This window comes from Coloeus monedula (genome assembly GCF_965178545.1).
Source record: "Coloeus monedula genome assembly, chromosome: 5".
Taxonomy (NCBI): Eukaryota; Metazoa; Chordata; class Aves; order Passeriformes; family Corvidae; genus Coloeus; species Coloeus monedula.
The window spans coordinates 34,472,831-34,577,009 of record NC_138785.1 but is presented as its reverse complement, the minus strand read 5'-3'; the positions used below and the strand labels follow the sequence as shown (position 1 = coordinate 34,577,009).

At 40.4% G+C, this 104,179-nt stretch overlaps 1 protein-coding gene across 3 annotated transcripts; it reads right to left on the bottom strand.

Moving 5' to 3' along the window:
- Positions 1–2,793: 2,793 nt before the first annotated feature.
- TSPAN5 (tetraspanin 5) lies at positions 2,794–87,682 on the bottom strand. Of its 3 annotated transcripts, none has more exons than XM_082281229.1 (8): positions 87,228–87,682; positions 26,977–27,027; positions 15,773–15,919; positions 13,776–13,946; positions 11,763–11,888; positions 8,658–8,705; positions 8,409–8,525; positions 2,794–7,856 (listed from the first exon to the last, which is right to left on the bottom strand). In XM_082281229.1, exons 1-8 carry the CDS (start codon positions 87,306–87,308, stop codon positions 7,791–7,793), a joined length of 807 nt encoding a protein of 268 aa, XP_082137355.1. In that variant the 5' UTR covers positions 87,309–87,682; the 3' UTR covers positions 2,794–7,790. The 3 variants fall into 3 exon arrangements, with proteins under 3 accessions (XP_082137355.1, XP_082137356.1, XP_082137357.1); XM_082281230.1 differs by lacking the exon at positions 2,794–7,856 and adding an exon at positions 9,076–9,181 and having other exon boundaries at positions 8,499–8,525; XM_082281231.1 differs by lacking the exon at positions 2,794–7,856 and adding an exon at positions 9,076–9,160 and having other exon boundaries at positions 8,499–8,525.
- Between the last annotated feature and the right edge of the window lie 16,497 nt (positions 87,683–104,179).

Genomic DNA, 104,179 nt, shown 5'->3' with positions numbered 1-104,179 from the left:
TAGCTTAATCAAGCCCACCACGCATGAAGGTCGTAAGATCTATAACATTTTAAAGAGAATTCAGCATTCCCAGTGCTGAAGTGCCAGCCTCAGAAGTTTCAAGTTCCTTTTCTTACCAGCAGAGGCAGCAAACCCAAAGTCCAAACACCTATGAGATCCCATGCCAGGTAATTGCAAACCACAGCTTTTGACCTTCACAAATTCACTTCCCAGCTCTATGAAACCAGTGCCTATCCCTCAGATATTGTGATGAGAAGATGCCAGTCATGAGGGGAAAGGGATTATTTACACAAGCTGGGTATGAAAAGAAATCTGCCTTCAATAGTCAGCTTAAGCTCTCAGATTGTACCAAAACACAGCAGATGCTACAGGAGTTTTCACACCGCAGAGATTCCACATCCATTTAAGGCAGTGCCAGAAACATGCAGAAAAAGCCTCCAATAACAAACCGCGCCAACAGCAAAAAACAAAACAAAACAACAAAACACACATTCAAAAAGGTATTTGCTAGTACTAGTGCAATAAAGCTGCTGACAGAGTGCAGAGCTGTCAATACAGACCAGGACCTTGTGACATCAGGCTCCAAATAACACAGAACCTCTGCACTGCTGCTGAACATAACCAGCATGTTTACAATCACAGCTCACACGCCCAAGTTTTCTCAGGCACAGAAATTCTTTCTATTGACTTAAACAGAACCCAAAATAGCATTTGAAAGGCCAGTTATCAACAACCTGCCTGGTTCTAGAAAGAGACTATTCCTTTTGACATTGGTATAAACTGCAAGTGCTCACACAAACTGGTTGTGACATTGACAGGATTTCCATTTGGTTGTCTAACTGGAGCTGTGGTTAAGCATTAGCTCTATGCTCATTACCAAATGTTTATCAGGAATACCACTGTCACAGCAATACAATACAAGCCAGTGGTGATACCCTACTTTCAGATGGTTTCCCTGGGTGGAATATCAGATTACTTACATTCCTAGATAAAATCTGTGCTGAGCCTAGGAAGAAAGGCCCACATAAGGGCAAAGATGGGTGTACGTCACAGTAGAAGGTGGTAATTGAAGAGACTGTATCTAGCCACACAAATGCTGTGCTGTCCTGAGGCGTGCTGCAGCCTGCAGGTCACTTCTATGTGGCTGGTAAATCATTTATCCTCTGAGCACCTTTAAAAACAAATGGGATCTAACATTACTATCACATGCATTTCACTCTTCACTGAAGTGAAGTGAAACTGCTGACAGTAATTCCAATTAGATGCTTACTAGCTAGATTACATCTAAGCAAAGCTTGACATCTGCTGCTCAGACTGTTTCTATGACGGCAATGCCGGACACGGGGCCTTGTCTTTGTCTTAGTGCCACCCCAAGCCAAGCCAGAACGATCCCTACGGCCACACCACAGGACCGGCAGCACCTCCCTTGAGGGTCTCGCGCATCGGTACAAACTTTGCAAGGCTCAGCATCTCACTGTCAGGAAGGTGAACACATCTACGTGTTTTTACATTTTACGGTGTCCTTATTACAAGGAGAAGCTTCACTCTGGGTAAAGCACAAACCCCAACAATACTGGCCTTGCATCCAGAGCACCCATTGGTCAAGTGAGACCATGAGACCCAGAAAAGGTCATTTGTTTCAAAAGTCCTACAAACAGTAACTCAGCTTCAGGAATCAGTGTTCAAGTCTGTTAGGAGTTTGACACATGGCAGGAAGCCACTCCTGGTCTCCCTCTCCATCATGAAAATGCTTATTCAAGTCTGTCACATCTATTGGGCAATGTCCTTGGCTCTTCTTCTTTTTTGTTAACTTCTGGCCATTCCTGTGCTTGTGTGTCATCTGTCCCCAATTTAGATGCTTATTTTGCCAAATCGTTTCCATACATACAGATAAATGTCATATGCCTGAAATATCCAAAGGGCATTAGACTTCAATCTGGATACGGACATGCTTTTAAACTGATCATGGTGCCATTTTGTGTACAAAACCTAGAGGTTTTGAAATATTAAAAAAAAAAAGTAGTCTGCTTCTTCCTCTATCCAAAGTAGCAGAAGACATCATTACCCATTTTTACCTGCACAATAATGTAAGCCAGTTCTCACTACTTCTGTTTAAGGACATGTTGCACTTATTTAGACTTTTGAAAAGGGAGGTGTGAGTTTCATTTGTCTAAGTCATACAAAGCAGCAACTTCTGAACACATCAGGGTCACCAGAATAATTCTGGGGAGAGCACAACCACTGCAGCCTGAGGAACATCAGCAACCTGTTGGAAAGAAGCAGAGTGTGTTCATTAGGCAGACTTCAACAACAGCTGACAGCAAATAAGGGATCTCTTCACGTGGGGACATGCTCTTCATATACCAGCTTATTATTCACTTAAGGGCAGCCACTGGTGGCATGAGCATTGTGACTTAATTAGAACACAGTATTCTACAACACATATGAGAGATAGGGATTTATTTCCCCTGTTAGTTTGGAGGAAAGGAGGTAGGGATCTTTTCCTGGAGAAACTTTTCATGACTGTGTCTTTCTATTGTTAATATTAAGTGCTACATCAAGAGTACATACACATTCACAACATCATATTTCACACAATTTTATTTATAAAATTGTAATTATCTAACAAATTGCATATAAAATGATTTACTTCAAGTAAATACAGAATACTGCACAACTATTAAAACTATTGTATTGTCCATCATAAGTGTATTAAAACATTCCTAAAAAATGCCTCTATTAAAAAACAAAAACCCAAGAACACAAGTAGCATGACCAAGACCATTTTCAATAGCTTAAAATGAATTACCAGGAAGTTGCATTAACTTCCTAAGTAGACTCCAGTTACATCCATTGAGATCAGCATGTGATACAATACCACAGTCTAATGCTAAAGATGACAAGTAATACATTATGCACCTGATCTATGCTTTTCTCCTACACTGAAGGGAACCAGTCTGAACTCAGAAAACTAAAGCTCAAGTCAAACTCTACTGGGCATGCAGTTCTGTTATAGCAATACTTTCAATCGGTATGTGTAGTTGGCTTTTACAATCAATTTTACAACTGATAAAAAAGGAACACAAGAGAATACATTCGTATAAAAAGGAATGATACACAAAGGGTAAATATTGACACCTTGCTGTACACCTTCAGATGAACCAGAGAGAAAGATTCAGCTGGAACTAATCTGGAATATACATATCAGAAACAGCTCTGAGTCACAAACCCAAATTCCTGATCTCCCCAGAGCTCAAGATCCATCTCTACTATGTACACAGCGTGAACATGAACACACATACAGATGGAGTTTTTTATTAACACACTTATATTGCCAAAACACAAAAGACAACTAGCAGTGCTGCCTCGTGCACGCTAGTAGTACAACACTTCTTCTTATACTGCATGTTAAGGGAGACAGATGTTTTTATTTCTTTTTTTCAAGTGGCAAAATTTGGTAGCTAATAGATCAGAGAAGTATTATTTCTTTTGTTTTAGACAGTTTCATCACCTGTTACAAGTATCTGAGAAAGATTCAGAGAAAAAACAAAAAGGGAGGAACTGGAATTGGAACATTCAGCAGTGCTTGACACCTTTTGAGGTCTAATCTCCTTCCTAGGTATTTGCAGAACTGCTACTTCAATGCACCCAAAAGACATACACAGCAAGAAGGGAAACAGAATCAAAAATTCAGACAATAGTTTCTCTCATAACCAACCATATTAATCAAGACCAATTTTAACAAGGGCATCTCTAAAGTAGAAACACAGATTGATGTCCAGGACAGTTCTTATAGCACCATGTTTAGTCCTGCCACAAGTGATGGCAACCTCCCCAAACTGGTAGGAGGTGCTGCCACCAACTCTCCACTTTACAGTCTAATGTTGTTCTAATGCCAAGCAGCAAAGGGAAAAGACAAGGGAGGCCCTGCCACTAGCCAGAGCCCAAAGGGCTGGTCAGGGCTTCACCTTGCACAGGTGCAGCCACCCACCCACTGGGCAGACATGCAAGCACAGGCTGAGGTGCTCCTGCTGCTCCATTAGGGCGAGGGACAGCCCAGACAACCACTCGGGATTCACCAGCAAACTCTCCCGGTGGACACCTTTCCTATCCATAATGAACACTTTCAGGATGAAAAGCAGTCATGTGCAAGAATCATTTAATCTGCATGCTACTATTTACATTTCAAACACTATTTACACACGAGAACTACAATGAGCATCTCTCTCAAAGGGGAGAGAAGAAGGCTTTCGGGACAGAGTACACTTGAGCAAGCACCCCCACAGCTTGAAACTCTAAGGGGCACAATCAAAATTATGGATGTTAAGCAATGAGATCCTACTGCTACCAAAACAGACAGAGATGAATCAAACATTTGTCCATTAGGCTATTAATCAAAAAAAAAAAAAAAAACAAAAAAAAAACCACAAAACCCCAAACAACAGAAAGGCCTGTGAATACAGAGGGTATTTAGAAAGCAGAGGAGCAAGGACTGTGATGCCCTCTGGCAGGGCTCAATGGGATATATGGAAATAGCTTTAAAGCCAGGGCTGCTGCTGAGCTACCAGACTCCTCATTAGCAATGCCACTACTCCACAAGAATCACCCAGCAAACAGAGCTGTTTCACACTCTGTAAGCCTGACAACAAATTTCTGAACAACTACTGCACATTAAAGATAATTAGACTGATCTCTGAACCCACATCTAACCCCACCACCACACCAGGCAGGCTAGAAATTGCCATGGAGTCCTAGCACCTACCATATCTTATTGCTTTAGACACTGAGCCCTTGCAGCCAGCAGTTGTGCTTTATTCGCAGCTCACCTGAACTTTACAAAGTTTCCTGAAAGAAAGTTTGCTTGTATGTGGCAGGCTCTGACACTAATACATCGATTTCCAAGGCCTCCCTCCCACAAGCTGTCCAAACTGGACACCTAAGCTGCTGATGGGACATTTCTAGGACACCTTACCTGATCTGTAGACAAAAAACATGTGGGATTTAAATGTGTAACATAGACAGCTAATCCTAAACATTCAGTGCACATCCATCAAACAACTGCAAAAATGAGTAAATAAGTATCTCTTGGAAATGAGGGAGGGAAAAGGATCCACATCTGCAGCAATAAAGACAAGCTCTAGAAAAATAAGTTATTTAGTGGTTTTTGTAAGAACAGTCAGTCATTCTGGGATTCAGCAGAAGTGTTGCACATTTGTGAGTAGACGTGCAAGTTGCGAGAACAAGATTTGCTCAGCTTGGAGCATTTACCCTCCTATCAGTGTGACACTGCCAACAGCACAGCCAGCAGACTGGAACTCAGAGAACAGCGTGACAAGACAGAAGGCCAATACAGTACAACTGCAGAGATTCAAGTAGAAGAATGAAGCTATCTTCAGAAGCTCAGAGCAGCAACAGCAGAATTCAAGATCAGTGGCAACAAGGAATGTTTCTGTAATTAGGCTTTTTGTTTTCCCTCCAAACCAAAGCCCAGGATCACAATCAAGGCTCTTTGGTGGAGGGGTTATTTCCTCAACCCCGCTTCCCTGATTCCTCCCTGCACCATTTTGTCTCAGTGCAGCAACACTGGTGCTGATGATCTGTCTGTCCTGCAACTATCAGGCAAAATAGTATGTCCCTCTGGGGGAAAACAACCAGTAACTCCTCAAGTTGAGGAGTGGCTAAGAAAAACATAACACTGTGCTGAGGTGGAACCAACTTTATTAAGGACAGTGAATTATAATTGCTTTGAAAGGCTTTAAGAAAATACTCTGAGTCATGGCTGGCCTTTAACAGCAGATACCAAGGGATATGGAGGCTGCCTGATTCAGAGCCAGTCAGTGGGAGTTAACCAGAAGAGGATGAGGTAATGCTCAAAGATGGGAGGACAATGGGTCTGCCTGAGGCATCTGTGAAGCACCAGCATGCCCATCGCCAGCCTTCAGAGGGGAGAAAAACTGTGGCCAACTAAAGCACAGAAAGCCAAATGTGCAAGGGTACATATATTCATTTGTTTAACAGTCACAGGACTAGAAAGGGCCTTAACAGGTCACCAGATCAGCCTTCTATTTATCCCCCACAACAAGGAAGCTTTGAAAGCAACGTATTCCTCTCTTCTACTCCACATACCTCCTATTTTAGGAAACTCAACTGAGAAAGATGTTACATTCTTACTAAGAGGTGCTACACTCCCTTTGCAGCTGTCTGACCAGAGCAGCACCACAGCTTTCAGGACTGGTATAGGAGATACTGAGAAGGGTAATAAAACAAGCTCAATTTATACAAAGTGCAATAAACTACCCAAGCCATGGTCAGGTCTTTAAGTTCACTATTATTAGTGAAGAAAAACAAATCAAAAGCGCTAAGCTGGATGGAGCCTGATCTAAGTCTTCTGCCACTATTTGTGCTTTTTTCCATATTCTGCTTTCTTGTGTCCAATTCAAAAGGGTCTGTCTTAGCTGATCCTAACAAATGCTTCTATTTTAAGACTGTTATTCTGTTGCTTCAAGAAAGCTCTTTGTTGCCTTTAGAGCGGGAAAGGGAGACACATCCCCATAGCATAGATTTGTTCACTGGAGGTAAGCATTTACTCTGGCAAAAACTGTTCTCTCCAACTTCCAAGAGAATGGGATATATGATCTTTCCATAATCACATGCATTTATCAATAAATAAGTTTGGATTAGACTGTATTAAAACATATGCACATATTTAAAGCACTGGAGTGTCACAGATTCTTATTCCACAGCTCATGCAAGTAAAAAGAATTAAAGAAAAGTAAAAGAAAAAAGAAAGACCAAAGCCCCAACTAGGAACAGACCAAAGAAACAAGCTTCGCATGAGTATGTCAAAGCATTAATATTAGTGAGATCCCTAAATACATTAGGTTACACTAAATTTCAGAGAAACAAAAGGTTTTGCCATATCAGATACATAAGTTTCAATTTTTTTTAAGTTAATATATAATTCATTCTTTGAATATTATTCTTCACTTGGACCCAACATCCACACTGCTTTCATACATTTATACAGTTATATCCCATCCTTGCCTTAAGAGACTGATATCCAAAGGTATGGCAGCAACCCTTGTTTGTCAAATATAAAACTCCTTTCCCTTCATACAACAGTGGAGAAGGAAAAAAGATCTTGACAAAATTAAGCAATTCTCCCTGTTGCTGATTCCAACCTCAAAGTACTACAGGGAGATGGTTGGGAGCTTGCATAAAAAAAAAATTTCCCTTGTTTTAAAAACAATTTTTTTTACTGTACAATAGATGCATAGAAAGTTGCTTCCTGCTTCATGGGTTTAGGCCTGTAGCTATGTTTAGCTGTGAAAACAAGAAGATTGTTCCTTTACAGAGTGGTGAGGAGATAGACCATCTCAGGAATATTTGGCAGCTATCAAAGAGCTCATGACATGAAGAATAAACAGCATATCCACAGACTACAACAATGCAACTCTGTCTCACTGAATACACCAATTTAAAAAAGTGTCCACTTGTTACTCAAAATCAAGAATACAGTAGAGATTCACGGCTCAACAGCTTTCAAAGTGGTGGTTTAAAAGAAAAAAAAAAATTGTCAGTGAGCAGCAGATTTTCAATAGCCCACTCTTCTCTCCCCCACCCCAAAGAAACATGAGTTCACTGCAATATCAGGAACTTAGACTTGAGACTACTTGGGAGAGAAGGCTTCCCTGTCACCCATGTCCATACAGCTTGGTGTCGGAGTGACACACTGGAGGTTTCAGAGGGTTTCGGTTGTCCAGTGTCTTGTTGTGGTTACTTCAGCAGTTTTACCAGCTGGCTCTGACAGCCTCAATGTCACTAACCAAATTCTGGGCTAAGCATATCCCAAATATCTGGAAGAGACAACAGTTTATTCATTTGGAGCATAAGACAACTCTTTTCACATAGGCAAACTCCTTAGGTTATACAGAATTTAGATATGAAAGAAACAACAGAGGTAGAAATTAAATTAACAGTAAGTGTTGGAAGAAGTAAGAATATTGCAGAACTCTTGTAACACCAGTATTTTTATAGTCACAGTGGGTTGCAGTTAATTAACAGTTCTAGTCTTGTTTCAAAGCGACCCTAAAGGCTCTCTGCTGCTCATTTAAGCACCACTGGAAACAGTAGGTCTGTACAGGCTTAAAAATCTCTACCTAAGCTTTATCTAACAGATGTTAGTTTTGACCTGCTGAAAGCTGAGAAGAAAAAAATGCATCCCTGTAGATAAAAATTAAATATTCCTTAACACAAAGAAAGCCTCAAACATTTAGTTTCCACTGCTAAAATCCACAAACAGGCAACTGACACTGCATTTCCAGTTCTCATATACAGTTTCCCCCGTCATATATTCACTTTATCTTTTATTCCTCTGTGCAACTCATTACATGGAACATGATGTTTACCTGCAGTAATGCTATCCCAATGAATATACCAGCAACTATGGTAAGGTTGTCCTGCAGCCATTTCTCAAACTGAGGGACACAGCCTTTAGTGTAGATAACAATCTGCTGATCAACTTCCTGCCAAGGAGAAGAGGGAAGAAACCAGAGATAATTACATTCAACTACACCATCAGTAGAATAATCTCCTCTCGAAACAGGGATTCAGATCCTTAACATACCACATTTAAGGTAAAAAAAAAAAAAGCTTACTGGTTTTTGCCTTGCATCATAGCCACACTGAGTATTAATAACATCTTCCTAGAAAAGAGAGAGAGAAGAGAGGCAATCAGTAAAATGTCTCCCAAACACATTGTCCCAGCTCCCTGGAGTTGGTCCTGTATGTAAGACAATCACCCAGACTTTGGTTAGCATATTGCTTTAATAAAAAAAACCTTCCTCCTTCACTCTGCACTCTTAATTATTCACAGCAAACAAAAGCACAAGGTCAAAAAACTTTTTATCTCCGAAGTCAGCAAGCTGGGAAAACCAGCCCTCCACTTGGGTGAACTCCATGTTCCAGATACAAGCATTTAGTAGTCAAAGTAAAGGGACTAGAGACCATCTATGTTAAAACCTTCTGCTGAAAACGTTTTGTCTGTACTAAAAAATATGCCAAGAGTACTGTTACCATTTTCAGGGTTCAGTCTGTGCAGAATGAAGAGGTGACAAGGGGCAGTTCTGTTGCAGAAGCTGCAAGTTCTTTCTGAGAATGTCTGTAGAAATATGTACAGTATCTAGTTCATTTCCAAAAACATGAAAGAAAAAAGAACAGATGGAGTAATATGTTCTTACTGCCTGTTCTTTCTTATAGGAGCTTGATACCAATGGGAAAGGTGGGTTTTTGCCTACTCCCTTTCCTTTAGTACACCCAAAGCACAGGTAATAAAATAGGCTCTGGCAGACTTTCCCTAGTGAACAAGTGCTTCGCATTGGCAGCTTAAGCTGTGTGCTTATTTTGTATACAGTTATTTCATGGTAATAAAATGAAGCATGAAACTTTTGGCATCGGCCACAATGGTAGCAAAATATTAAGTTACTGATTTATCATATAACGACAGTGAGCAGAAGAAGGACTACTCAAGTAAGTGAGAAAATCAGCCAATCTTAGCTAGGTGTACCAAACACCACAATTTAATCAAATTGTGGGAAGTGAGAAAGGCAGGCAGTCAAGAAATGGATTTTAAAAAGCAGCCATATGGAAAAAAGTATCTCCTATCAGCATGGAAAGCTCCTCTGCTTCCTCATTTTGCAGGAAGTACAACAGGTCACATTCTGTCAGCTGCCCAAACTGGATTCCCTTAATGGACCTTCAAAATTTGAGCTACTTCTATTTCTTAATGAGATGAATGCTTCTGTTCCAGGATCTAAGTGCCACAGACTTCAAGGATGTAAAAGCGCCTAGGATTCTGACAGAGAGATTTTAAGTTTTCTTCCTTGTTCTAAAAGCCTACTTGCTTCAACATTAATGTCTTCTGCATTTAGCCTTGGAATTTGTTACCCAAAAGAAGGTACGAAAACTGCAATGGAAATAAAAAAAATTTTCTAGACTTGCCTGTACAGGAATTTGGAACACTTCAACCTCCTTAACTTCATCAAAGTCAACTATAGTAGTTTTAAGAGACTTATTTTAGCCCACTTTAAACTTACCACTTCCTGATTCAAGCTAAACTAAAAACAATAAGGCATCCATGTAACTGTTTGCATCAGTCCAACACTGAAACCTAATTCTAAAAGAGACAGATCAGCTTTCCCACAGAATAAACCTGTGTGTTATCACTGCAGCTGAACCAACCACAGCTTGGTTAAAATTATTTTAATTGTATGCATGACTTCTAATATTTTCAGTCTTTAAAGGCCATTAAGGTTGTTGTTTCCTTACAGTGAATAAGAATGAGATTTATCTTTAAATTTCTGGTTGCAGCATCACACCCTAACAAAATGCACAGCCATTTACACAACAGAGAGAGAAAGAGAGAACTTTAGGATGGATTATGTATTTATAGGATTACCTTGTACTGCTGTCACTGCTTTGGTTTTATAACAACTATATTTTTAAAACTGGGTTGTGATGACCTCTGTGTGGGTGGGTAGGCAGAAAGGCAAACAGTAGAGGGAATCCTAAGCATAATATAATGTTTGAGCCTAACCTACATTTTGTTTTAATATCTCATTAAAACATTTTCAGCTATGTTTGTCAGAAAAATTCAAACTACTGTGAAGACACATTCACTGCAAAGGAACCAGAACCAGCTTGTGCAAGTGGCAGTGCCGTATAAGGAGAGGGGGTGAGCAGCAGCAACTGGATGCCAGCAGCAGTGGCTGCATTGCATTATTAGCAAGGCAGGAAGCACCTGAGGTGCCTTCTGGCAGCTGACCTAACTTCAGTCTGTGCTAGACTAATATATTCAAGGAATTGTAAGTCATTCCAGGTGGAGAAAAAGCCACAGCTGAATTGATAGATAATAAAAGCACTCAAAGCCAGCTTCTTTCAAGCTATATAAAGTCAAATGTATACAGTGCTAGGCACATAACAGTTTCCATGTACACACCCATCCCTGTTCCAAGCTTTTCACTATTAGTGAACTGATTCCCTACACTTTACTTTGCTCTTCTTAATCTTGTCCACATCAGCAATGCATGGCTCCAACATTTTCCACTTAGTGATCCAGAACTATAAATATTTAAAAAGATGTGAAAATTTACTAAAAAGCTGCTCCCGCTACAATTTCTGACCTTTCAAGTCTGATTTCAAGTGACTCTAGGACAGGCAGTAATTTCAAAGGTAAAAAAAGAGTATGTAAAGATATCCATACCCAACTCAAGATTTTAATGCAAACATGTCAGTTCCTCAGGGTACAGACTGTCATTCATTACCGTACCTGGCACAAACTGGGTCAAACTGGCTGGAGCCTCAGGACACTGCATTAAATAATGAATTATACCTCCTTTAAAGCGCCTGATCTTAAGCATTCCTGTTCTAATGAATTTCAATTGAAAGCTTACATCCTTCAACTCATTAAGAGCTTCTCCTTTTTATACTTGCTAAAATTAATACGTATGTTCAGCCAAGCCCATGGTTCTCTCTTTTTAATAAAAGCCACAAAATAAAGACTTAAGTTAGCTTATGATTTTTGATGACTGAAATAAAGCTAGTGGTAAAGCTGAGCTGCAAAAACAAAAAGAATACAGGTTGGTGAGAAGTCAATTATTATGCACAATCTCCAGAAAAAAAGAAAACAAAAAAGAAGAAAAATCTTGAAGAGTTATTTACAATTGGAACAGCAGACCCATCCTACCCTCTCGACTGTCACTTACAGCAGGGTCTTTAGTACAGCAAGAGAATGGCACACCACAGCGCTCTCGACTCGCATTGGAATCTGTACAATTGAAGTAAATATTAAGGTTCCAGTCATCGGCTCCAAAAGCCCCACAGCACTGCCACTAAAACAAAAAAGGAAGAGCTTCTTAAATTTCAGAACAAAAATCTTAGCATTAGTAACATGCATCATTGCTGCCAGTTTCCCTCTAGCTTTCAAAGCAAAATCTGAGACTCCCACCGCTTTCATTGAAGCTGGCTTTTTTTTGTCTGGTTGGGGTTGTCATTTTTTAAAATACCATTCCAGACCTGTAAGTTGCTCCAAAGTTATCATGTGATTCAAGTTATGTTCACACCCTGCTATGCTGCTCTCTGGAGAGAAACCCGTGGGTGAGCTGATAAGCCTACACAATACCACAGAGTTGCACAGGCCCACAAGCTCAGGCCTGAGGGACAGTTAGAACCAAGAGTACAATATTCTGTCCAGTCTAATGGGCTCTGGATTTTCAAAAAAAACAAGCTCCAAGGGCTACACTGGTACAGCTACTCCTTTTGCCAGTTTGGGGGAACTTTGCCTGGGTGTACATCGGACAGTGTGAACACATTGTTCCCTGAGCATCACACACTGCACAATTAACACCTCTACTACTGAATTCTTCAAAGAGTAAATCTGCCAAAAGGCAGGCTTAGTCTCTGGCAAAACCTGTTGAACACACAAGGAATTGGTGTGCTTTGCTGAACATACACAGAATGGACTGGAGATCAGTGAAGCACTGATGGTTTACAGCATTTAGCTACACCAATGAACTCATCTGTGTCAACTTTAAAAAAAAGGTAAAATTTAAAACCCCACAAACAAACCAGATTTTTTAAAGTGGTGGAATAGCAATTCTCTTTTTCTAGATGTAGCACAGTTCTCTTTGCAATACCTGAACATGTAGTCTACATGCACTATCTCTACTGGTTGAAGAAGTAACTCGCTCTCACAACTTGAACTGGCCCTGGCTTATCTGCTGAGTGCTAATCCAGTTAGGAGAGGAAGCTTTAGGTAATGACTGCAAAATTGGACTGTAGCCTTTGGCTGCATACAAGTGGACCACTGCTTTCAGACTGTGGTGACCTCTGACCTTCTCGCAAAAGATTCAAAACAGTGCAAGGATCCAAATCCTGTTACTTACCATTCTTCCCCCCAGGCATGGAGAAGCAAATCAAGCATTGAAACTATTTTAATTGCAGAACATTCAAAAATCAGGAAACATGAATTCAACCAACACTTAACTATGTTAGCCACAGAGTGCCAAATTCAAAGAGGACTTCATCAAAACAGGCCAGAACTGAGTACTGAAGAGGGAAGGTATTGGCACACCTTGTGTGCTGAAGTCAATGCAAGACTTCTTTACACACACTGATAAATTACAGAGCTTAACCTGCACAAACAGGTGCACCACTGGTTTCACCCTTCCCTCCCAAGCACAGATGTGGCATCACTTAGAGATGTCCTACAAGAACTCTACAAGTGTCCCACTTCATTAGGCTAATTCCATTAAGTAAAATTCAGAAGAAATAACATTGTAGTTTCATTTGGACCAACTAAATACCTCTGCCACTCTGCAGTGCGGTGTAGCACAGCAAATGTTGCTAAAACCGCAACAACATTCATCTTAGGACCAAATCAAGCTTAGAAAAGGAATAATTTCTTAAACAGATGTGATAGCTTCTACAACAAAACACTTTAACTTTGTGCATTTGACACACTATCTCTAAGTCTTCAAGAAAAGCCACCCCAACTGGCCATCTTGTTTTACTCATTCATGCATCAATAAAGCCACTTTTCACAGGTGCTGTATGTTTGCAGAAGTTCTGTAAGGACAAATATACATATATTCAAAAGTATTATATGCTAGAATATTTCTGTTGCTCTTGAAGAAACAAAACAGATTGAAAGTAAAAAGTAAGAGCAGGTATTTCTTAAAAGTAAGCTTTACCAAAAAAATAAACATAGTCCAACTTACATATTCCTGTGTGAAGTCTATGAGGTTTTGTAAATCAATGTCATCTCGGTATGCTCTGATGTTGTTGTTTATAAAGAAATACAGCTGGTCCTTTATCCAGTCTTTGAAAACAAATGCTAGAACACCAGCAGTGAGTTCCAAGAAGAAAATAATTCCAAGAAATACAGAGAACTACGAAGAAAATAAAAAAGGCTAAAATTATTTTACTTTCTGATCAAAAACTTTTTCAAAGCTCACAATTATATCCAGTGATAATGCTTTATCTGTTTCAGTGCAAGTTCAAGCCATTTTGGCACACAGGAAATTTTAAATGAAAACCACACCATTTTTATTGGAGCTGTAGTACAGAAATCTTAATTCTATTCTAACAAATAATAAAAATGCTAACAAATGTCCAAACCTTGGACATTTCACCAAGATTTTCAAAGCGATCAGAGAGAATTCACTGTAAATTTCAAGAGACGGCCAGTCACCACCACATGTAGGGCCCTTGAAAACCCATCTTAAATTTCTACATAGGCACTACATTTCAGAGGGCATAAACAACCAGCAGTGCCAGTAAAATGCTTTCTACGTGACTTTTGCTTTAGATCCTCTCACTGGCAAAGCTTCGTCTAAGCAGACAAAGCAGAAATTGGTAACAGCAGAAATTAATTAATGACTAAGTCGGAGCAGAATGTCTATGAAATGACTCACATCCACATTAAAACTAAATGAGGTTGCTATGATTAATGCAAATGCAATGGATGCCAAAGGCATTACTAACGATCTGCCACTTTCTCTAAGCATTTCCACTGAGTCTACACTGTTTTAAACCACACAGGGGTCCTGGTATACTGGAAGTCCATCCCCTTTGCAACTGTGCCTTTTGAGTTTTATTTTAATATGCTCTCTGTGTGTGTTCAGATGCATTTTTAATTTCTGCTGCAGCTGCTGTATGGGAAGCTATTTCTGGTAGAGCAGATGGGTTCATTTTAGGCAAGCTAAGAGAAGCAAGGAAGAAGAAAAAAAAAAGTGTTACAAGCTGCTTTATAAATGCCACAAGAACTGTGGCTCTCAATTGCCTCCTCCCCTTATACAACATGTCTGTGGGAGCCAAATGTGTCACTTGGAGGCAGTTATTTCACTGGAAGCTTTTCCATGTATATATTAATAGTTAATGGTTATGAAGACACAACTACCACCCAGGCTGTGCCCACCTCTGGAAATGGGAGTGGTGGATGAAAGAATCTTTTTTATTACAAATCTTAAATTTACCTAAAAGGGAACATGATACTGTTACCCTCATCTTCACAGGAGGAGGTCTTTCAAAATATAGAACCCGGCTACTTAGCTAAAGAAGTTCAGCATACTGAGGTACCTTTGTATGTCAGCAGCTCCTTCCCTAACCAACAATCCAGCCCAGAGTTCAAGAAAACTCCCATTTTCTTTATGCATCCCGGACACATTCTCCTCCTCTTCTTCTTCTCAGGCCCCAGCATTGAAAGAAAGCAATGAAACCTTTTCCAATTAGCTGAATGGCACAGACTGAGGATATCAGCCAGCAATCCCTCATAATAGTTCTACGTCCTCTGTACCATGAGGGGCCCTTGCACAGCCGAAGCCACATGGGTCACATTCACTGCTGTATCTACATCCCTCATATTTCATAAGCAGCTTGTTATGGACTCCAAGTTCAACACACAGATTCTCACAAGAAATTTCTCTCTTGTGGCAGGGAAGCAAAATGTTAGGCTACATCCATATCAAAAGCAGTACTTCCATGATATGATTCTTACCACCAATAGTTCGTTCTGATCTTCAACAAAACACAATCAGTAAGCACCAGAGACTGAAGAGCTGTAAAGTGTTAAAAGCTAAGTGCTTTCATGGTACTCTGACACTGGATAACACCTTCCTCTCCAAAATACATTTTAAAAGCTTAACACAGTAAAACAGAAAAGAGAACATGGCATGCTGTGTAAATGAGAAATGTCACAGTTGCAAAGGCTACTTACAAATTTGAGAAGAAAAGTGTTTTCTCGTAAAGCTCCAATGCATCCTGCAAATCCCAAAATGAACATTACTCCTCCTACCACTAGGAAGAGCCAAACAGGATCAAAGCCTCCCAGGTCAGTGATGGAGGAGATATTGGACAGCACTCCCTGAGAAAGAGACAATGCCAAGGGATAAAAAGTATGTTCAGCTTTCCATTGCACAAATTCTGCCTGCATTTTTCTTCTTAAAAAAGAAGACTACAGCAAAATAAATGTTCCGCAGCACAGCAAGAAAACACAATTAAGAAAATCTTTGTATCCCAAAAGAGATAAAAAGTGCCATTACGTGCAATATTTCTGAATCAACACGTGAATAAGTAACAAAATGTTCTTGAAGAATCCTCTGTGAGAAACCCACAGGGCATTTTCTGCTTGTGTAGCTATAAGAAGTAGTCTGTCAGAAACTCAGAATAGATATTTGAACAAAACTCAATCTTATTACCCATGCTGAGACACATTTTACAAATCATATACCTCATTTATGTAAACACACAGTTACATGTTATGATAGAAAAAAACAGTTAAAAGCAATAAAACCACATTGAATTTAGCATTTAGGCTCATTATTTACAGCAATTGTCAGATATTAGACGTGAGCTCCTAGGTTGCAGCATCTTGAAAAAAAATTTTTTTTCAACAAATTTTGATAAACTACATATCTGGCCAATTCAACTTCAGGCATCTACAGTGCCAAACCCTCATTCTAGAAATAAAGTATGGCTACTGAATAACTAGTTAGCAGGAAAAATTTGAAAATAATGAAGTCTCTTAGTAGGACGAAAGACAATTTAAGAACTTGTCTTGGGACACGGTTTACACTGACTTAGGGTAGACCTATCATACGTTAAATCACATATACTGTGTTTTAGATATGACAGCACAGTCTGCTTGTAATGCCACTTTTACCTTAGAAGCAAAGCTTGGGTTGGGACACCAGTAATCCTGAGGAACTATTTCAATTTTTTGAACACATTTTAGGCAGAGTTTGGCTGATGTTGAACAGATGGGTTGTATCAAGCAGCAAGTACAAAGTTTCCTCTATTCCAGTGAGTTTGCACAGGAACAATTACAGTTTCCTAAGGCTTTCTGGCAGAAAAAAAATGCTGAAGTGTCACTATTTCTTCATTCCCCTCCCCAGTGCTGTAGGTCAATGCAAAGCACACTGCTGTGTTTCCTCAAAGAAGCCTGAACCCAGGCTGAGTATTTTGGACTACTGCTTCCTCTAACGCCCGAATGATGCTGTGGCTTGAGAAGCAGCAATAGAGATCTCTACATCTACAGCTCCTCCTCTGCAAAACTCTAAGGTTCATCCTTTTTCTTATTCCTGTTCATATCCCCTTTGTTTCTTTGAAATAGTCCCAAAACAGCAACAATTCAGAGGGAACTTATCATAACCTCATTTCCAGAAGCTTATAGTAACACTGTTAATGATGATCGTTCACAACTGTGGCTTTAGACCCGTGATTATTATATATATATACACACACACACATACTCATTTTGAACCACTCAAAACATATCAATTGTCACGTAACCAATATCTCTAACACATTACTTCATGTATTCTGCAACCACTTTCATAGTTTCCCAAGCAAAACTTGAGCAAGTAGTAAAGACAGTACTCAAAGCTTTTTAATCCTGCAGACAAGGACAGAGTAGACAAAATATACATGTGAATTTCACCAATGCATACATCAAGAAGCCTTAGAAAAGGCTGAAACCCAAAGAAAAATCTTACTACAACCTAATCCTAAAGTATGAACAATAATCCAACAGGATGAATGACATTCTCAAAGCATATTCTTCTCCCTCCTACTACAGCCTGAGGGGGATGAAAAAAAAAATTCTGTTTTAATTAAAAAAAAAAAAATATCACATTCATCACTTTCCTCCTACATCACATACAGTACTAGCCTTACTGTCATTCATTAAAAAAGAAAAAAGAGATGTAAGGAACTATATAACACAACTCAAGCCAGCAATGCTACCAAAGCAAAGCAGAGGGCCCGTCCCTTTTTCTGGTACCATCTATGTGAGAGATGCTACACACCAAGATGAAATGAACACTTACCTGTCATGAACACTTACATCAACTTGTGCAAAAGTTTTTCCACTACTTTTGTTTCATTACATTTGTGATAGAAAAGAAATCCAAGCCAACTTTCTGGCTAAGAATAATAAGCAATATAAACAGGATAATCCAACGACACACAAATCTTTGAAAAAAATCAAGGCCTTGGACCTACACAAGTAAAGAAGCATGAGCTCTGCCTCAAGGGGAAAAACAACTACTAAAATGATTTCTTCACAAAGTTTTGAAGTCCTTTCCTCTGTGCTTATATAGTTACCATAAGATGAGAATAAATTCTGTCCTAAAGCAACGACTACTACTCTTTTCTTTAAACATTAGCTGATTTTGGAATTAATGGACTGTGGTGTAGTAGAGTGAAAAAAACAGTCACTGGGAAAAAGATGTTTCCTTTGTATTACTTGTATTTACATTAAAAAAAAAATCCAAAAAAGCTGAAGAGTTAAGTCTCTCTTCATAAGACACTTTGCTTTTCTTTAAAAACAAAGCAACAGAAATAATTCAACAAAAAACTCAAAGCAAACTACTATGCTAAATCAACTTCTTTCCATATGAAAGTAGGAAAATTCAAATTAAAATAAATCCAAGTAAAATTTCATGGACAATAGTGTTAGAGAAGGCAGTCATAATATAAAAGTGGTAGTAAGAAACACACCACTTTGCATTTTGTCACACTCACTTTAAATTCAATGGCAATAAAATTGAGACAGTTTCATACTGTTTTCCCACTCCTGTCCTTTCTCCCTTTACTTGATTTTCTAGAACTGCCAGGCTCTTAGCACCCTGTAATGCCACATTTTGGCTGGTCACTCCTCAGGGTAGCTATGGTCCAACACATACTGAATAGAACAACACAGGCTTTATCTGCCATTGTTTGCTGTCCTTGGAAAGCACCTTTATGTGCATCTGTTGCTAGTCTGCATATGGCAATCATAAGCCTAGCTTGGATAAATCCCAAATAACACATCCTGACAATGCAAAGCACATGGTACTCAATTCTCATCTGTACTCCGTATGCTCTCTGCATACAAACCCCAAGTTATCAGTATTCTGGAGAGACATCTCAGGATACACAATCTTCAGAGAGGCTTCATCAATAAAACAATAGCTAGCAGTGGGAATGAGAAACACAGATAATTCTCTGTGATTACAGGTGGAGATACACAGAGGTAGTGTGATAGAAGATTCCTGCTTACTGCTTAGAACACAATTTTCCAGTCTTGTACTCTGGACACTTACAAATAAGCTCCCTGAAGATACAGCAGTGCAATAGCCTTAAGAAAAGCATATTTTGCTTCAAGCAGCAGGGCAATGACTGGGGAATAATATCTCACTTTATATTGTTAAGATCTAAATGTACAGTCCTCTAGGCACATACTCTTCTGATCCACTACAAGTTTCTACAAAGCCTACTACACCTACTACCACAGTATCAAGTATTTTTTGGCTGCAACAGCTACTCCTGGGAAAAGTTTGACAGAAATGTACAAATAACTGGTAGTGACCAATTCTGTCTTCAACTCATCTTTAGCCAAAACCAATACGAAACACTTCCAGAGGTGCTTGAGCAAAGGATCAGCAATCTCATATTCTAACACAGCATCCTCCATGACACACTCAGAATCCTCTGGCTGAGCAGTCAGTCATGCAATATATTGTGACTGTCGACTTCTCTCTTGCATCAGTGCAAGACCTAAACAAACCACCTGTAAATACTTTAAAGTCAGGCTTTCTACAAATGCAAGGTATTTTTCTTCAACAACACTACTACAGCTGCCCACTACAACCATGACTGTCAAATAGTTGAAAGTACTCTGATATTTCAATATACAAAAGGAGGAACAACTTTTTCCTCTAAACACATTCTTGTTTTGAAGTACGGTTATTTTTGAGGTACATGCACATCACTTTCTTGGTAGTTTAGGCATGTGTGTAACCTGTACTTGGCAGGAAATGCTTTGTTTGTACAAAGCTACATACTTGAGTAATTTACTTCTCACTATGGTGTCAACCCAGTGCTCTTCTGTAGTCCCACGAGGAGAGCCAGCAGGACATGTTCCTTGGCTTATCTCCAGCTCATCTGTTTGCTCTGTTCCTCCACCCTTCATAGCCTGTTGTACATTAAGGTCCATGAGTTGCTATTTAATATTTTAATCCAACACAAGTCAAAATTTATTTGGTGTAGTAAAACAACAAAAGTGTCATCCATAAGTGAATTAAAATAAGTAAGAGTGAAGTTGTGAAAAAAGTTCCTTCGTTTGTGAAATGTACTTCAACCAGTAGGATACAATGACATATGGAACAGGAAAGACTGACCCTGTATTTCTACTCCACCCCAAATTCAGGAGAAATCAAATGAAACAGTAGGACCTGCTCTTTTCCTCAACACAAGGGTGCCTTCTACCCCAACAAGAAATGTGAGACAACCAAGCCAGGCCCAACAAAAACTCCTGCAGAACTGGAGTCCTCTCCTCATGGTATGTGAGCACAGATAGAAAAACAGCCTGACAGATGCCTGACAAGTCCCCTCTGTTGCCATGTCATGTTTTCCCCATGGCCAGAGCCCACCATGCTACAAGTAGGATCTCATGTATAGCTCAGGGGAGAACAAGGCAAAGGGAAAATGCTGATCTTGAACACAGGAGCTCATGAACGCCCCTACTGATACTATAGCTGCACAATAGTTTGCCTTTATCCCATCAATAAAGAATAAGGAAGCAATGGTCACATAAAAAAGCAGTAAGAGTCCACACCTAAACCCTTCTCCGTCCTTTACTCTTTAAGATCATCAGAACAACTTGCAGTACTTTCCAGAGACAGACCCCTGACTCCAGCTCCTGCCTTTGGTGCACATCTACATTAATATTTCAGGTCAGATCCAGCAGTCTTTTTGAAGTGATCACACACAAGCTGTGCTTCAGTTCACACCAGGGAACAGTCTCAGAGCACACAGACAGGATTACTTACAAATGAAGATGTGCCCCTGGAACATAACTCATGCTCCAACCGCTAGCAGGCATTCAGTCCCCAAGATCACACTAGAACTAGGTTAAAAAGAACTCAAACCTTGCAACACCTGCAGAGTGTGCAAGCTGGATCTTCAGCACCACTTCCTCTCCTGCTAGTCCCCACTGCCTGCATTTAGCAGACACAGCCCTCATAGGCTGAGACCAAAGCCAGACACACATCTTGGCTGGAGCAATGACCCAGTGTTGTCACACCTACACAGTCTGATGCATTCCTGGGTTCCTAATGGGGCCAAAGAGAAGGGAGTCACAAGTGCACTAACAAACCAGTGACATTCCCAGATCATCTGTTGCTGAACAGCTGCTGCTTTAACACACACAGTAGCAAACTGCAGGACAGGAGAGAACGGCTCCAACTGAAAACACTCCAGGCAGCAGTAATTTTGAAAAGCTGACCCAGTAATGAAAATTCAAGGCATAATGAATCAGAGACAACTTTGGAGAATCATCAGCCTAAGAATCAAAGAGGAAATACAATGAGTTTATATGGAATTTGGCCCACAGGATGCACGTAAAAGAAGAGCACTCAACAGTACAGGAGGACGGGAGAAATCAGCTATTTTTTTATTTTCCGTTTCCTCCAAGATGGGGAAAAAAACCTACTCTGCTGCGATATCCCATTACTGGGAGGAAAAGAAACAAAAACAAACCACCACAAAAACAAGCAAGAAAAAAAAAAAACCCTACACCATACACGCAAAAAACCCAGAATATCAGAACAAGATACATCAATACAGAATGTTCTGAAACACTTATTTTTGCAAACAGAGGTTCAGTGTTTTCCCATGCTTGTCTGTAGGACTTAGTATCACTGGCAAACAGGAACATTTGGGGGGTGATGGTAAATAAAAGTATTTTCAAATGCATGATTTTAAAACAGAAAAATATCTCTCTGCTTTGTTAGTCATAAATTCCATGAAGTTTCTCCATGCTGTGCATCTGAATGAACAGAACAATACTTATTGAAATACGCCACATTAATTCTACTCCAGAATTTTGCCTCTGCAAGCAAGAAACTAGGTGGGGGATGTTGACAAATCTTATTCCTTTGATTTTTGCTGGTTTTGCATTTCCAACAGCAAACAGTAATAATAGCAGAACTATATTTTTCAAGAGTCTAACAGAGGAGAATAACTAGCCTAGCTTTCTTGTCCTGACAAAGCAGAGTTCAATAGGTGAATAACTGGTATAAATACATACAAGATTTTTAGACTTTTCAGGATTAATGATTATAAAGTACTGGAACACTAGTAAATTATTTAAGACCCTGCCTGTTTAGATTATGTATCTTTATATATTGAAATTTAAACTAAGTGTAATAGTGTATCCCTTCCTCTCTTCTCCAGTCCTATAAAACCCCCACACAGCCCTATCTTAGAGACGAGATAGAGGCTTTGGGTATCCTTCAGCCTGTAAGGAACATAGGATATGTACACAGTTTCCTTGTTGGCAATAATTTTTAGAAGAACTGTGTGATAGACATGTATGCACAACAATTATGGAGTGACTAGTGCATCACTCCTTCCTGATGTCTGCCACTAACTGGGACAATTAGAGAAGTGATAATTTTTTCTCAAAAACAACTTTAGTTTTCACTTCAGGGCAAGGAGAGACTGATTTGATCTGACAAATTGTGATTGCTTCCATGTAGGGAGTTTAGCTTGTCCGAGAACACCAAAGCAGACCTAAATCACCTTATACAAGTAAAAGTTTTATCTTAAAACCTGTGATCCAGATTCAGAGCTCCTGCTCACTAAGAATGGGTGCACTGCTGGCACCCAGAGGTACCATACTGGTACTCCAAACTGCAGACAACTTGACTTCTGAGCTGAAGCATCTTATTGTTATGCTGATTTAACAAGGAGAGCTGAGAAGCCAAACTCATGCACATTGTCGGCTTCTTTCACTTCTCTCTCTTCAGTCAACTTTATACACAAACTAAATCAACAAAATTTGCAAGATTTCTACCCTACTTTAGTGTCTCTTACTTTTGCTACCTCCTACTTAAGGGTTTACCCCAAAACCACAGTGCTTTCCTTCTAAAAGGTCCCTCTCCATGGACAATCTTATAAGGTCTCAGAAGACATAGCAGCAGTTCATCACTTAGGCACGCTACTCTTGAATATAACTCTCCTGGAGATAGCCAGGAAGCTTATTTTCCCAAGCTGGTATCACACCATGAACAGCCTTAAGACTGCAATATCTAATATATACAATCAAGGAGGGAAATAGGCATTTTGTACAAGTTTATTTTTAAAGAGTCAACAGAAGGCATGACTTGAACTGGTTAAGAAAAACAATGAAATATAAAGGTTTTCCCCTGCTGCTGAGCAAAAGTGCTATAAGTTGCTGAGGCTCCATACAGGCTCTTTATATGTTAACAATGGTGAAGTCACTGTTGCAGGGAGGAGGGTGGAAATCAGCTGCCATGGATGAACTATTTAACGGTACAAGCCCAAGCCTGGCGTGCCTGAAAACACTGCAAGAGTGTGAGCTATACAGTACGTGCATGTATAGACAGCTTTATTCATCCCAGAGTTTATTGCCCCCACCCCACCCCCAGCTCTCTTTCAGGTTCATGGCTCAGAATGCTAATTGCCCAGCTTTTGTGCAGGGCTGGCTGACTGGCTGTCAAGCCAATTCTATTGCCTACTTGACAAATGAGCTCTTTTGCCTCCCTGCAAAGGCCATAAGGAAGGCCACAAGACTGGATATTGTGCTTTTCTTCTTCACAAGTTTAAAGGGGAGAATTCAAGCCAACTTAGCAAAAAAAAAAAAAAAGAGAAACTATGCATCAAGTCCACAAATCTGTCCCAAACTGGTTTAAACCCACAGCCAGTGGGACTCCCTGTGAAGTGTGGATTATTTCTTTACATCCTGCAGTTTTAATGTGGCCTGGAACACAGTCTTTTTACCTTGAAAAAGGTTCTGTGAAGCAACAAAAGTATATACAAGTTGATGGCCAGGCTGTAAAACCACACAGCTGAATATAAAGCCACACAATTCAAAACAGAAGTTAATCAAAATCTTCCCCACCACCAAATGAAGTTTACAGTAGGAGTCCTGACGACCTACTCCTGCAAAAAAAACCCTTACAAATTTACACATTATACAACAGCAGTCTCAAGTTCAAGTTTGATAATGTCAAGTCCATTGGGGCAGCAGCAAGTCTTCACAGAATGGCTGAGGTCATCTCGACACCTAGCTCTGGCTGCCTAGAACCATGTCCTGATTGCTTTGGAAAAATCTCCTAAGACAGAGACCTCATTCAAATCATCTCTGGGCAAACTGTGCAGGTGCTCGGTCATCCTCACATTATGAAAAAAAGGTGTCCCCTGATGATCAGGGGAAACACCACCTGTGTTTCATTTTATGGCCATTGTCTTTGTCACTGGGCACCACTGAAAACAGCCTGGCTCCATTCTCTTTGCATTCTTCCTGCAGGTATTTCCATACATTACGATTCCCCTGAGCCTACTCTTCTCTGGACTGAACAGTCCTTGCTTTCTCAGCCTTTCCTTGTAGGACAGATGCTCCAGTCCCTTAATCATCTATGCAGCCCTTTGCTGGATTCTCCAGTACATCAGTGTCCCTCTTAGACTGGGAAACCCAGAACTGGCCTAGGTGTGGCCTCACCAGTGCTGAACAGAGGGGCAGAATTCCCTCCCTCAACTTGCTGGCAGCACTCCTAGTACAGCCCAGGACACATCAGCCTTCTTTGTCACAAGGACACAGTGCTGGCTCATGGTTTGACTTTGTGTACACCAGGACCCCCAGGTCCTTCTCTGACAAGATGCTTTGTTGTCTTACAGTGTACCATCACAACAGTCCATAATGCCTAAGGGATATCCATCCCAGCCTTAGGCAAGTAGCAGCCTAGCTACAGAAGTGCTTTTCAGTTGTCTTACAGATCTCTCAAGCCCTGGACTTCACCTACCTGGCTTTCATCTTCAACTCCTCAACAGCAGTAAGAACAACTCTGTATGGGATCTAACTGATCTACCCCCCACTAAATAACACTGGGCCTATGAGTAGCTGGAACTTGATCCTGCAGCTTTTGGCCATTGCCTGTCCTCTAAAGAGCTGAGTGAAATAAAGGACTCAAATTGGTTTGACACTAGTCAATTTTTCCATAGTTCTTCTACAAAACTCAAATCTGTCTGTGCTCAAGAGCTCTGCTGTTCAGCTATACCTATACAGCATTTTGATTGTTACAACCATGAACTGAAACATTCCAGACTAAGCACTGCAGAATACAACAGTTAAAGAAGCTGGGAAACACACTCATTTTTCAAGGAAAAACCCACGTTTTAAACCAATAAACAGTATTTTATTTTACTTGTTAATTTAAAAAACAAAATTCTAAAAAACCTACTTCATATGGAGCCTGAGTTAATGCATATTAAACTATGATGGTTTTATTTGCTTGTCTTAAAACAACATGGCATTTTCTCCCACTTCCAGAATCTGATTAAAAATGGTTTAAGATGACTTGATAACAGATGCCCACATGTCACATAAAAACCCAAGCTTTGGCTTCTGGCTATTAGCAATTACGAATTGAATGCATTTTCCCTAGGAAAGGGTATATGCTTTCCCATACAGAAATTATGTAAACCCTAACGAACCAGGATTCCACCAGAACACCTTCTAGCTGTTAAGACTGGCATACTTTAGACTTTAAACACTACAGTTGTTTTCCCTTTACCTGCTCATTCACTCTAAACAGGAATCATTTGTGTTACCAACCATAATGATACAAAAATGTTCAAATCTCTTCTGTAAAGCCACTCCCAAACAACCCAGTTCTCTGGGGCTTAGACATAGGTACAAGCTCTGAGAGTATGTTCAGAGTAGTAAATAAAACGTTTTTACATCTTTGCTGAATAAAAAAAGTCACAGTACCTCTTTCTAAGCCTATTTGAGCTATCCAACATCAATATCATATGGTATGTAAATATACATATACATCTATATAGGTGTATACAGTGTGCGTTAATTAATATCCCATTATTGTTTTAATGATCTACATTCAAGGCACACACACAGAGCAAATAGAATATAAGTTAACAACTCAAAATTTGTCCTGAATGTTTTGGAGACAGAATTCCAGATCTTGCAAATATGTTATTTGTTCTGCTGCAAGCACCAGTTATTATGCCTTAAGTGAAGATCAATTTATAACTTGCTCAGTGTTTTCCGTTAAAAGAAGTAAAACCTGAACAACACAGCACCATTGTTAACAGCCAGGTTTTATTATTTTCAATCTTTTAAACAAAGAAGAAAAAGAAATTCTGGCTTTAATTTTAGCTGTTGTCTTTTAGCAAGCCAAAGTCTTCATCCAGTAACCCAAGACATACGGACTTGTTTTGTATATTATGCCTTGATATTTTATCTTCTTCCCAACTTCTGCAGCAAGCAAACTAAAAATCAGACTCTGGTTCAGAAATGTTTTCTCTTTCCCTGCCCGCTCACCCCGCACACACCTACTTCCCATTTCAAAGCTGATTTTAGAGTCTTGCAACAGAGGGTGTTTTAGTGGCCAGTTTCATTTGCACAAGAAAAAACAAGTTAATCTGCCTCCAGTTTGCATTGGTTTACAGACTTCATCTTGGCTTTCAGTTTTTTGGTTTTGTTTTTTTAAAAGGAACAGCAATTAACATGCTATGTTAAGGCAAAGCCCAGTAAGGTGCTTTTCAGGAAGCTGCCTAAGACATTTAGGCTCCCCCTCCATTCCTGGGGACACACAGCACATACTGCCTCAGCAGTGTTCTGGTATCTGAGCTGCAGTTTGCACGTGCAGGGATTGGAATGGTTATTTGATGGGCAAGTGTCGGCCACCATTCCTTGCCAAGGTATTCTTGGGAAAGATGACAACAATGTTCCTCTGGGTGACCCAAGCTAAGGTTTTATTTGATAGAGACAATTGATTTTGTTTCACTAGAAACTGTGTGCGAACACAAAATATGCAGCATATTACTGTTTCAATATTCCATCAGAAAAAGAGAGATAAAGAGGAAAAACAAAGTTTGGTGCTATATTCAACTTACCTTTTCATTCCATGCCCACAATCCAATTCCAAGAAATGCTATGCCAAGGAACTAAAGGAAAATGAAAAAAAAGAGCTGGAATTAGAAATTTATGGTGGTTTTTGTCTGGGTTTGGTTTTTGTTTTTTTTTTAAGATACATATTGACTCATCATCTCTGTTGGATAATAATTTTACCATGACTGAGGGGCACTCCGTGAGAGTTTTACAATATGTATCTACTTTATTTTACAATTCAACTACTTTAAGTTGAAGAATTTAAAACTTGCACAACTCAGGGATGTTCCACATGGGAACAGTAAGTGCAATATGTGTCACTTTATCAGTACCGGGCAAGTAAGGTTCTTTCTGAGTTTGTAGGACTCAAAGCAAACTCCACAGTCAAGCAACACTTTTGTTTGCTATTTTACTATTGCATCACCACTGCCTGTACAAAGCAATTGTCCTTGCAGAGCTCTCCCAGTGAGAAGGTGATTTTAAGAGTCCTAAATACACATTTATTATCAGTTTTAGCAATGTTGTTCACATAAAATAACCTATGATGTTCGAGGAGAAAAAAATAATAAAAATAATACTGGTCTGACAGACTAAGAATTTTTAAAAGCCCTGGAGCCAACATTTTATAACTTTTCTGATACTGACTGTTTCATAAAGGAAGTTACATTCCCCTTCTCCCCCAAAGGATTCAACAGCACCAAACTCAAGAGGTAGTCTTTCCCCCATGATAGAAAAAGGAACACCATCTTTGATTTTATTATATCCCTGAGTTCCCCATTCCACTGAATAATTTAAAGGGCATCATTTCCGTCCAAATCTACAGCGATTCCACACAAAAGCTACACCAATGATCAGTGAAACAAGCAAAACAGGCAGAATGAGCACTCCATCTCCCACCAACATTATTGCATATTTGGCATGATACAGTATCAATCATGTAAAATGTTTAAAATACAGTTAGTAGATGTCTGAGCACATCTCTAAATGTTCATCTGTCCAACTTGCATATTTGATTTTACAAGTGCCAACTAAAAAGAAAACTATTTTCACTGTAGTTTCAGGGCACGTAATAGAATGTTGCTCAAACATAAAACTCTGGTTTTCTTTGTCGTTTCTCCACACTGCCGTGTACAGACTTATTTTGGCACATAAATACCCTTTCTCTTTAAGATCTGAGTAAACAGTTAAGTATCCTAATGGTTTCTCTTTTGCAAACAGGACAAAAGTGTTTTTCTGTTGAAAAGTGGGAGGAGGCAGGAATATAAACTTTAAAACCTTTCCCAGAAGTGATTTCCACAGTTTCAAAGAAAGATTCCTTCTTCCTTACATGCACTTTTTTTGAAGGGGCAATTTTAGCTTTGTATTACAAGGATATCTGTAAAGCATAACACATTATCAAGCAGAATATGCTCATTACAATGCCTTGAAGTTCCCAAACACCCCTTGCATTTCTGTAACTTTCTCCTCCAAGTGTGCTGTGCCAGCTACCCAAAGGACCATGCTGGGAATTAAACTTTTCCTTTGCGACTTCAGAAGTCATGACTGTAAATTTAAACAATACTACAAGTCAGCATTCTTCAAAGGAAACTGTTGCAGGCTTGGCTGCATTTTAACAAAAAATAGATGGAAATTTTTCCTAGATGGAAAGCAGGGCTGCTGGTCAAGAAAGTCTTATTTCAACAGCCTTAATTATTCATAAAGTACAAGACATGGATTTGAGAAAGTCAGTACAGCCTCTTGTGATATACCACAAAAAAAGCCAAAAAAAGGTCATCTTACCTGTATCAAGACTGCTTTTTTTAATGGTTATAAAGCTTGCCAAAAAATTGTGTGTAATCTTCCTGACTGCAGTGATTATTTGAAACTTGAGATAAAGCTGTTCAAGTTTCCAATTCTCTCTCAGACAAATGCAGCTCTTTTTTGCAGTAATAGGCTCCTTTCCTTCTTTCTTACACAGCCAAAGGCACCATTGTTTGAAGGAACAGGAGTGAGGGGGGGCAAAAGCCATATATTATAAAAATCCGTAAGTTGCATTTGGAAGTGGCATAGTGTTATTCACAAAGGGGCACAAAACACTATGTTTTGTGAACAGGTTAATAAGGTTTTGAACAGCACAAGCACAGAAAACTAGAATGGAAGTGTATTTGATCAGTGCATAAACTACAGGTCTCAAGCCAGGCCAAGCTCATCCCTGTTTACAGACTGGGTGATCAGACTGTACTGTGCTAAACTGAAGCACCTAAAAAACAAGGATGCCTAGGTTCTGTCAAGAAAAGACAGAAAACTCAGTTCTCATGAGTTTTCAAGACAATAAAAGAATTACATGCTGCTCAGTTCTCTCCATATCCTAAACCACAAATGCTTTTTTGAGCAGATGAAGAAGAGCAGATGAGGAACAACGAGCAAGATCCATTAGGAGAAAAAGATTCAGAATGGAATCATGAACTCTATCACTGTGGAAATCAAAAGCTTAATGGCATTCAGAAAAAAAAGAATTAGATAATTAACAGACAGCCCATAGCTATTGAAATGTGATTCTGATGCAGCTTCTGGCTCACAAAGTTTTTACACTGTTGTTCATTGGGAGATTACAAATCAGGAAAAGATTGCTGGCTGCATGCATGCTTTCTTGTTTAAATGCCTCTTGCCTCGGAGAAACTTTACTTGCTCTACTTGAAACAAAATTCAGAGGAACACAGACCACTGACCTAAGCCCCTAGTCATGCCCTAGGAAAGGCCCATCTTTGCACAAACACAGCCTGCTATGAGGATAAAGCACACAGGAATGGTCTCAGTAATCCCCACTGGCAGAAAACATACATTCATGAGAAGACTTACACCTCTCACCAGGATTAACTTTGGATTTTCTTGACAATTATGAAAAAAACTCCTGCACAGCCTAAAAGTATTTGGAAGCAATTCCGATAAGCAATAAAAAGGTGGAAGTTTACCTCATTATCAACCAAACACTTTACAGAGAAAAAGTCTCAGTTCTCCACAGACATCCAAGTAAGACCATATGGCCTAATTATAAATGGTCACTGTTGCAGAGCATGCAAAATCTTGATTTCCTTTTTTTCCTTTCCTTTTTAATACAATAATTTGCAGGAGAATATTAAAACATTTCTCTAGAGCATTAGCCTTACAAAAAAAACTTGCATAGTAGTGCTTTCTTAGCAGTAAGTTTTCTATTCACAAACAAAACCCAAATGTTTGCATAATCTTCTTCTACAAAGATTAAATGCATTTAAAAGTAGAAGGTGTGACAGTACTTGTACTGTTACCCTGCTTGTAAAATTCACATGCAGTTCTCCGAAGTGAATTGATCAGTGTTTCAAGCTGCACATATTTTATTCTCAATCTTGCCTGAAGGGAGGAAAATGTTTCTTTGTTGGTAGGGATGCAGCATCACACAGCACAGCATTGCATTCAAAGGCTACTCGGGCAAACACTAACAAAAAGGCTAGAAAACCTTTGGGAGGTGCTTAATCATAGAGTGACCAGTGATTACTTCACATACTAAATTTTTTATCTTACCTGAAATTTTTAAAAAACTTGGCACCAGTTTTCAACCAAAGGGGATGACAGCAGCAGGCCAAGCAGTAAAAGGCAGGTTAATGTGCCATATGCATAAACCAGTATATGTTCAAGTGTGGTTACACTAAAGACACAAATGCACCAGCTGAAGCCTGCCAAAACTGCCAGAGTTCAGAACCAGAGTTTTCTTGCTAGAGCTTCTTTGGTCTGTTTGGGAGGGGAGGAGGGGTGACCCCTGTATTTTGGCAGTGTGAAAAACTCCCACCTGCCCTTCCTTTGAGGTGCCACAAGGACTTTTTGCATAGCGTTAGCAAGGAGACTATCAGGACTCCTACGGGCACTTTGGTGTTTCTTCCACACCAGTACACAGTAGGTTATACACTGAACAGGACTTCCTGCTGTGTGACTGAAGCAGCAGAGCACAGAACACAAGGTACAGTATTTTACCGACAGCACAGCGGTGATCAGGACATCATCAAGTATAGCATTTCACATCTTGAAATACAGTCAGGAAAACACACGACTCCTGAGCTTTGTACATATATAAAGCAGCGCTAACAAGTTCCTAACTGAACTCCAAAACCCCAAATGGACAATTTTTCCCAAAGAACTTCCTCTGCAACAGTTTGTGCTCAGACTCACTCAAAGTTATTTTAGCTGTGATACTCATTGCTTTCTTTAAAGTATTTTATGCCAAATCAGTCCTTTTGCTATTTAAGCCAGGGCAAAAAAGGAGTTTAATGTCTGTGTCAGTTTCTGTGTCAAAAAAGGATTTAGTTGTTGGTTTTGTCGCTTGTTTTTAAGTAGCTCTGACAGAGAAAGAACACCAAACCAGAAATCAAAATGAAGTTTCACACGGTTTTCTTCTCTCCTTCATGCCTACACTGATGTGTACTCTGCTTAAAATATGTCACTAAGCATTCTTTCAAGCAGAACAGATAGGACATCCTCTCAACTCTATTGCTTTCACCTGGACCAGTATCACATGCAAGGAAAGTGCCAGAACTCTGCTCTTATTTCTTTTTCCATATGCCCCAGTTTCCATGACTTTTCCATTCTCAACACAAATTGTTAAAGCATTTCATTTTCAAGTGGCTAAGAAAAGTGTGCTGATGAAAGGAGAGGCAAACTGCTCAAAGCATACCTATACATTTACACATCTATGCTAATGCTTACAAAGAATGCTTTCTCCTAAAGCCCATTTCTTGTCTGCCTTGAGATTAGCAGCAACAAAACTCCATGTACTACAGTCAGTGAATGAAGATGCTGATGAAGATGCTGTGTAGGTGACTAATTACCATTTTAGTTCATGGCAACATTCAGACATAGAATGCAAGATGTAAAAACCTATTTCCATTTTATGTGCAACCTCTAAAAAACATTAAACTATATTTCACAGATAACTGTCTTGGTTAAATCTTTTCCCTTCCGATAAAAAACCCTCACATGTGGAATAAAAAAAAAAAAAAAAAAAAAAAAAAAAAAAAAAAAAAAAAAAAAAAAAGATATCCCAGTTTCCACACATTTTTCTCAGCTAAATCAGAGAGTTGACTGATTTTTATAGAATTATCCAAAGTAGAAAAACAGACCTGAGAACACAATGAGAAAAGCTTCCTGCTCCATCTTGCAGGATCTTTTGCATGATGTTTTATAATGAAAAATTAAGCACACATGACCCAAATTTTCAGAGCAAGACACTATGGCAATTAATGTATATTTTGTTTTCACCAGTATGGGGTTTTCCGTATTGTCTGACAAGTAAGCAAGATATACTCCTTCCAAATACAGAGTCAATTGCCATCAATTTCTTATTGTCTCTTCCAGTTCTTTAATTGCAAAAGCAAGACATCTGCTTTCTGTTACTGTTGCTCTATGTATTTATTTAACTGCTTTCTGGTGGTGCAATTGTATGCACTGCCTATCAGCTTGGAGCAAAAGTCCCTCAAGACTGAAGTCCCTCTCCTCTTGTCCATAGAAATTGATATTCTGGAAAACAGAAGAAGGAGAATGAATAATGCCCTATTTCCCCTGCTCCAACTTTTGAACAACTCCCCCACAAGCCTAGACAAAATAAATTTAACTCTTTTCAAATGCACACTGAGACTCTTCAAACTCAGGTCCTGATGTCTAAAGAAAGTAGTTTATTTGGAGAGATTTATTTTAAAGCACAAAAAACTTAAACATATCAGTTACTTTGTAAAATTCTTCAATAAAAGCTTTTGGATGTTCAACATTTTTATGTCCATGAAATCTAGCTCATTTCCTAAAACCAGTACCTTTTTTCCCCATACAAAAATCAAAGACCATTAAGGTAAATACACTACCACACAAACATTTTAAAAGCCTACAGAGTTGAAGTAACAAGACATCTCCATTCACTGTTACTTTGGTACACTCATCTCACATAGATCCCATCCTTTCTCTTCCTTTTACCCTCTACTGGAATTTGTTTTACCACACTCCTTCTGTACTCTCCTTGAGCCCAAAAGACTTTGAAGAAAGACTGAGAAATTCTGCTGTACACACCTCTCCAAGGATCTCTTCCCTGCCTTCATTTCTGAACTACAGTAAGTGCTACATGTCCTTCTGCTTTTCCTATCCAGCCTTGTTCTCATCAGTACCATCCCATCTCTACCTCAATCTCTCCACTGCAGCGCCCATGACTGAAGTCAGTTTCTATTTGCAAAACCCTCCAAAATTTATGTAAGTGGTGCTGTAGCAGCATATATAAACAGGATGGGTTTAAAATATAAACATTTGCAGTAGAAAAGTGTAAAATAAAACTAAGACAATAGGGAAAAAAACCCTAAATCTGAATCTGTCCTCCTCTATCAGTACACTCATCATTTCTCTTAGGCAGTTTGACAATGCAAAGACGTAAAAGTCTTCTCATTCTGGCATGAAAATCAAGAAAAGGTATAAGGTTTAAGGGCAAAGAAAGCATGTTTTGCTTTGAGCCAGGCTGAATGAAAAAGGTCTGGAAGCAGAACTGCAAACGGGTCATTTTCCAGGTCTGTTTTGCTGCCCAGGGTTAGCAGATTCCGGCCCCCGAGGGCAGCTAGACCTCTTCTGACTGTCTTCTTCCTGCTGCTGTGTCAATCTTATTCATCCCAAACCCCTCTACCTGAGCTTCAGACTATCTAAGTGCATATCCACCGTGAGTCTTCATGTTGTTTTTCTGATGCTGCAATTCCACTAAAATTTTGACTAAAACACCACACCCACAAAAAAGCAAAGAATACATACAGTCTCATTAGGAAACTGATACACAACTGCTCACTTATTTCAGCTGCAAGCAGCAAAGTTGTAACATCTAATTCAGGCATTTGATACAGCAAACAGAAACAATCTGAGCCAGTCTTTTCCCCTAGTAACAAAGTGGCAATTACATTGCCTACACAATTCATTGAACACCTGAGAACATGAAGAGTGCAGAGCCCGGAAACACAAACAGGTTGGCTTGTCAATGCAGCAGGAATGCTCACCATTTCCTTTTGGGAAAAGAGTCTCAGCTCCTACCTGTGCTTGGACCCTACAGAGAGGGAGCCCCAAAATCTTCTTTCCTAGCTACACAAGCTGCCACACCCCAGGCTGTTTCATAGGATATTTGTTCTCAGAGATTTCATAGGAGATTCAAATCTCAGAGATTCGTTCTCTTCGCTTTGCAGAGGATCAAATACATGTGGAGGATAAGGGAGGAATGAGAAGACTGAAGCAGTCTGGACAGAGCGGCAAGTGAAAACCACCAGCTTTACAGACAAACTTGAGCCAAACAATTTAACCTTGCTCTCCTTCTCCTTAAAAAAAGAAAAAAACCAACCAGCACAGGAAAGAGTGAGCATCAAGCAAATGGTGAATGCACCCTCAACATGCAAGTGCACACAGAACTCTCCTAGCAAATTCCTCAATAGCTTTATTGCTGCCTCTTTCCTCCATCAAATCCTCATTCCTGGTTCTCTTTCTAGGGTCCCCCACAGTAAGATGTTCAAAACCATTTCCAAAGAAATTGGTACCACACATATGAAGAAATCATAGCTTGAAAAGGTAGGAAGTGAGTCAATGCAATTTAATAACATGCCAGAAGGCAAGTTCAGGTGTCCAAAATCCTGAGCCTGATATGATGTGATTGTGTAGCTTATCACACTTCTCCCCTATCAAATCTGCCTCAGAGCTATAAATTCTATAATGACAAATGTACATATCTATGGCATATGTTAATACATGAAATAAATCAACTTCTAACAGCTGCAACACTGACTGTGGGGGGATGCAGGAGAGAAGCAGACACCAGAAGAGCTGTGGTAGGTTTATCAAGAGTTGCCAGCCTAGCAACACTTCACTTTATGAAGGTGCAGCCAAGATGTACAGAGGCCAGCAGTACTTTGTCAACACAAACAAAAGCAGAACCTCAAAAGTCGCACCTGCACATAACTTGGTTTTTCAGAGAGATGTAGGGGGAAGAAAATAAAGCCAAATGCTAAATAGGCAGGTATCAAAATTATTTTCTAATACCCATGCACAATTACTATCAGCGATCCAGACGCACAAAGCCAAATTGCAAGACATGTTGCATAAATACTGACCAAAATCCTTCATCACTCTGCACTTTGTAGTCATTGTAAGAGAGGGAAATGTCTCTGAACAGAGCAGTATTTTTAGTCAATGTCAACATTTCCTGTGTGTTACACGAACTGCCCAGAACTAAAAAATTCAGATTATGTATTAGGAATGGTTCTACAGATCTCTGAGTGCAACTTCCAGAGGCACCAGAGGTCTGTTGACCAGAGCTTTGAAAAATTCTTTTTCAGGAATAAGGTAATTCAGCTCTGCATTTTGTCTTGCAGTGTGTTGCTTCTTACTAATTCTAGAGGTTACTGCGCATAGATTAAAGAAGACTATTCACCAAATTAAGCTATATTTTTACTTATGTCAACATTAACCCATACTTTATTATCTATATTTATACTACAAGATATCTTTCTAATTTCCAATAAAAGTAAAATATGCAGGAATTGACATCAATTTGTCCTTTCTGCAATAGCAAACTTCACAGGGGCAAAGTTAACAAAACTGTGATTTGAATTGCTTTTCAAACACAAGCGACATGGAACAAACCAGAGGCAACAAAGGGTCACAGTGCTGTTTACCTGAGGGTTTTGTTCCTAGGCAAAAGTTCCAGAGTTTGGCAGTAGGGGGGGAAAAAAAAAAAAAAAAAAGCAGCTATAAAACAGCTGCTTGTCTAAATGAAACAGACTGCTGACCCTTTGCCTGGCTTGCAGACAGCACTGAAAGTACCTCTATTATTTGTCATTCTCAAAAGAGGTGTCAGGGGCTTGACTAAACAAGTAGACAAAATCCTCTTCACTTCTGTTAAGATGCCCCTTCAGATCACAATTGTTTAACGTGACACAGCAGCCTGGGGCGGTTTTGCTGCCGATACCTTTGCTGGACTTGTGCTGAAGATACAAATACAACACTACCACTGCAATTTAATTTGAGGGTTAAACTTGCTTTAAGAATAAATGCATTGAAGAAACAGAGCTACACTGGAAGATTTCCAGTTCACTATGACAGAGCCTACTCTTCTCATGTAATTTCAGCTTAGCCAACACTATGAGCAGTATCATCTACATCACATAAAATAGTCATTTGCAATCAAAACCCAATTTTATTGCCACTTTGATCTACATTATTTCCATAAACTGTAGTTCGTGATTACTCTGCCAGCTTACTTATTGATTGAACAAACCTTCTCTGCTTTGCACAAACACTAATAGCTGATTCCTCCACCGACACCTAGCAGTAAAACAAGGACTAGAAAATGTCTTTGAGGGATCTGGAAATGTAATCGTAGTACATGCAGATGGCTCGCTAAGAGAAAAGCTATAAAAAGCAAGTGACTAAGACCCTTGTGCTGCATAGCTGTGCTCTTGCAGTCAGTCAGTCTTCTCCTACCACTCTTTCAAAACAACACCCCAACAATAAATACCACCAAAAAAAAATCCCCAACAATTGTGCACAGAGGACTGGATTTGATTTGACTTCACAGACTCACCCATCACTTCAACTTCGTCCAGGAACTGCTACTCCTCATTACATAGGAAATATTTCTTTCTTTCTGCTCAGCCCCAGAAGGGTTTCAAGGCACCAGGTATATGAGCAGCACAAAGCAGTCATTTAATCATGAAAATATGAATACTGGATAAGTTTCCGTGCCCAGCTGGACACTGTTATAAAAGCAAATAAAAGAAAGCATTTATTTTTTACTATTGAGTGCCAGCAGTAAAACACATTTAAAAACTTTAGCTGTTTCCCATGAAACAGTCACCCTGCACAGAGTCTCAAAAGGGACATCTGCAATCCACAGATTCTCAACTCCTGCCTTCCAGGCAAAACCCACTACACTTGGCTTGATCAACTGGAAGGTAACACAGTTTTCTAGAACTCTACCTTTAAGAATCCCACAAAATCTTCTTGTAATAGTGATGCTTTGGGCACATTACACAATAGCAATGTGTTAGGGCAAGCAGACCTCTGTCAGACTGAGGGGCTCAGAAAGCGTCCTGACCACCCCGAGAGAAGATTTCTCAGCACCAGTATTACAGTCAAGGATAGAAAGAGATCAAGAAATGCATGTTCTAATAAACCTGAGAGAGAAACAAGGGCAAAAGCACCAGCCAGGACATTTCCTCAACTTTGCTTAAAAGGCTTCATGTTCTAAAAAAGTACAATTCCACACTAACAGATAATCCTATATATTAGAGATAATTCTAACTACGCATTTATAGAGCAAATAAGGCATAGCTCAGCTGCTAACTAGACAATTAATTCCTGCTAAAAACACCAATGTCAAGAGGGTACCCTGGTAGAGCAAGGGTAAAAACTTGAGCATAAAAGAGAACATGCACAGCATCGAACTGCTAAGTCAATTTTGACACCTCTCTGCCTACACTGCAATTTCAATCCATGCTAGAAGAGAAAATAAACATTTTGCAATACAAAAGTGCAAGCACAACACTGCATAGAAAAACAGCTTATTTGATTTTTTTCTCTTATCTAAAAAGCAATGGTTAAGTTTTACCCAAAGTTAATAGTGTCAGGGTTTCACTTCTCAGCCACTAACTGTGACAAACACACAAGCAACAGGAAAGGATTCAACTTGAAAGGCATGTTTTCCCAGAGAAGTGTTTGGAAAGGAAACCGCTCTTAAGATAGCTTCTCCTGCTTTTCAGCCCTGCTTTTGTTTAAGAGCAAGTACATTTGGAAGCCAATTCTAAATTCGAGAAGTAAATGTAAACAGAACAAAATAAAATTTAACTGAGCAAGGAAAAGAAATATCAAACACATTTTTCCGGTTTTTCAATAATTCCATTTACTGAACCTCTTTGAAGCAACTGAAACTATTTGTATATTGACAAACATGCCCAGGGAAGTCCAGAATGCTCTGCTTGCCTTCTCTTCCATTTCGAAACACTTCAGTCTAGGAAATTTCCCCATTAACCTGTGCTGTTGTTCATCCACTACAAGGACATTACTACTGCACAAACACTGCAATTAAACCTGCACTGGGCTACCCAAAGACAGAGTAAGAGAAGAGGTCTCCAACAACATACAACCATACCAGCTGTTACCACAGCTGTGGAGCTATCAGCAAGAATTCTTCCCTGGTACTCATGTCCTTTCCTTCACATAGTGAAGAAAGGTGACCACAAACAAACTGGAACAGTAGGAGGGCTGAACATATGGGACATACAGATGGAATGAAATTTAACAATCCAAACACAGTGTCATATACTTAAAGACTAAGAAAGTATCTGCTATAAGCTGAAGATTTATTCACTGGAAGCACAACAGAAGACAGCCTTGAAATTGTGTGCATCAATCTGTGAGCTAGCAAGTTGATGGAATACAGAAAGAGAAAATACTTGACATTTAATACAACATTCTCAGAAAGAATGTAACTGTTTTCTGTAAGTTTCCCTCACTTCCATTATCCCTGCAAAGATCTAAAATGGCCAGCGCCACCAGTACATTACCTGTAGCCTGCTCTAAATGATTGTGGGCTCTTCTTTCAAGTGTGACATTGTATGACTGGCAGTGCCCAACCACAGGACTTAACAGCATATGGATTACAACTCCCATAGGAGCCTACTGCACCCCATCAACACTCACCAATGAAACTGGGTTCTCAGGATTTTTGTACATGGACCCTAACACTTCATAAGTGGCTGGGCATGTTGGCATAAAACTGCACCTTCATTAACTACAATTCAACCTAACCAATGCTAGGGAGACAAGGCAGCCCAGAGAGTGTAGACTTAAATGCAAACACACAAACAGAAGCATGCAAGATTACGCCCCCTAACTCTTCAGTGTGATAGGTTTTTTTAATTAGGGAACACATCCTTCAACAGCTCCTCCTTTAGCGACTGCTAAACTTCTGATTTCCCTGGTAAATCATCAGGCTTGTGTCACACAAACAGCAGGTAAGGGGGTTTTCTAGGATCAGGCCTACAATTGCTTTGCTCCAAAGTCACTCATTCAACCATCCATGGTCAGCCCTTCCCACTCACCCTGAAAGCACACCACCTTGTTTCCAGCGTGGAGTGGGGCTCCATTTAGATGCGTCTGCATAACATCACCACTTAATTCCATGACATTGGTACAGCCCTGACCCCTATTCACACAGAAGGCATGAAAGGAGCCCAGTGTAGTGGAACTGTGTTCCCGGCACAGCCACGCTCTTCTGGCTGCCCTCACATGACCTCTGCTTGGTTTCTGTCACTGCCAAATGGGCAGAGCACAAACAAGTGCAGGGTGGCGTGTCACATCCTCTCTCTCTCGTGTCACATCCTCCCTCTCTCGATGCACCAAATCAAGCAATTAGACTCTACAGGAGGCACCCTCGGGGCATAAAAAGAGAGAGCAAGGGGAACAGAGCATGTGAAGACAGAGACACCACCGATTGCTTTTTTGTCTCTCCTTCACTTAATCCAGTAACTAGCACTACCAGCTCTTGCCTTGGGCGGAGCAGGAGGAGAAACCACGTACGAGTTGAAATGGTATGTCCCAAATCAAGGAATAGAGTTGCTGCCCTGCCATTACAATCAATATATACGATTTTTATGTAACAATGCAGGACAACAAATCCATCCATACTTTTCTACATTGTCAGTGTGGTCTACCACCGACATGCTTAGTGCTCCTACTCCTGCCTCTCCTACACAATTCCTACAACATACGGATGTCTGAGGCTGTGCTACAGGAACTTACAAGCCCAAATTTGTAACATGTACAAGCCCCTGCACTCTCAACCAACAATCACATTTCTGCACAAAGAGCTTCTGATCAGCCATGAGGCTGTGTGGAGGCTGAAGCTGAGAAAGAATCAGCAGAAGGAGAAAGCCCACACTGCAGCATTCCAGTGACTAAGAGAGATTAGATTTGGCTGCTGGCTGAGCTGACTGTCTGTCCCCATAGAACACTGCATCTATTATCTATCTAAAGGCATGAAATACAACTAATTTTTTTTTTTTTTAATGTTTGGAAAAAATTACACATTTTTAGTTCTCCAGGCAAAAGATGCACAAAAATCAGGACATACAAACATCCAAATTGGGGCACGATTCCCTCTAGTTTCCCTTTTGACTTTAACAGTAGCCAAGAACTACTAGAAACTTTTGAAAATTCTCTCCGTAATAATTGCTAATATCCACAGTGCCCGACTTAAGAGAAGAAATTTATTACTGTACTTGTCATTAAAACTGAGAAGTGGACCAAAAAAAGCATAATGGGAAACCAGTAAACTCTCCTTAATTCTATTGCCATTAATTTACATCACAGAATCAGAAGGCTAAAAATACTACCACTGTCTTTGAAGCCACCTGCTCCATCTCCTCTTAAAATACATTTTTATTTTAGAAAGAAAAAATTTAATGAGTGTCCACCAGCTTTACCAGATCTTCTGCTCCTTAAAACTGCATGTAATCAGTTTTATAAATGAAATGGTTTTACCTCTTCATCTGAGAATAGCTACCTGTATTTTTGTATCCTCTCACAGTTTATTTTTTTAAATGGTTATCCCCTTGCAAAATTTAAGGCATCTTATAGATCACAGATTCCCCGGAGGAAAAAAAAAAACCAAAGATGTACCATGAATACAGATTCCCTTCTTTTCATCAATTGAAGGATTCCCTCAATTCTTGGCTCCCAGTTAATATGAAATAATTTCATCCCATTCAAGTCCTAAGATATTCATACATGCTTATTAAATACATCATTTTCTTTCTCAACAAATCTCACTGATCAATGTACCACAAACATATCCTTCCTATTTCTGCCACATGAATCAGCAATAACTGGGAGCAAAACCCAAGACCCTAAGTTTCCTGATACTGAGTCCTATGCACTGGAACAAACAACAGTATCTTTTTTGGCTACTTCCTTATATTTCCATGTAGCCTTCCCATAAACCAGGACTGAGAAGACTCAAAGTTTGCACCAAAGTAAGGAGACAACTACTCCGTGGGTCAATCTCCACTGACAGAAGCAGTGCAATTAAGAGCTTAGCTTAAGCTCTCACATATACTTTCTACTTAATTCACTCTTCCAAATCCTGACACTGAGGGCTTTCTGAGTAATCCAGCTACCCCAGTACTCCAGGTACACACAGGGAAGGCAGTAATAGAGCTGATAAAATCACCCAAAATACACATACAGGTATACTGGCCACAAGCATTTTGAACTTTGGACAAAAGTTCTCCTCTGCGATGCACAGTCTTCTAAGGTAATGAGAGATATTAGTAAATGCAAAATCAGAACTTTGATATTTTTATAGGAATAAATTTTTTCATATTGACCAGAATATTTTTATGGCTTTAAAAGACAAAATATGATCAGACACTAGCAAAAATACTCCCTGGATCTCAGATTCTTCTACCCTTCCCATTTTTCCTTTCTTTTCTTTAGAGTGTGAAGCACTGAATCCTTTCTAATAATTGTTCTGCAGTTAATCTTACAAATTGAGATTTTTATTCCTGTGCTTAATGATACTGAAAATTGCCCGTGTGAAGAAGTCCCCTTGGTATTACAGCAAAACTCCTGCTATTCTTAGCACATACAATGCACAGTACGGTGAGCTGCATGGTAAGCATCCAGGTAAATCTTCATTAGCAAATTCCTCATTTCATAATGAGAATTAACACCTGCCATAACCTGCAAAACAAAACTGAAAGTTTAATAAAGAAATCTGTTTGTAAAAGCTGAGGAGGTGAGCTGTGCTCAATGATCTGCCCTGAGTCCTGCATGACATCTGCCAGCCCCAAAGCAGTATCTTGGCTGTGCTTCATTTTCCGAGATGGTACACTTTAGTAGTCTGAGTAAGTAATCAATGCAGCACAGTCCACCTCATGACTTAGAAGTATTTCTTTTAAAAAATGCATCCTTACATGAAAATTTTCACTTTAGATTTTTTAACCTGAATGTGCACCTTAGCAACTTCTTTGATTCACTGTAAAAAGATAACAATCCAGTAACATTGACATGTCATCAAAGGTGTTATAGTCTAACCAGTAGTCCCTCATCTATCCTTGTTACACCTTCAGGAAAAGGCACTGAGGAACACCTTCTAACCAAACTATCATTTTTATCAGTCCAATTGCGGACAGACACCTATTTTTAATACTTCTTAATATTGATTTTGCACAGGAAAAAAAACGCCCTGTGGAAGTAAAATTTCTTTCACCCCAAGAGTTGTCATCACCTGTATTCTTCTACTGCAAAAGAGCTGCCAAAAAATGTTTATACAGAAACAACCTCATGTCCCCATCACCTCTCCATTTACACAAGAGCAAGAGCTTCGCCAGAAGCACGTGTATGAACTCAAAGTCAGCAGTTTTTACACAAGACATCTGATCTACTTTTCAGTGAGGCCTCTTTGAACAAGTTGTGTGTCCTCCAGCACAGATAAACACATTTCCATTGACCTTTCCTATCAATTGTTCAATTCCATTTCACAAAAGCAAAGCTGCCACTTGCACAATAAGAAGGATCAAGAAGTGTTTATTCAATTAGCAAGGGGAATTCTCCACTGAATTATTACTGAGTGAATATTGTATATTCTTACATCAAATTACAAAAGACAGGACACACTTCACTGAAATTGTATAGTACGTTTTTTTAATCCCCCAGATTTTCCACAAAGAGTGATTGGGAGCAATAGATTGAGATTGACGCCATTACAGCACAGATAAGGAAAAAAGAAACTAACCATGAGTCAGGGCAATCAGCACTTTTACTGTATTTTAGAAGTCATAGAAAAACACTTAAAAAGCGTAGTACTTCTCCTGAGAAGTCTAACACCTAATATTTAATATATATTCCATTATATATCATTGTTTTTATTCTATCACTGAAACTGGTAACTCTGACAAGCCTTTTTACAAATTTTCAGTTAAGATTCTGATAAAACTTATATGAAAGACAAAACCACTAAGACAGAGTACAGCATCTAATTGACGTTTGGCTGAATGAAGAATTAAAAGCAAGGCTTTTTTGTATTCCCATGTTTAATTTAACATTTAGAATGCTTTATGTAGTATCCAAAAGTTTTATCTATTTGTTTTAATTTGTAATCCTTTTCATTACTAAAATCTGATCTGTCTACCAAATTCGGCTAACTGGGGATTAGGCCAATTAACTGTAAACACATCTCCCTTCAAAATAAGAGTAACACAGGCAGTAGAATTGCAGCAAGTCTAAACAATATGAGAAAAATGAACTTTCATCTCTCATTGATTTCTTATGTAAATCTTCAGTAAGAGAATTTATTTAACACAAAGGAGCATGGTCAGTTCTGTTAGGTTTATTCACTTTCTATGGTCAGTTACAAACACCCAGGACTAAGGCTGCAGCTTCTTTTGGAGAACTGTTGTTTTCAAACGTTAGTTTTAATTTTCATTGTGGTATGAAACACAGAAGATGTCAACTGTATAAGGACAAGAGATTGCAGTGGAAATTCCAGGGAAGCTAAAGTAACTGTGGCCATCTATACTGGCACTCTGCACCAAAGCTATGGCACTTCACATAGAACCTAGGAGCTCTTTCCAGCTCTGGTGTGCTTATCATAACCTACCTTGGTGCCAGAGCACTACTGAGCTTGGGGCACGAGGGATGACACAGCTGTTTTTAAAGAAGGGCTCTGAAATTTCTTCAGTTTAGATGCTCTCACACCTTTAATTGGGAGAGGGCTGACAAGCAAAATGCATTTTGTCTTGATGTACAGAGAAAGACACTGTTTCTTTTCAAGACCATCCAACACATTACAAAGTGAGAGCTAACCAGTTTTACACATGCAAACACACATGGAGTTAAACTGCAACTTCTGTACAGCACTTATACTGTAAATAAAAAGAGCATGAGTGTTTACTACCATAAAACAAACAAATGCTGAAATCTACTCACATGCTGTTTAAATCCTTATTACATCAAAGGAACTTGAAATAACTTTGGAAGACAAAATCACCAAAAAGAGAATTACAACAGAACATATGGAAACTGTTGCATGCTTAGCAAAATTGAACATTAGCAGCAGTGCAACATTACAGTTGCTGATAAAAAGCCTCGGGCCTGAAGTAAAAGGCACTACTCTCTTTACCTTTCACTAACCTTACAATAAAAGCAACTTCAAAAACATATCTAGACCTTTCTTCATTTTTAGCAGTAGTAACCTGAATGGGGACCTTTTATTAGCAATTCCTAAGGTCATAAACTTTTATTTATATACCAGACTGTTTGCCATGTAGTGTCAATAATCTGCTGATTAAAGGTCTCTCAAGTCCCACAGATACAATAGACCATGACAGCTTAATGACCTGCTTATTATAATCTGGTGTAAGATACTTCTACAAATTAACGTTTTCTCATTCCAAACTAGTCTTGGAATTAATTAAGAAGTTTAGAAACAAGAGCGAGAGACCTGAAGCTATGCATTAGACAATGAACTGAAAGAACACATGACAGCACCACCACCAGAGAGTTAATGAGCAGCTTGACCTCCAGTACACATGCTACAAGTTGATTATCAGGAGTGCCAGGGAAGTGGCCGCCCACAGTGAGCGGGGGCTGACCCAGCAATGAGACAGCAGCTACAGCACCTGAGTTCTCACCATGGTTTTGCCACTGACCTGCAGCAAGACCCCAGACAGGTCACGTCCCTTCCGTGCCTCAGTTCTCCCTATCATCTTTTGTCTTGAGCAAATCGACTGAATTCTTCACGACAAGGCCTGTCTCAAAGCTGAGGGTTGAGTACAATGCTATCCCTGTTGTAAAAGCAGAAAACCTAGTAGTTTCTCAGACTCAGGAAGGGTAAAGTGTTGATGAAACATTGGTTTCTTATTGTTCAATTAAACAAGTCTGAATTTGGGGGTTCATGACAGATTATTGCTGGTTCAGTTCCACTTCAATGTGCTGAACATACAAGAAAGAACACAGCCTGTGAAAAAGCATTTAGCAAAGGCTTCATTTTAGCAATACTGCTAACACTCACTGGTTTTGGCCATATACTATTACAGTGGGTTACAAACCTGCTATTTGACAGATTTTAAGAAGTCTAAAGAAAGGGAATGGAGGGAAAAGAGAGATAAATGTAGGTGCAAATGAATGGGTCTATTGACATTTGATAAAAACATCTAGTAAAATCCCAGAGGAGACACAAGAGAAATGCAGAGACCCATCTTTTCTAGTGGCCTGTCCTAAACACCAGTAGAAAAGAAATCTAAGTGCAGCTTTATCAACCATTCACACCTGACAAACTTTCATCAACACCAGGACATTAAAGGCTGTTTTGGTACCTTTTAGTCACAGCAGGAAGCTATACTTTAAAAGATGCAATTACCTTGTGTGACAAAGCCAAACACCTTCTTTTTTTCCAATAAAAGCCTGAGAGTCAAAGAAGGAAGAAAAGAAAAATAAAGCAAAGAACATAAAAAGCAGGATAGATGGGGTTCATGTGACTTGTGCTGTCTAGTTAATTTTCTCCTTGCCTGTCCTAATTAAAGTGCATTTGGGATCAACATAATTAAAGTCTAATAATGCCACAGAGGATCCTAAGAGAGCAAGGGCACTAAGCTTGTTTGCTACAAGCTGCATGTCCTTGCCCTTGCCAGAATAATCTGAAGTGCTGACCAGATTGAAACCTGCCCCTTGTGATATTTTTTGCCACTCTTGGACATCACAAATACAATTCAGGAAACACCAAGCTGTAGTGGCCGAGATCACAGATGGAACCCAGGCAAGTCAATGAAAAGATAAAAACAACACCATGAAAACAAAAGAAAAGGAAACCCCAAAACTGTGATAACATTTCTGTCTGTGGGCAGTACTAGCTACCTGCTATTTTGTCTGTTCCTAAATTCCTCATCTGTTTTGCATGTCCACCCAGTTCCCAGAAGAGGAGAAACTCCCCCATGAAATGAGGCTTGGAACAAAATCCTTGTTTTGGGACAGCAGATTTCTTCCATCTCATTTGCACTGCAGATTGCATTAGATTATTTTAAAAACAAACAGAAACGCTAAGAAACAAGAACAGAAACTTGTTCCAACATGCCTTTAGGCAACAACCAGCTTTAATCAGCTCCTCCAGAGAAACAAAACAACCCAAAATCCACATGATAACTGTCCCATGCGCTGAAACATAAGTTAACTGTTCAGTGAGAAAACGTTCATTCTTTAATATACCCTGACAGTGTTATTAGCAATGAAGACTGCAAAACAGATTTATCTAGAGTTTTCCATATGAATTATCAACTTTAAGTGACTACTACTACTAATTTCATGTAATTTTGACTGAATACTTGCTGTGCAGTCCCAAAGGTGTTTAAAGGATAATTTCAAGTAAGACTGTTCTTGGATTCTTTATGTTGAAGGCTGGGTTGCTTTTGGTTGGGTTTTTTTTTTGTTGTTGGGATAGGGTTTTTTGGTTGATTTAATAAGAAAAAAGTAAGTTACACTTACAAATAGGATTTCTAGGAGATTCATGTTTTCATCCAAAATGTTGACTCTGCTCATTCAAATACTTTTATTTCTTCCCACAGACTGTCAACAATGACAAGACAAAGTAAACTTAACATCAGAATTGGCAGAGTAGTCAAAGCGAGTGAGTAGCTGTGCAGCGCTCAGTTGGCGGCTGAGGTTAAACCACAACAGCGTTATCAGAGACATGAAATAACATGGTATTTTTAAAAGCTTGAAAGCTTCACAAGGTATCATCTCCTTAAATCACAGAACCAGTTCCAGTGTTTTACCATGCTCTTGCAATAAACTTCTTCCTCATATCTAATTCAAATCAACCCTCTTCAGTTCGAAAATGTTAACCCTTGCTCTATCACAACAGGACTTCCTAAAACGTTTGTCCCCAGCTTTCCCATAGGCCCCCTTCAGGTACTGGAAGGTGCTGTGAAGTCTCCCCAGAGCCGCCCCTTCTCCAGGCTGAGCAGCCCCAGCTCTCAGCCAGTCTGCACAGGAGTTCCATTCCTCTGATCCACTCGCTCCAACAGCTCTATGTCCTTCCTGTGCTGAGGACCCCAGAGCTGGGTGCAGTACTCCAGGTGGGGTCTCATGAGAGCATCCTCTAAAACACTTTTAGGAATCAGTGGGAAAAGGATTTTAAGCTGCTGCTGCTGCTTTACAGTTTACAGAATGAAAACACAGGCTCCTGATGACTAGCTTTGTCACATTCGCCATGTATCAAGGCAAACCTCTGCCAAGTCCAGCTCCACTTAAAAAAGCAACTGAGTAACCTTAACTCAGATATTTACCAATTTCCAATACTAAAAATGGCTCTGAAGCAAATCAAATAATGAATGGAAGGTTTTTTTCCTCCATTCAGACAAGGACAAACAACTACCAAAAATATTGTCTCTGTATTCTTTACAGAATAAAACCGGACAGATGGTGTCCCTGCCCATGGCAGTGGGGGTGGAACTAGCTGATCTTTAAGTCCCCTTCCAACACAAACCATTCTGTGATTCTATGTTGGGAAGACTATTATTATTTCATGCCACAAGACTGTACTTCCCCTTGTGCACTTTAAGTGCTCTTAATGACACCCACTACCTTTAGATCAAAAAGGTTTCCCAGGGGACACTGACACTGCAGCTGTGCATTGTGCTGTTGAAATTATTTTGATTAATGTCAACATACAAAGTAAAAACCTTATTTTAACAGCAATATCCACCCACAAGTTCTCTGGTGCCTGTTCTGGGCCCCATTACCTCCAACAAGACTAACTAGTCGTGAGCATTTTGAAGGAATTTGAATTAAGAGGCTCTTATTATCATGTCTGGGTAAGTAGTCTTAGTGAATCTACTAGGACACAACAGTGAGAATGGGGAGAATAAGCTAAGTAAGCAAATAATTACCAGTATCTCCCTGCCAAAATGCAAGGACATGACAAGTAATTTCCAGGTGCCTGTCCTGTATCATTCAATTTTTTTTTAACAGCAGAATGAAAGAAAACAGCACATTTAATAGGCCTTCCTATAGCAGTCAGAATGGGACCTCATGTTTATTTTAACAGAGCCTGGAGATCTAGACAGAATGAAATCATCCATTCAGCAGAGGCAACATACAAGGAGCTCCTCAAAAGCTGATGCAGCCAAGTGCAGAAGTGCAATGCAGAGAACAGCGTGTGGCAGCTCCTCACAGAAAAGGATCTAACACAGGATTATTCAAATGGCTGATGCTTGCTAAGACTCTCAGTGCAAGTAAATTCTGCCCAGACTTCAAAGTCCCAGCTACATATACATATATAGCCTGTCAATTTCTCAGGACAATCCCCCACTTCCCATCCTTTTCCTCATTCCAACGGCAACACTAAAGCACTGCTGTAATTTCAGCCACAATAACTATGTGCATCTCTGGCAAATCCAGTCACACACTACTTTCTTATTGACTGGCCGTAATTTAAAAATTAAAGATCAAAAATAGTAAGTGCTTTAAAGACCTAATGTAAATTCTAAGTTGAGTCAACAATAAAAAGCCACTACACAAAAACCCTACTCCACACAGGAGCTTAAAACTGAAGCCATATATCCTGCAAAATACAGACAGTAATCCTTATGTTCTATTTAGTCCCTATAGAGCTTAGCTGGGAGTTACATCTAGTTTTAGGCACCTAACTTTTACAAAGACATGGATTGCTTAGAGTATCTAAGAAAGCAGAGAAGTAACTGTTGGCCTAAAAAAAAAAAACCCAACAGGCTTAGAATCTTTATTTACAACACAAAGGACAGCAAACTGGTAAGAGACTCTAACCACTGCATAAGGAAAAAGGAACAACCTGTACTCTGTGTTCACAACAGAAACAGCAATAGGTTGATATTTAATCAAAGATGAGTCAGGTGAGATATCAACTAAAGCTCCAATAGGACGACAGTAGAACACATCAGCTTCTCTGGTAAGTCCCCACTCTATTGCTTTCCTGAGACAAAAACATTGAGTACTTGGAGCCTTCCCTGTATTAAGCTGTCTCCCTATTCAACAACACACCTGTGTTTTCAAAGAACTTTCTTTTGCTACTGGTATACTTGTAGAGGCCCTACTTAGCAATTTTTAATGCCTCAAGCTAGTTGGAGCTGCAACGAGGCTTTGGCCTGCTGGGTGGCATCCCTGGTGCCCAAAGGATGTTTGCACACACCCTCTGCCTGTCTTTGCTTGTATTTCTTCTATGCTCTTGTTTTACATTAGAGTTCATTAAAACTCCTTGCTTAGCTCAACATCCCTTCTTCTGACATTCTTGGTACTCTGCACACTGGGATGATTTGTTCTCACCCTCTCAATAAGCTTTCCTTAAAGACCTCAATCAAATCAAATTATTAGCAGTTTTCTGTTGTTAAGTATCAATAAGAGAAGCTGATTTGTCTTCAAAATCTTTTTTTCATCTTTCTGAGATTCAAGTAACAGGTTACAAGGTGGTGTTAAAATTTCCAGAAAGGCAAATACCACAAAACCAAGAAAAACTTGTAGAAATAAGGTGTAACTAAAGCTAGTACAGACTAACTTACAAGCTATCTTTGTAATTATTTTGCCATGTCTCACCCCATCTCCCATGCCTTCAACAAATACACATTCTTTGCTTTTGAGCTGAAAGCTTTTTCTTCTAGTACAAGTTGAATGTATTGATAGGTTTAGTGAGTGAAATAAAAAATTGCAAACTGAAGAGACTAATGTAGACCTCCAGATTTGGCAGTATACACTAAGGATAATAATTCTTTACACCTCAATAATCTCAGTGTTATTGTTTAAAGTCATATACTATAGGTCACTATAAAAGACTTCAGGCATGCTGCAAACGATCACTTGGAGAAATCTGACAATCCTACTTTTCTTTATCCCCAGGATGGAAAGGGAGCTAATTTGCTCCTCCAAATTCGCATCTTCCTGAGGATGTAAGTGCCTCTGTCCTCCAACTGTGACAGACAATACATCCACTTTAGAATCATGGGCACAAAAGGCCTAAAATAGTTAAACGGATTTTCATGGGTGTAAATCACATACCAACAAACTGCTGCTTATAAGCTTTTTCTCATGAACCTTGTACCTTCCACACAGTACCATGGTCTAGAATAGATAAAATATTAGTGCAGTTTGCCTTGCAAAATCTTTTTTAAGATCAGACTCCTACTGCTAAAAAGAGGCAAAGAAGCTGCACCAATTGGAGAAAACTGAGAGAATATTCTATGGCAAAATGCTGGCAACTGTCACATTCATCACCATAATATCAACATCAAACTCTAACTCTCTTTAGCCATTCCCCCCAAAAGGATGAAGAGAATATAGTTGTTTTTAAGGACCACATGAGAAAGACCAATATTAGCAATAAACTTCATTTGCATTTCACTGTTTTATCCCCTAACCCCTTTCTTTTGGAAGCAGTCCCCATTTCCATCAGCATGCTGGTTTTGGCTGGGATAGAGTTAATTGTCTTCACAGTAGGTAATACGGACTATATTTTGGATTTGTGCTGGAAACAGTGCTGGTAACACAGAGATACTTTCATTCCTGCTGAGCAGCACTTGCACAGTCAAAGCATTTTCTACTCTTCATCCCACCCCACCAGCAAGGAGGCTGGGGGTGCACATGGAGTTAGGAGAGGAAACAACTGGGACAGCTGACCCCGACTGACCCAAGGGATATCCCACACCAAATGACATCATGTTCAGTATATAAAGAGGGAGGGAAGAAGGAAGAAGGAGAGGACATTCAGTGATGACATTTTCCTTTCCAAGTACCTGTTACACATGATGGAGGCCCTGCTTTCCAGGGAAAGGCTGAACACCTGCCTGCTCATGGGAAGTGCCGAATTAATTCCCTGTTTTGCTTGTGTATACAGCTTTTGCTTTACCTGTTAGCCTGTCTTTACCTCAACTCTCAAGTTTTCTCACTTTTACTCTTTCAATTCTCTCCCCCATCCCAACACAGGGGCACTGACTGAGCAGCTCTTGGGGCTTTGTTGCCAGCTGGGGTTTAAAGCATGACAATTAGGAAAGTTACATTACAAAAGAAACCACATTTAAATTACCAGAAAATAATGAAAGTTAACTTGCAAACATGGCAGATGTCTGCTACAGATGCATTTATAACAGAATGACCACAATTTTACCCTTATTTAAATGAAAAAGGCAATTTATAAAGAAAAATTACATTACATAGCCTGGTTGAAGGACAAAGCAAATCCGGTTGATGAAAAATGCAAGAATAAGAAGTGCTAAGCAATTTCTGTAATATAAAGCAATTTTAAAACCTGTATGTATACGGATGTGTATATAAATACACACATATACACATGGACTATTCTAGCAAGGCTCGGGTTATTTCCAACATTCATCAATGAGAATTTGCAACCGTCTCTGAATAAAGGGAATAAGAATTGTACCTTTCTAGGTAGAATTTAATGCTCAAGAACCTTTTAAGAGGAAGAGGAATGACAGCTTCCCAGACTATTCCAGAAAACCAAACAAACTTCTGCTTCTGTTTTCTAACAAAATCAGTTTGCACTTTATCAGACTCCTACTCCTCATGCAAGAAACCAATACATAACCACCTGCTCAGCAGGAATACCAGTGAGATTTCCTACCTATTGAGAAAGAGACTCTCATTCTACTCCTTCAGGTCACCACCACGCAAGTCCTTTGATTAACAAGGAGCAATTCTCAATATTAGAAAATTAAAATCCTCAAAGTAGAGAGGCATCAACTCCTGAAGGTTTATGGACCTCGTAATAATTATGTTTTCCCACAAAACTCTAACTACTTGTTACTGTTAGCTCTAGTTATCTTGTTATTCATTACTTGAGATTCTCCTTTTTCTTGGCTCATTAGTTTTCATGGGCAAATAAAAATATAAAAATGAGTAGTCCAAAATGCTCACTATATTAAAATATTATAAGCAATGTATATGTATTTATATATAAACAGTAATCAAGAAAGTTATAGAATGACCAAGAAATTAAAAACAAAACAAAACACACCTCATTCTTAAACGGGTTTCAAATAAAATGCACACCCAAAAAAAAGGACAGATATTTTGATGCAAGATTTGTGTACTCATTTGTCCAAGCACCAACCTGATCTCCAGATAAAATAACGACAAGATTGATGACACTGGAGTTATTTTAACAGGCTGTAATGACGTAGGACATGGAAAAAGATAAGCTCACCATGATAAATGCAGGCACCTATACAACTTGCTAGAAATATTGCTTTTGATCATCTTGGAAAACCATGAAAAAATGTTCAGTCAGTTTATTGTCAGTCCTGACAATAAATTAGGGAGGGAAAAAAACAGTTTAAAAAGTGGCACACAAAATAATTTAGGCCAAAGACACAAATCTCACTGCCTTTCCAGAGAATACATGCAGTTTCAATACTTGTGTGCATATTAGACATCCACTATAAGTCATATTGCTTTTAGTAGATGCAAATAAAAACAACACAACAAACCACACTGAGCACTGTGAGCAAGCAAAGTCAAGGGAGTTGATAAATAGAGAATCTGGGATCCATCACAGGAAACTGCAATTTTATGGCCAGGAGCAAGAAGGAACTCCATGCCAACTAGCATTTTGAGGGGAATCAACTGGTCATTAAAAGCTGTATTAAAAGCAGGTTATGCTGTCTGAGCCAGGTGAGCAGCCTATCTCATGAGCAGCTGACATTGCTGATTCACAGGGATTCTATAGCTAATGCTCAAGTCATGCACTGGAAGAGAAAGACTCTTCGGAAATGAGCTAAAAATTCAGATAAGTGATGTGAAAGAACATTTTAAAAGTTTTAAAGCAAAAACCGTATTAGACCTGAAAAATAAAACATTTAACTGTCCTGAAGGGTCCTAACAACATCCAGACCAAGAAATCATTGGATTTCTTGGATGGATAATCATGAAAGTTATCACCACAGAGTAATCAAGAGTCTAGCTGTTTGGAAACTTGTTTAAGATGCTGAAGACACTTCCCTGTTTAATTTCTCAATTTGTCTGAGCCATGGGCTGAATCTGATCTGAACATCTTCTGAAGACAGAGAAATTAAATCAACCACATTTACCAGCCAAACAAACAATTCCATATTAAAACAAGAAACTTAGGAGAATGCTTCCTCCTAGAAATAAATAAAAGTAAAAAATTAGACACTTTCTTGGTTATATTTTAACAAATTCGTATTTCTTTATTAATAGATTCTTGGGAAATTGGTTGACCTTAGGGAGATTTTCCTTAATTTATTATTACTGGAAATAGTTTAATTTGGCAACATACGAAGGTTAGCAAAGAGCCTCTTCCCCCACACCCCAAAACTCCTGAATATTTCCCCCATCTGTGCTTTCACAGGTGAATGCCCAGTTTCCAGCATCCTTGCCTGGACAGATACAGCCCCCGCAAGCAGAAGCCTTTGATCAATTTCCAGCTCACTGCTGGAGAATATTTGTTTAGGGCTGATGCTACTGTAAAACAGCATGAAAGTAAGTAGTGCTGTGCATAGGGGCACACAAGGCACACTCATTTTCAGAGCAATGACCTGCCTAACACAAGCAACCTCTACTTCTTTGCAGTCCTGCATTGCTCTTGCTGCAAGGAACTTCTTGTAACTTACTCAAGTCAAATTGTCAAGCGCCAGACTTGTATCTACCACTGAGAATAAAGTGTGGTGTCCCAAAGGAAATCACTATTAGTACTTCTCCAGGTGAGAAACTGTAGTGGCATTTACTGAAGTACTTCTGCTGCTGTATTTCCTATAATTACTTCTTCAAACCCTCATCTATTTTGATTGCTAAAGGTCCATGGCTATCAAGGAAGCTAGCAAGGCTTCCTTTGGGGAAAGCAGGCATACAGCTTCACATAAAGAGGCCTTTAAATCAGAAGCACACTTTGCAGACAACTGGCCAGTGCTCAATACATGCTTCTAATTTTGGTTGGCATTACTTAAAATGTTGTGTTAGCAGAATTGTGTCCCTCCCAAATTTAACATCTCCCTAACCTTGGCCAGCCTGCTTAACATGACCTGTATCTGAATCCCTGCCCTGCACACTACCTTTGCAGAAAAAGTAGAAATCAGCACAAACATGATACAGGCAACAAGCTAGAAAAAAAGCTTTTCTCTATCCCTTCCCCCAAGATGATGCCAGTCGAGGAGCGACCTGTGGCTTGCAAGAAGTTGGCAAATTGCCCTTTGGATACAGAAAGCAGATGGGTTATAAGCAACTGGATACTGAAAGGCTTAGACTTAGAGAGGTAAGAAAGGACATTGTTTGTTAAATCCATTCCTTAAAATCCTCATCAAAAGGCAACTGTCCCTTGCTAGCAGGCAGTTCATCTTGATGTCAGATCAATCAGGGCCACAGGGTGCTTCAAAGACTGGTACACTGATGCCTCAGAACTAGGTGCCCAGCTCATACCCATTTCTAAAAACTCTTTTCCAGCAATCTGCACAACTTCCCAGTCCACTCAAGAGTCATGCAAGAAACATCCAAGATAACAGGCGAAGAAATGGCTATAAAATCTTGGACGAAAGCCAGCAGTTCCCAGAAAACAGATCTTAATTCTATACTCCATTCCTCCAAGGCTGACTACAGGGCAATATGCAGTAACCAATTTCTTATGGGAACTTTAATCTCTTTGGACAGAGACTGGGAGGAGTGAAACACAGGGAGTCCATGAAGGCAAAGAAAATAGCCTAAAAGAGGCCGATGTAAGGGAGAGGTGACATTTTCAGATTTATTTCACTTGATTGGACAGAAGCACACATCACTTGGGCTTTTTGTCAAAAACAAGGGAAGACTAGAAATGACAAGTGAAAAAAATAACCCAGACTAAAGAACAAATTCATTCAAGAGTTTAAGAGGGGCTAAACTAGATCCCTGTACTATTTATGTAAGAGAAAAATACTGAAATGACTGGTTATTTATGAGTAATTATGACAGCTATTATAAAAAGATTTGTTAAGGGAATTTTGGCTGTTATATAATTATTCTATGGGACTCCATCTGTCTTTAAGTCTTCATAAAATTAAACATATGTTGTTTTCACCAACTGCTGTAGTAGACTCGCATTCTCATCCTGCTTACGTGCTGCAACATAAGAAGTCTATTCATATCACTGGGAATATGTCAGAGCCAAATATCAAGTAGTGCTCTGCTAGCAGTTCCTTTCAAAAGCTAGGCCACCTCCTCCCATGCTAAACTAATAACTCAAGGGTAACTCAAGGGTTGCACTAACCCATCATACATAGCTTAGCCTCTTGCTTAGCTGCAGCTTTCCTTTGGCAACTGAGTTAGGATCTGAATACTAAGGGATGCTTCAGTTATTCTTAGCTTTTTTATTTTTCCCTCCTCTTTCAAGTTCAGGAAGAGGGCAGCTCAGAACTTTAACTGCTCAGAGTTCCTGTCTATAAAACAGGGTCCTCTGCAGCAGGTTCCTACTCCATCCCTTTGAATAAGGTGTTTGGATGGGATCAAAGGTATACATTCATTTTCCTTCCAATAAATATTGCAGATGTGGACCAAAGGGCTTCAGAATTATTACAAAGGAAGGAGGAGGGGATAACACATTTAGCACCTTACTTCCTCTGTGTTCTTTACAAGAGGTCAGCAAAAGTTTGAAGAGTGGTGGTACAAGAATTGTCACACAGCAATGCCATCTTTCAGTCCACCGGTAGGCCATGGTACAGGACCAAGACTTCACAAAACTCATTACATTCCTCCTCCCTCTCAAAAAATAGTTCCAACTAGTCACAAATTATGCTGACTAATCACATATAAGCCTTGCTATTTTGAGATATCAGTATAACAAACAATAACAAAAAACCCAAACAAACAAAACCCGACAAACCCAAAACAAGACAAAACAAAACCAGTGTCTGAATGGAGGAACTGCATGGAAGAAGACCCAGCTGAACTCTCCAGAAGCAAGATTACATACAATATAAAACATGAAACAGAATCCTTTACCCATACCTGTATATAATTTTCAACTCAGGAGGGCCCAGAAACAACTATGCATCAAAACATCAAGCTAACAGTGCTACTGAAAACAAGTGAAAGTTCAAACCAAAATGCATTTTACCAAATAAAGCCAGCCCTTTGCATCAAGTCTATGTTTCCATTTCATTTTTTCTCTGAAGTACAGATGAGTTAATACAATTTGCCATAGCCACTAGGACAGTTACAACACAATTAGCTGAAGTGGGCTGCCTCTCTTTCCAAGAGTTCACAGAAGGAGCAATAACCTCAGAAACTGGACAACCAAAGTAATCTGATTTCATTTTTTTAAAAATTGTAGAATGACTGGCATGTACAAAAAAACTGCCAAATATAATTCTAATTAAAAATTGAACAAACTGTTGATTTGCCATTATACTTGAACCATTAACATATTAGAACTGATAAGTCTCCCAAATTTAAGCCTCATACAGAAAATTTGCTATCGGACTGTAAACAAAAGATGCGCAATGCAATGCACCAAAATTATCTAAATGAGAAGAAACAAAGACTGAAGCCTTTAGGTAAGATTTACAAAAGGTATTTTGTACAGATCCACACATGCTAGCCACTTCTGGGGAGAATTACTGTCTCAAGTCACCAGCTTCAGGTCTTGTGAGCTACACAGCTCTTTCTGTAGCCACATAGGTGGTGCTAATAAGCCTGAGGATTCCATCCCCATGTAGGCCATTCACTTAAGAGTAGGGCTCCATGATTCTTGTGGGTCCCTTCCAACTCACTAATTCTGTGATGAGTGTTTTTAAAAGCAACACTCCACTCACAGTTGAGAAGGAAGGGCAGTGTGTGTGGCAACAGCACTCAGGCTGTTTTTGTTCTGCAGGAACAAAAGGAAATAAGCAGGGCATATCCCAAGGCCAGAGCAGGAGCTGCCTGGACCCTGAGCCTGTCACAGGTGGGGTGAGCAAGGCCCCCTCAAGCTACCTGTGGTGCCTTCCATCCAGGCCTGATCAACTGAAAACACTACAGCTGCTGTGACTGGCACCATGTGGCACAGGCCCACACAGTGCTCACCCCACACTTTCTGCTCAGTCCAGCCATTTCAAATACAGAGCAAACAGACCCACAGAGCAGCTCTTTTACTTATCCCTGACTCCAAGCTGTGCCAATGTGTTCCCTCATGGCAATCCCCTGACATGAGCCCAATTTAATAAGCCTGGCCACAGCACTGGACACTTGGCCCCAAGAGACCATTTACTTCCTGGCATTGGGCAGCATTGACCGGACCTACCGACCAGCTTCCTATCAGGGAATCTACTCTGTTAAAAGATGCTTCTGGCAAATCTCCATCAATTCCTTCTGTCCTTCCGGATCCAAACTACTATCTAAACTATCTGTACTAAGCAGGTATTTCAAATACTTTACAGTTCTGTAACCTAAGGGCTGAAATCATTTCATTTGCCATGATCTGCCTGCCTAGTTTCAAGGCAAAAAACCTCCACACACAAGAACCCAGAGACAAGATCATCTGCAAACTGGCACACTTTTTTCAAAAACCTTTGCTAAGTTTCCCCATGTTAATCCCTTTCTGGAAATGCATAATTTCTAAAGTATTTTAAATTAGCCTCCCCTTGGGAAAGCCTATTTCCCTGCCTGCTGCCTCTCCCCAGCCAGTGTTGACACAATATAGCAAAGCAGCTGTAAGTCTGAGGACTGCCAGCTTGGGGCAGCTCCACTCAAGACAATAAGGAAATGGATGCTGCATGACTTCTGTATTAAAAGCTCCATCTCAGGGCTGATACAGACACTCCAACTTGATCAATAAGCACAGGACTGGAGCACAGCAATATTTCTAGTATATGAACAAAATCAGCTCAAGTAATTGAATACCAGGGAACAATACTTAGATTCAGCAACAATCCACTGTCAGAAAAAGATTATTTATCACTAGCTACTATAGATGTATTTTGATGAGCTTCTGTTTGTTGATCTTTAAATTGCTTTGTTTCCCTACAGATTATTCAAAGAAGGTAGAGAATAATTTCTTTGCAACACAAGCCAAGCAAAAATTACAGTGTTGAATCTCAGCTCTTGTGAAAGCTTTTAAAAGCGTTCACCTAAATTTACTATTATACTGTCATGTAAAATAGGCTTTCAATAGCATCAGTGCCAATACATCTCACACAATAAAGCAACTTCTAGCAAACTCAGAAGTACAGCTTCTGGGAGAAAATATTAAGATAAAGTCTCACTCCAGCTGATGAGAAAAACCCATTCACTGTAAAAGCCTTTACATATGCAGGTAGCTCTGCTGCTCTTGAATATGAAAAACAAGTTTCATCACATCACTCTTCCCAGCAGTGGTGCTTCTTTCCTTGAGCTCTGCTGAAAGCATGAGCAGCTAGGAGTGGTTAATGATGGCAAGAGGAGTACACCTAACCATATCAGAAGAGAAACTCAAATTCATGGATCAACTAATAGCAAAAGAACCTCCGCAACACAAAGGTTTCCATCTGCTGCTTCAGGAGCATGGGGCTGCATTTCATTTCAAGTCCTCGCAGCAAAAGCATATCCCTAGGAAAAGGGCAGGAATGCAGTGTTCTAAGCTAATTAAGGAAGCACTGGAAGAGAATGACTCATGAGTGAACACAGATGAACACCAACCATTCCAGGTTCAAAGTGCAGGTGGGACACAAAGATCATCTGTCGTCACCAGTAGGTTGGGGCGCCACCGTCCCACGCAAAGAGCCAATAAAAGTGAAAGGGCAGCACAGCAGCCATGCAGCCTCTGTCTTGGCAATTTTCATGCACTTCATTCACGATCATGGCTACGTGTCAGTGAAGTCATCTACACTGCAGCAAATTCAAAACACCAATTCCCTCTTCCCTGAAATTCTGCTAAGGAAAATCTGGTCTAAAAGCAAGAGAACCTTCCTCACCTATCTCATGTAGTATGCATACACTAGTCACTGTGCAAGCAAAAGAAAAATCACACACTAGTGTAATCCTAAAAAAGATACCTCAGAAATTTCAGGTCAAAATAACCCAAATCACACTTGCTATTCTGCAAGTCAATCACTCAACCCCATGTGTAAGGTATAAGGAAAATTGCCAGTTGCATTTAAAAAAAGGTCAAAACAGGTTGCAAAACAATGTTGAAATGCAGGGGTTTACACGGTATAAGAACTGATGATACACTGGAATGAAGCAAGGAACAAAATAAACCATATAACTACTCATATACAGCAATTTACTAGAGAGTAAAAGTAAAAATCATTATGTAGTCCTACAGCAAGCAACTTGCATTAAATGGAGAGAAAAAAAAAAAAAACAAAAAACCAAAAAAAACCCAAGTGAGGATAAGCCTGAGCTACAGATAGCTAAAAAGCAACCAAAGCACAATAGATTTAATACTACCATTAAAAAATATCTTCAATAAACTTGTGATAATTGCTTGATGTTTGACATCTGCACACAAAAGAAATCTTCTTACATTTCTATCATTTCAAATTCACTGCACCATTGCATTTAGCCTACAAGCAGAAAACTGACAACACCACAGAGAACCTCCACTACATTCTCTTAGAGCTGATCCTGATTTCCTTTCCAGGGTCATATGTGCGCATGTACTGATGCGCTTTCTGGCAGGGTTTGGTCTGTGCCTATGCAAGTAACTTTTTATCAGCAACAGTTCTTAAGCCTCAGATCTTCCCTCTAATGCTCATTCCCCGGCAGAGAGGTTGCTTCCTCCTCAAAGACACTACTTTATTTAGCTGTTCTCTAAATTGGAACTATGAATTATGTCATTTTCAAAGGAAACAAAGTAAGACATAAAAACAATACGTTTGCAACCTATATCATTTCACCATTTCAGCTGAGAGAACTGTCAAACCAGCAGTGACACCAGTACACTTAACAGTGTCGCCAGCCAGCAGATGGAGAATCTGCCACCAAGACAGTCACTTCATGTAACACAGAGGTAAAACTCACCAAAATTCTTCTGAAAGGATGCTCCTCAAAACAAACTAAGCATCATTAAAGCAGACAGGATCTTCTATTTTGTTCTGCAAGAAGTTACTGAATGTAACTGGAAGCATCAGGGGAAAAAAAGTATTATTACTATACAAAGATTTGGAACTTGATAGTTGTAAAAATCAAGTACTTTGAATTAAAACAGCAGATGTGTCATTTGCACCTTGCTACTCTCTTGCTGATTATTCTGCAGCCACTAGAACATACTTGACAATGATCTAGATGTAACACTTAAGCATTAATTTTGAACGCACAGCACTTACCAGAACTAAAGTTTTGATCAACATATCAGTCACCAGTGCTGAAGAAAACAAAGAGAACCAGCACACTTGAGCAGAGTCCTTATCTTCTGCTTCTCCTATCACCACTATGTCCTTCAACATCCTAGAAGGAACCCTAGTAAGGAAAGTGATCTTTTCCAGTAGGCACTGCCACATGCAATTCACTCCACACCAAGGGACCCCTGTAACACTACAGCTGTTGTGAGAATACATTCCGACATCACCAGTGCCAGCCAACATCAACCTGGGACAGCTGCAGCCACGGCTCTTTAAGCTCGTCACCAGTTTCATTTCCTCAGAGCACCTGGTTTCCAAAAGCTTAGGCAAAAGCTAACTTTAGCAGTGGTGAGTAATCTTACCAGATTTAAGAAACTCAGTGTGGTTATGTTCCAATATCCTTTCCCACATTTCTAAGTGTCCAACTAGCTTCTTCATGGTCCTTGCAGTTGCAGGCTACAAATACAGCTCACGGAAGGAGCCCGCAGAAGACCATTTTGATTCTCCCTATTAAGCTACAGTAGGTAACAAACAGAAGGGAAAGCCAAGGGAAATCATCCTGCAAAATAACCAACACAGTAGAATGATATCTGGAGTGACTGCTTCTTTATGTACACATCCACCCCAGATTTTCAAAGATGAACTTCTTTACTAAAACGAAAACAAAGAAGAAAATTTAGTATGCTCATATAATTAAATATGATGAAGAGCATAGTGAAACTAAATGAAATAACTTTCCTGTAAGAGTGAAGCATCCTAATGCTCCATCAGCATTGCTTTGAGATTTACAGTGCACTGTGGAACGGCTGGGATGATGCTAACATACAAGGACAACTCCTCTACAAGTTTTTCGGCTTTTATTATGAGAAGACATTTGAATAACAGTAATCAGACGCCTTAGTTATGTAATGAACTCTTAAAACATTTCCACATGTATTTTCTACAACAGTTGAGATTTTGCCCTAAATGACACATTTAGTTGTTCCACAGCAGAGCATGCCCTTACTTTGCATTTGTGTACACTATCAAATACTGCTTTACACAAGTACCTCAAATACACCACAGTTCAGAGTTTTTATACTTGCATATAAATGCTCTAAGAGCAGCAATAAATATGCATGACATGTACTATCCAGAAAAACTACACTAAGTGAAACAAGAGATGTATTACAGATACAACAGATGGGAATGGTTAATGCGGAGACAGAAATTACAGCCCTATTTGCAATTGCCACTTTGTTCACCAGAACTTCCTTCTACCTTCTCTCAAAAAGTGACCAGAAAAAAGGCAACTGAGGTAAACACTGGGTTTGGGGAGGGGAGGACATTCAGCATTTTCAAAGAAAACAGCTTATAACAGTGTTAACCAATGCACTCATAAAACAGGGACTCTTATGGTTAAATTAACATGGTGTGTTACAAAATTTGCTACGGTCACTGCTCACAGACTTTAATCCCAGCTGAAATTACAAGACAGATCTTCCCTCCTACATGCTTGGCCTCTCCATTTTATGCAGTTTTACTTGCTGCATCCATGGGTGTTCATAACTGAACAGTCAGGCACAGAGTTCTCCCCAAGACTCTCCCCACCATCACCAGGGGAAGAGACCAAGCTAGACAGCAACCTCTCATGAATCGTTTATTCATTCACATGCTGACTATTTATCACACAAAGGGATACTTCAGTTCAGTTACTACTTCAAGAGATCTACAACATCTAGATCTAGATTTGGTTTTTTTCTCTCCCTCTCTCCAGACCTTAGAGGTGAAAATCTACTTTAGATGCCTTAACTAAATGAGAACTAGGGTTCTTTTATGTTTTGCGTTGAAACCTGAAATTGTTTGCCTATTACTGAGTCTATCTGTTGAGAGTAAAGACAAAGTCAGAGAAGATCAGCAGTTCCACTGCCACACTGCCCTTGCAGGAGGTCCAGATCACATCATGTACAGCTACTTCCACAAGAACTTGAATCAGTTACTTGGAGACATTGTTAAATAATGCTTGCGTCTCCAGATTTGGGTTTACTTTGATCAAGTTTACTGGCAACTGGTAAAGAGGTGCAGTGCCATAATGTACCTTCAAGTCAGAAAAGCTGGCATGTGTAGAGTTCAAAGACTTGTAAAATCTTTCATTACTAGCAATCAGTCATCTTTTTGACCAAGCACAAGTAGGAACAGGTACTTATGAACAGCAATTGATGCTGGTATTGAACATCCAGATCAATGTCAGTTACCTACTTTCTTTCCACAAGGCAAAACCACTGCATAAGCTACATGACAACCACCTGGGGAGATCACCCTCTGATCCGTTTGCAGAATTCATCACACAGAATCTGAACCTCCCCCTAACCCCAAAAAGAGCTTTCTTGTAAGAAAAATCCTCATTTTTTTTAGGAATCCACCACAAAATATCGGGCAGATGTGGCACTGAGGGACATGGTTTAGAGGTGGACTTGGCAGCAATTAAAGTTATGGTTAGACCTGATGATCCGACAGCTTTTTTACAATTTAGTGGTTCTATGATAACCTTGGATATCTTGACTTTGCAAGGTAGTATGAAGATGACTGTGCTGCCATTTTCCCATCACTAATCAGCAAAACTGGTGAATTAAACTTAGGAATGCATAGAGGTGTCCCAAATGACATATAGTAGCACTCTGAACTTCACCAGGTCACACATGAACACTGACACATATCATTATGTCCTTGCAATAGTGAACAGTGAACTTTCACAGAGCTGTGACTGTACCAAAAGCTCTGCAGCTCACCACCTTCACATTCTGCACAATTAATAACCACTAACAGCTGAGGCAGCAGTCACAAAAGAGCAACTCCCGTGCTTGGCAAAGCCCAAAAGTGCTCTCCCCAGCCTCCAGCAGCAGCCAAACACCACAGATTTGCGGCTTTATGATCAGAAAGCCTTGTTACTGCCATATGGATGAGATTCTAGACTGTTAAAGATGTACTTGGTTAGGTCTTCACTCTGCTTCACTCTCACCCCCAGTTCTTGCATTGAAGTCTTACTTTGAAAACTTCAATTTTTTAATTACAAAACAAACAAAAACATCACACTTAAGCAGGGGCCTCCACTGCAGTTTATTATCAAAAGATATTCAGCTTTTTGAAAGTTCTAACCCTTAGAGAATGAAAAAAGTATGCATTATATACCTACTACTGGCAAATATGGACAAAATCACCTGCTAAATCTTAAACCTCCAAACAATTGCAAACTAACAAGCTCCGCTCCCCAGTACATCCCCTTATTTTGCTCACCTTTCTAGGCAGCTCGTGACGATATACTGCTACTGCCAGCTACCTGTCCTTCCCTCAGCAAGTAGCTGAATAAAGGCAGCACAAAATAAAGTCCTGGCAAGGAATTGCAGAGCTACATGGACTTCTCTCATCCTGCCACTATTCCCTTCTCAACTTGCTGTGGACTAAGAGAGGAGAAAATTACCAGAATAACAAGCACCAAGCCCCTGCAGCACACAACTCAGGCACCAGTGCTGTACATATTGAGAGACCGGCACCACATGCTACACACTCAGTCCAAGCAGTGTGGAAGCAGCAGAGTAAGTCATGGATTACCAGAGATGCAGCTATAAGTTACCTGCACCATTGAGCATTGGTCCTTACCTGAGTCTTTGAAGTCAGTGTAGAAAGACCAAAGGGGAACCGTGCCGCACTTTCAAAGCTAAGAACTCAAGACTTATTTGTCACACACTACCAAAAAGTTCACAGATTCCCCCTTATTCTTTCTCCTCCAATGTGCTCAGTGTTCTCAAAACTCAACAACATTCTCCCACCCACTTGTTAGTTCACCAGACAATTCAACCAGTGAGCCAGTTTTTGTTCACCACTTAGTAAGATTTAGCACTACCAATCCTAACACCATTCCACCATCACAACTTCGAATTTAACATTGCAACAATCACACCTATTTTTTTAACCTTGCAACAATAAACATTGGACCAAAAAATAAAAAAGCAGCAAAACAAACTTGAGACAATTTTTAAACTTAAAAGGTTTCCCACCCCTCTCTTTAGCTACTCCACCAGCAAAAATACTACTTCCTGAAGTCTACTCTAATGCCAAATTCTGCATTATTGTTTCATTCCAGGTAACACAAATAAAATACTTTTATAAATACGCATCTACACAGTGCTCAGTAAGGATGACAAGAATAACCATTTATTAGTTACTCATTTAGGTTTTTTTGGTATGCCTTCAATGGGAACATATACAGCAGTGTTACTAGATAAGCCATTACAACACACATATTCCTACTGAAAAAAATACAAATATATTGAGGAACTCACACTCAATAGCAGTGTGAAACACATCCTTGTGCTGTTTCACTTAATAAAGATGTTTTTGAAAACTCCAGCTCTTTCCCCTTTAAAGCCTTCCACCTACAAAAGAACAATGCTCAGACAGCAGCAGTCTCCATACAATAGTTGTTCTCTAGTATACCAGGGCATTTGTTTCCTAGGAAACTAGGGAAAAAAAAAAACAAACAACCCTAACAAAAAGTGGCCAGTATGCTAATATGCAAATAAAGTAGGTCACACCAGTCATATTTCACTCAATGGAGCAAAGAATCCACAATTCATTATATTCTGGAGTACAGGATTAGTTTTTCAGTTACTGCTCAAAACTAAATGATTGCTGTTTTTCCACAGGCACCTCTGAAGTACAGTGCCTTTTAGGAACAAATGCAAGATCAGCAAGAAAGGACTTTACTTACAGCATGTTGTTTTAATGCCAAAATAAATATTCTTAATGCAAGTGTATTTTAACTAGCCAGCTATCTGCACAACCTACCCAATTCTGACCAAAGCACTGACAACAGAAAGCCACACCAAACCAAAGCCTACTATTTCAGTCCAAAACCTTATCAAATTCTGGGCAAATTTTCTCTGTGCTTGTCTATAGCCCATAAGAGAAACCCAGTCACAGTAATTGGCTTCTTAACACAGAAACCAGGCCAAGCCTTACTGCTGTAGGAAGTAGAGGAAACAGAACAGACTACGTTTTTGAACAATACTTTTCAATGTCCTCAAGGTAATATATCAACAGTTGTTTCCCAAGCTTCCATGAAAAAATGGAAGGTCCTGGGAAGATTAAGCAGGTCAACGTCAAAAAAGAAAACAACCCAACATCTGCATGCCTCATTCTTTCTTACTAACATGTTCTTCACTGTTACACTTGAAATGACATTTCAAGAATATACTTGGTCAAAACAAGAAGCAGTTATTTATATTACAGTACCCACAGGAGTACATAGGCCAGGCAGTCAACCCCAACCAAGTGTCAAAATACTCAAAATCTCAGCCTGTTTGAAAGCATGGCAATCACCTAGCACAATACTAACAAACGAACACAGTATCTTATGTTGTGAAAGGGCCATGCCAGCAAACGTAAAAACTGTCAGCTGAATCATACCAGTGCCAGGCCAATGAATTCTGCACTGTAGCTCCACCCTCTCTGACACGGAGCCTCTTCAGCTCATATTAGACAGCGAGCTGTAATTAAAGGGCACTGGTTATAACTGAGGGTGGAAAGAATGTTGCCTGAAAAAAAGAAATCACCACCAACGCTACTTATATTGTTTCTCCAGTCTTTGAAAATCACAGTGGGATAGTAGGCAATTACACTCTACCAAGTACTTCAGCTACTGCTCTCATTTGCTTATTTTCCTGCCTGCAGAAGAGAGCAGCACAAACATCAAAAGTGCCCTCGTGAACTCATGTCCATTTTTTAGTTATGTTATTAAATAAGAAGAGGATGTGGATAGGATTCTTGGTTCTCTTCCTCCCCTTTAAAGGATAACACAAAGATCTGCCAAAAGTTCAGAAAAATGTTATTTATTTAATCAGCCAGGAAAGGACAGGGAGGAGCTTCACACAAAGATCAATCTTCTGAACCCCCTAGCGAGTCAAGTGACAGTGATTCACAAAAATGTATTCAAGGATGATACCATTTCAGAACCAAAAAAGAAGTGAGTACTATCAGCTGACAGGAACAGTAAAATTCCTGCAATTAACTTTACGAGTCCTTAGCAAACTTCTTGGGTAATCTCACCACACTCTAGACTCTTTGTACCAAAACATTCTCGAACTGATCATAATTAAGCAGAAATTTACAGTCCTTCACATCACCACAAACAGCAAATCAATGCACAGAATACTTCTCATTCTCCCCGTGTAGAAAGCTCACTGTTTAAGACAAAAAGGAGGGAAAAAAAAAAAGAAAGGAAGAGCCAACACATTGTTACAACAGCTCTCCAGAAGAGCAGCTAACAGAGACCAGTTTACTCAATGCAAGCCCTGGCTGGCAAGCTCACATCACAGAACCAGTATTGTTCGTACCAGCTTGGGTGGAATTACAGAGGAAGAGTTACCACCAGCTACAGAAGTACCCTGCCACTGCACCTCAGCGTGGGTGCTGCACAGCCAGTTGCTTTCCCACTCATCCTGCTGTATGTGACATGGAAATACAGGATGCCAGCTATTCATTTGCACCTGCTACTAGCATGAAACTTACTGAAGAAAAAGGACACACATTTTTCATCACATGCGCATTTTGCTTTCATACAACAGTTCACTTGCACAATGTTGTCCTCTTGCCCCACCACCAAGGTAGCTTTCACTTGCCTAATCAGCATGATAAAACAAACAGCATGAGCAACTCCTGATACTTCCCTCCCTCCAAATCCATAGTCAATTGTAGAAATCAAGACATTTTAAATGTAACACAACTTTGGATAAAAAGTTCTAAGCTTAGGCATATTTTGCTTTTGGGCTTTCACAATGTGGAATATTATTAAGTATGACAAAATGGTATTCAGCCTGCATATTCTTTCACTGCTGCAGAGTCTTGCATTTAAAGCCAAAACATATATACATTAAATAGAAAGAATTGAGCCATTGCACATATCATGGAGAACCTCCATATCCATAATCCAGAGAGCAGTGGATAAAACTAGTAGAAGACCTGAACAAACCTTCATCAAAGACTATCTGACAATTATACAAACGGAATTAAAAAAAACAGGTTCTCATGTCTTACATGATTTTCAGGGACTAAAAATAAACCATTTACTGAAATGCTTTTCCTTAGGGCTGCCTTCCAATCCTGACAATGCCCTGAAGACAAATCCAACATGACAGAAGCTCCAACACAAGAGGGTGCAACTTTAACATTGCAATCCATGGTGGGGGAAAAAAAAAAAAGAAAAAAAAAAGACATTTCAAGAAGGGTTAAAAAAAATAAAAACCAAACACTCAAAATATTAGTGGGTTTAACTTTTTTCCCACAAAGGTGTTGGAATTCCGACTCTGACTGAAATAGGTAAGACAGATAAGAGGACTAGCAAAAGCATGAGCACTCTTACAAAGGACTGACTATTCAATGCCATTGGCATGAGACAAATGCCCAATAAGCCAAACCAGCCTGTGGGATCTAGAGCAGGAAAAAGTAGAGGAAGAAGACACAGTTACTTTAATAAAACAATTAAAAATTATCATCGTCATCCTCATCACTTACCACCTACAAGGAAGGGTCCTCACAATTAAGCACATTGAGTCAAAGAACATCTGCTACGTCAGACAAGCACGGGGCAAAAGCAAAACAACCCCCCCCACAAAAAACCCTACAATTGGGTCAGGAATTCAACATAGTCAATTCTTTAGCACAGCATTCCACCCCACCACTAAGTAGCTCCCTCTCTCCACTCTCTGGGGTTGAGACCCCCTATATAAGCATTGTAAGACACCAGGCTGCAAAACAAAACCAATAAAAGCCCACTGGAGAAAACACTCACACTCACTGCTGTGGCCTCAGTCACACACACACAAAAGCAACACAATGGTTCTGCTGTTTCTAACACTCCCACTGACTTCGTGGGGAGAGGAGAACAGCAATTAGCTCTGGATCTTCAGCAGCCATGAAAAGCACACAAACAGTCCATCTCCTCCAGGCAGTATGAAAAGCAGAAAGACCTGAGCTTTTGGTGAAACCCACATTGCTGATTCTTTTCTCTGCAAACTGCTCCAGTGACACAAGCACATAAAATATTTAGAGTTACTGGATTGCTGCTTCTATTCAGCCCAGCAGTAAAAGACTGACTGATACAAATGTAGAGGAAATTCTTGAGAAAAAGAAGAAAGTCAAGTGAAGATGATGTAGGAAGATCTGATCTGCCATTGCACTGCCAGCCAAGAGTGGCCACAGGAGACCTTTGTATTTTAATTTATGCTCTCTCAGTCAGGCTGAGGAGCAGCAGCTGCTGCAGTTGGAGCAGAGAAGGCACGGCTGTCAGCAGAGCAGACAGGAGGGCAGTCCTTATGCCTGCTACCCTGCGGAGAGAAGAAAGAGCAGGGAAAGAAAGGCTTCCCCAGCAGGGACCCCTCATTGCAAAAACAGATTCTGGCTGGCAAGAGCAAGAGCTGTCCTCTTACATGAGCTTCAGCAGTATTGGTATGGAGCAGAAGTGGAAAAACAGAATCAGGAAAAAACGTTAAAATATATATATACACACTCACACATACCTGTGTATATATATATAAAAAAGTAAACATGCTAACATGGACTGTTAATCACACAGTGATTAAATCACACAGTGTTAAAATCACACTGGATTTTATTAATGCTAGAAAAACCCACAGTTTTCTATCAATTACACCTTTGGAAGTAGATCTAGCCTATAGATTAAATTCAGTTTACAGGACAGGTTTATTTCTCATTCAGTAGAATCTACCGTATGGAAGATCAAGGCATGATGCAGAACACAGTTATACAGTGAACAAGGATGTGGCAGATAGGGAACAACTCCTTGTTGCTGCCAGGAAAACAGGAATTAATCCAAGTACTTCACATATATATAACAACAACAACAACAAAAAACAAACAAAACCACCCACCCCCCCCAAAACCACACACCTAAAAACTTGAGAAAACAAAATCAATCAATCAAAGTAATGCACACTTAAATGCTATGCCTTAAAGTGTTTTGTTCCACTGTCCAACTTTTCATTGAAGTACTTCCAAAATAGATCCCCATGCAGCAAATAAAACAAATTTCAAGATGAACAGCTACCAAACTGTTTTCTCAGGCCTTTTTTTGTCTTTTTTTTTTTTTTTTTTTTAGCTTTCCTACAGCAACAAGACTAAGTTCTTTACCTGGAAATCCAGTGCCCAAGGGGTTCAGATCATGGACCTGAGCCCTGAGAATAAGAACTTAAGAACTTATAAATAATAAATGAGTGCTTCTGAATGCCTTTGTAAGTAAAACAAAAAGTCTTTGGGGAAAAAAAAGCTTACAGAGTTCTTTCTCAAGCCTAGCAAACTAGTATAAATCTGAAGCCAGTCTCTGGATGTTCAGCTAGCTGTAAAGGATCTGATCATGCTCTCTTATGAGGTTACGTTGCTCCCTTGCCTCTCTCTTCTTTGTCAGCCAGTAAATACTAGTTGTCATCCACGACACATTCTTCCCTCCTTCCCATGACTACTCTGAAAATAAGAAAAGTCTCACATTTCTTTTATCAGATGTCCAATGCTGTGGTATAAGGTAAGATAATTTTTATAAACTTGCCTTGATTAATAAGTTTGCTTGGGCTATGACACAACCTTCCAGATGTCAGGTTTATACAGCACCAGTGACTCCACTCTACTGCCTGGCCACTGACTTACCTTTTGCAACCCCCCTCAGGGTTGTACTCTCAACACAACACTGGTCCCTGCTTCACAGACAGCCTAGGCAGCACTGCCCATAAGCCATACATTTGCTTAGGAGCTTTCTCGGGGCCCAGACAAGAAAGGAACTTTACACCTTTCCTTCCAAAATAACAGGTATGTGCTACATTTGACCTTTTATGTTACAGCCAGTTACTGGAATCTTCCAAAATCATAGTCAAAGGAAGGAATAGTGTGGTGTCTGCCTGAGAACACCCTTCAGATTCACATGCCCATCACAGTTCTCTCTTGGATACTATTTTGTTACTTAACAAGGTTGTATCATAATTAATGGCAAAATTATATAAGGATTCTGGGAGTTTAGGCTTGCACGTTTCTTCCTTTTGGGAAGCATGGGAGAGGATGAAAAAGGACAGAACTGCAAGGAACTGCAATCCTCCATTAAAACTGCAACTATATGTCTTACTGTTAAAACATGGCCTGGGCTGAAAATGGTTATTCCATTGTAACTGGAGGAGCTGTGTAAAGATCCAACTAGGTCACTATCTGGAAACTTAAAGCTCCTCTTCCCAGCAGCAGGTTTTTTCATCTGTGACATCCAGCTGTAGTTGCCTTGGACTAATACACTCACTTAACTTTACACGCCTCCCAATTCAACCATCTGAACCACTGAAAAGGAAGGTGTCCAAAATTTGTTTCTTAATGGTATTGTGTGGAAAAGCCGGGGCAGGGTACAGCAGGGAGCAGATAAAAGGTGTTTCAAACTACATTCTTCAGATCCAGGATTTTCATTGTGGTTTCACAGAAGCTAAGCAGATGAACATGAAAGTTAATTGACTCTAAGCTGTAGAATGCTTTATTAGATGCCCGTTGAAACTCCACCCTCTCCCAAAGAAAGCCAATACTACCAGAAAAGAGGTACAGCTAACAACTGGATGTCACTCACTTCAGAAAATTAGAGATTCAACAATCAACTAGATAAAGTCACGAAGAAAAATATCATATAGTGATACCAAGTACAAAGATACTAATTCTGGATCTGAAAGGCTGGGGATTCAGAGCATATTCCCTAAGATTTATCATTATGTACCTGCCTTGTTTCTTACACTTCTCACCAGCTGTCTACCGCTGGTCGTTTTCTGAGGATATTTACCTTAAACATATCTACTGCCTGGTCCAGCGTGATCACGGGTATGGCCTCTTAGTTGCATTTCTAAAAAGGCTGAGGTCTGCCTTGGCAGTGACACCCTATTTTAGTTATTTTCTATCTGAGGAAATGCTTCAATCCAAACATAGTATTAGATGTCAGAGAGAAAAGACTAGAAAACCTCACAGCACATCACCCATCAAAGCTTCAAGAGAACTTTCTGTCTAGCCCTGTGCAAGTTTTCATCCTTGCGTCCTATCCAAATCCAAGAACATTCCCTTTTATTTTATATGCAAAATGCCCATATTAAAGGAACTGATTAATAGTGTATTATGTCTGAATTTAAACCAATGTTTTAATGCTATATATTTTCACTAAAGTAATATAATTTCTTGAAAATTTCAGAGCTACCTTTAATAAGCTCACAAAATTACTTCCAATACTAATCTTTGTATTTACTCCTTTGCTTCCAGTTACTTTATGATTATAATTTGTTAGGAACAAACAACAAATACATAAACTTCACCCTACTCTCATTCTGAACACTGAGAATGCTTTTTGAAATTTTGTAACAGTTTACAGCCACGAAGTACAAACTGCTGGCATTATCTCAGATTAAGCCAGAAAGAATTTTCACTAGACACATATTGATCCCAAAGTTCAAGGGAGAAAGAAAAAACCACACCTTAATCACCCTTCAGCAAAGTGCAGTAGAAATACCATTCCAGACAAATTCCTACTGGGTCATACCAGACCAGTATCAATGGTTTCGTTTCCATAACTTCTGTAGTAACTGTAGCTCTGCAGACTTCAACATTCCTTTCATACCTTAGGCTTTCCTAATTCAACCTGGGGTTGATCAAAGGTATCAGACTTTGAAAACAATATGGAAATGACAATGAGCTTGACACAGACTTGAGCTAATTAAGATTAAATATTCCCAAGGGACATTGCTCAGTGTACAGTAGGGGGGACTTTTGCAGACTGGGTCTGTCCACAGAAATTACTAATTATGCCAAATACTAATTGCAGGGTTGGTGTTTGATGTGGACACCACTCACAAAAAAAAAACCCCATACACAGCTTTAAATCAAGACAGGTAAAGCAATTTGGTGCTTCTGTAGCAAAATGGCTCCCCCAGTCACATCCTCCCCTGAGGGAAGTTGTTCTCCTCCCATGTCACTCTTCACCAGACTCCCAGTTGGTCCATGAAGCTGTATCTTACACAGGCTTTAAGTTGGTTTAGCTGGCAAGGACACCATCTTCAAATTCCCCCTGGGACAAAACCACCAAAACTCCAAACTACCTTTGAATTGTATGGGACCCCAGCTGGAAATTAAAGATTATTCAAAAATGCCTTTTTATCACATCTTTCACACCACACAAAATACAGCAAAGATATTTTAAAACAAACAAACAAACCAACCTGTTCGAGGTATTTAAATTGTTAATCCACACAAAACTAACAGAACTCCAGAGTACATGATCTTTAAAGAAACATTTTTTCACTTCTTTATCATTAACACTTTAACTTGTTTAATAATAGCTGTAGATACGTTGATATATTGTTTCTTCACACACTAGAGGGAAAAATAAGAGCAAGATTATTTTCCCTAGGAAACTCCCTTGCATTAAATCTAGTTAAAAGGCAAGGCTCAGCACATCTCCTCCAAAACCTTGGAACCATTTTTGGCTCTGGAGGTTAATGTTTCATTTAAAGGTATGTGACAACGTAGCAGATTAAGGATTCAGCGCAATAGCTCAAAGTTCTTCATCTCGATAGGTGGTATGATGAATCTAAAAGCAGGGATTGTTAACCTTGACTTTTTTTTTTCTAAACTATCAATAAGAATCAGTTTCACATTTCTTTAAAGCCTTCCTTAAGAGCAAAAAGAAAGGTGGCTCTTGATGTTTACTTTTAACAGTATTGAAAACACTGGAACTAGCACGAAGTATAACTACCTACTCATATTGTTTTACTACAAAGTGCTGAAACAATCCAATAGTAGAAAATAAATGCAATATTCATCAAGTTCTGCACTTAGAGAGACTGTTTTTACTTCTTCTCTATCAATCACCAAAGCATAAAGAAAACTAGACCAAAATGTTCAGTCCCCATTCAGCCGTAATTTGATTTTCAGGCTTGATTTATATACACAGCTTCTTTTATGCTTTGTTTACAGAAATTCTTTTATCTGACACACTAGCTTACTTGATAAGACACCATTAGCAATAATAGAACATACTTCATGCAGAAGCCACTATCTTTAATCTAAACTGTTGTTAAAGTTCAGATGCCACTAATACAATGTGGAGATTTCTTAGGGAGCTGCTGGTAGAGCACATCAGTAGTGGTGCTTTAGAGCTGGGCATTAGCAGCTCCCTCGGACACAAACTCATCATGAAGTTCCTGTTATTATGTACATGCCTGGCAAAAGCAGGACTCAGTACTCAATGAAGTGCTATGAATCACTACTTATAAAAAATGACAGCAGTGACCAGCTTGCTGTCCAGACTGGTAGCAAGGCACATACACTGTTTTCTGCACATATTTCAGCACATGTAAAGCTACTTTGTACAAGCACACTACTACTCTACAATTAGAGAAAACACAGTCACAATTGCTTGCTGAGGATGAACTCTGCGTCCTTCATCAGCTAAGTTCCCTCAATGATCTAAGTGTTAGAGTCTCATAGAGCTCCTGTTGCCACAGGGAAATTATCATGTAATGGATGCCCAGGCAAGCTGCTTACTCTGAAACACAAATGAGCAGGAACACACCCTGGTAGGCTCGACTATTGTCTGCCAGAGATTTTGGTTAGACCACTCCATCATTCTTTTTGCCAGGATTTAACTACTTAGGCAACTGAAGTAATTACTCCAGCTCTTTTGAACAACTTTTCAGTGTTTTGTTTGGGGGACCTCTTTGGGCTTTCTCACACATCCTCCTTTTTTTTTTTTTTTTTTTTTTAAAACCTACATTGTTTGTAAAACAATTATGCAGCTTCCAACAAGTGATTCCCACTGAAGTCAGCAAGATCTGTCTGCTCTTATGCAGAGGGTCATAGTAAGTACCCAGTCACTAACAGTGCTGAAAGCCTTTGCGCTCTATACTCTAAGTGCATGAGGGGCTAAGCAGGGGGCTCATGCAAAATTAATAACACATCAGGAAGTGGAGGAGGGAGAGGGAAGCCACTTAATAATTGATCCACAGTTTGTTTTCTGTGAATTCTGAAACAACTTTATGGGTGTTTGTTTTGGTTTGCCTTTGTGTTTGTTTTTTCCAAGGTAGAAAGTTTTTGAACTAAAATTCTACTAACAAAACTGAGTGAAACAATGACAAGAGCAGCACTTTGATAACAATAACTGCAGAAAAGTATCTTCCCAGAAACAAAAATGGAAATGGAATAAAAAACAAAGCACGTCTTTTTTTCAGACAAAATATGACTACCCTCTCACTTTTATAAGCTTACATTCTTAAACACCTTCTGCTTTATGAACAAATGTGTGTATTCCATTCCTGCTTATTCTGTGAAAAATTACAAGTTTCTCTTCTCACCGTCATTTATACAGAAGTCCAATCATATCCCACAATGCAAAGTCCATCTTTCCATCTTAAGTCCTTCAAACTCATCAAGCTAGGAGTCTAATACTGCTCACTTGAACAATTTTGATAACGCACAATTTTGATATACCAGAATTGTTCTAGCTTGCTCCATAAATATCATCTGCAGTGATTTTAAGGACATGTTACAATGGCAGATAGGAACAAGGTAGCCTTTTAGCATCTGACCTTAGTACCCTAAGAAGATTTAAGTAGAAATACTCACCAGAGTTCTGATGCGTCTCCAAAGATATAGGAGTCCCACCAACTCTCATCATAAAGTACTTAGGACTTCACAGTATGTTTCTAACCCATACAGCAGCAATAATCACCAGCATATTTAAATTTCAGCCCTGTACTCCAGCCTCAAGTAACACCACTGAGATCCTGGACTTCAACAGCAACAGGCCTTCCACATGGTGCAAACAGGAGACTCAGCACATCCCTCAAATCTCTATGAGCATGCCAGTCCCTAAAATAGCCTCATCCATTCTACCTCACTTGATTCTACACAGCTCAGTCCTGCAGCAATTTTTTATGAATTGTTATGAAATGTGACATTCTTCACATCAGAGCAAGAGCTGTATGCACAGCTTTGATATTCACCAGACTTACAGTTTGACACAGTAACTAAAGAAGTATTATCTCCCATGGTGTTATTTGGGAGGTCTTGCACCAACATGAGGCTTGCTGTTTCAAAAGGAGATGCTTGCACATTACACTGAAAGGTGTACACGTGCTTATGGAACAAAGCTGTTTGTCAAATAGGAACAAGAACCTTATAAAATAGTACAAAAACCAGCCAGTGTTGGGTTTTTACTTCTCCTTCCCACTTTCCTGTGGACACGTGGCTGAACTCCAGTAATAGAGTTCGCAAACTGCCTCTCTTGCGGCATGACAGTGACCATGTAGAGGCTCCTATGAGCTTTCCACTCCAGGTGACAAGTGTAAGAACAGACACAGAAAGGACTTCCTTGGAGAATAGAACAGAAAGAACAGCCTCTGCAAGCTGGAGTAGAGCACAAACTGAAAGATGGGCAAAACCAACAAGAATAGGGTATTTACAAGAGGCAAGGTAATTTCTCTAGGCAGTAGTGAGCTGCTGTTGACATGAAAACCACAAGTAAGTGGAGTACTTCATCACTGCCATTTAACAGGCATGGTACATTTAAAACAATATATGAAACACTAGATGATAGAGAGTTCACTAGAAATCCTACACACACACCTATTTCTGGGATGGGGAAGTTGAAGACAAAAGCTACTGTAGCCCACAGCTGTCCTTTTGCCTCTCAGATGTCAGCCCCACTGCAGGACAGCTGATAAGATCATGAATCTATGGGGCAGAGAAGAGTATTCAAATAAAAATGGCCAGATGGGAGTCACAATTCATTCATCTACTACAGTGGCACAAACCCTTGAGTGTCAGTCTCATCAGGATTGGGATTGGTTTTCTTTAATATGCAAAGTTATTAGCTGCATTCTCGCAGGAGCTACTTCCTCTCCCACAGGTATGAGAGTGGCTTAGGAAAAATGTAGGAAAGCAGAGGCCAACAAGGATATAAACCATGTAAAAATGCAATTGGCTTACGTTCTTGAGTCAAATACATACTTATTTGCATGAAAAAGTTCCTGCAGAATAAATATTGATTCAAATAACACCACAAACCTTTAGACTATCCAGGCAGTGGTTTTGCCTATTCTCAAAACAAAGAATACAAAAAGAAAGCAATGTTTTCAAACCACACCCAGCCCCACACATCTGAAGTGGGAACACTGCTTGTGACCATGCCAGAGCTCCCAGCAGGAACACAGCATCAGAATACAGTCAGAGGAAGCAAAGTCCTTCTCTGCATGCAACAGCAGTTAGATGTGTTTCCAGTCCCTTCAAGTCCTGCTTTTAGGTACATAAGTTAATAAACTTCTGCTCTAGCAAATCAGAATTTTTTTTTAAGTACTGCATTATTTTGTGTATATATTATATATATATATGCATGCATAGTGTTATATATATATATATATATATAAATGTATCTCCAGCATTGAATGCATACTAACCATTTGTATGTAACAAGCCCCCAGAAAGGATACCACTTGGGAATGGATAATCACGACAAACTCTCTTCAGAAAGGTCACTTGCCACCCCATCTAGCGGGCCACACCAATGAAGGATTAGCGTTTTTACAGGGAGTGGCACAGTGTTTGGAATAACACTTATGGGAAGGAAAAACCAGAGAGATAAATGATGGAGCTGTCCACTTAAGCTCAAATTAAGTTCACATTACAATAACCTTGGAAGATAATCACTGTTTATTGTTACTCCAACATCACTGAGCAAGCAGGAGTAAACAGAAAACCACCATAACTTTTACAAAAACAGTGAAGATCAAAGTGCACCAGAGGGGTAGCACTTACATCTGCATAAAAGTCCTCACTGGAGTGAGCTAAATATTGACCCAGCATCGTGTCTTACACCTCTGTGTACACCATAGTCCAAAACCAATTCACTTAGAGCTGATCACTTTAAGTTGATCTATGCAGGGAAAGGAGAAGCTGGTCCTACCATCTTCCCACACTTGATTCTTGGAGCCAAACAGCAAATCAATAGAAATTGACCCAGATGAGAGAGTTCTCAGCCAAATCTGGTAACTGACTGCTGTCAGTGCACTGAAGATGCATTAACACATTTGGCTCTGCAGCTTTTTGCCAGCCTCAGCTGTTTGCAGCCTCCTGCTCTCATTCTGACACCAGAATTTGCAAGGCCGCACACCAAAACCAATCCTGAAAAGCTCCCACAACCAAAGTGGGAACTGGCCCTGCAATAGAAACAGGTCCTCCTAGGCATATGGAGATGAAAAGAAAATTGAGTTAGGCAGCAGTTCATATCCCCCCTTAATGGCCATAGAGAGAAAAAGAAACAAGAGAATAGTTGTCAAGCAATACTGAATAAAAACTGGACCTTAGTTATTTTTTAACTGCAATCATACATATTTTTTATATATATTTTATAGTCTTCACAAGCCAGATGGATGAATTTTCATCTAGAAATTAATTGGATAACTCCCTGGAAAAGAGGAATTCTAATTTTACAAGTCTTACCTCTTCTTTTTAAATTATTTTAATTATATATTTAACTATTCTTTAATTATATATTTAATCATTGTTGGACTGACTGAATTCACACATACTCCTGTAGACATATACCCACATGAACTGGCAGTCAGGAAGACAATTTCTACAAAACTATCTTTTACCCACATGGAACAGGGAATCTTTCTCGTTTTATATTTAAATGGCAAAAATTAAAATTAAAAAATCTGAAACCCTTGCTCTGTGCATAGTAGAACACCCCAGTATACTCCCAGCTGAGAGGTGCCCAAGATACTTGGCAACCCTTCTCATTATCTGATTTCTGTTTTGAAACGTCACCATTTCCAGATTCTGTGCTCCAGTCTGAAACACTCCAATCACATGGCATTGCAGAGACATCTTCCACAAGGTGACATAGTTAATTGAAGCACAGCACAAAGCAACAAAACCTTTGCCAAACATTATCTATGAACCTTTTCCTCAATGTCTCTGCTCCTATATATAAACCATTTACAGCACATAGAGGGAACTTCCTTCAAACTTCTTAAATCACAGGATTTTTAAATCACAGCCCATTGGCAAACAGAATGTAGCAGAAGGGATGCAGTTCAATGAGAGGCAAGCACAGAGAACCCAGCCTCACAAGGTTAAGTATATGCCCTACACGTGGGTACATAAAGCAAAGGTATCCAACAGGGAGAACCTGTGGTGCAGGCTCGGACAAAATGACAGGCACAAGGTGGGTCTGCTTGGGATGACATCCCACACAGAGCTGCTGCACCTTTGCTTGGGGCACCAGAGCTCAGTTGAGAGAGCCTGCCCTCTTGACACAGAGAAAATTGTGACACAAAATAATGTTCCATGTCATGGAAGATTTGCCCCTAAATCAAGATAAATTAAGTTGGACTCTCATCACACATAATCCACTAACACTAGGAAACACCCCATAGGCCAAGTTACTGCAAGCATCCTTGCAGTATCACTTATTTCATACTCAGTACCCTCTAACAGTAGCTTACTAGAGCAATGACAGCAGACATACTCAGGTTTTAACTCATCAACACCATGCTGATGAAGTGAACAAAACAGAAGTCTCTATGAACCCAAAATATTGCACGTATCTAAAGACGTCTAGTCTTCTTTTAATGCCTTCTTTGAATTCAATATGACAAAGAAGGACCAAACACTTTTAGAAATAATGTTACTTGCTTACTGAGGAGAAAGGGAACCTATTTAAGCAAAAGCTCCTATAATTCTTTGGTTGTTTTTTCCCTGTAAGAAGTTTTGCTGTTGGGAAAACCAGGAGGCAGCAAATACAGAATAGGTACAAAGTGTTTTCATAGTATTTATTCGCTTTGCTGCAAAAGGAAAAAAGCTCTTCTGTCACCACACATCAGGAATGTTGCTTGAAATGATTTTCAATATGATTTGATGTAACAGAGTCTTCACTAGGAGCAGAGGCATTTTCAAGGCCTGGAAGAGGCATATTGATTTTTCCCAGTTCTGTGGGAAATCGACAGTTCATTCACAAGATCCTCTGTGTGTGATGAAATACTTATTCTAAATGCTGTCCAGAGGAAAGTGACTGGAAAGCTGAAACATTAGCTGAAGAATCTGATGTGGAGACTGATGTGCATTAAAATAAATACTGCAACAGCCTCATTTAGTTTATAATGCTAAAGGAGTAGGATCTGACTGTTTTTAGCATCTCTGCAAGTCAGGCCATCTGGAGGTTATATGAGATCACACTGAGTCAGAGTTTGATACCAAATCAAGCACCCCTGACTGCAAGCCTCAGTGTGTTAGTGACATTTTTAAATGCCAGCATACGGAGAAGGCTGAACTGCTCTAGATCTCTGTGGATGTTACAGAAGCAGCTACACTGAGCACTATGCCAACAGTGACATCCACCCACACCAACCCTTACACCTGTACAAAATACTGCTGAAATCAGGGAAAATCTCTATCCACAGAGAACCACATGGGAGAGACTGGGAGGGCCGCTGGCTCGAAATATTTTGGGTGCATGTACAGGAGAAGAGGTAAGTCAGGCCTTGCTCTGGGGAGGCGATGCCCTGCTCTGCACACACACATCCCCCTCTGGGCCTGTATCCCAGCCACACAGTGGTAACCAGTCCCTGCCACACCAGAGGCAATGCTCCACATCCCATCCCTGGAGCCCCAGTCTAGCCCCCAGAGGGGCCAGATGACCCTAAGTCCAACCTGGGGGAAGGGCTCAGGAAAGCCAAGGGTACTGAACTGAAGCATGAGGCAAGCACAGGTCTTGACCCTACCTCCTCTTGGAATTTCTATCAGCTGAACACTGCTGGAACCAGGAGTGGCAGCTATACTTGTTCTTTTCTGTATATTTCCTGTCTTTCTCTCTTCCTCTTTCTTCTTCTAACTCCCTCTTCTCAGAGTTTTGAGTAACTCAAAATCAGACAGGCTTGGAGTTTGCTTACTTGAATGGGCTATGTTAATGCTCTGTGAAGTGTTTTATGTTGAGTGAATGCTGCTCTAAACTTTTGCCAAAGTTATCTGATTTTCTGAAGTTGCCAGTGAAGTTTTCTGTTGTTTTGACCTCTTGAGAACATCTTGTCAGCATTTCTCCTGTGCATCTAACTCAAGAGCACGTGAGAAACTGTAAACCCTTTCAGGAGTCTCATTAAGTGAGTGTTTTTTGGGGCCTTGCATCACGAAATAAGCTATTTTGTGGCAGCAGCAGCAGCACGATCACAAAAAATCGGATATTTTGCAAATTCACATGATAGTACAATGAAAAAGAAAGGTTATTCTTTACTGATTTAAGGCCTAATGTATTGCTGGATTTTGCACTGTAAAACTGTTATGAAATGCAATTCAGTATATTCATTAGAAATTGGACAAGCTTTTTTTGTTTTAATTCTTTACCTCATTGTAACAATATTTGCTAATTTTTAATGAGAAACAGACAAACTGTACACGAGTACAAAGTCACCATGAAATTCTAGCTAATGTAAAAGTCAGAAATGAAGAAGTTTAAAATACTACCATACTGGAAGGCACTTTCATGGCTAATGCTGACAGTGACTTTTGGGTCATCTCTAACAGAGCTGGGTTACTTCATGAGCTGTTCAGCTCCTTGCTCTCCTGTCTACATCAATAAAACAATTACAGTCCTGTTGACAGGCTACTAGCCATGCATTTGAGAAGCGTGCTGCATATTTTGGGCAAAACAAGGCTCTCCTGAAGCACTGTAGTTTAAGACCAGAATTTCCTAGCTGGTAGAATTAGGTCAAGTGATTATTTTGGGTCAAAAATATTTTCTCTCACCTCCAGTTTTAACTGAAAGCAAAACATTATATTCTAAATGCCCATAGCAAATCTTCACAGGTTACTGCTTTTGGTTAATGGAGTATGAACTGTTGAATTATCTAGCCTGAGCACTTAACAACACATCAGCTTCTTGCTCCAAATTTATAACTTGTAGCACCCCTGGTGCCAAAAACAGCTTATCATGCTTTTTCAACATAGACTTCAAAACGTCTATTCATAGAATTGGGACTCAAAAGAAAAGGAAGTGATGTTTCACTAACTGTAAGTTCAAGTTTCTCATCCTCTACCAATCATTAACTTGCATCTTACAGAGTTTGAGGAATAAAGAATAAATTAAAGTTCACTAAGAAGTACATCAGGATTATGGTAATTCTATAGAATTAGGTCTTAGAGAGCATTCTTAAATAACAGACTACATACATACTTTCAATCCTGTCCACTGGAGAGGACAGAGAGTCCCTTACATTTTTCTTCTTACTACTCTCCACACAAAAAAAACCCTGAACCCCTCTTCTCCCCCTCCAAAAAAAAGCCTTTCCCTTCCACATCTTCTATGTGAAAATTACCCTAAATCAACTGCACCTTGTATGTAATTTTTTTGTTTGTTTACAAGAACATGTTTTCTGGGTTCTCATCTGGAAAAAGAAAGTCCTACTTCCCCAGAACAGCTCATGCCTTCCCTACATGCCTATTACATCATCCACTACAGTTGAATATGTACATCCTAATACATACACCAAAAAGTTCACAGTGCAAAGACTGCCTTATTAGAATTAAGGTAGCACAACCACCTTCAAATTCAATGTTGCAGAACCTGGATTTGTTGCCTTTATTATGGAAATATTATCAACATGCAACAAGGGCAATGGGATTAGGACCAATGATAATTTCTTTTTGCACACACAAATACCCGTAAGATGTTTCACTCGCAGAAGTGTTCTGTTGGGGCTGCCTGTGCTCTGGGCGCCATTCACATGGATCAGCTTTTCTCTGACTGGGACACTGAAGATTCAAAATTGACTCTTCATACTTTGAGACAGATGTGTCACCAGAAAAATCATACTGTGACAATTCAATCAAGGTGGAAGATTGGTAAATATATTTAGCAAATTCATCTTTAACACAGAAGGAAAGTATATAAGCTGCATATGATAGTTCCAATAATATTCTCTTGAAGCACATTGACATCAAACAAGAGAAGTCACACAATTAATCATGTGTTTTCTCTAGTTCTAGTTCCCTTATGCTTCTTCAATCTTTTAGAAAATAGAAACATCAAATAACTTAAAACAGTAATACAGTTATGAACACCCAATTTTGACAAAACAAATATTTATGAGAAAGGAAATAGTTTCTCCCATGTTCCTCACCTATTTCTTTTTATATTACCAATGATACACCCTACCACAACGTTATGAGGGAATACAAGGCAAGGAAAATTTTTATTCTAAGTATGACCTCTACAAATCTGAAGTAAGTCCCCCGGAGCCAGCAGTTACTAAATTTTAATATGCATTTGAAAGACTGAGGCTACATCTGCTTAAAGAGACACTGAGGAATTCAAGAATCCCGACCTCACAATAATGCACCTATTTCACCAATATATACACCCCCAACCTTTCACTGTTACAAAACGGTGGAGTACTTGCCCAAAACAAGCATTATTCTCTTTCTGGCAAGACCACAGGTGGAATGCTTAGCTATGCTTCATCTGTGCTATGAAGAAATGTAAAATGAAAAAATAAAAGCCATTTGATCATAAAGGGGGAGAGGAGGGAAATGAACGGAATGCTTCCACTTCTACTGCAAGGACATCCTCCCAATGCAAAGATCAAATGCTACAGAATGCATTCCAAAATTGCATGAAACAAGCCTCACATTGATTTGTTTGGGGCTTTTTTTAACCACTGTGGCAAGGGAAAAATTACATAATCAAAACTTCCTTGTGGATATCTGAAAACCAGCTGACATCAGAGAATTATCTTCTCCCCCTTTGAAAAACAAACTATCAACAATGTACAAAATTTAATAAGCAATCTACTGGTTGTCCTTTAAAGGTCAGTGCACTTGTCCAACACTTTTCCTGTAACACACTTACATAACCTTATTTTCTTCCCGCTACCTCTCTGTAATTCAGAAGACTATCTAGATTCCCATATAGTTGCCATCACATACAGCAGATGCCAAGCAAATTAAAACACAAGTTATGACTCGTAGTATGCTGATGTATCATAATTGCAGCATAGCTCATAACTTAGAGTGAATCACCAGATAAAGAAAAAGTTTCTGAGGTGTCAGTGCTTTTTATACATCTTTCCAATTAGACCAGGGTCAGTAGAATCAAGTGTGGATTGAAATACAGATCTTAACAATGGTATACATCCACCGTTTCCATAAATATAAAAAAGCATAGAGAACAATTAAAAACACCTCTTGAAACTAAAAGTCAGCCTAAAACTGTCTTTCTAAAGTAAGGGGGAAAGAGGGGGAAATAGTTCTTGCCCTTTGTGAAGCAGGCCAGCCTACTTTAACCTTTAGCACCATGCCTTTGACATCGTTCCACATGGAAGCCAAAGGGGGAAGGAGGTGTTGTTTGCTTGCTGCTTTGAGTACAGAAGAGTGTTCTCTGTTAGTTCATATTACAGCTTTATGCTTTACCGAGACAAGACCAGAACGGCTCATGAAAAAGCAGTGCCTACTGCAGCAGCTGCCAGCCGAGACAGGCAGCACACGGAGCGTGTGGTGCTTTAGCACCGGCAGAATGGCAGTGGAGCCAAAGCACAGGTGCGTGCACAACCAGCAGGACAGCAGCTGAGCAGTGTAAAGGGAAACACGACACTGAGTTCCAGCCTTAGATTTAGATGCATTTGTGCCTATTAGCTCTCTGTTCCAAAATATTATTTTGGAGACTGCCCAGTGAGATTTCCTTTTCCATGACAGAATAGTCTCATAAAATAAGCTTTCCTGAACAAACATTTCCAGACTATTTATCAACTTTAACACTGAATTTCCAAAAGAAATTAAGCCTGCAAATACATCTAGAACATTAATTATGCATAGATTCAGCAGATAATATTGTCTTCTACAACAGTACGAAACACATATTTAGGCACAAATACGTTACCTGGGGTGGTGCAAGCCTGAGAACTATCTCCTAAAAAAGAATACTGTCACCTTTAGTCACAAATAAAGTCACACAGCATTGGAGTGCAACTTTCCCATATTAATTGTCCTAATAATTCTCTTGTGGTTTTTAAGGCATGAAATACCTGACCAGTACAAAACAAAAAAGACAGAAAGGTCTGGTAATTTATTTTGCCCCTATTCTGTGGCATTTAAAGCCTCAGATTCTTTGTAATAACTTGAGTTTAAGTAGCAAGTACAATCATTCCCCACATAATTTCAGCAGATCTGTAATATTCCTCTATTCAAAGCACTGACAATTTTCTTGTCAAAATCATTGCTCTTCCAACTCAGTTCTCTTTATTTTTAGTCCACTGTTTTATGATGCAGAATAGAGAGTATATTCTTTGTTTACATTAACATTTTAAAAGGTTGTGTTAAAACCACTACATAATAACACTCAGATAGAAGGTCTAACAAGGTGTGCTATATATCTCCCTGTTTGCAAGACCCTGGAAAGTGTCATGGGGTTAATATGATCACCTCTTTGTCATTTCGATCTATTTACAATGACTACATTAGTGGCTATTTTTGATTACCGCTTTCTGTAAACAATCAATTGAATTTGCAATTTTCATTTACAGCTTTTCTGGCCCAGTTACTGAAGGGTCTGCTATTACTTCAGTATAAACAACATTAACATGTATTCAACAAGAGTATCTGCCTAGGTTTTCACTCCAAACCAGGAGAGACATGGTAATAAATGCTGGCTCTCTCATAAAGAGATTACAATATTCTAAAGAAATTACTAAACTCTCGAAGTGCTTGGTCTTCGTGAATTTCAAGAAGTTTAGCCAGGAACACAAATGAGACAATTAGCATTTTGCAAAAGAGGAAATCTGCAAGCAAGGGCCACACATCGAGCAAGTGGCAGAGTGGGTGATACACAATTGTATTTTTTCAGGCTTTCAGATTAGCATTCCAGCAGTATAAAGCCTTTAGCCCATTCCGTTACAACAGAGGCACACCTGTCATCATGCAGAAGCTATGCTGCATCAGCCTCAGGAACACAGGAATAAGAAAAAGACTAGTTACAGAAAACCTAAAACATAACCACTTCCCCACTTGCACCATCCACACATTCACCTGCAGAGAATAAAATGAAGGAAATTACAGAACATAGAGCTTCTGACAGACCAACAGTGTGTGAAAGGCCAAGTTAACATGGCTATGTAGATTCCACCATAACTTCCCTCTCTCAGTCCAAAGACACAGCACGCAAGTGATCCTCACACTACTTGCTCCCTGCTGAAAAGTATCTGTGTTCACAGCAACATATGCCCAGCAGAATCAAAACAAAAAAACAGACAAGGGAAAAGAACCATGGCAAACTCAACAACCAAAAACTGAGCCAAGAGTACAATCACAACAGCTCTATAGGGTCAGAATAATACAAAGCTTGCTACCGTTCATCTGCAGGGGTCGGTCTGGGGCCAAGTAAACACTGACATAAAGCCACAGTCAGCTTCACTCTCGCAGCATATCTTCTTGTTTAAGGCAAGGTATTACAGTATAAATGGACTTAATCAAAACCGCCATCCTTTCAAAACATCTTCCTCAGGTATCTTAATTTTCCAGGAACACAGATCTGAGGTGAGCTATGGATACCTGCTATCCACATAACCACCGTCCTCTGTTCTCCCCAAGGGGACAATCAGAAGCTCAGCACTGCTCAGAAGGTTTCTCTCCTCTATTCCTCCCTACCTTCATCCATAACTTTCAAGGTGGTGTTGGGGCTTTTTTCCCCAAGTCTCCTTTCTAGTCCAAACAAGCCGCTATATGGGATATGTATTCAACTTGCTTCCAAAGCCCCTCAAAAACACACCCACACCATCTGGGTTCAATCCAGAGCTCGATGATCCTGGTGGGTCCTTCCAACTCAGAATATCCTGTGAATCTGTGAAGCTGGGTTTATGCGTGTTTCTCACTGCTGTGCAGAATACCTCATGGAAAGAGGGGAACTGTACATGTAAGAGCCTTCACCTGACTTTAACATTCCACGCAGTGAGACGACCTCACCACTCACGTGTGTGAGAAGGCTCACCCCCTCCCCTCCCCCTCTGTGGTTATGAAATTTGGTATGAACATCCAAAAACAGCTGCTTCTCTTTCAAATCCAACACATCGGGAAGATGCTAGAAGTACTGTTACAGGCAGGTTACATTTCACTGTACAGTTCTGCCTACTCTACAGCCGGTGGGGAACGGTGCAACAAGATACTGTGCAGGCAGATCAAGCAGCACAGCCAGGACAACAAATACCCAAACAGGCCTCCTACGGGCTTGCACTTTAGGGATGGGTGGAAATACCGTTTCCCCCCTCCTCCATCCTATTATTGCTACTACTACTATGTGTTAATAGCTAATCATAATAAACCATACACAACTTCATCACTGTGAAATCATTAAACAGCACTGCACAGAGAACCTGAGCTGTGATTCTTTCTACTATTTGCATCTAACAGGGATGGCAGCATGAAAACATGCAGATCAATTCGTTCTCCAGGCCTGGGTGCCCGGTTGCTCCCTTCCTCTCCCACCACAAAGCAGAGGTCGTGGAAGGAAGAAGGGAACAGGAAAAAAGAAAAAGACGGGGCGAGGGGAAGAAGGCACTAAACCCGCTTTACAACAAAAGCAATTAGGAGGGCCGGAAGGGAAGAGGAACCGGCACCCCCGGGAGGTGGAGGAATGCAGCACCACAACTTGCCCGGGGAAGGGCTGACCGGAGGCAGTGGCACACCGGCCTCGCACCCGCACCTCATCCAAAATCCCCCCGCCGCCTCTCGCCGGGCTGTCACACGTCCCTGTCGCTCCTGGCCGTGCTCAGCCCGGGAGCGGCGGCGGCCGGGGAGGTGGAGGAAGCAGAGGAAGATACAAAAACGGCCCCACTTACCCAGAAAATGACATTGAAGCCGAAGATGAAATATTTGATGCAACAACTGACTTCAGGCCCCTTGTAGTGCTTTCCGGACATCCTCTGCGCTCATGAAGACGCTTTGCTCGCAGCCAGGGTGAGAACCAAAAGGGGGGGGGGGAGGGGGGTGTGAGGGAGAGGGAGAATGGAGAGGAATAAAAAAAAAAAAAAAACCAAAAACAAAAAAGGAGGAAGACCAGGAGGAGGCGTCCGGGAAGACTGGAAGGAGGGTGGGGGGCAAGACTATGAGGAGGGGTCCGGGGGCGGCGCGGCGGGCAGAGCTCAGGGCCGGCTCCGCGCCGCGGGGAGATGCGGCAGGAGCGGCGCGGCGGCGGGTCGGCTCCGACTTGCCGGGCGCCGGGGATGGCCGGCGAGCAGCTCCCACCTCCTCCTCCTCCTCCTCTTCTCCCGCATGGAGGAGGCCCCGGCTGCTCGCGGCGGGAGGCAGGAGAGAGCGACAAGGAGCGGGGCGGCCGCCGGGAAAGGCACCGCCGGGGCAGGATCGGCCCGGGCAGAGGCCGACGCCGCGCGCCCCCTCAGCGCCAAGGGCCGCCGCTCGCGCCCCGCCCCGCCCCGCGGCGTGATTGGCAGCGCCCCCCGCCAATCCGGCCGCGAGAAGGCCGAGGGCGCTGAGGGCGGGGCGGGAGCGGCCCTGAGGCTCCGCCCGGCCCGGCCCGGCCCGGGCGTGCCAGGCTGAGGGACTCCATCCTTGCATCCCGCCATCCCTCCAGCCTTCCATTCCTCGATCCCTCCGCTCCAACTGCCCGGGGTGGCGCAGGCCAGGGAATGCCGAGACAGCGAGGACTGGCCCCGCCTGGCACGGAGAGCACCGCTCCGCAGCGGGAGAGCTGCCAGGCGGGCAGCACCGGTTCTAGGCTGGCTGCGGTAACGAGGAGGAGCAAGACCGTAATCTCACCGTGGAGGTTGTTCTCAATGGGCGCCGTCAGATCGCCTCCCACATGATCTGGTATGCGCCACACGCGCAGAAACACATGAAGAACCATTTTACAATGATTGCTAGAGTTTATATTTTAACATCCCCTGAGTTTATATTGAACCTGACAGCTATAAAGTTATATGGTTTAGTTGTATTCACATGCTGTTTGGGATCGAGTGTGTACATGGTCTGGCATTAACAGCATAATTAATCGGTTTTCTTTGCTGTAGAATGTCGTCATTTCAATGGATCAAGCCTTCAAAGTTTCCTGGTCCAGCTCTAAGAGAGAGTCTGGAGGAGGCTCAGGGGTGACCTTATCACTCTCTACACCTCTACAGGAGGTTGTGCCAGGTGGGGGTCGGCCTCTTCTCCCACACAACCGGTGACAGGATGAGAGGAAATGGCCTCAAGCTGTGCCAGGGGAGGTTTAGGTTGGACATTAGGAGGCATTCCTTCACAAAAAGGGTTGTTAAACATTGGAATGGGCTGCCCAGGGAGGTGGTGGAGTTACAGCCCCTGGAGGTGTTTAAGGAATGACTGGATGTTGCACGTAGTGCCATGGTCTGGTTGACAAGGTCGGGATTGGTTAAAGTTGGACTTGATACTGGAGGTCTTTTCCAACCTAATTGATTCTGTGTTTATGTGATTCTGCAAGTACAACTCTTAATTCAATTCTTTATAATAAATTACATTTCCCATCTCTACAGGATTGCTAGATAACACACTTCAGAAGCATATACTGATAGAACTATGGAAGACAGTCTTGGTTCGAGATCACATCGTATCAGTTATGGGGCCTTGTCGTGAGTCTTTTTTGAGAGCGAAGAGAAATATTTATCTGTCACATCTGGTAGACGTTGAGAAGAAATAGCATCTGCTGAAATGGATCCATGAAAATAAGCAATGTTTCTGGTAAATGAGAAATTAATGCAACACATCTATACACTTTAACTGTGACTAGTTTATCACATGAATGTTATCCCTGTGTCTATTGTTAACATTGTCTTTGCAAGACCATCCGTGGGAAGAGGGTAGAAAATGGTGACTAATTAGTAATGTACGTGGTCTGTACCAGTGGATAAAGGCACATCACCATTACAGTAGGGTATGGTAATAATGTATATATTAAGGTACTGTTTTTACAAGCGGCTTCAAATATTTGTGACAGCTTGTACAAACATTTATAATGTTACTGTCATAACACGCTCCTAATATCACGTGTTGGCACCCTTTAGCATTTTAATGCTTCACAGGCAGAAGCAAAATATTGTAGAATAATATTTATTATGATAAATTCAGTAACAACATCAGATGTTTTACCTGTTAGTCCATTGATTCCCAACAACTCAAAAAGAAATCAACCTACATCATTTATAGCATCATATTACATGAGTTCACTTGCTTTCTCAATCAAGCATAGTATCATCATTGCCAAGTGTCTTTTTAAAGCCAAAAGCATTTCACATTGTCCCATCATCTGATCAGTTTAAGGATGTCCACTTTTAAGAGTTAGATTACTCACTTGAAGAGGGTATTGAACACACAACCCTGTTCTTTTTAATTCACTTTGTGTGTAATAAGCAAGCAGATAGCAAAGGCAGTAGAACAGCTTTGATGTAGGTAATTGATCTTCCTGAATGCCAGCTGTAGGAGAGCCTTCTGCACCTTGCAGCAGCCTTTCTGCTTTGTAAACACATTTTGCCTCCTGTCCTAAACAAACGGGGATTAAAAAGATCCCTGTCCTTCAGCTTTGTGCCATCTCTTGTGGATTGCTTCTTACATGCTTTGGCCACCTAGGCCTGGAAGCTGAGCAAGATGACTGTGGCAGCACTTTAAATTCACTGTTAGTTACCAGTCAACACTGAATTCTACTGTGATGTTTTGGCACAAAAGCCTGAGGCGATACTAAGCAGGAGCAATATTACCTTTTCTTGCAGAAGGGCAAGACAGTTACTCAAATTTCATCAGTTCATAATTCATCTGACAAGGCACAGGAGTACTAATGGGCGCTATTTCAATGACAAAGCTGGTTCTAGCAGCACAGTGCTTCATAACACCAGGAATGCTTTGATTTGCTACTGACATTGAGAAAAAGTCCCATCTGTATGACTAAATCTACTTCCCATCTCTAAGATATAAATGGACTTCTTCTGACTAAAGACTGGCCAACTCTAATACTAATAAGTGTGGCATGTTTGAGAAGTTCATATCTTAAAAGAGGTATAGTTGTGGACTCTGAAATTCTTACTTCCCACCAAGTAAAGAGTCCTCATCCCAATTCCTCAAATCAATCATTCCTTAGATCCACTACTTCTTTGTGTCAGCTCCTGTTTTTTGATCTATGAATTCTTTGACATTTTCCAGGGAAAAGAAATGCAAACAGGAACGACTTGAGAAGAGAAATGGCAGAGCAGCACAGTGAAGGCTGTAGTTCCGTGAGTTATCCCATTGCCAATCTCGCCTCGTGCCACATGCACAGAGATAAAGAGCTGTTGTCTAAGAAAAGTTCAGTGTCTGTGTCCGTAAGTCTAGCTATTAGACACTCCATTTTAGTGGGAATTCATAGGACAGCAATCTTTTTCCATGGCGAAACCATAGAGCTTTCTGACAGACAAGATTTATAGAGTCACAGGTATTTTTCAATCAATTTCAATATTTTTCAATCTAAATAACATACTAGCTCATAATGCCACTTGTGTTCATTTTTTAGTTTTGTAACCATAAAACCACTTTGTTTTCTGCTTAGCAAAAGTGTGAGCACTGATGAGGGGACATTGTTTAGGTTTAGAAGAAATTCTGAGATAAGGCTTTCATAGGACTAAACTCAAGTAGTGATACAAGTTGTATTGGCCCTGGTGGAAGTGCATACTCTGCCCCAGATGTGACTTCAGCCTCCCTCAAGAATAACAAGTGCAAGTACTGACTAATTACTGTTACGGGTAACACTGGTGAGTATTGAGCTGCTTTTTCATATGAAACTTAGCTCTCAATACTGGATAATAATATAATCTTGCAAGACCAACCCAGCATCATTATAATGTGATAACAACAACGTTGTTGTTAGGATGAGTCACAAAGCATGAAGCATGTCTATACATCTACAGGGTTAGAGGCCAGAAACTGATGCTAAGGCATACCAAATAACAACAAATAACCAGTTGCATTGTGTCTGATTTTACTTTCTCAAGACAATGTGTATCTGAGCCTTTATTTCTTTTTGTGTCAGGCACCTCGAGCTGCTGCCTGAGCTCCTTGTGAGAGGAAGGGATGGGAGTGCTGGCACACTTCTGCCCACGGTCTGCAGGCAGGGGCAAAGGAACGGCCGGGTCTGCGGCTGCACCACGGTGCTGCTTGGGGCAAGCATCCTGACACACAGCTCTGTTTCTTTAGTGGGTGCTGTGCCTCAGCAAGCCCCTGTTCTGGAGCTTTTTACAGAGCTCTTTCTTTATCCCCTGACAAGTCTATAAAACAGTGAAACAGGAATAGTATGACATACCTGGTCCATAGCTCACTGTCACGCAGTGGCTGCAAGTGTGGTTCCAAGCACTCATACAACCAAACTGGCTCCAAAGGGCATTAAGTATGAGGTAGTTCTTACAACCGTTTCATGGACATGACAGTGACAGGGTTTAATGAGATAGAGCATATGCATTATTCTACAAAAAGATTTGCAGTCCTAAATTAGGGATGACTGCAATCAGTGTGGGTAGTCACCTCCCCTTCCATTACTAGTGCTACTGGACCATGGTCATTAATATGGATATAAACTTAGACTCCAGTAAGTGCCAAATTTATCTTTTTAACTTTGAATTGCTAAAAGCATTAGACAAACTCTGCAAATTTGGAAGCTGCTCACTTCCCAAACATGGACTATTTCTTGCGTATACCTGAAGGTTCAGGTATAATTTTTGATGATGCTCTGTCCAAAAGGACAACAGGTGTTTATCCTATAACAGAACACCATATGATCATTAGGTTTTTCAAGGCCTTCTGAGCTGCTTTCAGCCATTCTTCATCATACAATACAGGACACACTCAACTCAGAGGTTTAACTCAAAATGTTTGCTCTGTAATACCACTCAGGAGAGTGACTGTTTCCTCTGAGTGTGTTTTTAATGGTGATAAGATTTTCTGCAAATCCACCATTTTAAGTAATCTTTGAGAATGTTTCCCTTCCAGGGTTTCCTTTACTTAGGCCATAACCACCTGAGCTTCTCCTATCCTCCCATCTTCTCCTGTGATGATTTTTGTTTCTCCTGGGAGCCTGGATCAGAGTTTACCGCAAGAACAATCCCTCAGGAATCATTCTGGCACCTTTTTCCAGAAACATTTGTAAACCTGTCAGAAGGTCAGGGAGTGCAAGCAGGTGGTGGGATGAGAGTGCACAACTGTAAATCTGGCTGTTGTAGGCTTTAGGTTGCAGCCAGAGTGGTAGGAGGGGAGGCTAGCAGAGCAATTCATCTCAGAGCCCAGCTTTCAGAAGTTTTCCACCATGGCCTGGCCAATAATTGAGCTAAAAGGCACTGGAGTACCTGTTTGGCTAGCTTGGTCAGGAGTTCAGCCCCCAGACCTCTGTGCAGGCAGGGACTTAAATTGTCTTGCTGAGAACAGAGTAGAAAAAGCCAGCTGTGCAAAAAGCTCTCATTTCCAATCCAAGGAACATATTTTTCATTGCTTTTTGATTCAAATGGCTATAGAGATGCTGTGATCTGAAGGGACTTTATGTCCTTGCCTTCACAGCAGAGCTGATCCAAAACCCTCTGGGGAGAGCAACGAGGTGCACAAGGGAGTCAGCACCTGCTGGAGGAGGGCCCAGATATGCAGTGCAGCCTGGCTGCAGGGAGCCACCTCCTACCCTCTTGTCAGGAACAGGCTTGCTCATCTGAGCCATGGAAAGAGAAGTGACAAAAATGCTGTCATATCTGCTGTGACACTGGTGTCTTCTGTCTGTCAGACTACACAACAGGGTGCATCAAGGGCCTCTAACAGTTTATTAGGACTGTGCAAGTGAGCTGATAATCCCAAAGGAAGGTTGGTGATACATTTAAGCTGATTTCCTCACAATTTTCTGTCTGTTTCTTCATACCCACCTTCTCTATTCACATCCAGTGACAGCTACCACATAGCTGGATAAAGATACCAGTTTCCTTTACCTTTGGTATTGACACTTCTGATTTCTCAGATGTTATGCAGAGCTGCCACAGCAAACATAGCACTTGTAATAGCACCAGTGAACAGGTGTTTTACAGCAGTATTCTGTATAGCTTATATCAGTGGACCTGCTTAGGAACAAGGTAAATAAAATAAGTTTATTTAAACATTACCAAAAGGCATAAAAGAGCAGTACTAGAGTGATTACAAACCATGGCTTTTTGCTTCCCACAGTGTCAAAGGAGGAATACACAATGCCTGTGATAATGCTACATCTTTGACATTCTGTGCTCATCAACAACATTCTGCTTGTGACGGGATCAAGTAGGACTTTGTTTCTGCACGACTTCCATACGTGAGGTTGCACTTCATAAATAATCTACACATGTTACCCTTCAGGCACCTGTAAAAAGGAAGCACTTCAAAAAATTTACAATTTACTTGTTTGCAAGTCCACTAAATGGAAATTTCCAGGCCTTTCTTACTTTCTCCTGTTGCATTAACAAAACCAGAAACCTTCCTGCAGATGAGAACAGAGTAGCCACTAATATTCTTGTTGGACTGAACAATTACTTTTGAAGTCTGTTTATTCAGAGGCTCATCATTTGCTGTATGCCTCACTACCTGTATTTCTCTGTGAGTCTTGATGGGTGGAGTTCATTTTAATTTCCTGCTCTTCTACCACACTAGTTATGCCATCAGCTTTTTTCTTTTTTTTGCTGTCATAGTGCTTTAAAAAAATTGAACTGTGAGAGACTGCTACTTAAAAAAAGAAAAAAAAACCCACCCCAGAACTATTTCTAGATTCATCTCCATCTTACTATTTCATGTATCACCATCTTTAGGCACAACTTCAGACTCCCACAAAGCTGTTAAAGTGCCCTAAGATTTCCAGGTTTGATATTTTAGATTATACTACCTTGGAAGCAGGGACAATGACTCCTCCTTGTTCCTGAAAACAGCAAGCATAAAATGCCAGTGCTGTGACAGCAAAACAGCTAAAACAATTTTAATTTAAAAACATACCTCTCTCTTGTTTTGAACTCAGGATACAAATACATCTATAGACACACAATGTGAACCCAGTAAATACAAGTAACAGAGCTGAAAATGTGAAGAGACTGATAAGGAAAAAAAAAAAAAGTGGTATCTTCAAGAAACAGATTCCTTGCCTATTCCTCTTGTCTGCTTTCAGGCAGGAAAAATCTCCCTTTTGAAGCAGACTTTCTTGCTCTGTATATATATCAGTCTGCAATCTCTGCAATCTGCAAATATCAGGAAAGTTGACATTTTTCATCCAGAGGTATTAATTTTTTGAAGATATTGACTGTGGGCAAAAGAATTTTTCTTAAAGGAAAGACATTGCTGCCCCAAATCACAGTGACATGTATGTCAGTGTCTAAAAGTTTTGCAGATTTCACATCACCAAATTCACCAGATCAAAGTACGTGGCTGTGACTATTCAGGACACTATGATGCTGCATTCCAGTCTGAGTGATGAACTATTAAATGTGTCCCACTTATTCATACACCTACAAAGTAAGACTCAGTGAAAATTGTATTATACATGGAATGGAAAAAAAACCAAGAACAGAACTAGGGAGCTTTTCCTTTTTGTCTTGCAAAAAGAGCTATAATTTTCTTAGATATTACCACAGCTCTTTCAGTACGTTTCAAAAGTTGGAATTATTCTTTATGAAGGTAAATCTGCTAAAAGCATCAGCTGTTTAAAAATTTTAAGCTATAAAGTGGGCAGGCAGAGAGCTTACAACAGGTTCATTGTTCTGGGCTGAGCACAGTCACTGAGCTGGGAACAAAACTGAGAGCTGGACAAAAAGGAGGTCCAGCCATCTAGTGGTAAATTACCCCGCTGTGCAGCCTGCTGGTGTCTGCCTTCCAGAGGGTGTGCTCCACACAGGGAGAAACGGACATTGCCCAGGTTTTGATAGGTTCAGGACTCAGCAGCAGTGAGACATTTAGGGAGCAAGCCAAGGTGCATAGGACCCTGCAGCCAAACTGTGAGAAAGGGTGGCAGGAGCAGGGGCCATATCAAACACAAGGGCAGCTTTGGCTTGGGGGATGAGGAAGAGCCTGCACTCAGTCAGTTCTGCACCATAAAGAACACCTGTTTACAGGTGCCTGCTCACAGTGCTTGTTCTCTTCCAGAATACATCTTTGTCCTAACAAGCTACACGTGCTACCCTGCCTGCATCTGTACAGCAGCAGTCAGAGAAAAACTTGGCCAGTTTTCCATAATCCCATAGCAGAGAACAGCATGTCCAGTGGATATGCACAACCAAATGGTGCAATGCACTCACGTCCCACTTCACACAAAGAAAAGAAAGGTTTAAGCCAAATTGTCACATCTGAAACAAGGATGATGCAATCAAACAGCTACACAAAGAAGGCCATATGCTGAGTCCAAGCTGGAGTGAAACACCCATAAATTTCTTGAGAGTGAAATGTTTTATACCTTCTATGTGGTTACAAAGTAATAGAAAAAGCTTAATCCTGGCAAAGCCAGAAGAGACATCAAAACAGTAAACCATTAAATATTTGAAGGAAAGTTTAAAAACCAAACTATTTGTATGCCTGAATACCTCTCAGAATTCAGCCCATTATGCCAAAGCTCTCATTCCAAAAGTGATCTCGATGCTTAGAAGACCAAGTCTTCTTGAAAGCAGTCAGACACAAGTCCTACAGGGCCTAGTTTGCAACTTGCCTGGGCACTAAAAAGAGGTACCCAGTGGCATGGTGTAAGCAGTCTGGGCACTAAATGACCTTTGGTGAAATCATTTGAGTAGCTAATTTGACTGCTACTCAACACTTTTGAAATATCAAGTTTTGTCCAAAGCACAACCCTTTCTTGGTTTACAGACATATGAAGCTGCATTGCGTCTTGTACTCAGCTTCCAAACACTGGCCAAAGTGCAATCATGGTTATACCAGGCATAGCCAGGTGCATATGGAATAATTCTGTGAAACTCCAAATAGTTAACTTTGTGCTGTGAGAATTTTTACAACTGAAAGCAAAGCTTTGTTCCAAGTAGTTACTGCAGTATGAACTGTAAAGAACATTTGTTCTTTATCAGAAAACACAGTACTGGAGGGAGCACAGAGGAGAATGCTTCCCTTGAGGTAGGGGATAGCCAAAGTCATCTCAGTGATACTTGCTGACAGCCACTAGTGTAGAAAAGAAATACAGCTCGAATACAGAAATACAGAAATTCCTTGAGTGGTATCAGCTACTATATCTCAAACCCTCACTTCTCTTTGTGAAACGTTTCTGTTACTCACAGTGGATAACTCAAAAAAGCAGGGGGGAAACACCTGGTTGCTACTTTGGAGTGGTGTCTGCCATTGATTTTCCAATGTAACATTAGAAAATACAGATGCAAATTCCTCACGCATGTTTTGTCAAAGTTCTGTTGTAAGGAGTATTTGGCCATGGAAAGGGTGAATCTCTCAATGAGAAATTATGCTCAGTTTTCATTTGGTCTTTACCAAACGTGCTCTCTTACCTGGCTAACAGGAGAAATTAACTGCCTGGTGCCTGAAACATTGTGTTCCCCAATGGGATGCCTCATGCCATTTGGTTTTACCCCTGTCATTTCACTAATGGATCACACCTGATATTTGCCTTGAATCCTCCACCACAACACTTTCAGAGCTGTCTGAAACCACAGACTTCAGAAAGAAAACTAGGATAAAAGTTGTGCTTCTTACTTCTCTGTTTTGCCCACTGGGAAACTGAAGCAACAGGTAAGGTGTAATGGACTTTCTTAAAGCATCTCAGTAAATCAGTGGCCAAGTTTGCTGCCTGTTCCTGTACTTAGCAGTAAATAGGCTAGGGCACAACACTGGATATGAGCATCCTGCTCCAAAATCTGTCAGTCTGCTATTCCTTTCTTTTCCTGGTGAACAAGACCTCATCTCTGGGATGGAGTAGTACCCAAATTTGCATTCCTTTGCCATATGTTTTGGAGATTCATTGAAACAGGGTTACTTTTTAAAGACTTGAAAATGGAATTTAAAAGCTGCTGACTTAAGAAAAAGGGGGCAAGAAGGAGAGCAACAGAAAAGGGATCAATGTTTTTGGGCAGAAAACATGGAAACAGCACCTCCTTCAATTTGTAAAACACCCACTGGGGTCAGGGTGGGGTGGTTTCGCAATGAGTACAAATGTACACAATGCTGTAGACATTTGGGGCTGTCTGCACTCAGGGCACCACTGCTGTCTCACTTTCCACAACTCTGCAGGTCGCCTGCTGCGCTCTGCAAACACACTCTTCTCCTGTGGTTATTTTTGAAGCAGCTCCTTAAAACAGATGTCCTCATATGTGTCTTTTCCCTGCTACACAAATAACACTTTGCCTCATGCTCCTGCCATTCTTTTGAACTAAATTAGAAAAAGGAAAAAAAATGGGGGGAAGAAGGATATCCTTCTCCATTGATGATTTCTGTTGTAACTTTCATGGCACTGTCACTCTGGGGCACATGAGTTGCCTTTGTGCCCTTTACAGAGCAACCAACAAAGGTTTTTTCTTTCTGGCTTTCTCGCTTGCCGTTCCAAGGATTCTTCCCTCTTTAGGCCCTTTCCAACTCTCTCCCTCTTCTCCTTCTCTGACTTCTGGATGCACTGCAAACACCACAGGTCTCATAAAAACTTCCTCTTGAGTAATACTTCCAAGGAAGGATCCACATGTACCAGTTACACTTTGTCCTCCTTGCGTAGTCTTCCTGCAGCTACCAGTATCATTGTCTGGCACCCAGGCATGCCTGCTTTAGGCGTCCCAAACTTTTCCCTTGGAAGGAATCATTCTTCTTAAATACTTTGTCCTTGACTTCTCTTGGTAATACTAACATTGGTATTGTTCCTAAAGAAGCAAATGAAATGTGTGCAGAATGGACTAGATAGAGATGCAATGATTAAAGGAGGTGCTAAGTTGTGGAAAAACATATGAAGTAAATATTGATAGAATATTTGGCCTAAATGTGATCATCTGGTACCTTTTGTGCACACAGGCACTGATTCTGCCAGCTTTGCTCACTGAGTAGGCAGGAAGTATCCTTAGGGGTTAAAGGGAACTGATCAATAAGGTACTTTGCATGAGTAGAGGAAGTAAGCATAAGGCAGTAGAGATAGAAGCAGAGGCATTAGGTAAGTCTATGAACTTTGAGCCCACACGTGAAATCCCAGCTCTGAGAAAATCAGTAAGATTGGGGATTTTGGCTGGGGGTGGAGGGGTTTACCATAGAGCTTACTGGGCAATGTTTCTACCAAAGTGCAAAACTAAACTAATTTGCAGAGCCAAGGTCTTAGAACAAGAGAAGAATATTTCCCCCTGTATCCAAGGTCCTATGTAAAATCAGCAATGACACCCCTGGAAGCTAAACCAAGAAATCATAGTTTAGAAAATGCAACTTCTCAGAGACAGCCCTGGTGGTATAATAGCATTCCTGAATAACTGTTGTAACGTTGTTGTAACAACAATGGCCTCCGGAATGCCAAACAAGGTTTCAGGAATTGTTAATCCCTGCTCAGTTTCATTTGCTTCTTCCTAGGGGACTGCAAAATGATCAGGCTGTCCATTTCTACTCCTCCTCTTTGCCTGATGTCTGAGAGCAATGTCCTACAATCTTCAGTGCCTGCAGAAGCTTTGTTACTGGTGGCACAGAGATTATAAACAGACCATTGTGTAGGGACAGGGTTTAAATTGGACTCATAAGGTTCAGAACTTGTCTTTTCAGTTTGTGAGGTTTTTCTTTATTGTTTTTTTCCCAGTCATGTAGTCTCTCTCTTAACAGTTATGCTCCCCCTAATTTTAGAAAAGGAAAACAGCCTTCTCCAATTCAGTGCTGTCTAAGAGGAGATGTAAAGGTGCTTGACACATAGACAGGCCTTGCACACCCTGTGGAGGTTTTTTAGCCTTAAGTTACATCTCCCAGCATGACTTGGCCAACAGAAGAAACTGAAAATGGGAAGTGTTGCCTGCTAGGCACAGCTCTGTGCTATGCTGTGAACTATGATACCTTTGCTGCTTTAGAACAGAAAATGGATCACAGTTGTGATTTCAGGAGGAGGCCATTGGCCCAATTGCTCAATAGTGAGAAAGGGAAAACTTTAGCTGCTGTTCTGCCAAAAAAAAAAATAATCAAAGCCCCGCATGATGTGAGTCTGAAGATACACACTGAAGTTACATATGCTATGTGGTTCCAGATGAGTGAGCATGTTAAAAAAACCACACCCAAACACAAAATCAAAATAAAACAACTTAATTAGAGAAGGTAAAGTAAAATCAGACATCCTCAGCCCCACAAAGCAGCTATGCTGGGGAACACAGAGGCTCCAGCCTCCTTATGTCTGCACATGGAGTTCACTGGCAGGGATACAAACAGGGCTACACAGACCTAGAAGGACACCCTGACAAAGGGTCAGGTCATGTAACAAGAACATGGGTGGATAATGATAGAAGATGGGGAACAGTTTTAAACTAAAGGAAGAGAGATTTAAATTAGACATTAGGAAGAAGTTTTTTACTGAGAGGGTGCTGAGGTACTGGAACATGCTGCCCAGAGCAGCTGTGAATGCCCCCATCCTGGGAGGCCCCATTCAAGGCCAGGCTGGATGGGGCCCTGGGCACCCAGATGTGGTGGGTGACATCCCTGCTCACAGACCAAGGAACACTCAGTCTAGCTGCAGTACAGCATCCTCCATCATAAACATGAAGCTCTCAGCATGAAAGCGAGAGAGCAAAGAAAGAGAAGGTAGCAAAGGCCTCATGGTGTCCTTTCCCACTGCAAGGGGCAGGGGCTTAAAATGCCCCATGTACCTGTTTCAGGTACAACTCAGAACAAGCATTTCACTGGCAGCACAAAATAGGAGAGGGGAGGACATTCTCTTTAGCGGAACAGCTTGAGGGTGGTGGACAGTAGGATAGGACACCTGCTGTTGCTGGCTCTCCACCAGCCCTAGAACATGAATTCCCGTCACCACCAGGATAACACCTATCCCTCCCTCCCCCCCCACACAGTGCAGACTTCACCTCTCTCATACAGCCATGCTGGCAGGTGGGAAGACGGGCCAGGAAAACTCATCCAGGGTGGACACGGCACCATGCCTCTGGCAATAGGAAGAGCTTGCTGCAGGTCACACCTCTCTTCACAGTGCCACAAAAGCCTGAGCCACCTCCTCCAGATACCTTCTGTCCCCTACTGTCACCAGCTGAGAGAAAAAAAGACTAGTTCTGTTTTAGTTAATTTTAAAGCAGTGAAAGCTGATTATTGCTTAGTAAGCCTCATCCATGCCTGCTCTCTAAATACGAAGGGAAAAATACATTTTCCTTTATATAGCAAAGAAGAGTAGACTAAGACAAGAATTTCTTCAGAAGCTACAAATTAGAGGACTTGATGAGAGCTGTCCAGTTTGATCCTCTTTCTTTCTAATTACCATTGCAACCAGGAGTTGAAATTCTGCTGGACGAAAACTTTCAGCAGAGCATGGTCAGCTCTGTGCTATCAACACCCTCATACTGCAGGCTCACTCACACTTTGAAAAAAATATTCCTGCATGTCAGAAGCAGTAAATTTCAAAAGCAGCAAATTTCACAAGCAGCAGCCAATGAAAAATCATGGAAACTTAGGTGCTTATGACAGCTGGAACAAAGGTTTAGCAATACCTGTCACACTGTCTGCATCAAACCACGGGCAACAGATGTACTTTGACACCAAATCCTCTTTCTTCACATTTAGGTGTATTAACTGTTTGAGTAAGGGTTTCCTCCCACATACCGATTTTCCATGGCCCTTAATGCATGGCATTCTGCCACCCAGAGTGTAAAATGCAGTCACCTTTTTCTTCAGGTCACAGAACAACTCCAGCCATGCTTGAAGCTAAGCAGTCTCCCAGCTGCCACCACTCGAGTCTCATAGCAGTTGAAAGTGATTTAAAGGCAGCAGATAGCAAAGTCACATCAAGCAAAACTGGTCCATTTCTCCTGTAAAACTTACACATGGAAAGGCAAGGGCAGGCAATAACAGTCCACAGATCTTCTAAAAGAATTTGTTGCAAGGTGCAGAGCTGCACCACAGTGAAAGCAATGCTACATTGCCCACATGTCCTGGAGACAGGGGAAGGTAGCAGCTTCATCTGCAACCATTAACTGTCTTGGCCCTCTGGCAACAGAGTCAGAGAAAAAAGAGTAAGAGCTGCACTCTTTCTGCACTCTCATTCCCCTTCTTTCTGCAGATGCAAATACACAAATTTTCAGACCACTTTTATGCCTTCCCATGCTTCATCGCAGCAAATATTTGCAGGAGACATACTTCTTTTTGAGCCATCTCCTCCTTAGATCTAGATTCTCCCTTCACCTCTTCTGCTTTGCAGTCTTTGCTTTTCTATTTGTATGGTTTGCAGGAAGGATAAAGGTGTTTCTCTCCTTACCCTCCCTGCAGGGGTGAAACCTGACAGGTTTAACCTAAAGCCATCACTTCTCTATTCCTGCCATTGTAACAAACCCACTCTTCTCTCTCAGGGTTTTCATCACAGATGCTTGCCAGCTAAATCTGGCCTACCTGTGCAGGGGTGAATGACGCTCTTAAAATACCTGAATCCCTTAGAATTTAATCTACAGTACAATTTTTAACTAACAAAATGGCACATGCACATGCTCATAGGTCTAAAATCCCTAACTGAAAAAGCTTATATTAATCCTGCAAGGCTTAAAATCAGTTTCAGATACAGACTGAACAGAGTTAACCAACAGTTCCATGGATCCAGCTGTCTCATTCTAGGGGGAGACACCTTTTCTAATACAGCCAAGATCTATATGACTAACACTTTGATAAGCATCACCCAGACTGGTCTGGAAAGGGGGTTGCAATTGTTTGGTTTGTTGCAAAGAGCCACAGAGAGTTTCCTGTAGGCCTGTAAACCAAAGCAGGGAGTTTGATGAGAACAAACAATTAGCATCTGGGGCTTGATGACATACACTGACAGCAGAAAAACTGCAGATGGGTGCCATCAGCAGTAACAAGAGGTTAAAAATGTTCGTAAGTTTGAAAATGCTTTTCTTCACAAGTAGTCATATGCTGGAGCAGTACTACTCTGGTCCTCTACAGATACCAGCGTCTTCCAATCATCTCCAGTGCAGCTGCTTTATCGCTATTAGCAGAGCCCACAGAATTGTTTACAGAGGAGCAGACTGGTCGGGTTATCTGGCAGCCTTAAAGCTGCCTCTTTCTGACAAATACCACACGTTGTGCTCTAGGAAGGGGCTAGCCCTTACTTGGAACAGTAAAACAAGCCTAGTGGTAAATAAATCTGAAGTCAGATCCAATGAATATATCCAAAGGGAAGCCTCCCAGTGTCAGGCAGATAGGTGAGTTTGAAACCTGAACTTTGACAAAATAATAATTGACAGAGCTGGCAGAGCTGGAGGAGTCACAGGCACTTTAAAAGTGGGCTTTGTCTTTGGGTGTGAGAAAAGGAGTGATCTTGGTTTATATCATCTAAGGCAAGATAAGTAATGCAAGGTAGGTGAGTGAGCAAGCCAGCTTTATTTTTAACAAGAACTAACAGGATGAAACAACTGATTGGCATCATGCAGTGAGTGCTTAGATCAGTGTGACTCATACTGAAAGGACAAACAGTCCCTGACAGGATGTGAACTATCACATACAAATAACATCTTCTTTTTCCCCAACCAAATGTGTGTCCATAAAGCCAGAGAACAGGAAGCACATCCTTCCCCCTGGCGCAAACCCACCTGTTAACTAAACATCTGTCATTATGCAATTTTTTCATGGAGCCATTTTCTATGATAGATACATATTTGCAAAAGGACATCTGGTGGCAGATACCACAAATGATTGATTGGGGCAGAAAACACTTTTGTCTTATGATTTCATAAGATAAAAGTCCCTTTTCCATTGGCTTTCCATGTGCACGATTGAGTTTTAACCTGACTGGTTACAAGAAGAAAGTAAGTTCATCCATTCACAGTGAACTCACATGTAAATAGTATTTTATATATATTCCCACAGTCCCTTGGCAGCGATGGCAGCCTCCACTGCAAGAGTCCCTAATCACATCTAAGGAAAATTATAAAGTCACACTTTGAGCACCATCCTTGAAGTTAATGAAAATTTGTTTACACCCCTAGTGACATCTGGCAGCAAAGGAATTGCTCAGATTGCTTTAAGAAGATGTTCTGCACTGAGTCAAAAAGCCAAAGCCCTAATTACAGTCCCAGAAACCTGAAGATCAGCAGCCAAGTTCTTTCCCTTACTGTCAGCTCAGAGGCTGGCACAGCAGGTTCAGCAAGAAGCACACTGAGCACCAGTAGTGCCTGCAGAACTGCCTCAATCTTACCTCAATGCTCAGAGAGATGCCCTGTTCCACTTTGAACCTTGATTAAAGCTGCCCAGGCTGAGCTGTCAGCATGACTCAGCAGCAGCACCGATACCCAGTTTTCACACTGAGCTTCTCAACCTTGTGCACAGTTTGCAGCTGCATTAGAGGTCTCTTCAGAAACTTTATCTAAGATAAAGGAACCAAACACAGCCTATGCATTACATCAGGGCCCATAACAAATACAGCTACCTCAATTAAATCTGAAGACTGAAATAAAATGCAAACTTGATGTATCTATAAACCTTACAATCTCCTCGGCCTCTTTATATTTTCCAAGGAAAGTAGGTTATGGCTGGAACTCTCTGTTATTTGAGCTTATCTTCTATCAATTATTGAAAGATTTGTATTCCCTTACTCTTGGACTGTAGAAAATGTATCTTTGAGAAGTTATTATGTGGACTGGCTGGTATTTTTGTAAGCTTAAGAAAT

What these genes read in the sequence shown, in the direction of transcription:
- TSPAN5 (XM_082281229.1), bottom strand. Translation starts at nt 87,308, where the DNA reads ATGTCCGGAAAGCACTACAAGGGGCCTGAAGTCAGTTGTTGCATCAAA. An exon ending in ACACTTTTCTTCTCAAATTT is followed by an intron (nt 13,947 to 15,772) that starts GTAAGTAGCCTT and finishes TTTTCTTCGTAG; the next exon opens with TTCTCTGTATTTCTTGGAAT. An exon ending in ATGATGCAAGGCAAAAACCA is followed by an intron (nt 8,526 to 8,657) that starts GTAAGCTTTTTT and finishes TCTCCTTGGCAG; the next exon opens with GAAGTTGATCAGCAGATTGT.